At 37.3% G+C, this 128,758-nt stretch overlaps 1 long non-coding RNA gene across 4 annotated transcripts; it reads left to right on the forward strand.

Moving 5' to 3' along the window:
- The first annotated feature begins 58,136 nt into the window (after positions 1-58,136).
- LOC115906580 lies at positions 58,137-119,646 on the forward strand. Of its 4 annotated transcripts, none has more exons than XR_004060919.1 (5): positions 58,137-58,491; positions 88,147-88,259; positions 93,983-118,610; positions 118,693-118,764; positions 118,849-119,646. It is a non-coding gene; the product is annotated as an uncharacterized LOC115906580 (long non-coding RNA). The 4 variants fall into 4 exon arrangements; XR_004060920.1 differs by having other exon boundaries at positions 93,983-117,876; positions 118,537-118,764; XR_004060921.1 differs by having other exon boundaries at positions 93,983-94,101; positions 105,535-118,764.
- The last annotated feature ends 9,112 nt before the right edge of the window (positions 119,647-128,758 follow it).

Consider the following 128,758-nt stretch of genomic DNA (forward strand, 5'->3'; position numbering starts at 1 on the left):
AAGGCTCAAATCTCCTGTACACAGTGAGGCCAAGGAAGGAAATCTTATGGAACACTGGGGAACAGCCAGTCCTTTTCATCTGTCTCCCACCACCGTTGTATTCACTGCACCTAGCTAACTGTAACTCTCAAAAATCAAACTGTGAGGATGCTTCCCCTGGCAAAATAATTTGATCTGTCAACATCCAATATATTTCCCCTTTTGGATCAGTTAAAATGCAACAAAAATATTTGAGTTGTATAACATAGTTCAATATATAATTAATTTTGCACAAAGCCCAAAGTTTTAAACTTCAATGTTGATAAATGCTAAGCTGGTAAATCCCTATTTGGGATCATCCAGCCTGAAATGCTATGCTGAACTTTAACAGTCAAAATTCACCCAAGGTATTGATCTGTATGATGGATCTCCTTTAGGAATTATGGTCCCTTTTATGAATCCCTTTGAGCTCTCCCAAGCAAATGGAAGACTTGACTTTCACACATTTAATGGCCAATATTAACCAGGAAGGAAGGCAGCTCTTACATTTGCTCACAAATCACTTCTGAAAAACTCTTCCTCCAGTCTTTCTGATCTTTGGTCTTCTTGCAGTGTTTCTAACATGAGGAAATCAACCCTCCTTTTTTTTCCCCCCTGTTTTCACTGGCAGAGATTATCAGAACACAGTAGCAAACATTTCAACAGAAAATAAAATACAAAACTCAAGGGACAGCGCTACCCCAAACTGTCAATTGCAATAAAACATGAGTACCTAACAAATCTCAGCAAGACAAAACCATTCTAACATACTGGTAAAAACTGAATGCTGGAAAAAAATGGACTTTGGTCATATGAAATGCATGAAAGGAAAAAAGGAGACATGCCAAAGGAGGAAAGATTTACTCCTACTTCTATGACTTCTTAAATAAATGACCTATTTCTATTTTGAAGCTGAATTCTCCCAAAGAACTACCATCATTACAGATTTTGTACATCCAAGTTCAAACTGCAGATTATTCTGATATTACTGGATATATTAGAGAGAGAAATTTCCTATAAATAAGCAGACATAGGTATTAGAGACATTGATGATTACTAAATGTCAAAAATTAATGTCAAATTGTAAAACAATATATTAAAAAGACTGAAACTGCATGATACTGCCTCAGAATATGTAATTCGTGTACAGAAACAGAAAGAGTTTAGTTCTGAATGAAAGACTGGTGCTCCAAGCTAAATTGGGTACCAATGTATTCATACAATGTGGGGAAAAATCCTAAAAGATAATTACTTGCTCCAAACAGATTTTTTTCTCATTCCCTTTGCTAACCAGTCTCAAATTTGTCTTTTGAAGTATCCTGTCTGTGCTTGATTTGGCATTTTAATTTCTGTTCTTTGGGTGAGGGTGGTTTGGTGAGGAGGTTTTACTCATCTGCTTATAGGCACTAAATTATGTTTTACTTGATTTCTTGTGCTGCCCTTTTAGTGATGTAAATCTGTCTAGTTGTTTCTAACAGGAGCTTTAGGATAGGTTTTGATGGAAACAACAATCTAATTATTGTGGGAGAAACCCACATTTTCAATGCAATAAACTATATAACAATTTTTACCTCATACAGACTAAGAAAAGAATGAGAGTGACCACAGTTTCCCATTCAGTCTAAAAGAGTCTATAGTTAAAAAAAAAAAAGAAAATCACAAACCAAATTTGAATATTTCTTTGATTTAATTATCTCAATTTCAAAGTTATCAATACTCAAAACAATCATCCTGCTCATGTATTTGCTCTAAATTTAATACTAGTGAGTCCAGGAAATGTCCATCAGACTAACAACCATTGTGGAACTGTAACATCTCATGTTACTGAACAAAACAAAAAGCAGCCAGCACGTGTTCTGTACTCTGAGGGGATGGTACAGATATTTGTGACACATTATGGAATGGAGTTTACTCTTGCATGACTTTAGACTTTTAAAATATATTTTTCAAAATATTATAGCATATAATATGTGGTTTCCTAAGCACCATGAATTCTTCCTTTGCCCTGTTTCTGACTTATCTGACTTTAAGTACTGAGAGAGCTCAGTTTGTCTGCCTAGTCACAAGAGACCCATGTCCAAAGAAACAACCAGAGATAACCATCTCAATAAAAAGAAAAGGTAAAGGTTTGGATATTACATTATATTCAATAATGTGTTTCACCCAAGGTGAAACTGTGTTATTACATAGGCAAGCTGAGATTTCCAAATCTGTTTTAAGGACATGTACACCACAACAAGGCATTCAAGGCTCTTGATTATGAACAATGTTATTCACTCAAGGAACAATTGGAACAAACATTGGTTGCCAGAGACAGTTAGCATTGCATTACAGTTCTTAAGGTCAGTGGCATTTTGCTTTCCAGGTGTGAAAAGAAAAATTCCTATAGGAACACTCTGTTTGTTTAAAACATCCATATAATTCCAATTTTAAAATTCCCTTTAAAGTTACTGAATTATGCAAAAGAAATAGCATCTACTTACCATGTCAGTTTGCTGGGATACGAATCACACATTTCAGATTCAAATATTTTTGGTAAAACAGGTTTCCAAATACATAAATACATTCAGAGATTCTGTGGAGAAAAATAGAGAGGCAACATCAGTGTTTGTGCGGGGTCTGTTGTTTAGGAGTGCTACAGAATACAGTTACAGTATTCCAGTGTTATTATATATCAGCCTTATGACAATTTTGTAAACCTCTTTTTATTAAAAAGTTGGGAATTTTGGTATACATATTTTTTATTTCATATAGAGTCAGTCTGTCTGTTTTAGGAACACCATGTCCTGGAAAAAAAGCCTATTTTTTTCTTTTTTTTTAAACAAGAGAACAAGAATTTTCTATTCAGTTACAATAATCACTTTCCAGCTAGCACATTCATCAAAGAATGAACAATTCACTAGGGTAACATATGCAGGAGTTTGCTTGTATATATTCATATTGTCCTCTGCCTGAAAAGAGTTAAATAGAGCATATAAATGATGAATACAGAGCGTCTTGGGATACAAAACAACTAAAATGGGTTAATTAGTGAAAAACATGCATCAGACTATACGGCTCAACTGTAAATGGTACGGTTTTTTAAACCTATTATATCTGCTGATAATATTTGGGATTATGGATAATATATACAAAAAGATGTTAATTTCCAAAAGGAGTTGAGTGGAAGATATTAAAGAGTAGGAAACATTCGTTGTTTGAATAAGAGTTCAGACGCATTCACATTAAACATACATTAGTGAATACATTTCTTTGACATGCTCATATATAAGCATAATACGTAAGTGACCTAGAAAACACAGACATTGTATAATCAATGACAAAAACATTGAGACAGATAAGCCCTGAGATCTTTGATCAAATATATTCTTTGGCAAACAAACAAAACATGTTATCCTGACAAATAACGCTGTCGGAGCGGCGGCGGTGCCTCCCGCCAGCACCGCCCTCCGAGAGCTCTGCGGCGGCCGCAGCCCAGCGGAGCCCAGCGCGGAGCTCCAGGGCCCTGGGCAGGGCAGCACTCGAGCTGCTGCCACTGCCAGCCTGCTCAGGGGAGCCTCTCGCCCCCTTCTTTGTGCTTTGTCATGTCACAGACAGCTGGCCTGGCTGCTGTCATTTTGGCAAACAAGAAATACACTCTCAGGTTGGTAAGAAAGATGAGTTTCATACCGAGAAGAAATGCTGTGATCTCTATTTAAGTGCCAGCAAGGTATTTAGGATTTTAAGGACTTTTTTCTCTACCTGAAAGATTCCTGCACAGTGCTGTTGTCGCAAATTTTGCCTATAATCTTCTTTCTGGAAAATCAGTGAGATATGCAAGCTAGCTGAAGTAAATACTAACATGCCTTTGGTATTTAACTGAAAATGCTCTGAGTTTTCTCCTGTGGTTCCCTGTTGGCTTGCCATGTTTGTGTCTGTGGACTTCTGAAGAAAGAGACACCAGAACAGAAGGGATAAATCTCCTCCAAAGTCTGTAGCTGAAGAGACTCCTGAGAGCCTGAAATAGGCTAATTCAAGATAATAATAGTCCTTTGGTTAAAACAATCTTCTGGAACTAAGAATATCTGCAGTCATAATACTGTTTCATGAAATCTTTGAAAACCATTATGACATAGATGTGTGGCTCCCTGTGAACTGTGATCACCCTGTTAAATTTATATGTACAATGTGCTCCTACAGAGCCCTAAACGGGAGAGTACAATGCTGATAGAAAAAACATGGACTTGTGACAGAGCAATAAAATTTGCTCCAATTAAAGTAAAACAATTAGTGAAGCATTTAAAAAATATTTGTGGTTTTTAATATCAACATTAAAATGAAACTGTAAAGTCTTCTTTTTAAGTTATGCATTTTTGAAGTAAAAATGACATAATTCCAAACATGTAGACAAAGTCTTTTCAGATATGGATGTTCTCAATTTGGGTTAGGCAATTGACATTTTAAATATGGGTTGGAAGAGGATATACATCAGAGTATGCGGATAGAAATGTTAAAATACATATTTTATTTTGACAAGTAAAAGCTCTGTCAGAAGGTCTTTGATTCACAAAGCTGGAATACATTCATAGTTTTGAAATATGATCCTTTATCATATTCACTTCTTAGACAAGTTAATGTCTTAAATACAAACAAATGCGCATCAGACAGAATCCAAGCCTGATTTGCTTGAGGGGCTATGGGAATAATAATAAAAGAACTATTATTAAGTAGATTTAGCGTGAAAGGGAATGACTTTTTTCAATCTTCTCTTATTTGTCTGAAAAATAAGTGCTACCATGTTAGTGTGTAATACACGAGGCATCTATTAATAACCACATTCAAATTAACAAGTTATTCATTCTAAGGTGTTGAATAAATATTTCCTATTGTCCACATAGAACTGAACAGTGGCATTTCAAAGAAATATATTTCATTAAAATACAAACAAATTTGTCTGACAAAGAAAATAATTATGGTTTGTACTAAAATGCTTCCATTGGAGAAACCAGATTGCAGCTGACACTCAGCAAGAGGCTTTATGAAGAAAAGCACTAAATCTTTGCATCTTCTGGAAATGCCACCTTTTCAGCACTAACTGTATTTCAAGCCTGTTATAAATGCTGCAGTTGCAGACTAATTTTTTTTTTCTACTCCTTATTTTCTGCCATCTTTGATATCATCTGATAGATCCAATATAGTATTTACATTGGATATTGGGAAGAAGTTTTTTCATGGAAAGAATGCTTGGGCATTGGAAAAGGCTACCAGGGAGTTGGTGGAGTCACTGTCCCTGGAGGTGTTTATGGAAAGACTTAGGATGTGGCACTCAGTGCCACGGTCTGGTTGCCAAGGTGGTGTGGGGTCACAGGTTGGGCTCCATGACCTCAAAGGTCTTTGCCAACCTAGCTGAGTCATTCTGTGCTCTATAAGTATGTATCAAATCCATAGAAACTAGGAGAGTAGCAGAAGTCTGACCTTTTTTCTCCTTCTCTGTAAGTAAACACCTTTCATTTCAAAGGACTGACTATCTGCCACCCCCAAACACAGCCTGCAGTCCCTTATTAGACCCCAGGACACTTCTTTATGTTGAGTACCAATGCTGTGAGCTTGGTACCATCAGCAACAGCTTGGAGCTCTTCAAGGCCTTTAAATTTAATGGTTGTATTCATTCTTGGTGCCTTTGGATGTAATTTGCCATATTCACTAAAGGGTAACAAAATCATATAAAAGGTACTTAAATATTTCTTGCAAAATTGGGCTGGTATATTTATAACAGGGTCTCAAAGTTACAAATTTGATGAACAACACACTGTAACCAGAGGTGAAGCTGCAAAGTTCCCGTGACTCTGATGTCTGAACAAGATGCAGCAGTACAGCATTTTGTGATGACAGCATGTAATAAAAATTAATACAACAGAACAGCAATCTATCCATGGAATTTGCATTCCCCAAGCACAGACGAAGTCACCAGATACCACAGTACCTGTGGTACTGTCAACATCATCTTGCTAAACACCAGCATTCTCATCCATGACAATCTTTGAACGAAACACAGATAAATAATAGGCAGAGAATCCACTCATGTAAAATTTTCAATACAGTTTTCTGTATGAAACTTCGAAAAATGGAATTTTCTGTCAAAAATCTGTATTGTTTCCAACCTTTAACATGACCTGCCTTGAGGCAAGATGTGTTTTATTACAGTATAAGCAAACATGCACCCAAACTGCCAACAGATTAACTGGTGAAAGCCATGTCTCCTTCTGTGCTGTGTCCTTGTGTAGTCAATTGGGACTGCAATAAAGTGCCAAGACTCCCCAAAAACAGAGCAATGAAAAGGCTTTCTCACCTCTCAGTTTGAAGGAGAAGGTAAGTTTGATCCCTCTAAGTCAAAATTAAAGTCTTGTAAGAGTAAATAAATTTTAAAATCAGAAAGAGAATAGAAAAGTTATGCATAGCCCCTATAGCAATATCTCCTTTATCTCTGATTTCTACTGCAATATTGTATGGACTGGAGCTTCCATGAAGCTTATATAAAAACTCCATTAATCTGACAAAAATATCAGCAGGTGTAGGAATGGAATCAGACAAAACATGAGGTGGTGTGCAGAGAGATTCCTGTGGGTTTATCTCCAGTGGCAGGGAGACAGAAGGCATGTGGGCTCAGGTTGGATCAAGCCCTTGTTGCTGTGCCAGAATGGCTGGGCACAGTTGCCAGAGGAGGTGTTTTAGGGAGAGCTGATATCCTCAGGGTGGTTGCTTGACTGGAAACATCACTTATCACCTTGACACCACTGCCTTACAGGAGTCAAAATAGGCAGGCAGAGCAGGAGGAGGATCTGAAGTGTGAACATACAGAAGCTTCCCTGCTGGTAGATGGGCTGGTGACAGGAGGTTATTTCTGCAGCCGCTGGAGGAAGGAAAATTCCTGTGTGCTTTCAGGAGGATTTTTGGATGTACAGTCCTATTAAGACCTTGAAGCTAAATCCTGTGTCTGCACACACTCAGTGGTTCTTTGGTGTTATTTCTCAGGCAATTCCCATACTAAATGCAGTGTAAATTGAAAATTTTCCAGAGTTATCTCTGGTGAATGAGCAGTTGGGTTTGCAGTGCAGTTGCACAGGAGCCAAGATGTGTCCTGGCTGTACATTAGAGCTCCCCCCTGCCCTGCAGCACATCCAAACACAGGAAGTACTGGCCTTGCATCTCTCACTAGATGGTCAGGTAAACTCTCAGAAGGAGCCCCTGTCTTTTTAAATCAGTGTTTTGGCTGTCTTGCTAACACTTCACATAGCCATCATCTCTGTCTCTTAGAGTATGTTTCCTCGCTTTCTTTCAGTAGAACTAGTTTAAGTTATTAACCTGGTCCTCATTGAACAGTTCTCCTGTTCAAACTGAAACAGCTCCCTGCCTTCCTCCTTTGGTGACTGAGCCTGTGAAATGGCCACTGCAAATGCCAAAGAACAGGACAGCCCACTGCCACAGCTCTTGGTCTTCACAGAGGCATGACAAAAAATGTTTCCTATTTGCTTATATCTCACAGAGAGCCCAGATATCATCAGAAACAGACCCATTCACATAAACAACTGCTTCTTTAAGAGACAAGTCTTTCTGGAATGGATTAAAACTTTATTCCAGAACAAAAGACCTAAATTACAATACTTTATCTTGTCCTTGGCTAGAGACTTCCTTCAAGTATCTGTTCTTACATTTACCATTCTAAATGGAGGAACAAAATATAGCAGCCTACATAAATTGTCAACTAGAAACCCTGCAATTAAAAATATGACCAGGAATAACCCTGCATTAGAAAAATAACTGTGAAGTTTGTCTTATTGAAATCAAATGTCTTAGCCACAACCACAAAGAGTCTGCATTTTCATAGTGAAATTTCTGTTCCATTAAGAAAAAGGTTTCTATATTAGAAACAACTGGCTTGATGCAAACAAATTTCACCAAGTTCCTTTCTAAAAGAAAATGCAAGAATAAATTAAGTGCTAAAAAAATTAAAACAAACAAATAGGAAACCAAGATGAAATGTTAGCACCTACACACTCTAGAGTTTAGACTGCTCTTGTAGATAATTAACAGGGTCACATTATTTAACTGAAACATCATGCATTCTGCCACATGTCATTCCTTAGCCAGTCAACACATATGAACTATGCTTACAGGATAGAAAAAAGATTGAGAAAGATTGATTTTGTAGTGAGATGAAAATGACGGATGCCTTTTAAAGTGAGGAATAGAATATAGGATTGAGGAATTTGCAATGGTCACTTAAGCTAAAAGGATGGCCATATGATGTCCTTACATTGCACAAGAGAATTATTAAACATATTTAGATAAATGCCCATGTTCTCACTTTTTATGCTTTGTCAGAATCCATATAAACTGCAATTCAAATAAAAATATCTAAAATCTTGCAACCATTGCAAACAGCCTTGTAAGTAGCTGAGTTATTCCATCATCTGTCAAATTTAACTTTCCCATTAGTGGTTGTGCAACCCAATAAATTAGGGGGGCAAGGTAGGTAAAACAGTTCAGCTTAGTCTAAATAGAGTATTAATCTGAGCTAGAAAATACAATCAAATTCCAGGATTAATCCCAGTAATTATCTGCCTGAAGACAAAAAGTTCATCTCTTTTCAAAGTCTCTAGAAGCCCTCACACCAATCTCCATGGTTTTTGCTCCAAGGCATCTGCTCAGCCCCTTCAGCACTGGGCTATGGCAGGGGCTTTACAAGAAAGCAATGAAATGCAACTGTGAGACTGATACCTTCGATAAGATGACTGATAACTTTTGTACTCTATCTGGACTCACCAGACGTCACTAATCTTACAAGGACCTTCTTGAGTATGCAACTTCATGGGACAGAAAAATGAAAGTTTTGGCAGAAATTTCTCTTAGGAAGAACTTTAAATTAAGCTAGTTCATAGAAAAGCTTTTGGTAAACCAGACCTGAAACTTCAGCTTGAGACCTGAAGCTTCTAATTCCCTTAGTTGTGAAGGTTACATTCAAAGTTTTAAAGACAGTGTTTTAAGAGACAGATTGTGGAAGTGATAGCTCTGAGTCATTAATTTTGTCCATTCACCAGAGGGAAGAATTAGCTTCAAATCCACTTGATCACCTGAAATAGTGATGCTAAAACTAAAGAAACTTGGAGATTATGCTGCTCACAAGATCTCCATGATTTTTTTCTGATACACTGAAAAGGTTTGGGGACATTCCAACATAATTTTCATTTTACAAGCCAATTCTGGAATAAAATAGAAGAAATATAATGCTCAGCACTTGAGGACTGATATCAAATAGATCACTCTGGGGACAACAAGTACAGTAACAGAGCAAAGATGATGTTCGAGATGATTAAATCTTTGCTGGTGCAAAGGTAACTACAGCACACTCTCTCTTCAGAGACATGCACAGGGTGCAGGCATTGAGAGCCACAAAGGTCTTTTCTAGGACTAAGTGGGAAGGGAAACCAAACACTCCTGGTGCATCTTTCAACATCAGCTCATTGCAGACACTGCTGAATCACTGACACCAGTACAAAGTGGACACATAATTCAAGGGAATGTGAACACAGATGTATCATCGGAATCAAAACCAAATCTCATTAAAACAAAACAAACAAACAAAAAAACCCAATCCCAAACCAAAAAACAACCCAGAATAATGAAACTAAAAGTGCTATCCTTACTGGAAGCTTAGTCATTCTCTGCCTGGAATCCCCTCTATACTTGCAGTCGCAAGTTTAGGAGTCCATCTTTCTATTCAGGTTCCTTGGTGGTTTTCATCCACAAATTATTAATAAAGCTTGGTCTGTGTCAGCCTATGTATGACAGATTATATGTAATTAAAGTTTCACAGCCTATTTCATATCTCTTCAAGTTATACTTCTTTACAGCCCATAATATGATTTTATAGGTAATAGTCTTTCATGAGCTACAGCAAGATCTTTCACAAGGGTTGGAGACTTCCAGGGACAGAGAATATTTCATATATCTGTAAGTAAAACCACCCAAGGCTTCACAATAAAATTAAAGTACAGTCGATTTCTGATGTAGGAACACATATGAATATGAAAATAGGAATCTAAAGAATCAAAAGCTACAATTTATATTTAGATATAAAATAACAATCTGTGTAACTTTAAAAAAGTAAATAGGTATTATGTTAAAGCTGATTAAATAAAATAAACCAAAATAAATCTTGATAACTATTATTATAATCAACTGTGACTTCCCTGAGAGTCTCTCTTTGCATACAAAAATATAAAGATTTTGAGAATTAAGAATTAACTATGGCCAGAAGTGTTTTTTGAATATTTCAAGACATTTCAGAAAATGGTATGACATTTCCCCTAAATGCCAAATAAAACCAATGACTATGTATATCCATAAAGTAAGGCACGTAGTCTTAAAATCCAACAACTATAATTAAAAAATGAGCTCCTCTAAAATAGCAACAATTTAAACTGTGAGCTTATTTGTCACTGAGCACATGAGAAACAATAAATCTCCAGCCATGCCAGCAGTGTTAAATTTTCACAATTTGGAAATGCAGTCATCAGCCTTGCTGAAAAACAGCCACGGAATCAGGCTGTGCAGAATGGCGCCTTTGTTGCATATGGTATGCACTGACAAAAGATTAATTCTTTGCATTGTCAGAAGGACTGACTGCTTCTGAACAAACCACCACTATTCAAACTTGCCAGAACAAGCTTGGAGAAAACTGGGTAAGAGCACTTGAGGGATCTGTACACAGAGACAGTTGAACTGGAAGTGAAGTTACATACACGAATTAACTATTGTGCGGTGCAGCTTTAATTACCTCAGACAATTCCTTGGCCTCGTTTGTAGCAATGATATTCCATTTTCCAAAGTTCTTGTTTCATGTATGTTTCACGGCCCACAGGTTGCATGCTTTTGGTCTTCAACAAAAACTATGCTGCTATCATGTGGTGACAGGTACTTCACATGGAAATATTCGTTTCCAGGCTTGTTCAGATTTAGTTTCATTTTAAATGCATTATTTTTGATTTTAAATAACTGTGCCACACAATAATCCTGTACAACATGTGACATTCAGGAATGGCTACAGATAGAGCTTTCCCATACAAAAAAATTGATGGTTATGAACTGCACCTGCTTCTACCAGCCAGACTATCTTGCACTGTAAGTCTTACATTGTGCTAATAATGATCAGATTAGTATTTAACTGTTCTTACCCAACAGTTGGTATAAACTGGGGCACACACGTGCCCTGAGATGTGAGCCTGCAGCAGCCTAGGCACATGTGTCACCACACACACCCTCAGTCCCACTGGGCTGTCAGACAAGCTCTGAGCATGAGAGGAAGGGCAGTTCATGTGATGAGGAGCCACATTTGTACCTCTGAAGCTCTGGCTGAAGAGGCTTTAAGGAAAAGTTTCTTCTCAAAGAATGGGCTAAGGGTGGAGATGGTTATTCAGGTGGCACAGAAAGAAGAAAAACAGGGGCACTGCATTCATGTTGATGCTCTGAATCTAGATTAGAAAATAAGATTTAGAAATAAAGCATAATGACATTCACACAGCCAAAAGTACTATGTCAGAGAAGCTCAAATTAAATTGAAGATACAAGATGAGATGAATGGAAATGGTCTTTTAGAGGACAATATTTGCAATAAGAGAGCTAAAAACATCAAAAATCATAGGTACTACTACTAAATAAATAGGCTTATTGTGATATTTTTTGAAGTTTCCTTACTTCAGTAAAAATAATGGCTGTCTACTCCTGTACAAAATCTTTTATCTGCCAAATCATTATAAGTTTTTATTCTTCACCAAGTACTAGCTTAATTAGTTATATATCACGCATATATATTTAACTCTGGTTCATATTTATCTGAGTAATACATATATTTTTCTACTATCTGAGTATTAAAACATACAATGGGATCAAATAATAGCTTTCAAAATACTTCAGTGCATCAGCACTTCATAAATTGGCACTTCATGCTTATTTTCACACTTGTAATAAGACTAGAAATGTCACTTGACTGTCTGAAATGTTACATCAGTAAACTTCTGTAAATAAATGAATAACACTCTATTATGGCCAAATGGGAAGAGTCCTGCCCACAGAAGAGTGACATAATTAAATCTGTTGCTAAGTACATTCTGTGTTGGATGCCTCTATCCCAGCCTTAGGAGACAACATCAGACACTTCCAGGAAGGATTGCTGGGTTTCTTAAGTTCTTGAGGAACCCTGATCTTAGCTATGAAAGGGTAACTTCCTTAGATGGTATTTTTTAGTATTTGTCTTACATGCAGGCTGCTGACAAATACAAGGACAACAGCACGATTAGGTTTTGCAGCATGATTGCATTGCTTTTACCATTAGAGCTATTTTAACAGTACTGTAAACTAATTATTATATTTTTAAGGGTAAATAATACCATTCAAGTGTTCAGAATTCTAGATTCATAAGTGAGGCGTGCTTTACAAAGATCCAATTGCAATAACACAAGTTGAGGCAGAGGTAGGTACACTAATTTTTTAAGCCAAATCTGTGTCCAAATTTAATATTAATGGCATTAACTTTTTTGTTCCATTCTTACATTTCATACCAATTTTCTCTTGTGATTGTAATTTGTTTTTATTTTGGGGTTATAGTAACTGACAGCTTATTCATGAATTAGGTCCTACATACTGTTTGCGACAGCTGTAGACTTGAATCATCCCCTGTGTGAGCAAAACAAAAATTTCATAGACGTGCATCAAACTGTGTTCAACCAAAATGTGAGATGACTGTTAAAACCACAGCCCCCAAGCCTTCAGCAAATGTAAAGCCTGTCATGTGAAATTCAATGTGGATCTTAATGTGTGGTGTTCTATTGAGCTACTGTACTTGATTCAGAACTAAATTTAGGTGTTAGAGAATAAAATTATAATCACAAGGCCTTAAGGGGGAAAGAAAGAAAACAAGAATAAACTGATTTATTAACGTAGTGGTAGTGAAGAACCTTTCCATATAATGTCTTCTTTTGTTGTTGTTGTAAAAGTCTATGACCAAATTTATTTCTGGTATTATTTAACGGATCGAATTTTTGCTGCTCCTACAGTCCTAGCTGAAACTGCTAGCATCTACAGCCTTTGGAAAAAATGGCATCTTGGTTCAAACATGAAATGAATTGGCTTAGACAAGAAAGAAAAAAAAACCCTTACATTATTTCAGTCATGGTGGACAAAAAATCTCAGCAATCAAAAAGTTTACTGTAAAGCAGATTGGAAAAGTGCTCATGCACAAGAAACCCAAGTCAATTTTCTGAAAAAGCTTGAGGGCTTCCAGAATATCACTTGAACCTGAGATACAGTATACAAACTCAGGACATGGTATAAACTTCCATTGCTTTATGGCTATATTAAAGCTCACAAAAGCTTTGTAAAAGTTTACTGAGGATGAAAAAGTTCCAGCACTTTTATATCAAAGCTTCCTCAACCCTTCCAATAAAGGAGGAGAAGTTAAGTGCTTTAATACCACCCCCAGCAAGCAGACAGACATTTTTTCTAAATCAGCCATTGCTCTTAGGTGCTGCAGCAAACTATTTGCTGCTTAGTTTTCCAATAGTCTCAGTTTTCACAACTCTGATTCTTTTACTCAGAGCTGCTATGATTTAAGATCTGGATGCACTACAACCGCCTCAAAGATTGTGGGGAAAAGGCAATTGAAAACCTGACAAAAATGGTAGTATATTTCAGTTTGTTTGGTATTTGCATTGAATTTTTAGAGATGAAAACCTATAGTATCATTTCCTTACACTCATAGTTACCAAATATACTAATAATTCTGCAGAATTATTTTCAGTCCAGCAAGGTGAAGAGATGTGGGGGCCCCTGGCAGCATAGCAAAGGGGTCAGGGAGTAAGAAGCAGGGAAAATGAAAGAAAACAAAAAATAAGGGCAGAAGGAGTTTAATGATGTGGAATGTAAATCCATTGGACTGACAGGGTCTGTAAAGTTGCACTCTGGTGTTTGTAGAAAAGCTTGTTTGAGTAAGCCACATACTGGATGGCACTGCTTCCAATAAGGCAGTCCTTTAAAATGCACTGAGTCACACTGGCTTGATGCTAGTTATAGCTGTGCTCCAGAGTTATTTCCATCAAAGCTCAAGAATCACTATCTTTAGAACTGGAAAGCAGTCACAGACTATTATACATCACCCAACTCCAGTTGTACAAGCCCAGTCCCTCTCAAACCTTAGCATTTGACCTGTATTTCTGGAGGAGCTGAAACCCAAGGAGAGAGCTTCTCACACTGGTAAAAGTCTGGATTCAGAGCTGACCTTCTGGGGTCCTGGGCTTACATAATTTGTGAGCTAGTGTGGAGAGGACATACCATTACTGAAGACAAGGATCACAGTGCCACTGTTCTTTTTCAGCACCACTGAAAGGGTAATTCTTTAAGATAGCGATAAAAATATTCCTGTCTGAATGGAAACCCACTGAGTTCTACAGCAATTCATTTGGGAAGTGAGCAGATTACGGCCTGGGAGCTGCCACACTGAAAGCCAGGCCTGAATGGACTGGAGTAACAGAGCAGGTGCTTTATCCAGCAGCTCCATCACCCTCTGGCACACAGTGCACAAGGAATGTTTCCTCTGCACCCCTCCATAGGATGCTGTACCCCTGTCAGGCCCATGGAACAATACTACTAAGTCTGATTCAAAGTTTCCAGGCTGCCAAATGACATTCACCCTCTGAGTGTACACACAGAAACTCCATCTCTGTCTCTGCTTAGAAATACACCAGTGTGGGGTTTATGTAAGGTTGGGATTAAGAGAGTTGGATAAAACAGCAACACATCCATCAGAAATTGAAACTAAGCCTCTTTGAACATCTTAAGCAGAAAGGAAGTGGGTCACTCAATTATCTATGATTAAAATTAGGCATTTAACTTATTTCAGCTTATATCAAATTCTTTAAATCATTCATGGGAATTGACCGATCATTCAAGTTAAATATCTGAAGTAATGAGAACCAGGCATCTAGAGACAGACATCTATCAAACACACACTCGCTTAATAAACAGGGCTTGATTTAACAATCAAAGAGGCATCAAACTTTTTAAGGGTAAATTCAAATTACCAGTGTTTTGGTGAGAAAGGCACAAAACCCAGTAGGCTGTTGTTTTCTCAGGCCTGTGCAGAGAGCCTGGCTGTGAGGCTCTGTCACAGTCTCGTTACCACGTGTTAAGGTAATAACAGAGAAACGGGAATGCAAAGTGTCAGGTATAAAAAGGTGCTCAACTTCAGTGTTAATGCTACAAAGGTGTTGTTAATAAAGGCCCAGCACCTGACCTTATAATGTGTTTTCTTAAAGTTCAGAGTGGCTTAGGCTGAATGTACTGGTTCAAAGCCAGGCTAATACGTACTGGTTTCATGAAGTAAAGTATCAATTAAAACAAGCCAATACTAACATGTGCATGATTTACAATCACCTTAAAAACTGATTTGGTCAAGCATTATTTATTCCAAAACAGGCCTCTCTCAAAATATGCACAAAGCAAAATACTTAATACTTAAATATCTCAAATTTGCAGTTAACTTTTATTTTTAGCTTTTTATTACCTGACTATCTGGGGAAGTGTTTAATGGGGAGACTGTCCTAATGATATAAGTGTTCTTAAATTCTGGTTTTTGTTTCATTCAACCATAACAGAAGCCAGCTGCTGATGTTAGATGTGGATTGGCTTTGATGTTCAGCAAAACATAGAAAACCCCCTTCCTACTTCTCTTTCTAGTCCCATACTTTATGGCCACAGCAACCAAAATCCAGAGAGCCTTGTATGTCTGACCTAACTGCTTGGTGGGGAGGAGAATGGAGCAAGAGGCACCCCTCTGCAGACAGAACACATTTTTCTAAAACCACACAGTTTGTTAGCATATCCTGTGAGGGTGGTGACAAAACGGTTCAATAGGACCTTTGTATTAAGCTTGTATTCCCCCTTGCTCCAGCAGTCTCACTGACTGCTGCAGTACCCAGCAGCTTTTCTTTCCATCACCTATTCTCCCCCAGCACTTTCCCCAAGGTGACACATTAGCTAACTCCTGGGGTATTTTTCTGAAGAAAAGTAGCTGTAGCTAGAAATAGGAGCAGAACCCTTTGGCTGATATAAAAATCCCTGAAGTTTGTGTGATGCTTGGCTCAGGCGCTTACAGATTGCCAGATTGCAGCCAGGAAGGCATTTCCCCACAGGGATCACTGCCTGGCACAAGTGGGGCTGTGGGACTCCCCTGCTCACACAGAGCCAGCCTCGCATCTGAGGCTCACCTGGAAATCTCACTCAGCGAGCCCCTGCCCCTGCCATGGCCTGTGACAGCAATAAAGCTGCTGAGTCTCCTGCCTTCTTCCTGTGGCACACTGTAATTGTGACCACAGATCTTTTATCATGGGTTTAAGCTTGTTACAGGGTATTAGAAGTGCTGTGCAGTCTCCGAGAGGAGGAGCAGATGATGTCCCCCGGGCCAGCCTGGATTAACTGCTTGTTACACAATTGTCAGTCTGACAGCCCAGTTGGTCCTTCTCTTGCTTGAGTTTTGAACCTGGAAATTTTGAACCCACCCTCTTTACAAGAAAAATATATGTTCTCATTTTTTTTAATGATTTCTTTCTTGTTCTTGGTTTTTGTTTTCTCTTGGCAGTACCTTCTATAGATCCACTTTTTTCTTCAGCACAGCAGTTCTCTTCAGAGATAAGGCAGAAGCAAAATCAGGCTTAAAAACCACCAACCCTGAAACAACTCATTCTATTTAAACAGATGGCTTAAAAACAATTGTTAAAATTCCTTATTATCCAATGTGAAACAACTTCTTTAAAAGGAAGAGCTTTATTTCCTAACATCACACATATAATTTTCAGAAGCACAGAATTTGAACATGGAATCCCATCACATAAATTATTCATTTGTTGCCAAGGCAGTTCCTTGCAATTTAAGTTTTGAATAGTTGAAAAGTTAAAAAGGTTTTAAAGTTTGAAAAGTTTAGAAGTTAGAAGGCTTTTAAATACTTGCAAATGGATGTAAGGAATCAAGCTTTCCCTAGCTTCTCAGAAAGATAAACCATATGGATATTAAAGAATGTTTATGTTTTTGTCTGGAACTGTTTCCTTTTGCTAAAACACTGTTTTAACTCAGAATAACTAAGACTAATTTTTTGGCTTTTCTCATAACAACATAAATGAAATATTTGTATGGGATAGATTTATGCTGACTTCTAAAATGTAGGGATGGTTTGGACATAGAACTAGAATACAGGTGATGGAAAAAATACTGACTTGAATGCAGACTTTCCTACTTGCGATAAGAAGACACATCATCAAAGGACCTGACATGCAGTTTCCTGTTTGGTTCATTTCAGAGAACAAAGAGATTGACAAACATGTTTGTATATACAATAACACAAGCTTAGCCATCCGTCATTAAATGTTTTCAAGTCACATGACAATACAATGGTAAAAAATTAAGCTTGCAAATTTTAATAGTCAGCCAGAAGAAATGATACTGATCTTTCCTTGCTACCTACTCCCTTTGTCCACAAATCCATACATTTTGGTCCATCTTTAGAACATGCATTTCTGCACTGGAAAAATCCACTTGCTCAATAAAATTCAAACATTTGTCCAGTGAATAATAAAACTATATGTTTATACTTTATGCAACACAGTGGCCAAAGAAATTCAATTTGGGTAGCACTGCAACAAAAGATTAATTGTGAATTTCTGTATCTGGAGAATGTTTCTATAAGGTCTCTGAATGTAGATTTAGAGACTGCTGCAAAGAATCCATTCCTCTGGTTAAGTAGTAACAGCCTAAGACCAAAATGCCAAAATGCAAATCACTTTTATTTGGCAAATGCCACTTAGGGGTATCATCTCTGACCAAACGTATTAATCACTGTATAGTACTGGTAAAGAATGTACACCTTATGTACTATTCTTTCAGCAGAGGCCACGCTGCACTGCAGTGCAGGCTGCATAAGGGTTGCCATTTTAGGTGCAGAAAAGCTTCAGAAAATAATGTTCTTGAGGCCAATCTAGGCTAGACTTTTCTAGCTTGATTTACACAAGTAAGACTCAGCCCCCTGAAAAGACACTCTGTAAAACCCAGAGAATAAAGAAAGAGAAGAGCTGGCACTGCTGCACATTTCTCCCATTATACAGGTCACATTCTGATGAAGGTGTGGCTGCATGGTTTATTTTGTGGCCTCTCTGCCTCACTGTGTTTGGTCAATGCTCAGCAACAAGACTCAACCCCTCAGGCAGCACAGCAGGTGACCACCTAAGTGTCTGCCTATAACCAGGTATTGAAACTTTTCCTCCACTCAATTCGTGCAGGATGATAGCAGGATGATTCATTTTCTTTTCCAACTCTTTCCATTTAGAGTATCAGCACAGAGACTCCATGTTCAATATTAATTATACAGCAGAATTTAATGGTCTTCCCAGACTTGTTACATGCATGTTATAATAAAAGAGAATTTTATGTTTGCAGGGTTTTGAAGACTAAAGAAAGTTGTAGGTTAGATTAAATAGAGGGTTTCATTTAGGTAACCTCTGTCATTACTTCCTAACACCAGTGAGCATGCTCAAATACATCCAATAAATTCCCTAGAATTCTCATGAGGGTAAAGAGGAGTTTCCATGCAAATGCAATGGTTCAAGCGCATGAAAGATGTTTGATTCCTTTTAGAAAAGATAGCAAGTATCTTTTCTGGATTTTCCTTTACAGACTATTTATAGTTCAAATGTACTTTCCATATTCACTTATTTAAAAGCAGAGGTTCTAGCAAAAGGAAACAACACACTGGGGAGAGGCACCGTGCTACATAATGATGTATAATGAGTTTTCAGCTGAGACTTCATTTACCATACTGAACTAGTTTCACACAGTAAGGCAACCTTATGGCCAAGGAAGACAAAAGAAAATCCCTTGTGGGTGTGTAGCACTGATCAAGGGAGCTTCTTTTGCCAGAAAAGACAGTTTCAGCGTGACAGTTAGGGAGTTTCTGACTAGAAAGAAAATTGTGTTGGACAAACAATTCTGGTAGAATTGCATATACCACATTGTTATGACAGGGAATTAATTTATTTTGTAGTATACTCTAGTGCAGCTCTACATAACAAAAGAATATATTATGGGATAGACTTATATTTTAGTACTGAAAGGAAATGACATTTTTCCATGAAATGCTTTTCAAGTTATATATATATTTTTTTATTCCACTTTGATAAACTAATGCTATAAATCATCCTTTTCTTTAAAAAAAACTATTTCAGTCCTTTGTCTTATAATGCTAGATTTAAATAGATCCAGACACAAAGACCCACAAAAATCTAAGTGATCCCAAGCTTTGTGACAGAATCCTCCTTTACAGCATTCCCATGGTAGAAGACAGACACATGTTGAGGGTTTATCATTTCAGGATGCTTCAACCTTTGCTGCAAATTTTAGTAAATGTTCAATTAAGTTACTAAAGCTTTTTTTGGGGGATGGGACATACATACACACACTTAGCATGATCAACAGGGGAAACTTTCTTTTCTAATCTTAATAGAAACACCGTCTGTACCACAAAAAAAAAACATAAAAGAGAACATACGCATTTTCTTGTAGGTCCCATATTGTTTCTGTAGCCATATCACAACAATTCTCTCTGTATTTCTCTCATCACAGCATATTATCATGCTGGTCCTAGCTCTTGGAAAAAGGGAAATGCAGAACACATATGTGAAATAAAAGAAAACACATATGTTTTAGTTTAAGCCAATCTCAAGATGTTAAATCCCAGACCTGCTCCACAGAAGAGTGAAATGGGTATTAGCACCATATGATAATTATTCAGTTCAGGACTAGACTGTAAATTGTAATGTGTTTTTCCTAATAATGTGTCCTCATTTGGTTCTATCTCACTTCTGAGACACTGTCTCATCTACATTTGTTCAGAGCTGCAGTCACAGCACCAGTAAGAATTGTAGCTATTTTTCTGGCAGCCTGCTGCTCCCTCATTTTATCCAATGCCAAGTGAGATCATGGCTCCCATTTGTTGAGAGCCAAGCAGTGAGCTATTTGGTCTCTTGACCTCAGAAATTTATTGGGCTACAGAAGAAGTTGTTTCTATAGACACCTTTGGTTTGGGCATTCAATTATGATGTGGAAGATTTAAACATTTATCTCTTCCCTAGAATAAGATTTGTTATAAATTTGCTTTGCATTATCTATCTGCTCCTTCTCTACTTTACTACAGCTGAAGAATGAAATAGACGAGATTTTCATACCTATTCTTACCCTATGTCTGTCTACCCACAGAAAATAAAAATATTTCTATTTTCATTGTGCCAATCACAAAAATCAATAGAAACGGTAGAGATATTATTTTTCCAGTAACACTTTATCACAAGTTTCCTCACCAAGTTTATTAGAATTATTAGTGTAAGCCAGCACTTTTCAGTCACTCAACAACTCTCCAACTGCTCCATCGGGGGTACTGTGAGGAACAGCTTGTACTGTGTTCAGAGGGCTCTGTGTAAAGAGGAAACTTTGGTGAAATTGCCTTCAGCCCTGTGTTCTTATCTTCTAGCTCAGAGCTGCCCAATGCTTGGTCTACAACTCTATCACTCCACAATATTTCTATAGCATTAAAATATATCAAATTCTTCCAAATTTCACCATTTGTACTGGAAAATTCAAAATTTTAGCCATGTATTTTCAAATAGATCTAAGTGTCAACAGGGAACAACTACAAAACAAATTTAACTGCACAGAGTTTATGGGCAGTTTGCAAACAATACAAGAAAACACTTTTTCCTACCCAGTCAGAGAAATTAAGGAATAATAAATACTTGTGCAAAACCAAGAGTACTTTCCAAAGAAGGCCCATTGAAGTTTTTATGTTTAGTATTGGGGGTGTTTCTGTTTTGTTTTGGTTTTGTTTAATGAGTAATTAACCAGTCCTTTATAGTATCTGTGAGATTTTAACTAATGTGTGTCAGCAGTTCAATTGAAGAGTCTGTCTGATAGCCCAGCTACCCAGGCTTTGAGATTTAAATATGATTTGCATAGAATTTAAAAAAAAATTAAAAAGCTTCAACTACTAAAGTGTTGTCATTGTTGTTTTAAATGACAATTTAGTGGGATGGAATTCAAGACACTTAATTATCACATTGCTTAGCCAGATGGTTTATTTGAAATCCCAGCAGACAAATATCTGAATTTTACTTTAAGTTGAGCTCAGTGAATTAGCAGAGGCAAAGGACAACAAGAGTATGCAACTCTCTTTTGCTTGCTTTAACAACTAAAATTTTGTCTGCCTACACCCTTGAGCAATGTTTCAAAGGGAATTTATAGAAGAAGTGTCAGCCAAAGGAATATGAGTGTTCCCCAACCCTTCAGATATCTGTGGTCACTTAATCTTGTCACTCCCTTGACTCTAAATTTCCACCAGTTTTTCAAAGAAATGGATTTGAAAGCAAACTTCCATAAAAACTGAGACTTTTCTCTAAACCATAAAAAAAGGGGGCTTGAATAACATGCATAATCTTTTTTTTTTCCCTTAAATGTTTTGGCAACAAATAAGATTCCTCATTGGAGGACTTTATGGGTGGTGGGGAGGAGTCATGCCCCAGCAGCCCCAGAGCAGGAGCTGTGGTGTGGAGCTGTGCTGTTTCAGCAGTCAGCTCTCCAGCGGCTCCTTCAAATGCTCTCAGCACTCTCACAGGAGTTTCCATTAATGTCTGCTCCAGCCGTGAGAAGAATCCATCAATTTCATTTTCAAAATGTCATAGCATGTAATAACTGCCTTTGCCCAAACAGCTTCTCTTAATACAGAATGTTGAGTTCTGTCTGGTAACTGCATCCTGAGTAAGTTTGTCTTGGGGAACAAGTCATTATTTTTGGAAGATTTTCAGAAGTTTTTTGGCTTTCACAGGCTGCCTGAACTATGGACAGATACCATCTGCTCATATAAGAATATACATCTCCAGTATGTCATTGTACTCATGTATGAAGTACACAGACATGGAAGAGCATCACCTCCCATCCCACCCCATTGTGGAAGGGACAAAAGTCTTGGTACTCATTTTTGTTTGGGGGTTGAATTAGAGGAGTTAAAATGATAATGACACAGAATTTCATTGCCTTTAAAATATTTCTCAGATGACTCTTTCAGAACAGAATTTGCAGCTGATGTACCCACCAAGGTGCAGACCTCAGCAGAACTGTCTTCTGCAAAGTTACAATACTGGTTCAGAATGCAGGAACCGATTGTTTGGAAAACAAGGCAACCAAAGATATTTGACATACAAGCATAAATAGAGTGGCCTCTGAAGGGTGGTATTTCCAAGCAGAGAACTACCACAATTTTCCTTTCCTTACTGAAGATATGAGGAACAGAAATATTACAAGGTTTGTTCAAAATGAAATTGGTATCTCTGGCAGAGAAGAGAGTCCAGTGTTGCTTCCCACATTTCAGACCACATACCTTTTGGATATCTGCCCAAAGAAGTTAAATCCCTTGTTTTATGTATTGCTCTGATGTAGCAATTGGTGAAACTTGAAACAAAACATAATAACCAACCTCAAAAATTCAAATCCCAATGATTTTCAACGAGACTAAAATTTTTTAGCCATGAAACACAAGTACTTTGAGGTGTTGCCCAAGAGGATCAGCACATGGAAATATTAACACAAGCAAAACATTAACTAGGATTTCCAGTAAAGACAGCATAGTCAATTTGGGTCTTGGTATCAAATAGCAACATCTGCACTATGGTAGGTATATACTAGCCCCATTACTTTCCTCCTTCACATATAAAACAGATTGTCAGTATGAGAAAGAGTGTTTCTGGGTCACAACATTAAAGTCAAGCTAATGCATACCAAATGCATCATCATCTGTGTATTTTTATAGTTCTGGGGTTGTCTGCACTGTAGAAAAGTTGCTTTTTCTAAGATTATTCTTGCAGAGGCTAAATAGAATAACAAACTGCAGACTATTCAGTGTTCTACCTTATCCTGTGTCCTTTTCTTCAGCTGACATACATGTGCTTAGATCTGTCTAGTCATGACAAACTCTTTGGATCACTCTTGCCATTCAGGAGCCTTTTTCTAAACAGCATGCTCTCCCCCTTCCAAAGAAAGAAGCCAAAACAATATCATCTAAAACCCACATGTGCCTCATTTCCTATGACTATAGGTAGGAATGACCAAAGTAATCTACAGTAGAAGTACAGATTATTTTGCAAACGAAGTTACCTATACTTATAGACAGGAGCTTTCCTGTCTATTACTGCCTTGAAATCCTGAATATCAAAGATGATCAAAATAATCCTATCTGCCATCATTAAGTTTCCCTTTCTGAGTTAGGCCCCCCAGCTTCTCCCTGTAGCGCAGTTTGCGCCTCTCAATGTGTGTGAACTATTACATCTCTACCTTCTTCTTCATCCTTTAGCATATGAAATTATGCAGATTGATCCTAAATAAAATGTATACCTCTTAAATTACAAAAGTTTATCAATGCAGGATATCACAAGCAGCTCAAACCCAACTATTATAAACTATGGAAATACATAGCACATAGAGAAATATGAGGTTTGTACCACAGAGGGAGCATGAAAAAAATGCTTGAATATTTGAGACTGCTACAGGCTTAGAGGGTAGTTAGTTTTTGGAAAATATTTTTGGGACTTTTTCTTTGCTTCAGAATGTGTCTAAAAACATGCCACCCCAAGTGCAGGTCAGGTTTTCTGTCACTGAGGAGAAGTTCCTTTGTGCTTGAGAGACCTGGGTTTGGGTGTCTCTGAGAACAATGGGACATGGCTTCTTCTTGGGGTTTGGGTGGAGACAGGCTGCTTTCCCTAGATAAATGTCACTGTAGGGTGTTGCAAAAAAACCCCCCAAATTCCTAAAATTATGACAAAAGATACAACTGCAAGATGTGACATCACACATGAACACACATTCATACAAGACAGAATTTACTAAATGCTGCTTCAAAATGTACAGATCAAAAAAAAAATAGTGACCACCCTTGCCTTGGAAAGGACAAAAGCAGAGATGAAATATCTTGCCTATGGTGATGTAACAGGTCAGTAACAGAAGTGGGACTATAAAATGTGCCATCAGTTAAGTGAATCATGTACTACTCTTATAAACTATAATATTGCTTCCCTTAAATCTCACTTGAAAGAAAAATACTGGCTTAAAGCTCATGCTGGTCTGCTTTGTCTCCACATACATACTTCAAAGAACAGTTGATAAATATTTATTCCAAGGGTGCTAGTGGGCAATCCTTTAGAAGTGGAATAGCTACCAACAATATGTCATGAGAAATAAGTGATGAAGTTACTTGATGGCAGAACACTGGACATTTATTTGGGAAAAATAGTCTGTCTAGCTTTTGAGACAGTCTAAGGAAAGTGGGGCGAGAAGGAGGAACAAAGCTCCCAGTTCACAGCTCCTGCAGATAACTGAATGACTCCAAGTCACAGGGAAATTTTGCTCAGCCCTTAATGCAAAATAGCTGAAAGAATAAAGAAATTGTGTGTCTGGGAGGGGTAAGGGGGGGAAGAAAGTTAATTACACTCAGAAATTATTTTAAATGCAATTTTTCAGAAGTGTCACTAGCTACTATTTATTGGTAAGCAGGTTTGTAATAAATTATGGAGCCACACTCTGTTTCAAAAAAAAAGGATTCACTATTTTTTTCATAGTTTGTGTTTTTCATTGAAAAGTTTGAAGGCCATCCTATATAAATTTGATTACACATTTGCAATTTATTTTTTCCCTACTGTTAAACCCATCTTTTCTGTGAAACTGCTGAGCCCTTGAGAGGGAGCTTTTAAAAGACTGCAGCTAATCAGTCCTTTTTCTGGAAGGACTATCTCAGCTAGAAGTGAGGTATGAGATCTGTGGCTTTCAAGTTCCACTGTCTAAATTGTTCTTCCGCAACAGCTGGAGAAAATGCTTTCAAGAGTTTCGTGCTTCTTCCTGTGCGGTGATGCAGCTTTCCTCTAACGACTGTTTCCCATCAATACCCACAGACACCTACCTTCTAAACCACTGCTCTAACGGTCCCTCACCACTTCCACCTTGCCAGAAAAAGAAAAAAACCAAAAAGAAAAAACGAAAAAAAAAAAAAAAAAAAGTTGGGGGGGAAGAAAAAAGGGGGAAAAAGAGAGGAAAAAAATACTCCTCTGGGAGAAGGTTTACAAGTACCTGCATGCCAGGCTGCTGAAGGAGATAGCATCTCAAAGAACTTAAAATCAGGTGTACAATTCTTGTCTAGAGGAAGAAAACGGTCCTGAGTGTGTGGAGGCAACAGATGGGACCAAAAATTTCAGTATATACCCTCTCCCATGCTAAAATTACAGTGATCTTTACTGAAAACCTCACAACAAGGAAAAAAATAAGTGTTCTTTTTCCATGCAGTATAAGATGAAGAGTTAATACAGTTATATAGTCCATTTTTTTCTGAATAATCCCATGTTCTTTGAATTACAAGAAAGTTTAAAAAGTATTTCTCAAAACCTACAAAACACATGAAAACTCTATTTCTTCCAAGAGCCACTATCTGCTGACTTTTCTGGGAAATTTAATCTTTGTTTCATTTTCCAGAGGAAATCAACTGAATTGACAACTTCAACTCACACTGCATTAACAACAATATATTTTAAATTTATTAGGATAATTATTCACCTACACAATTATTCAAAATTGCAGTAAAATATTTAACTAACTGGTGTTTCTTTAGATAGTAAGTGAGAGTATGAGAACAGCCCAGAAAATCAGTGTGTATTAAGAGTGACATATACTCTAAATTATTATAAATATTGTACACTCTCTCTTGTTTAGTTATTTGTTAGGAAGAAAAGAACAAGGACAGCTGCAGCAGAAGAACCTGTACATGACACAGTCTGGTAACTGGTCATATAGACCATTATTTCATGGAATATTCCCAAACTTCATTTGGAGTAAAAGATGATTACACGATTCAAAAATTCTAAACTGCCACCTGTTTTTAGACCTGTCTCTAATGAAAATACAAATCAGGTTCCACACAGAATGCTAAAGGTTGCCACCCCCGCCCCGAAAAAGGAGAAGTGCTTTTATTTAAATCAAATCATGAAGATACTGATGACAAAATGTCACAGAAATGCATTTATAAAATCAGTTAATCAATAGCTAAATCTAAAAAAGGATATCATATAAAGTCATTGCTGATATCCTCTGACCCCATAAAGCACAGGCTAACATCACTGAGAGAATGTTAAGTTGATAGCCTGCAAGGACTAAAGTTGAAAAGTGCTACAGAAGTATTTACTGAGTGTAAGGACACTGTCTGCAATCAAAGGGAAAACAAACACTAAAAGACCTATTTTAAAACCTTTTTTTTTCCCCACCCAGCTGAAAATAGAAGGCTGTTCACAACCACAGGATTCCACTCAGTCAAATTAATCATAGAGTAGAGTGGATTAAATTTAGATTAAAAAGAAAATAATTTTTACCAGAAAGGTTAGCTCTGAGGTATTCATGAACAAAATAGCACCATGAATGTTGAGGGTTTACAGAGGATCAACCAGGAAGCTCCATCCAGAGAGCCCAGTGCTCTGGCACTAAACCCATGCCCAGCCAGGGCCTCAGCTATGGTTTGTGTGGCAGCCAGGGGCAGTCTCAAGGTTGGTCTCTGTGGCTCTGACAGACCCAGAGGGGAAAAGGGGCACTCTAATCAGCTTATGTTTATTAGCAATCCTTGGTTATGGGATGGCTGTGCCACTGCACAAACACAACAGCCAGCATCTCCTCTCCCTCCAACAAAAACCATTACAAATGCATTAAGAATAAGAGTGATAACACTGGTTTTATGTTGCTAATATGAAAAAGTGTGCTAATTCACATTTGGTCTTTTATGTAAAATATATCCAAACGTTTGACGCAATATGTCTTAACCTGAGAATGACGTGCTGCAAATTCAGTTTGTGTGGCTAGAGCATGGATTCAAATGCATTAATTCCATTTTTGTTAGAGGTTCCCTATTACAGGAGTACAGGAAAAATAAAAAATTGAATTTGTGAGGAAACAGGACAATATCAAAAGTTAGGTGAACAGTTAAAATCTAAGGGGAAATTCACAGTTAATTCTAATATTAGAAAGCTTTTTGTGGTGTAAGATTAAAAACCATTTGGGCTTACTTGACTGCTACAGCAGTTCACGAAGGTGTTTTGGATGCTGATTTGGGAGAGTTAGAAAGAGACAAAAGACTGAACTTAGCGTAGGAGGGAAAAAGGAACAGTATCGAGAACCACTCACAAAAAGATGCAACAAAGACAATACATAGGTAGGTGAGTATTTTTATTTCCTCTACTTATTTAGGAGAGTACCTCAAATGAAAATTCTGAAATCCCAGGTCTCTATTTTTTCACTGATTTTTTATCAGGTTAAAATCAGAAGAGGATTATCATTAATATTTTTATAGAACTTAGTGAAAATATCTTTACTTCTACTGCTAATGCATAATTACAGTTTTTTTAGTTTGATGTCAAGGCTGTTCAGCTACTTAATGGTTGAGCTTAAATATCAGACAAGTTCATCCTATGGTTTATGTTTTCTTTTCACTTTTCTAATTCATAAAAGTCTCTTTTTTAATGCAAGAAATTAAAATGAGATTTGCATCAAACATTCAAATGTAGAACAAAAAAATTTTCTATTTTAAAAAGCTGATTTTTCTGCATTTCCTATTCTCAAAAAAACAGTTACTTAATTTTTGCCAGTTTTATACTTTTATATCAACTAAAGCTATGGATATGACCTAAATTCAATTCAAAATTTTAATTTAGACACTAAGAACCTATTTAAACATTTTGGTTTAATTTGAAATTTTATTTCATAATCTTTCTCATTTAATGAGTATATTTACCAATTATAAAAGACTTCAAAGACTATTCTTCTTGTAAAAAAATCTTCAAATTACCACATCTTAATTAAACTCTGCATGCAAATAGCTTTATAAAGAAACAGCCATCTTATACATTTTAGTTTTATTTTTTAAAAAAGGACCATGCAAACCACAAAAATTAGAAATAGCTTATTGTTGGTAACAAAACAAGAATCAGATTCCAACACACTTGTTCTAAATCAGAAGTAAATATGTGCCCTTATCAGACTGTAAGCATTTGATTGTTTAGTTTTAGGCATCCCTAAGAGCTAGTTTGGAAATTTCACATCCATAGACGTGCATGTATTTGGCAGTGTGAACACCAAACTCCATCTTGTCAGCTATCACACTTTGCTTCCCTCCCTCCACGATAAAACGTGCACTGGAGCGAACGTCCCTGTCCTGCGCCCAGCTCACCAGGGACTCCTCAACCTGCTGTGGGTCACAGCTTTCACCCTGCACTTCAGAGTCTGTGCAAACCCACTCTGCAACATTAAGACAGAGTTAAGATTTTGTAACCAATATTAGTATAAAAGCATGAGGATTATAAACCAAACTTTCCTCATTTCTGTGTCAGCGAGTGCAGCAAGCTGAGGAGCTTTCACTGACTGAAGCTCCTTTCAGGCCCCGCTCACTGCTCCCATGCTCTGTGGTATTCAAAATTCATCTCTGCTTTCATGGGTAACAATAGCATCAGCTGATAATGTGCCAAACCAATGGAGTCTTATTTCATTCACTTCAGGGTAGCTTAAAGTCTTAACTTGTGGGATTTTTGGTGTTGGGCTGGGAAAGCAGGGTGAAGACTGAGTTTTACTATTCACATTCTTTCTTTTGTATAGGTGACAGAGCATTAGCAGAGACAGAGATACACACGTTTTGCAATGTAAAAAATTAACATACATAATCCAAGGAGACAACACAGTAACTTGAATAGAATCCATTCACAGACAACTGAGTAAAAATAATCTGTCCATATTGCAGCCACTCTATGCCACCATCTGTATCTGATCTTTATATAGATGGATGATACATTGACTCCTGCAGCACTGTTCCAAAATCTCATGGCAGAGACAAAACTTTAGTTTCTCTTTCAGCTATCTCATCAAAACAGCCTTCAGCCAGCTCCACACCTCCAACACCACTAGAAGATGCCTGACAAACACTGCAGTTTTAGGGTGATTTATCCAAATGGTACTGAAAGAATCATCCATAAACAAGGCATGCTACTGCATCTCACAAGCCTAGGATATAAATGTGACAAATTCCAAAATAAATTGCTGTTAGGCTTCCTTGGAATGCATAATTTACAGTGGACGAACTCAACCCTTGGTCATTCACATGGGCAGCTGCCACTTTCAGCCGTCTCTCTGTGAATCAAGTCAGGGCTGAAGCATCTCGTGTTTCTGCCTGCCACCACAAGAACTCAAATCCAGAGCTCACAAAATTCCTAGCAAGGAGGGTCACAAGAGTTTCTGCTATTCTACTGTATATTTAATGTTAAATTTTCTACCTCACAATTTATTCGTCTTTGATGAGCAAAGGGGTCACTGGTAACATTCCACTAATTTGCACTAGTTGCCAGGTTGGCATACACAGCTGAAAAAATACAGAGACGCTTTTTTACCTTCATTTTTTCCTTTCCTTTCCACCCCTTTTAAACATTAAACTAAAAAATATTACCTTTGTAATATGCAAGCAATCCCTTTCCTGCACAGTCTAGAGTTGTAGGCCTTCCATCAGTCTTTTTCACCACACTTTTAAAGGCACTTCAGCATTAAGGAGCTTCATAACTGCACAGCAACTGGCTGGCTGCCAACCAGCTGCAAAACAAACGCCCCTTGTATTGACATTAGGGGTTCCTTGATCATATTCAATAAAGAACCTTTGATGTTAGCACTATTGGCTAATATCATCTTACAGGGTCTTGAGGGAGAGTTTATCAAATCTGTAAGACAGATCATAAAGAATAAAGGACCCTCTAGTTTCAGAATACAACAAAGTTTGTGTTTTGCAAGGTAAAAATAGTATTTATAGGTGGGAAAATGTCAAAATACACATGTCATCTATGACTCATCATTTGTTTTGTGTAACATTTGGTGAACCACAGATCTCACCTTGTCTGGCAAAACCCAAGTTGTGCTCTCTTGCTATCCAGCCTCAACAGTGGCTCCTCCATGGGATACTAAAAAAACAGCAATACTTGGGTACCTTTCTGTCGCTCCATATCCTCCCAACTGCATCCCACATCCCCCTGACCTTCCTTTGCTGTAGCCAGGCAGCTGCCTCCTTCTTCGCCTTCCTGGCAGACTTTCTGCTTTCAGAACAGTCTGTCACCCTGCCCACAATGTGGCACTTCAACACTTGGCAGGTTCAAAGAAAAACTCCCAGTGCTCTAGTACTATGGGCTGTTTAGTTTAGTGAGACCTCTTTAAGTACATGAAACCATAAAAGCAGAGAGTGGCAGGCCATCCAAAAGATTCTGAAACAAAAGGGACAGGGAAAAAAAAAGGTGGTGCAATACACAGTGCCTTGATACAGAGTGCTCAAAGAGGAATGACCTCTGGAAGTGTAGAAATCTTTCCACATTCTTTACTGAAATATGGAAAGTGTACTAGGTTTTGGTGGTGGTGGTAGTGGTTTTGGCCTTTTTCCTCCATTGCTTCATCTTTTTCTTTCATCTTTAGTTTTCTGTTTCACTGTAAGAAATTCCATAGGAGACCCAGCCTCTTGTCCTCTTTTTCAGCTACTGCAAAATTTCACTCTTCCCAGCCCTCTAGACATGGAAACAGCACCTGGCTAAATGTTCTGACCTGGAAGATTCCTTCCAGTATTAAACTGGAGAAAACAATTTCCCTACCATACCAGCCATCTCCTTTTAGTCTGGGTGGACCAGGTCTGTTTATGAGCAGGTAAAACGACCTGCTGGAGGGGTGGTGTCAGTGTGTTGTGGTCTCAGGCTTGCCTCCAGCACTGCTTATCAACAAATGCTAGTGAAGTGCATTAGTACCAAGTAGTCACACTTTTCTATTATACTCTTCTGGCTTGCAACAACCTGAGGTTTATTAGCTCACAGATCTCTAAAAATTTCTTGCCCCTGATTTTTTAATAATAGAGTGGAAAAACAGAAAAAGGCTATCACATATCACTTACATGAGAAAATAAGATATTCTGTTTCATTTTTGTGAAAATACACAGGCACAGATGGAGATGATGATGATCATCATCATCTTTTGAATGCTGGATTATGCTCTCATATTGGCCTGGCCTACTCAGCAAGGCACAGTCATTCTATGTCGTTAGACATAGCTCGTATGAAATAATCGACACTTTTCTATTTCTTGGGCCAGCTCATCCCTCTTTGTCCTGTTTTGTCTGCCAGCTCAAGGAGTGCTGCCTCTTCACTCCCATCACCAGTCCCTCAAAAGATTCAGGGATATTTTCACTTTAGGCTCAGCACTTCCCACTCTGGGAACACAGACTGGGCAACAGTCCCTGCTTGTCACTGGTGGGAAAACCCCTCAGCCCTGCTTCCCCTCTACTTTGTGTCAATGACAAAATGGGCTTTCAATAATAAAAATATTTCTTATTAATCTGCATGCTGTCTGGAACACCTGTATGTTTATTTACCAGTTTGCTGTGTGAGATGGTCAGCCTAATTGATTTCATGCCCTGAGGCAAATATTTTAAACTAATTAACAGATGTATGAACTTCCTTCTGACACAAACTATTCAGGTTATCACATTGCATTGAACCAATATCCAAACACCAGCTCACAATGTAATCTTAGCAGGGAGAAACTTCTCAGTGCAACAGCCTCCAAAAGAAGTAACATTTCTCCTCCCTGCACTTTTGTATCACTGTGCTCCTTTCTCAGCTACTTTCTTCGGGTGAATTTGTTTTTGCAAGCTATTTTACATTCACTTCAACAAGTTTTTCTGAAAATGTTATTGCTTCTTTGAAATAGGAAACTGAATAATAGAACAAACTATGACCATACTTTGAAAAAAATCCCATTTTAATTTGCGAATGAACTGATTAGTTACTCAACTCCCTAGAGTTAAAACTGCAAGATCACCCAAATGTTTTATACCATGGCTATGACTCAGCTGCCTTTCAACACTGTGTGTTCATGAAATCATTAAAAGCTGTCAGTTCTCATATAAATTCATTTGTATGTGTATATAGATATAAAAAAAGGGCCTGAGATATAAAACCAAGTTTCTTTAGGAAAGGAGGAAAGGCAACATTAAGAGTAGCCAGAGAATTATGTAAATGAAAAGAATTCAGACAGACAATATATTGCTCTAAAGTTCCCCAAATAAACCTTATATTTTGGTAAATGATTTTCTGAGCATTAGAAAACCCTTTCAGTATGGAGAATAACCTATAGAAGAAAGGAGGGTGGCAGTTAAGCTGTAGTAGAAAAAAAGATAAGAAACATAAATCCCTGAAAATGTCATTTTCAATGTATTTAAGGGTTGTAGAGGCATAGAAAGGGAAAGATTTGATACAACAGTATCAAATTGCCTGGAACAGCTATAATCATTAATGATTTTAACTGTAAAAAAATTCACATCTACAAAATGATTTCTCAAACAGTTGAAGTTTTAAACAAAATGAATGTTCTAAATGAAACCAAGGGTGATTGTATTGTGTAGCTTAAAGAACATGAGTTACTAATTCTAATTGTCAAAGGTGTTTTGAGATCCAAAGAGCTGAAATGCCTACAGAAGCCAAAGAATAGTCCTTGCAAAGATAGACAGTTTCCAGACCAGTCAGTGAGAGAAGAGAGGTTTTTAAAGGGCTGAAGTCCTGAGACTTCTGAACAACTTAGTAGATTTGGGCTGTGATAAAATAGAGCAAGCAGTGTGTTTCAACACTGGATGAATAAAATTAGATCTTGAAAGGTTTCCTGCATTTTTGCCCATTTCCCAATCTGATTTTTATTGTACACTAATATTTTCATATTTCTGTCTTTACACATCTGAACTCCACTGCTGCTAAAAGAGAAAGAAAAAAAAAACCTCATGATGTTAGGTATTACATGGATAAAGGAACAGAAAATTCAAAAAAAGGTTAACCAAATGACAACCATATTTTAAGCATTACTATTTCAGGCAATCCAGAGATGGCTCCAACTTTTATGAGACTTGCCTACATTACAGGTATTTCATATTAAGAATAAGATGCCTACTTTCATTTTTCTCTTCAAATCTGTACATCTTTTCTCTTTCATTTTCTTTCAATAACCCTATAAAATCAAAAGATCACTAGTGATTTGCACATTTTTCATATCTGAAAAACATTAATATTAAAAAACCCCGGCATTTTTTAGAAAGCTGGATGCATAAGGGGAAGTTTAAAAACTGGAAATGTTTGCAGTATGGACATTTAGTTCTTCACACTCTTGTGAACCTGTGAATTTCCTTTTATAGTTGCAAGCTAATATGACATTCAAATTTATGTCTACAAACTATGCGTAAGTATTAAACACTAGATAATGTTATTGAAGGTATTTTAAAAGATAGCACAGTTCTGTTCATTAACACAACATTAAAGGCGAGTATTTTTGCTTCTTCAGTGTGAGATGACTTTTTGATTTCACATAATAAAAAACTGAAGCCAAACAACCTGAGTTTTCTTTTCAAATCTACCCTATGTTTTTCTAAAATAACAAATTTAACCTTCAGAGATGTGTATGGCATAAAAGAGGCAGTCAACTAGTAGTTTACTTTGCTTTTTATAGCCACATTACTCTCTATTTTCACTGAAAAAGGCCACACATGCTATTTTAAAGTCTGATGACTCCAGCCTTTTTAGTGTAAAGCCTCAGCCCCTCCCCGCCTCCTCCTCAAATCCTCAGACTGTCCAGTGACTTGAACAAGTATTGCTTTTTCTGTGCAAGCATCTCCCTCCTAAATCAATATACCAGGGTGAAGGCAGCTTGTCATTTCCTGTCACAGGATACCCTACTAAATTACCCTTTTCTTTTTAAGAGTTCAGCAAATCGTGTTTCAAGAAATGACCATTTTTATTTCCTTTCTGATTTAACATGTTGAAAATAAACACCAGCCATACTGCTCATGAAGTCCAGAGCCAGATGAGAGAATTGTAGATCTAAAATAAACATCAAACTATTTCTTCCTCCATCTACAACTAGTTATATTTGAAGTCAAAAAAGAGAGCAATCTTTAGGTGGAATATTTTTAAAGATATTTACAAAAGTAGAAAAGGGATCTGAAGAAATTACAGCAAATTCTTTCCCCTACTTTTAAGATTTGATGTTGGAGCATGCATTCTTGATTGATAGAAAACAAATTTCCACAAAAATGCTTAATATACCTCAGATTTAAGCTGTAATAATCTGAAAGGTGTTCAAATTAAAACCAGTTAAAGTTACAGGCTTTCACACCATGTTTTACCTTGGAGTTCATGTTTTAGATGAGGAATTACCCCACATGCTGTACTGTTAGCACAGTTCTCAGAGCAAGAGTTACAGCCACAAATTCCATGCAATGATATTAAGAATGAAACTCTGAAAATGGGAGTCTTACTTGAGTGGCCTAACCAAAACCTTTTAATAAATAATAGGCCTAGATCAAATGATAATAGAATATTTTATTTGATTTGCAAACTAACCTTTATTAAAACTTCATTTTGATTATGAATAGTTTCAAGCTGTAAATGTCTGGGTTTAAGCCTGGGATAGAGACTGGCCCACGCCACGGGGTCAGTGTGGAAACATTCATCTAGGACACACAGGGTCATAGAAGGCTTTGGGTTGGGAGGGACCTTAAACACCATCTGAATTCAACTCCCCTGCCATGGGCAGGGACACCTTCCACTAGCCCAGACTGCAGACAGAAAAGACATTTTATGCAATCCTAAAAACCCTGGCACAGCAAATCAAGGGCTCCAGTGTAACTTCCCTATCTCTGTAACTCATGCCAGCACATGCTTAGCTGCTTATATGTGAGCAATTTTGTTTCACTCATTTCCATACACCGTTAATTTTATGTCTGTTGAGATAATTTTAGAAGTATCTAAGGTTTAAATCAAAGAAAGTCATTAGTAATCATCCACCCAAAATTACAGCTTTTAAATGTTTGTTCTGAGGTTAAAATAAAAACACAGGGTTCAAAGTTCTCCCATTTCTTAAATCTAACCAGTGCTGAAAAAAGAAAACTCAAACATCCTTTTCTGTCTACTAGAATTCCTTAATTTCTTAACTTCATTATTTTACATCTGTTTTATAGCAACCTTTCACTGCACTTGAGACTCAAATGTGGTGGGACTACACCAATGATCATTCTTCTGCTTTAAATCATACAGTGAAGTACTGACTCTGCATATCTTCTTCTGTACTCTTTATTTTCATTTTGGAAAAGATGGACAATAAAGGTTAAAAACCTCTCTACAATCTACTTTAGCCTAATAGCATCGATGTGAAAAACAAAATGACACATGCCAGTAAAATCTAGCTTACAGTGAAACCAGGGAGGTTCTGCACAGTCCCTAACGTACCTCATTGGCTCAACCAACTTTTACTGTTGCTTTAGTGTTTTGGTCACTTTCTGAGGTCTCTAACAAGTTCTCCCACATCAAGAACATATTTTTTTTCCTTGCAAATGTTGAAGATTGTTGAAAATTAATCTGAGTGTAGAAGATTCCCTGTTTACGTAAGCAAAAGCCTGGCTTTGCCACATGCAGATTAAGGTTAAGGAAACCTGCAAATGTCCTGAAGTCAGACCATGAGTAGCACTGTACTTTCCACCTTTACTGGGTTTGTTCAGGTCTCACACATGACAGATCTCCATTACATTGGCTATTCCTTCATTATTAATGAATGCTCTGATTTTATCCCCTTTCTTGTATAAAGAGCCTCACAAAGTTGCAGAGTCTGCTTTTCTTCTCTGAGGTACCCAAGGTCATTATTAGCACACTGGAGGGAGTAAATGCAGTGTCCTGTGTGCTTATTGCTGTTGCTTATGTTTGGTAGTGTTGAGATTTCAGTAAAAGCATTACTGCTGCAACAGTGAACTCAGCATAGGGAAACTTAATAACTGGTGTTTCTTTTCCTTACAAAGTAAAAGAAAAGCTTTAGGGTAAAATACAGCTTTTCCATTAAGCTCCTTTCTCAGCTATACAAAATGCTATAAAAGTAGCAGTGCTTTTACTTATTTGTTAATTTACAAGCAGATCAAAAGGTATGATTAGGTGTTTGAACTTTCTCTTTCCCTACTGCTGTATTTTAACTAATTCCACCAAAAAAGAGTCAATCTTACTTTCTTTAAATAAAACTAATAACTTGCTAATAAAAAAAAACCCAAAGAAAATAGTTATATAATTTTCTATCTGCACCCAAAGTACAATGAGGTCAGTAAAAATACTCTCATTAAGTTTAAACAGGCTCTGGCTCAGACATTTGTACGGGAGTAACCAGACAACCAAGAAATATGGATGTCTTCCACAAGGCTTGGAGCATTTTGCATCAGATTTTGCCATTTATCATGTTAACATATGGATGTCAATGACTTGGAATACAAACAAGAGGCATTACAGTATTTCACTGAAGGGACTAATAGGTATTGAAGTTCTTAATTGATTTGATGAGGGGTCTGCACTTTAAAAAGTCAGGAAACCTAAACAGATGAAAATCCCATTATAATGTGCATGGATGAGTTTGGACTTTAACTCAGAATAAGCACAAGCAGAAACGTTCAGAGACACTTCATATTTCACCTCTGTCTTTACCTCAAATGTATCATTTACCTCAATGAGGAATCTCAAATGTTTTGCTAGTTGTTTCTGCCCTTCCCCTTCCACGTTCTTAGCTTTCCTCTACACCAGTCAAACATTAATTCCAATAGGGGTTAATAAGTGAAAAATCCTAACTTTGGGGATTTTTGAAAATTAATATCAAAGAAAATCCATTTGGATTATAGTAACTTCTAAAATATCAGAAGATTTTAGATTTGATTCTGAACTGTATTAGTTTTAATTTTTAATTTCTTCAAGCGAGAACTTTGTAAGAATGTTTTTTAGCCCAGTAAAAAACTTCACATGGCCCTTAATTTTAGATATGAAAAATGCCTTTGACTTTAATGAGATCCCACATGCAATTAAGACAATTAATGTGCATTGGACATTCTAGACAGTTCGTGAAAAAGTTTCATCCTAGTGCTGTGTTCACAGTAAGCCACTTTCCCACATTGGGATGTCAGGTTACTGTTGCTTATTTTTCTTTGCTCATGCATGCACGTACATAATCAGCATTTTTAAATCAGCACAATCCTTTGCCATAAACATTTGCCATACTTAAAAGCCAAAGAAGCTGACAATGCAATATTAGTGGATTCCTTCTAGTGTGACTATAATAATTTCTGAAATTACAGCTTGTGCATCAGTGGATATCTCTGGCATAAGATAGCTACAGGCAGAGTGAGCAGGGACTTGGTCTGTAACAACCAACAGTGTTTGCCATGGGCTGATTCACCTGCTGCTAGCCACACACCAACAAAAATCACCAACATAGGAGCCAGACTTCCAAATCCATAGCACTCCTGTGTAATCCCCTCTTGCACTGCCAGCAGCATGCAAAATAAATAAATAAAAAAGCTTACCCTGCTTAAATAAAAAGCTTACCCTGCTTAATGCTAGTCAGATGAAAAAATTATGCAAAAGCTTGGTAGGCCAGAATCAAAGGGGTTTAGACTTTGGGATGTTATGTACAATTTCTAAAGTGAACTTTTTATTTAAATTGTGTTTTTAAATTATGGCTAAGGAAAAAACCAATCTGCCTCTTTGAAAAGGTCCCATATACCACATAAACATTTGCTCAAAACCTTTACTCACTGTTGTCCACATTTCCCTTTCCTGTCATGTTAATTTTGTAGCTCTCCTCCATTTTTCAAACCTCCCACTTTTCCTTTTTTATGGCTATAAACACTCAATGCCCTGACATTTTCTTCCTAGTCATCACCGTTTTCTCCTGAGAGGTTTCTCATTCCCTCTGAGGCGCAGTGTGCACAGACAGCTTCCACACTGCCCTCCCCACCCCAGTGCCAGTCAACTGTGCTAAATCCAGACATTCCAGATGCCACAGATACTTGTCCATTACATTACCTCCCTTCAGTCCATCTGCTAAAATCAAATTTGCTGGATCATGGACTAAACAAATGCTTCCCCTTCCCTGGCCTCTGGTAGCACTAAGCCAGCTTAGGGTCAGTAATAACAACAAAAGTTTGAACTCAGGACTTTTGGTTTTGCATGAAGATATCCAACTCAACAAATGAAATTTAAACGAACAATTGAGCTCTCCTGTCATATTAAATACTGTTACAGTATTGAAAAATATTTAGAGAAAGTAATTTTTGCACTATTTTAGGACCTGAAAGACCTAATGTTCAAGCCCTAGAATGGAATCAGAACTTGTTAACAAATAAATAGTAGCAGTATTTCTCAATGCAGTTATCTTTGTAGTCCTCAATAACCACACTGCTATTTTGTATACACATGTACTGCATACCATCTGCTGATGTTTATTTTAATTCAGCAGGAAAGGCCTGTGTTTAAGTTGGAATTTAAGTGACAGAATCAGAACAAAAGAAAAAGGGCAGCAGAATAAACTGAATAAATTCCAAGTCTGACTTGTAAAGGCAGTCAATATAAAAGCTATAATCTTAGTTTAATCCCCACACTTTTTAAACATAGTAATTACTAGACATCTGCTGGTAACACAGCCTTGCTATTGGATAACCTTAATTACCCTGTAATATTTCCTGACACTCCCCAAAATATGCCCTATGGATAATAATTCATTCACGGTTCAGCCCCATTATTAGCTACTAATTCAAACAATCAAGACAAAGACAACGAACAGATGACCTTGAACAATTACCCACTCACTGAACAGAATTTATTTCATGCTTTTCAAAGACTTTACTGCTTTCCTGGCTTCATGAGAAGCACTCAAAAATTAAGAAAACTCAAGCAAGAAAAGAGCTGCAGAATAAAAGGACATTTGCTGGGGTACCCCAGCTCCCTTAAACATCATTTGCTTGCATTAACAACATAATGGCTTCTGCAATACAGTTCATTTTCTAAGATTAAATAGGGATCCAGACAGACTGGGTGCAAAACCTGATACAATTGCTTTAATAGACTGGATTTGTAAGCTGTTCAATTATTTGCAAGAAATGTATTGGGAAATCTGGAATGAGACAAAATAAATACATATAGATGAATGGAATTAATGCAACTGTTGCAGAAGCAGAGGAAATGTCAGTGACTCCAGTGCTGAAGTAGATGGCTGCCAATGTCTGAGGCTTTGCTTTGGGCTGCCCAGGAAATATTTCAAGTCACAAATCACGCTTTGCCCTCGTTTGAGCTGCCATAACCTGGCTCCTTATTGCTGACTGTACAGGTAAAATCAAGTGCAAAAGATGGACCATTATTGCCAAATAAACCCATCTGTACTACTTTAGGTGATTCTTTATGTTGTTCATTTAGAGCAATTATTGTTGCAATGAACATGAAAGGAGCTATGGCTTTTAAAATTATTATTATCATAATCAAATTTTAGACATTTTGTCTTCAGATTAAGGTAAGGAGAAGGTACACCAAGGAGCGTAAAAAGCTATTGCCCTTTTCTCTGTAACTCAAGTCATTCCCTCTGAGAGTCTAGGAGGTCGTTTGCAATCCATCTGAAATTCAAAGCATTCAGATTGAGCTGGAAATTGGACTAGAATTACTGAACTGCTAGGAAAATAAGCTTGAAGGAAAAGACATGAAAAAAAAGAATATTAATGAAAATTCAAAGTCAAAGTTAAATCTGCCTTTTCTGAGATGGTTCTGAGAAAGACATCATTGTAGGAATATAGTTAAATTCCTTAAATACCTGTGGAAGTGAAGGGCAGAAATAAGATATTGTGAATAAAATCAAAACATGGCGATGCTATAATATTTCCCCCTGCCAAAATCAGAACTATTATAAAAAAATAACTTCTAAACACAATATATTTATATGCCCTAATCAAATTGACTTTAAAGATGAGATTTTTTAAAATTTAAAGTGCATAAGAATGAACAACCTTGTAAAGTTTAGAGTAGGATGTTTAGCTCTAAGTCCAGACAAATAATTGGAAAGACAGAGATAAAAGGACAACTTTAGTTTTCCTTGACCTTAAAAGGTATGCGGTCTGCAAATATAAAGCACTTCATGAAAGGTGGAGGGAGAAAAGGAGTTTTTTTCCTCCAATGGAAAGCATGAGATTGTAATATCTTAAAAAAATATTTCTGTCAACACAGCTTTACAGACTACTTGAGGTTTCTTGTTGAAGCTATGCCCTCTGAACGTGCTTTGCTTATCAATAATACCTAATAAAACTTCTGAGATTTTAAAGTTCACATTCCAGAAATGAGGTACACATGATGAAATTTCTTGTTCTGAACAGATTTTTTCTACTTTTGCACTACCCATCAGAATTCCCTCTTTGAGGATGGCATTGAAGAGCACATGTCCCTATAATAGTGCACTTTTTCAGTGTAGTCACTGTAAGAGGGGGTTCACTGGGGAATCATCACTTTGAGACATTTATCCAAGTAGTTTTGGAAGCAGTTTCAAAAGGAATGTCCTGGACTAACTTTGGTATAGTCTCTTCTCATTTCAAATACCTATTAACTACATCAACATTCCTCCTTTTCTTGTTTGCCTTTGACCATTACATAACCCACAGCCCAACACTTGGGATTTTTATTAGGGACTATGCTATTTCTGCCTAGAACTTTTGTAGAAATGAACATTGGACATTTAATTTCCAAGATCAAGAGTAGCCTCTCAGGTCATAATCAAACCTCTATGAAACAAATTTGTGATCAAGGCTTTGTAAGAATTGTGTGCTCTATTTTGTTCAAAAAATCACTCATGTAATGGCTTGTCAACATAAAATATTTTCTTGGGGATAAACCAACAAAGTAATCTCTTGGCCAAGGGTCAGGAATGGCCTTTTCCTATGCATAAATATTCGAATTATTATTTTTGAAGGGAAAGTTTGAAGTACACTTGCTATTAATTTCTATACAGATGAAATTAATGCAACTTGCCTGAAGCTCATGTCCCTGCTCATTCAGGAACTGAAATGTCATCTACAGCAAGATAGTCTTTTCTTCTAATTAATGTGGTCATGAAACAAATGAAACACAATATGCAAATGAGAGCTATGATGACTAAATAAAATGCTGTCCCTCCAGGAACAAAACACTCAAAATAAACTACTTTCATATGGTTGGTTTTGAAAGGCCCATCTGTTAAAACTGAAAGTATTTTGCTTCAATTACATCTGGTTACTAATAGGTGCTGTGTTTCACTTATTTCAGGGAAACTTAAAAGACAGAAGTTTTTGCTAGAGTTCAGGTCCAGAATTAACTATGTAACTGGGTTATCATGGGTTAATCTTAGATGTTGGGCCAAGATCAAAATTAAGTTCACTTTTCTGTTCACATCTGAAAACCTCCAATGTGAATCTATGAATGTTACACAGCCAAAAGACATACTAAAGATTGCAGATTTAACCTCTTAATCTTATGATCACTACAAAATGCCATAAAACCAGCACAAAGAAACCAAACTTATTTACAGAGTGAAGGTGTCTTACAAAAATATGATTCTATGAAAAACTACTGGTTTACTCCAGTGATTCCATTTTCACATAGCATGTTTAACCTAATCTCCTGGAACACACAACTGTATCTGCCATGACTACTTTAGAAAACACACATTTATTAAATAAATGTTAGAAATGGAAGAAAAGTGAGATGATTCACTAAGAGGAGTTCTCTTTCAAGCATTTCCTTGGCCAGCTCATTTCAACAGAGGAGGGTGTCCCTTTCAGACTGAAAAGGTAACCTGGTTAGTAACCCCTTCATAGCAGAAACTAAACCTTCCTCTCAAAACTCCAGTGGGAGATTTGGCAATGGATCTACAACCAGTTTCACCTGCTGGACCCTTGTGGGGCCCAGAGTCTGTGACAGCCTAGATTCATTTCCTCTTCACAGAGTGCGCCCTCTTTAACCTGAGACATTGGAAGTTATGGGGTTTTTTTTAAATGTTGTGTTCCTTGTGTTCCACAAGGTGAAAACAAGATTAGGAAAAGGTGACCATTTCCTCCAGAAAATTCAGACCAGTGCACTTGTCTGGCATGAAGGAAATCAATATTTCCTGTAATTAATCAGGTTCAAGACCTGGCATGCAACTTTCTCCATCATAAGCAATTATTATGACCACCAAATTGTGATCTTAATTCGTTTTGTCCATTTGGACACAAATTTTTCCCAATAAAATATCTATTAAAACTCTTAGACTCCTGTGACAAGTCTTAATGTCAAGCTCTTGCTATTTTTCAGTAACACAAAATCTGCTTAATTTGATTTTTCAAATGAGAATTTAAAGCCCCTAGAAAAGTTACAGGTACAGAAGGCAGTGTTACTGAAGAGATCACCATCTGTATAGGCAAAGATCACAGTCTGACAGAGTAGAGCTTCTAGAGACAAGAGAGCTGCCCAGAACCAGAAAGAACTTAAGAGAAGCAGATTTTTTTTTTTTCCCTCAGTAACACTGTTCAGGAACCAAGGCTTCAGAGCTTCTAAGGTCTAATCCACTCAGTCAATGGAAGAGCTGAACTTCAATTGCTAACACCTGCTTTTCATTTCTTGGGGTTTTTTTTTCCCAGCTCCCCTACACATGAAAGCTTATTTTTCTTTCTTAGACTGAATGCTTTTTCCTGCTTATGTTTTCCCTCTCCTTCCTGAAGTCATGACTGCTTTTATCTTCAATGTAGTCAATTCCAAGTCTAAACCAAAGACTTTGTGTACAATGTACTTTTAAAAATTGATATAAACAAACCCACCTGCTTTTTTTCACTTCTCCCTACTTCTGATACCTTCTTGATGCTGCCTAATTCCTACTCTCTCTTTTCTTAGCTTAACCTCTACTTTTATACTCTGCAAAATGCATTTGCTATACCATTCATACTGTTATTCCTTACTCTTTCTCTTCCTACCTTTACTTTCATGAACTGTCTTCAAAATCTAAATTTGTTTTCAATTTCAAAGATTTAAGGATTCATCTCTCCCCAAAATAATACTTTCATTCCTTAGCTTTAGTATGAAGCAAAATATGTTTAGTTGTTTGAAATAGCAAGGATCATCCCACCTCCTACATGGTGAATACCAACTTGAGTCATAGGATCTTCTCTCTCTGATGTTGAGTGCTAAATCCCTGAAGTATTTTTAGAAATTCCATCTTTAGTTTTGCCACAGATGTGTTACATCAGTCTGTTTTGTAGTTTCCTACTTGATGGAAATCTCCTGCACGCAGTACATATGTAATTGTAGTTTACTGCACTCTGACTTGAAACAGGTCTCCTGGATGATTTGTATATTTGCTCATTGCAGCTTAACCTGTATCTCTGCAAGGGACAGAAATCATCATTTCCACATTTTTACTTCATAGATTTTATATGTGAAGTAGAAGCTGTAACTGTGTCAGATGCCATTGTTGGTATAAGGAGGTAGTTTTAGCAGAGCTGGTGGTTTTTCCATTGCTGTGTTGTCCACAGAAGCTCAAACATTGTCTGGCAAGTATCCTCAAGGGCAATTGTCTGGCCAACTTAACAGTGGGCCCCCTGCCATCCTAACAGATGGGCACCAAGTGTAAGTAGCCATAAGACCATATAAGTGCATTTAGTGTGAAACTTGGGGCATAATTCCCAGCCTTGATCACCATATGGCTTTTCCATACAGAGTTTGTAATAAATGGGATGCGCAGTGCTAATCTAACTTTGAACATGAACAATATTAAGGAAAATAATAGTGAGAATACTTCCCACCATGTGATAAGCAGCAGGTAAGTCTGGAATTAGCAGGAGCAGTAGAAGAGTAGGGTTATTATACATCAACATCTTCCCCACACTTTTATTTCTGTTGATCCATTGAGCTTTCCATGACTCAACTTCTGAAAAACAAGGAAATGGGCTCCTTCACTCCCCTCCCACTCCTCTACAGGGAAAGAGAGTGCAAAACTGTGAAAGCCTGCGCCTCCAAGAAAGAAACCTTGGACTGATTCACAGTCTCATAACTGAACTGAGCCCACATTTCACAGTCACTTCAATACTGAATTCTGCAAGACTGTTTTAGAAGAGAGGCTCAGGATTTCATAGATTCATTAACCATGCACATATAAACACTTTTATTCTGTATTCTTATTGGACATGGAAAGTGTTTCACCTCCCCTCAGCACACATTGTATCTGACATATCTGATCCAGTGCTCAAGGAAAAAGGGAAGCCAGTAGAACCTATGAGTAAATTTGTGGCCACCATCTTTATTGTAAGTAATTCTAACTGTTCCTTGCCTCACTGCCCATGGATTTTAGTTATTGCAGCAAACTGTGTTTGTGTATGCTAACAGAAGGGATTGAACACAAACAGTAAATGCTGAAATACAGGCTTAGTTCCAAGAATGTGGATCTTAAAAATTCATACATCAGTTTAGAGTATTTTTAGAGAGTACTGATGAGTTTTAGTTATTGTCAGCAAAAGTTTAGGTTTTGTCTTGCTGCTTGTGACCTTTGAAGGGTGAGAAGTCTTGAAAGTATGAGAACTCTGAAGAAATTATTTCATCTAATTTTAAGTGGTAGGAAATAATATTAAATAGAATATACCTGGTTATGTTTTTTCCTTTTCTCTCTTACTCTAAGGTGAAGTTCATGGTTGATTTACACCACTCTAAAATGATACCAGCAAAAGGAAAGGAAAAGTCCCACCTCTCCCATTTGCAGTTACATATTTCTACTGGAAAGGGCAGTGCTGCCTTTCAGTGAGGCAGGGATTGAATTATTCCAGGTATTTACAGAACCATTGTCTTAGATTAAAAAAAAGAGGGAATTTTAATGCTGTATAAACCAATACAGATTTTGCTGGAAAAAGTTCCAGCTGTGCAGCTTAAAGTCCAAGACAATATAGCTCTGTACTCTTGGCTCCTAAATCTGAGAGTGGAACACCTTTCATGAATAGATATTTGAATTTGCTTACCCTCCAACTGTATTCAAATAATCAACGCTGCTGGCATGAACACTTGCAGAAAGCAAATGTCAAAGTTGCTTCTGTGAACTTTCCTGGAAGCACAATTTAAGTCTGGCCCTCCAAGAATTACAGTTGAAACATTTATCTAATTAGTTAGAGACATAACTGACAGGCAGTATTTAATCAGAATCCTGAAGCAAGCATAATAAAGAATCAAACACAATCATGCTTTTCATTGAGATATATGATCCCTTTCTGAATTAACTTCCTACTTATCTGAAATAAGAAGAGTTAAATTAGTGCCTATTTATACAATCATTGTCTAGGCTACCAATAGGTTGCATCATATACAGTTAGATATGATTAGAGACCATTATGCTAATTTCCTCTTAAGAAGTTTGGATCTTTTAATTTTATTTTTAACTATTAACATAGAAAGTTTGAAACTGAATCCATTTCAAAAATCAGGGAAGTAACTGGTCAATATAGTATATTTTGGTAGACCTATGCACTCACAGGAGGCTCCAGTTTATTCACTAGTTGAACAGGTGAGTGTCACAAACCAAACATACAAAAAGAAATGTCCTAGTCAGCATCAGAGTATAATTAAACAGAAAAATCCCCCTGGAGATACAGAATCTACTACAAGTATTAGGAGATCAAATTCACAATAGAGAGAAGGCCTTTGTGCTTCAATTGTGCCTCGGTTAAGAAATGAGTTTAAAAGTTGCAAAGCTTCCTGTTTATGATCTTTCAGAAACTTCCAGGTCCAATTCACTCAATTTATCTGAAAAGTGTTTTTCTCAGTTGTCTGCCCTGTGAGACTGACCTTAAGTATGAGCCAAAACATGGACTCCTTGCAATGCCTTAAGTTTTAGCTTTTATATTTTTCAAAACAGTACTGCTTTAGGGTATAACTCTAAAACTCCATGGCCTGTCAGCTACTGTTCTCCCATTTTGTTCAGACAAAACAGTTTTTCTCTAGGCCTGAAACTCAAGGACATCTTATTGTCTCAGGCCCTCAAAAATGTGAACTCAAAAAAAAAAGAAAGTGAATTGGGGGCAGTAAATTGGGGGAATGTGATTGCATTACCTGAAGCTGTAATTGGGCAATTAACCCAAATAGATCAAACTTATATCTGTCTGAAAAACTTGTGACTGTCATCCATCTTGGGTACAGTCTCTGTGAGACTCCTGCACTGCCCAAGGTGTACCCTATGAAGGCCTTTCAATAAAAACCTGCCTTTATCCTTTAACTCTGTCTTGCCTCCCTTCTAGGAAGTCTCTCCAGGCATCACTTGTGATGAGTGCAACTATGTGCACACCACTAAAAATGGCAGGTGGAATCATCGTTACTGCTTCTCATGGTACAATTCAGTCCACAACCAGTCCATCGTGAAGCCTTAAATATACCAAATCCATTATGTGGAAAGAACAAAAGGAAAGGGACTTGAATAAGATGAAGCTAGACATGGGTGAAGTAAACACAACCAGCAAAAGTTGTCGAACAGGCATTTATCACCCTATAAAAGCCAAAATTCTTGTTTTGCTAAAAGCAGTTACAAAAATACTCTCTTTAGGTTACAAAGGAAGATATACGCTTTCACTACAAAACCAATCTGCAGAACTCACTACCAGCAAGTGATTAGATAAACCAAGAGTTTCATTTGTTTAGTGACCCAGATATTTGTCTGGATATTGAAATTAGAGAGGGTCTTTATGACATGAGGAAGGTGCTTATCCAGCCCACTGCTTCCTGCTGTAAATCACAAGCTTGCATGGGGGCAGGGCTGTGCATAAATTTCCCCAATGGACAGCTGACTTGCAGAAGTTTCCGATGCTGGCAATTCTAAAAGGAGTGAGAGCCAAATAATTCTTGGCTAAATTTACAGGGTTTCAGCTTCCTCACACTCTCCATTGATTAGGTGTGCACTTCACTGCTGCACAGGCTGTGGTGCAGAGCACCCAGCAGGGACACAGCCCCCGCTCTGTGCCCTGTTGGTGACTGGCACAGGGGACACCCCAACACCCACGAGGCCTCAGGGGCCCCACTCAGAACAAAAGTTAAGCATCTGTGACAGAAGTAAATTATGAAGTACTGGTGCATCTTGAAAGGAAGTCAGTTCTATTTTGCTGCAGGCGCATTCACTCACAATATTAGCCATATTTCCAGGATTAAGAAGTAACCAACTTTTAGAGAGAAGCTTTCTCTTTTAGAAAAAGTTCTGGCTTTTGTTCACTCGTTCTACAGTACTCATCCTAGGTTGTGGCTTTATGTAGACTACTGAATAACCTGATGTCCATAGTAATTTATAATAGGAATTAAACTTTCTAAAGCCCTTTTGAAAAATTAGTTTAAAAAATAAAATTCCTTTTTGTCTACTCAACTGGCAATATTTTTAAAAGTGCCAGGATTTTTCTCTAATAACTCTTGCTTTAAATCTTTAAGGACACAAAATTCAGAAATGAATGCAATAGAAATAATTTTTCTGTATAAAAATTCTGTATAAAAATCTATTTTAAGTCTTCTTCTTCCCAAAATATTTTACTTTCTCAGGTATCAATAATATGTTCAAAATTGCAGACTGGACAGTGTAGCGACCCTTTCAGATTCCACTTTCATAATCCACAGAATTTTTGCATTTAATCTTTTGTTAGAAGGCCCCAAAGTTCTTTGATGCCTGCACATTATTTTCTAGTGATTGCCACCACATGAAAAGGGTGTTAATCCTCTGCTAATTAACAACTTGTTGGGGTCAAAGGGGGTCAGTACTTCACATTTTTGGATTTGGTGAATTTTTTGTTCATTGGAACTTCTTGTTCTCATCAGTTCAGGTATTCTGTAATTTTGTTCCATGCCAGTGATAGCATGCTCTGGCCCTCTTAGGCCAATAAAGAACACATTAAAAGGAGGTTTGGCATGAGATTCAGTTTGCATGCATTTTTCTACTCTACAAGTCCTCTTATTACACACACTGTTGCTTCATGCAGTTTAGGCTGTTTATCTGGACAGGACATGGGGTTCCACTGCTTTTGATAGTCATACTTCATGTTAATAAACAAAAAGATTATAATAATCCTTATTGATGGGGAAAACAATTGAAGATGATCTTGCCACTTTTGTTTATTCGGTGTTTATATATATACATATATTATATAAGTAGTTCTTCATTCCCTTATTAATTTGAAAAGTAGCTGCATTAACTCCAGAAAATTTTAACTTCCCTCACTGAAATACAACTGTGCTGCCTGATCTATGTTCCTAAAAAGGTTCTGCAATTTGAAGAAGAGCAGTGGCAAGACAGTAGATGTTTTGTTTTACATTTAGTTCCCACAAACTGGAAAAGGTGCATGAGAAAAGATAGGTGCTTGTAGAAGCAGATAAACAAAACTTGATGGGATTGGCAGAGACCATGAAGAAAAAAATGCAAGGGAATCAAACCATTTGATATTCATACAGCAATTAAGACAGGCTTAACCTTAGTAATCCTGACAGTGAGCTCCACAATTTTACGATGCATTGTATGAAAAGGCACTTCCTCTCATAACTAATGAATCTGCTCTATCTTTTTCTAATCTCTCCAGATCAAGTTGAACCATCCCCTGTGAGAGGTAAGGAATGCAGACGTTCCCAAACTCCCTTCTACAAGCTTCAGTACTTACAATTTCTTTAAAAATCTATCACAATCTTTGCACTTTCCCGCACAAAAATAAATGCCCTGCATTTACTCGACAGTTTTCATCACCATTTGAACAACCAGTATTTTTAAAATACCCGAAAAAAGGATGAGTAAATTCTCTTTGCTAACACTGTTTCTTAGCCTAGTTTAAAATTAAATGAAACTGCTTAGAAAGAAAAAGGAAAACCAAAACCACAGTGTAATTTTAATTTCATCAAAAATTCTTTTAAAAAGGAGAAAACCATCTAAACGGAAGTGCAGACGTAGCCATGCCTGTGTAGACCCTGTCACTTATTTCCCTTTACATAAACAGTATCTCACAGACAGTGCTGTACAGATGAGAGACCATTAGCACAGTTTACAAAGGGAAGTGAGTGATCTTATCCTTTTGAATCTTGATTAAGGAGAAAAATTGACTGGATGGGTTGCATGGTCTGAAATTATTTTGTTATCTGGTGCTCAGTAGAACCTCAGCACAGCAGAGGTGATTCACAATCCACGATGTGCCTAATTTTTTTTTTTGACAAACGAAATCCCTGCAGGGTGCTGAAGCCGTGCAGCTCTCCCTCGGCCGTGTGAGGGCTGAGGGTTTCCCCGAGGTGCCCTCACCGAGTGCATACCTTCAGCTCCTGTTACAACAAGGCATTGCTTATCTCCAGGATCATTTCTGAATGCTTTTGACTGTTGAAATGAAGCAACTTCTGACATTTCATTTGTGCATATATTATGTTAAAGTGAGAATAGCTGAAGAAAGAACACTTGCCTTTCTTTGCACGAGTCTCTTTTCAGAACTTGATTAAAGAATTTTCCCTTTTTATTAAATTATTAAGACCACTTTTTATTCATTCTGATATTAATTTGTAGTAATAGATTTCTATGCAGATAAACTAGTAATTCACTTGAAATTCTATTCTTTCCTTAACATATTAACCAAGTAAGGAACATGAGTGTAAATATTGGCATTAAAACAGTTCTAGTTTCAGCATTTGAAGCAGTTTCATTACTTGAGGAATTGGAGTATTTAGATGAAGTTATATTAGGCCACAAGAAAATATATTTTTTAAAAAGATGATGACCTAAATGGTGAATTGTGACAGCAGCCAAGTAAATAACAAGAAAAAGCTTTGCAGAATATTGATTTAATGCATCACTTAAGCAACAGAATATCTCAAACCCGCATTATCCATGCTCTATTTCCCTGTACCTTGGACAGTTTATCTATTCACCTCTCTCAAAGGAACAAGCACATATTTCTACATGGATTGTTTGCCTATGATGTACAGTTTTTAACACTATGATAAAATTAATACTTAGAATAGTTCTACTTTTGTGAAAGATAACTAGTTGGTAGAAATTTTAGATATTTACTGGAATTAAAGTTACAGATATTTAACCAAGATACATTAATTATCCTCTTTACTCCAGGAAAATCCATCAGAGCAAAAAAAGATTTTCACTGTTTTAAAGGACTACAAACTGCATTTGAGATTCACTGGAGAGTTTACTTAAAGAGCGTTAAAAATACCTAAAATCTGATACAAAATTACACTGCTTTTAAATTACGGCGTGAGATGTTACATTTAGGACAAAGATTGTAAAAGTAGTGCTTTCTCTGAGAAGGAGGGAGAAAAGACAAGCAAAAGTAATGGGATTTTGGTTTTAGTTTTGGGGTTTTTTTCCTGTCCTTTTGAAGAAATGAGTGAAAAAATATTTTCTTTTTTAAATAACATTCTGTTTTATTACCCAAAGTAAAATCTGGTGTTGCAAAGACTATTTCAGCTAAAATTAGACTTTATCAGTGTTATGCCATTTAATATGCATGAATGACATCTTGATGGATAGAGAGGCATTGGATGTGAATTCTCTGATTTCCTCTCTGAGGCTGCAGAGCTGGAGCTGCTGCCTGACTCCATGTGCCCCAGCTGCCACGGCAGGTTCGGCACGTAGACTGCCCTGTTCCTGCAGCACACGCTCACACCGCTCTGCCAGGGTCCTACAAGAATTATGAATATTATGAATGAGGCCCTTCCCTACATGCCTGTCCTCAGGAAACACTCAAACCACTTTTTCTCCAATACTTTTGATTTTTTCTTCATTAAGAACTCAATTTTATGGGAAACAGGCTGAGTACCTATGCCACTCACCAGCGTAAAAGAAGCCCAAACAAAATTATGATTTTTATGGCATTTTTCAAGAATACGGACAGTCAGAATACTGTCCCCAGCATAGGGTTTCAATCACTTTTTATTAATATCTTCAGTATTTCCATCACTGTTACTTAGTCTCAGAGATATCTCACCACAGCCCAGCAAAAGATATGGAGGTAAATTCAATACTGGAGAAATGAACCAGAGCTAAACTCCTTTTTAGCAACACCTAGTTCACCAGACAAAAAGAACTGGTTTTAATTTTCAGGTCTCTTTTCCGTCTTGGAGGGGCTGACCACAAGCTCTCACTGATTTCCCTGCCTCCCTCCATGCTGTGGAAAAAGGTCCCAAGCTATTTGCAGTCTACACTTTGTAGTATCTGCAAAGCAGATTTAAGGAATTACAGAAGTTACCTCCTGGCCAGTTTTATTTATCTTTTACAGCTAAAGGAGGTTATAAGAGCATTGTTGGAGCTCATTTGACCACCCCCTTTGTAATCTCTCCAGCTGAGCAAGGCAGGGAATAAGACTCATGTGTTCACCTCATGTTGATTTGTCATTTGACATCTGTGTCAGAGTAACACCCTCTAAGAGCAGACACTTTGATGCCACTGCAGCTTTATCTCTGTCAGGACTAGAGCTGGGTGCACTATTTACTGTGAATAATTTATTCAAAAGATTTCCCCCTTTCTTCAGTTTAAGAGTTCCCTATACATGTTCCAATTAGAAGAGATAATTGGCTTAATACTCAAGCACTTCATTCTTACTTGTTCCCTTTGTCCAGAGGTGTCCTGAATAAAGTCAGGGTGAAATCCTGGTGCCACTTAAGACACTGAAACCCACTCTTCTCCTTGATTTCACTAAGGTCAGGATCTCAGTCAAGGTCCCTCAAGCAAGAAACCTCCAGTTTACACTGTGGTAATACCATAAATGAGGTCCATAATTAAACAATGGGAAGGAACAAATGATACAGAGCAAGGGACAGAGTAGTAGAATATTTAGATATCATCATGATGGCTCTATTAAAAAAAAAGGGTAAAAATCATAATAGAGATTATTTTAAGTAGGATGACATGCAGAAGGGCTCAGGGTAGGATTTTATTCCCCTACAAGGATCAGACAAATATGCAAACCTACTTTTCCAACTGGGAATATTTGAACAAGTGCAGTTTGCATTGACTTGCTCCCTCTGCCCTGCCACTTTTGTCCCCTCTGTCTGCACCTTGTTCATTAATCAAGATCAAAACACTCCTGGTAAAATGAATTCTTCACTCTGTAGAGTATAAGAAATTAATTAATCAATACCAAATATATAATTAAAGATAAAATGTCATTCCTGGAGTAGTAGTTCTGTTCAACTATACAATAATCTATTTCTGAAAGCATCTGTACCCTGCATGCACCTAGTGCCTGATCAGTGCCTGAAGGCAGTGCTGAACTATATTCTCTGAAATGCCTTGTGTTGTGCTAGCAATCTCAAACTCCTCTGCTCTTCAACACTCAGTCACTAAACTATGCTGCTTAAATTATTAAATCCTTTTAATTTAAATTTTCATAAGCTACCAGAGGAAAAATGCACTTCCTTAAAGTAACAGGTCTGGCTTCTAGTAAGGAAAACTGCGGCATCATTATTGCTTTTATGCAGTATTAACATCCTTTAAACAAACAACAAAATAAATTATTTTATCAAGGAGTAAAATGTGGAAGGCAGATGGTTTAAAGAAACAAATCCTTTTGAAACTGTCCTGGTTTAAGACCACCCAAAACTGGAACAGAAATGGGGAGAATTATCTACTATCTTAATCTGTAGACTGAGATACCAGACAAGATCTACAAATTAAAAATGGGAAATCTCATTACATCAAAATTATTGTCAAAGAAGAAAAATAATCTACAAAATTTATTATATTGGTCCACAAACACTATATTACTTTGAAAAATTGGGAATATATATTTTACTTTAATATATTTTTACTGAAAAAGATGTTGCAACTGCTATAGGCTTATGTCCTAGTGATGCTTTAATCTCACCTAGAACACTGCAGTACTGTGCAGCCAGTGCTGTAGGGGTGGGACAGTGCAGGGAATACATTATTTAATTTAGTGAATTCATATAGTTTGAAATACTTAAAGATTCATCTATTTTCTCTGTGAAGAGAAAGATGATTTATCCCAGGGAATAATAGATTCAATAAAAAATATTCAGAATTAGACCATGTAGGATTTTTTCAATGAAAAGACTTCTACATTTGAAACATGAACTGCTAAATACTATCATTCTTCACCATATACTGGATTGCACATAATTTGGTACAGTCTAGATTTTCAAACCAATCTTACTTTACAAGAAAATTAAAATACAAAGTGCCAGTTGCAGACATCTGTAAGGAAAGGACAGTTTGATAAATAATTTATAAAATATATATGTAGATCTATTACTATGGGTTAATTAGGGATGAAACAATTTCCATCTGAAGACAGAAAAAGCTGCATAACCTTGTAAGAGTGGTTTGAGGGGAAAATTCCTGTTATGGTCCCCAAGTCTGACTGTCCCTATAAAGCCTCCATTTTTTAGGATGAAAACTGAGCCAGTTGAGTATCAGCCAAGTATCTTTTAGGGAAAATAAATTATTTATTCTGAAAGGACTTAAGAGAACAAATGATTAAGGAAAAGGTCAGAAATGGAAAATTTTTTAAAAAATTAAGGAAATTACCCAGGAAAGAAAAAAAGGATTATTTAAAAGAAACGACCAGACTTTCTGGAATCACAGATGTGATATAGAAACTGTTTGCCTAACTTTCATTTTAAGGTTTATGTGATCAAAAGCATGGTTGGTTCTAGCTCTATTGATCAAGTCTTTCTGGATAGCTTAATTCTATGGTGAGCCCATTTGTAGCCAAGCTTTAAAAGACTCATGTCACACTATTTGATCTGAGGTATACTGCAGTCACTAACCTACTGTTTAAATAACATTTCGTTTTATCTAGAATTTTACTTTTAAAATTATGATTTTAAACACATTATTCTAATTTTCACTTGAAAAAATCAGCAAAAATTCTAAGATCAATTAGTTAATAATCCTGGATTTTTTCCTATTGTATTAAGTTCACCTGAATGAGATCTGAATTCCTCTCTAACAGTCCTGTAACCAAAACCAGGTTTATAAATACACAACAACTACAAGCTCAACATATGCATGAATTCCAGGGCATAGATCAAGATATCAAGATCACTTTTTTATAGTGGTTAAATTACAGTCATATTATCTAAGCTACCCACCAAAAGCTGTCCCTAAGCAGACAGAAGACCTGCAGAAGAAGGAAAAGTAAGTTATTCTGACTTTCACTAGTGGGGAAATACCAACTTCCTCTCTGACTGTTGAAAAATCTTCCCAGAATCTCATGTGGTTTCATTCACTTCTTCAACAGAAATAGAGGAGACCAAGGAATAAGACTCAGTTGGAAAAAACCAAAAGCAAAACATACACCCCCACCCCCCACTCAAAGCCTCACAAAATCCATTATGATACTAACAAGCTAAACTCATTTTTCTTTGTGGCAATAGTAGATATTGCAGCCTGCCCAACTAGGTCAAATACAGCAAAGATTATTTTCTCAGACAACATTTCAGCTGTTTTCACCCCTCCTGGTGCAGAAGATGAGAACAAACCTTTACTCACAACCCTCTTGTACCAGACACATCTGAAAAACTTCTCGTGTTAGCCTTGGGCTGTTCTTAACTAGGGTACAGAACCATTTCCAGAATATATGCACACACTGCATGTGCATATTTCTGGGCTCTGGTAATTTCTGTCCATGAAATGGCTTTTGCTTGTCCTTCATCCACTTGCTCTCTCAAAGATTTTCAATGACTTTTTCTTCTTCTCTGCCTTTTTCTTGCTTCTCCAGTATCTCCTGAGATATTTTTTTTTGTCTGATTTCTTCTTTGCTTATGCACTACCAATCTCAAGGGATTTTACTAGCAGTGACTAATATAAGCTTGAAACTTTAGCAAATACCACCTACTGCTGAATTATAAAAAGCAAAGGTGTATAGAACAGCAAAAATTCTCTGGCAAAGTTGTAAGCAAATACACAGTCTATGAAGTTCAATTACTTTCCACTGAAAAAAATTGGAAAGGCTTAAAAATGCTGGGCAACATGAAATCTGCATCATTCACATAATAGGACTGCATTTGCTTGTCTAAAGGAAAACTTAAAATATATATTTTCAGAAGTGTCCATGCAACACATCAACAGGCAAACTGCATTAGTGCCTTTATAGTTCTGAAAGAAATTTATCTCAATTTTTGATTTTTGTCTTTCTAAATGTTGTATAACTTACTAAGAAGAAGCCAAGGGGCAAATCTGCTCCTCTTCACAAGTAGACATTGAGCTTATATTTCCACATGAGAAAAAATCAATAGCTGTTTTTAAAAGTTATTTGTGACTGCACCCTGTACAAGATGTTCAAGGCCATCCTACTTTTCCTCACCCTCACACCAACCATCTGCTCTCTAATGCTTCCAAATATTGAAAATGCTCCTTTGGTAACTATAATTTCTAACTTCAGTCATGCCTTTTCTTTCCTAGTGTTCCTGGCTAGGGAAGTGTAAAAATTCTTAGGAACAGGATGTCTATTACACAGGAATTAAGTGTCCCTCAATCTTTGCTAGACAGGGGGAAAAGCTGCAAAACCACAAAACCCCAACCCAAACCCAGAAACAGAGACCTATGGTGTCCAAGGATGGAGTAAGAGAGGACCACAGAGCAGTAGGATCTCCAACTCTGACAGCCCAGTTCATGCAGCATCTTATCTCATGTGTTAAACTTCATCACAATGACAGAATCAGCAAAGCAATGTTATTTTCCACACAGTGATAGTTTGATGATGCTCTTATTCTTTGACTATTACAATTATGAATTCATCTTTACCAACAGTAGTGGCAAAAGAAGCAGTTTGTTATTCAAGGAGAGTGAATGTGATGTAGCCTAAATCTTTGTTTTCTTTTCAATGGACATGACAGGGAGAATAAAATGTCCATTTAGACGCACAAGTACATATAAAGATACACTTCTCTCTCTAGAGGCAACAATGATGCAAAGTATTAATCTGGTCTCCAAAATACTGTGAGTCACAAAAATACCTGCTTGTATCATCTAGGTCTCTCATTCATGGCTGAAGAAATGCAGGTAAATAATCACTGCTCCAGAGTCCCTAGATTTTCCTGAAATCTACTCTTGAGTTATTTGAGGAAAAAGCTAAACAATAATAAATTAACCCAGATGTTTATTCCCTCTCTGTAAGGAGCTTTTCAGCATTTTAAAATCAGAAACTGACATTCATGAAAAAGATGTATTTCAGACAAGACCATGTATTGGTCTTAAAACCAAAGAGTTTACTGCTCTCTAGAGTAATTTTTCTTTTATTAGTATTTCTTCCCTCTTTGATTGAATTAAACAACAACAACAAAAAAAGCAACCAAAATTATGAAGACCACCAGCACAGTAAAAAAAAGAAAATGTCTCCCAGGGTTTTCAGTTCTCTTCCCTCAGTGTTCTGGAGTCCAGATGTGGAAAGCCTAGTAGACCTGAATACATTTTTGAAGGGTGAAAGGAAAGTTTTGATGGGACTGCTGTAGCCTTATGTTATCCAAACCAGACAACTATCTTTCTTCATGAAGATTAAAAAGCCAAACAACACCCACCAAACCACGCCTTTTATATATTATTACTAAACAGTATTTGTAAGTGAGCCTGCTGGAAAAAACCCCACTCTGGATCTTCTTAGCACTTGGAAGCAAAGAAGGTCTTTACAAGGCCTTCTTAAATCAGAGTGGAATATTTACTGTCTTTATCTTCTTTAAAATCCTGTTTGTCAGGTGTGTCAGTTTATTTTTAAGAGATGCATTTTTCCTGCTCACATATCAAGCAAACACATATTGATTTGCTGCAGCCATACCAGGTCACAGGGTATGGTGGAATGTTCCCATATCTTACACAGCTACACCTGGAATATGGTGTTCAGCTAAGTGATGACAAGGGTGGTCAGTGAGGTGATGATAAAAGTCTATAAATAGCTTAAGAGGGTGAACTCTGAGGAGGGAGAAGCATTGGTTTAAGGTGGACTGAACAAGCCTGACTCGGAGAAACAAAAAGATGCCCTGACAGCCAGGGCCAGGCATAAGCTGCTAAATAGGATCTCACACACACTGCGATTGCCAGCAGAGCGGTCTGGGCTTGGCCTTGCGTACACCACAGACATACAATGAATTTACTATTCCAGATTAATTATTGTGGGAAATTTCCAAGCATATTTAAGCACTTCAATTGCTAAATTGGGCCCCAAGTTCAACAGTCCACCAACAGGAGTCACATGCTGGGTGTGTTTAGAATTACACTCGGCATAGCACTGGAAACACGAGGGAGGAAATAAATCTGCCCAGAGAGGAAGATGGACACAAACCCCGTAAATCTGTCATACCTCTGTTTTCTGTAGTTCTAGGAAAACATGCATATGGGATTTGGGAAAGGTCTTTTTAATAAGGGTTAATTGGAGAACTATGTCACACATGACTGAGTACCGTTTCAAATTACTGCTCATGCTGGCATAACTAAATTAGACAAATGACAGAATACCAAAATAGGGAATAGTCAATCTTCTTCCCTCCTACTTAATCTTTATGTCTTCATTAGTCTCAAATATCAGCAATAACAGTTTTTCTGGAATTTGTTACTTCTTTCAAAATATTACTATTACCATATCATAATATTCCCCAGAGATCCAATAGTTCTGTAAAATCTTTCTTCTGTTGTCAAATTATCAGTCTAGACTTTCAAACTGCTGGATTCATTTATCTGGCTTATGCAATGCAAAAGTTCAGGATAAATAATATTGATTTAGCCCTTTCTGAGCTTTAAAAAAAAAATTGAAGAGGGAAAAATAACCAGTTAGTAAACCAGATTAGTTATTCCCACAAAAATCATTGTACTGTCTGTAACACTGTGTTGCTCTAAAAGCCAGGTCCCTAACCCCGAACCCAAAAAAGTCACTTCAGTTTCTCTCTGCTGCCCAAGTTAACTGCAAGCATTTCCTGACGCTGAGAATGCAGGCAGAAAAAGGAAAAACGTCGACTCGAGAAAAGCACAGCTTCCAATCCCCACCCACCAGCTTCAGTCAAAGGGATGACTTCAGTCCCTTTCTTAACTAATCCTGTCACTGTAAAATCCTACAGTCATTCTTCCAACATAAAGGGAAAACGGACTCACTAGGAGGACCTAGACTCTTTCAGCTTGAACTGTTAACCAATGGTGGAAATGCAAGAATGCTGAAGTTGTGCCTTCAGAGCCAATAGAGTGGATTTGTGTGTCCCACATGACTGTGTTTCCCCTGTCTTTCACATGGGCAGTATTTAGTTCAATTCAGAACTGCAGATAGTATAGCGTGCATCGCAGCAATGGGATGTCTGAGCACAAGTAGCTGACTTCCAGGCGACTTCAGGAAGCTCATTTGTACATTTCTCCTGAATTATCTGGGATTCTGCACCCTTGACATTCTCCGACCCTCCTTGTCGCTGCAGAAGGAGACAGCGACCTGCACAGCACAACAAAACTGTGAGTACAGGCTCTATTTATTTTTATTTTCACCCAGAAAAGCAAATCCCTTAAAAATGTCAAAATGCTATGTGCCCTAAATCAGTGATTACTTTTCTTATAAGATGAACAAGTATGTAAAGTGTTATTCAAATTCAGAAATATTTCTTGCATGCTTCAATAAAAGAAAGAGGAAAAAAAAAAGCAAAAGCGAGTTATCCTCCAGGGCAGTGCCTGCATGCACGCTGCATGACACACTGCTTCCTGACATAGCCAGCGTGCTGCTTTGTTCATAAAGAAAAACAAAGACAAAAAGCCCTACACACGTATGTTGTTCACTTTTATTTGTACTCTGTGTCTAATCAGGCCTGATCTGTCCCCAAGGGGAAAACATAAAGGCAAACTTTAACTCCCCCAGCAAGGGCAGCCCAGACTTTGCAGACATCTGACAGTTATTATAATTAGCTATGAAAGACAGCGAAGACACTTTGGGGCAAATAGCTCTTACATTTGGAACAATGAAGTCGAGCAAGGTTCCCATCCCACCCCTTCCACGGGGGGAGGGGGAGAGGCAAGGCAACGGGGGGAGTGTTAGGAAAGGGTTATGGCTGGACTGAAAACACACAACTAGTGTGTAATATCTGGACTCGCTCAGCATGAGGAGAGGCTTTTTGATAAGCAACTTTACCTCTAGATTGCAGTTTGCATTCACTCAGATTCCTGATGGGGTGGGAAAGGGTGTGGGTCTCTTTATGGTATAACGTCAGAAGGTCGGGGTAGAGGGGGAGCGGGGATGAAGGGGGCAGAAAGAAGAAAATATCCATAGCAGGAGACATTGAAATTGTTTCCCAGAGCTTTACTGGCCAGATCTCCTTAAGCCCAAGTTGCTTTCTGGGCAAGATTTATGAGAGTTCTCAAACAGAAGCAACAGACAAAGCAGCGCTTTTTTTCTTCTTCTTCCTCGGAAAGAAATTCAGCTCAAACGAATAACCGTATAATAAACAGCACTGATTCGTATTTTTGCTCTTTTTCTTTCCCCCACATGTTTGTAAGACCTTTAAAAAGGTCTTTTCCCCCCTGCCTGCACGATCCTTCCCACCCCCCTTCCCTACCAAAAGTTAGATTCTGAAAACTACGATCAGAAGGGAAAAAGCAAAGACAATAGAAATCTGACTCGGTCCTGGCTAGGCTGGATCTCTAATAATGCATGAAGTGAAAACAGTTTCTAAGTGAAAGATGAGCAGACTTCTTTTTAAAAAAAAAAAAATTAAGTGCAATAAGGAGAAATTGTTGAAAGACTCCAGACGCTACTAATTATGGCTTAAATAAATCTTCCTGGACAGATGTTTGCTTGCTCCCACTGCAGGGAAAGGAACGTTAAAAGAAGCATTTTTTAAAAAAGGATTTGACGTGAATGTCCCACATATGAATTTTTTTTTTTTTTGGTAAATACACTGTTATATTCTTTGTCTGCCCTCCTGTTATCTCCCCCTCCCCCAACCGCCGCCCACTGTGAGCTGAGACACCTGAAGGCTAGACACAATGATCAACAGAGCACTGCGCTCGCCTGTCTGGATTCCAGCCAGATTTTTTTTTTTCCCTTCCACAATCAAGGAGCCTGCACGCAATGCACGGCAAGCCCCTTGCTCTGCTATGTGCAGATCAGACAGAAGTCTGAACCGTGCTGCAGAAAAGATTAAAGACAAACACAAGCCTTCCCTCCTTATGTCGGCCAGGCTCAGTTTCAACTTTGTTGTGATTTGCAGAAAAAAAAAAACAAAATAAGAAACTTTGTAAATATATATACACATTATTGTACAAAACATATGCACAGGCACACACACTTTCCAACACAGTGTAACTAGGGACATCCAGTGTTTCCCGTTTTACTGTGATTTCTACTCTGGGTTTACAGTCAATGCAGTGTTTTATGTTAAGTTTATGCATCACTTACATAAATGCTGTGTAGCCCTCAAATAAATGTAATGATTTTGTATGTGCATATGATATATTACATAAAGGCAAGTAGCTACTGTACAGATACTCGCTCCTGAATGCCCATCAAGCTGAAATCTTACAAAATGCTTGTGTTTAGAGAGATTAGCAGGAGCTCTGAGACAGTTTTATGATAGTTTTAAATGAGGCAGTAGCAAAATGCTTTGTGAAGAGGTTGCCTTCAAAGCGAAGAAGGGGAGCGTGGCAGGGGACTGAGCTGGCCCTGCAAGCCCTGGCCTTCCCTGCCACAGCCCAGGGAAACGCCGAGTGGCCCAGTGCCATCGTGCCACAAAGTTGGGCTTGAGAATGCAGCACTCCCCAAAATAGTTACTCTCCATTTGGTGTGGCTATGGGTGGGGTTAGCAGAGACATACAGGGGAAAGGCAGATTCAAAGCCTGTATTCTATTTAATTTTTAAACGTATGCTGTGCAGATCGACCTATTTTCTAAATTCTTTGGAATTTCATTGTCTTGTGATATGAATTATGGTGTGATAAACATGATGAATAATATTTGCTTTTCAATGTGAACTTTGTATGAAAACGACCTAAAAGAAAATACATTTTAAAACACACAACCACATGCACACATGTACAGTGTTGTTAATTTACTCCCTGAAAATGCTTAAACTATATTTTAGTCACTCTAACAGGTATCCTAATGGAAATAAGAAAATTTTTAGCTTTTCTTCCTCTAATATTGCTTAGAAATACTATGAGAAAAGGAACCCAGCATAAGTATCCCATAAATTTAATCTTAAAAAAACTTCCTTTCCAAATAGCAGCGGAGACATGCAAACAAAAGATTGCATGTAGTAGTAGCAATATCCACTGCAAAGTAGAAATTCCTGAATAGAGATGCCAGGAAAATTAAGTGAATTAATCAAGAGCTGTGGTCAAATTTGTATTCCTGCATTTTATTTTTTTGTAAATAAGGGATTTAATGCTTTTCTAAAGGAACAATTTACACTGCTTATATGAAACATACAAGCAAACTCTACACAATGGTCATACATGAGGAGTATACATTTGTGAATTATATGTAGACATGTTCAGTAATATTAAGGTGATAATTTCCTTTCTACTTTTCCTGGCATATTATGTTTTAAACAAAATTTGTCACTTGTTTCAAAAAATGTGTTTTGAAATAATGCCTGCAGCTAAATTATGAAATGCTCACTTTCATTTTCTTAAGGTTATGACAAGGCAATCATGTTTTTATCCTTTCCTAAAGGCTGAAATCCTATGCAAATCAATTTCTCTAAACTTCAGAAGTGATTTACACACTATCTTGTCTTAGAAGGGTGTTTCAACTGGCAATTTATGCAATGTTTGTCAGTGTAGAAGTAATGTCTAATCACATAAGAGATAAGCATGAAGCTGGAGAATATGAATACAGGATCCTTGCCTCCATGTTTAGTTCAACACTCTCCCCTTCTCCCAGTACGGTCTCTTGGGTTTTGTGAGTGCTGGGTACAAAAGCTCTGCATAGAGTAGGGAGGAGATACCTGACCAGTGTTGCTTTAAAAATGGCATTATCCTCTCCTGCTGTTATCCACATACCTGAAATTTGGACCTGTGTGTTTGTTATTCACATTCCTGAAATTTAGAGCTGTGTGTTTTAGTTTTTTACAGAAAGAATTTATTTACCTTGTGTGAAAATTGCTGAACTCTGTTTCTTTATTGACTTCTTTAAACTTTTTAATAGTTGATGCTGAAATAATGCAATCATGGAAGTTCATGCATATTTATGACTCCATTCCTTAAAAATTTGATGTGTATTACAGCTTGTCTCTTAGCTTGTGGCCTACATTTCATTGTGCAAATTCCACAGTGCTACTCACATAAACTTCAAGTTCTTTCCTTTTTTTCAAGTTATTTCCTTTTTTAGACTCTCCTCTCCCCTCTTCCCCCCAAGCTTCCTGTTGCATTGGCTTGTTTGAGCCTTTCCCAGTTCAAGCAGAGGTGTGACTTTTAGTCCTAGGAATAAAGTGCTGAGAATTACGTCCAAAACTTTCAAAAGATTGGTGTTTCACTTACACCTCTACAGAGCTGAAGTAACTTGAGAACCTACCAGAAACATAGACAGTTTCAATAAGGTAACAGGGTCAAAGGAGCTCATGCATTACAGATAGGAAGAGAGCTGCACATTACATTTCTGTAGATAAAAAGCACAGACTGTTTTAATGTATATGTATTTCTGTTCGATATTTTAGCAAACTGTTGCAAAGTTTAAACTAGAGCAAAGTCAAAACTACTTTCAGCATGGTACAGTTAGACCAGATGGCCACGTGTTCTTTTCTTATTTAGATGAGACTTTTCCTTTCAATAACATCTTTCTTCCTGACCTGCTTAAAAATTCCAGCGAATGAAATCAGCACAGGATTTTCAATTCTAATTGACCATGTGCAGAGGAAAGGCCAGTAGAGAAATCAGTAGGACCATTGTAAGGCACACTGCATCAATCTCTCCTTTGTCCTGAATCTTTTCTAGTATGAGCTAAAATAATTAAGTATATTGCATTTATATTATTTGTACAGGAGCAAATCTATTAACATTCAGGCAAAAAATCACAGGGAGTTCCTCTTTTAGAAATGCATGTAACAAGGAAGATGTATGTCTGACACCAGACAAGCAAGTACTTGACATCATTTAATGGCCAAATATCAAAACAAAACAAAACCCCATAAAACTGGAAACAAACCTCCCAAAACAAACTCAAGGAAAGAATGACCAGCAAGACTGAAAGGTATAGCTGAATTAAAGCATTATCTGCTTTACCTTTGCTAACAAAGGAAGAAGATTTGAAGGATATGGTACTTTTAAGAAATTTTTGAAAAGCACATTTTAGAAGAGTCTGAAAAATGTATTTTTCCACTGTCCAAAATATTGAGCCTTAAAACATCTGTAATCTTGAAACGCTTCAAATTTACCTACATAGATTTTACCCACACACATCCCACCCACACTGCGTTGGTTGTGATCAGCCTCAATTGTGTCTGTGTGATCTACACGTGAGGTACAGACTGTAAAAACTGTGTGTATCACCCACAATATTACCTACAGAAATACACACCCAGAGGACATCATTGCAGCCTTACCTACCATTTTATTTGCATTTAGTGAGATATGCGTGAAGCAATATAACAATATTTGAGATTTAACAAGTAGAGTATGCAAAGGATGCACAAAGTCCTACCTATGTGTTTACGCGGCCCATGGATAAGGTAAGTGGGTAAAGGGAATCCTTCAGAAGAAAAGGGGGTGGGGAAAAAGACTAAGTGAGAGCAATATAAAGCAACTTTGGTTGGTTAAACAAAGTCGCAACAGACCTATGGCTGTACTATTTTGTAAAAATTCGCTCTACTCACAGTTTAGTTTAACATTATGCTTGAATGGTTGGTAGTTTCATACTGTCACTATAAGCTTAAATCAATAAACAACACCTGTAGAAGATTAAGTTCTGAAAAGGAGTTATGAAAATGGCTTCACTAAGATAATCTGAAGAACAGTTTCATTAAAACCCATATAATTTTTAAACTTAAGGTGAAAAACAATCCAGGAGAAAATTCAGTGGGCAGCATGGCCTTTGCTATTTGTCAAGCATGCAGTCCAAATAACATTTGCATGAAGAAACATGCCTGAGAACATAAAACAAAGCACAGACCTTGGGTCTGGCCAGGCGGACATGGTAAAAGGTCTGATTTCAGCTCTCCAGCAAGATGTTTCATAGCCTTGGGCAAGTCATTTAACTGCCTGGCCTCTCATCTATGTCACATTATCAGAATTTAAGTTTTGAATGTGTGATTAAAATTACGAGGTCAGCAATGAGATACCACAGAAAAGGATTCAGGAGAGACCTCAGATGCTTGAAAACAACAAAAAATACTAGACTGAACAATGGTCTTTTGTTTTTGTAATTAAGCAAGATCGTTTTTGGTGTGGTATTTCTACAGCAAGAAAGATACAAAAAGACAAGATACAAAGCCTCTTTCTCGGGAGATCAATGTCATTCAGTTCTAGCTTAATTTTCTAAAAGTTCTTCTTGTGCTTTTCTCATTTTTTACTAACTTGCCACAAAATATCAGAATATAGGATAAATGGAAGATACTGCAGATTCAACGCTCACGCAAGGCCTACCACTAAAAAGCTCCAGTAATGGCTTATTTAACAGACTGCCCCAAGGTACCAGTGCGACAGAGCAGGTGAAATGCTGCACTGCATGACCAGAGTTCAATCCTGGGCCCTAGACAAGTCCTGCCTTGCGTGTTCTGCGCCAAGGAGCTGACCCTGCAATGGCGTCGAGCGTTTTCTTACTTACAAAGCCTGAAGGCCACCTACAGAACCACCTGAAACTCAGCATGTGCTCAAAGCATCGTGCTGAAACAGGCCTGTTAAACTGGGCTGCCACGTTCACCTTTCTGTTTCTATTGATGGTGCTGTGAGTCCCACCACTGAACAGACCAAGTTAGAAACCCTTCAGCAGCAGCGTTAAAAATCACTGCACCGGAACAGGAATCAGTGAGCCTGCACTGGCCAAGAGACTTGACAGGACACCTTTTGAGGCCACCATTTTGTGACTGAGTAATGACCATGTCACACACATGGAACTGGAAACTTTGCTTTCTCTCCCCGGGGAAATATGAGGGATCTCTGTGCAAAACAAAAAAAACCTGAAACATTTTCTTATTTATGTTGTTCCTAATCAATATTCATATACAGTACAAAAGGAACACTCAGACTTTCAGCTATCTTCTGTCAGTGCTGCTCACAAGATGCAAAAATTAATGACAAAGGCAATGTGACAGAGCTGCTGAACATCTCAGCAGGTTTACAGAAAGGGTAGGGAAGTGAAAAGCGGGTGAGAGGAAAATATCCTGCATGGAAGTACAGCCTTGTGCAGTGCTCAGAACAAGGAGAGGAAGTGAGCAAAATGTGCACGGTTACATGCAACTGATGGGCTGTATTTTACCAGCCTATTTTTACTGTTGAGGCTCCAGACTATATTAGGAGCCTATCCAGTCTGCTAAGCCATGGGATGTGGATAATGGGATCAGATAAAATGATTAAAATCAGTTTGGTCTCATGCTTTCATCTGCTAAGTGTAATAGATGCAAAACTGAAAGACTTAATTGTACAATAAAAGTACAAACACCTCTTTGTTTTACCTTTTCCAGTTTAGAGAAATTGATGAGGTTTTTCTCTGTTTGTTTGATTGAAAAAATCAACAATGGCAAACAAGATGATTCTTCTCTTGCAGCATCCCAGCTGAAACTAGTTTCATCTATCTAAACAAATAAGCTCAGAAGCAGTTGCAGAAAAAAATTTACACCACATCCCATGAGATATTTTACATAGAGTGTCTGGTTAACAAGCTTCAGAAACAACGACTGCTTTTAAGTAGTTTACAGAGTTCAATAACTGCCTTTCTTTAGAAGTAAAAATCTGATAATTTCCCAGAATGTCTTATCCATACACTGAATTTGTACTACTATTTTCAAGCATTATATTTTTTAGCTTATTTGAAACCATTTTTCTAAGAGAAAAATTTGCAAAGAAAAGGATTTAGAAAGATAATTCCAGCAAATGACAGCAGTGAAGAAAAGCAGTTCCCAAGGTTGATTTAAAGACTTGGAAAGGGTTAAAAATTCAGATCTTTATGTAAGAATTATAAATGAAAGGAGAGTTAAAAAGGGGGAGAAGCGGGGGAAGAGCTAAGCTGCTGGTGACTTGAGTGTATTTATGGATTACTATGTCCTGAAAAGAAGAAAACCAGAGTTGTAAGATGACACTGCAGGGGTTGTCTGGACTTTTCACCGAGTGTAAAGTCTGTTTAGTCAGTGTCTTAATGCCTAATGCTGACCTTTGCCCTCTTCACTCCTCCCTGCTCCAGGTGCAACATTTTTGCAAGTGCTTTAACATTATTGGAAGTTTTTGCAGGTTTCACACACTGCAAAGTGCACAGAGCACTTTACACATCCATTACGCCCACCCAATATCAAGAGTTAGCACATTTTTTTTTCCTAAGTACACACAATGATTTGTTTTACACATTTCCCCTTATTAGTATTACTGCATTAAATTAATAAAAACAAAAGCTTCTTTGTAAGGGTATTTGATTTACATAATTCCACACATCAAGATAAAAAAATAAATATAAACTCATCTCATGCTCACCAGCACTGCGAATTATACCAGGAGTGTGCAACATATGCCGGCAATGCTATTGATCTCTCTTAAATTAATTCTCTTTGCTATGGAAATGGAAGACAAAAACAAAACCCATTGCTACAAAACAGTCAAGGAAATACAGCTCATTTTCCTCAGGAAAAAAATTGATTTCTTCTAGAGTTATTAATTAGATTTGGAGTGATATAAATTTTAAAGTAAAACAACAGTTTTAGAAACTAATTATAAAAAGAGCTAAACTACATAAGGTCTGCACAATTTCAGTTTTAATTAAAAAAATAAAGAGTGCTATAAATCTATAAACTCTACAGTTTTCAGTAACAAAGATAATATAAAAATGCACACATAATTATTTCTCTACGCTTTATGTTTAGTAGATAACTGCTAAGATTTTTGAGGTGTACAATTTAGCTTTTCTGAGGAGAAAGTATAATCTGGGTACCATCACCTTCAAGACTACTAGAGATGCTGTGCTGTTTACCAGGTACTAAATGTGTAATATCAGGTACTAAAATTCACCCTTCTCCAGTGGCAAAAATTTACTGCAAATCCAAGACTGTCCAGTCATGGTTCCTGCACTTTGTGATCCACACTAGCTAACTATGCCCTCCAAAAATTAAAAATTATGATTTAGAACTCTAAAACTTTTAAATAGCTGACTGACTTCCACACATTCCTTCCTCACTGAGCCATGCTGACAAATGTTCATTACACTGAGGGAAAAGAAAGGAGGAAAAGGACTGGTTTAAAAGAGGTGAATGAGCAGCAAGTAGGCTTTATGGAAAACCCTACTGGTCTGGCCAGAATAACCCAGGATAACACATCTTCTATGCACAGCATTACTTCAAGGTGAGACCACATAAAAAAGAGTTCAGGTGAGGGTTTATATTTAGGGAATTGCTATGACAGAGATGTGTTTGCACCTGGACTAAAACATTTATTTTACTGGATTACCTTTCAGATACACTGAGCAGCTATACTGCTTACAGGACACTGTACCTCTCTAAAAGAATATTTTGGTGTTTTCTTATGACATCACTAAATAAAAATTAGCTTAGGTCATCTTTATTACCTAGACAGTTTTACAGGGTCTGATTTTGGGGGAGATTTTTCTTTAAACAAAATATAGGTCTTAATATAGTAGTTTATTCCAGGAGTAGGCACAGGTCGAGGTGTCAAAATATTCTGGAAGTGTGTCCTGAAACAGTATTCTTATGTTTTTCAATTTAATTTGTAACACTGCAACTACAAGAGAATAATGGGGGGAAGGTTGTTTATTGAATGACAGACTATTTCTAGAGCTGGCAGCTTTATCTCAGCACAAAGAGTGCTCCTGTTCACAGTGCAGCTGCTAACAACTCATCAGCACTCCTTGTTTAGGGGTAGGGTACAATTAGAAGTTTTAAAAGCCTGAAAAGTTATTACATTATTGTGCAGCAAGGCACGCAACTGGATTTGATTTCTAGCCAGACTGTATCCCTTTGCTCCCAACACTGTTTACAAGACATATTTAGTGCAGGTGGTACTCTCCTTAATTTCACTGAAGGTCAAGTGTACTTGTCATAATTGTATTTTTTGCACAGCTGAGAATTCAACTACTTCTGCAGACTGAAAACAGACATTGTTTCTATAAAGAAAACACAGAGCACTGAAGAGTTGGACTTGAAATAAACAGAATGAAGTAAATTCTCACAGTTTTCACCTACTATCTTGTCAAGATCATCACTTTTGAGTCTGCTGTGTATCAGTGCAAGCAGATATTTGGGTCCTTCACTCCCAGAACATCAGAATCCTCTGTCTGGAAAAGTGGTTTCATTTCTTTTGCTTTAGGGGTCTATTTTTAATTTTTTTTCAAGACTACAACCTAAGATGAAGGTTTTGCAATATTTGCAAATAACTGACATTACAAGGGTTTACAAGTATAAAAATGAATAAAACTGAAATTAATCAAGATTCTAATTTAAGTAAATAAAAACTACATTACCAAAAATATAAATTCATTTTCTGCTATTTTGGAACATCAAAATAATGGCTTTCAGAAGAGACTCAGTCTTACTGTCTGTAAATTCTAAACTCATTTGTTACAATTGTCAGATAGAAAACTAAATCTGCTGAAAAAAAATAGCATGGCAGAAATAGGACACTATTCTTGTGCTTCAGTTCATTTACTCTTATGAATTATGAGCCTCTCCTACGTGCAATACGTGCACCTAAAATACAAAACATTGTCCACTGAATCTTCTTTTTCCTGTGAATATGCTTCCCTCATACTCTAACTTACAATCATTCCTAGTGCCTTCACTACACATTTTACCTGAAGAAAGGAAATTAAAGCAAAACATCTCTGAATTGTGCTTCATTATAATTTTTTTCATGTCAGTTGAAAAAAGCCATAACAAAAAACCGCCAAATAACCAGGTGTCTCCTTCTGTAATTCTTATGTAATAGTTCAGTCTTGCATAATACTTAAAAAATCCTCCCGCTTTCTTCAAGTAGATGATTTCCTAATATATCAGAGACAAGGAAGAGAATCATCTTTCCAGATTCTCTTCATGTCAGGACCAGAGCTCAGGTTTGCTTCAAAGCACCGGTTCACAAAATTCTAAAACTAGAGACAGATTCCTCTTGTGAAATCCATTTGCTGATTAGCAGCTTCTTACCCATCTCTTCTACCCCCATCCAATCTGCTTCTCTAAACAACTCTGCCCTGAATTGCTGTACTCCTCTGCAAACAGCAAAATGTAAAGATGTAAAAATTGGAACTAGTTACATAAATACACAATGTTACTCTACATATGATGAGAGTTTTAAAAATTTTACTTGAAAGCATAAATGCAAGTAAAATAGTGCCTTTTAATGGAGCAGTTTGAAGATACAGAAATACTTTCATTAAATTCACACAGGAAAGATCAGGATTTCAAATCTACATTTTCATTATTGTGGAAACCTCAAAAAACTGGGTTGCAATCTGATTAGTTTTTGTTATTTCCTCAAAACACAAAATAGTACAGTAAAGCAAGCAGCAGAGTCTTATGAAATTTCACTAAGTCAACTTATAGGACATTGGTATTTCAATCTGTGGGATTCATCTGACATTTTGTTTGTAAGTCCAAGCTTCCTCTTTTCTCACCTCACTGGCAAACTTATTTTTTAGTTATATTGTAATTATCAAGTTTTACTGCTTTATTTTAGTCAAATCCACAAAGCACATAGATTCTTTTGGTTGTTTGTTTTTGGGTTTTTTTCTGAAGAGGGGAAAATATCCCTCTAACCACCATCCTATGCCAGTTTTGTACTTATTTTCAGGGAATAAATTTTACACAACTTCATTTAGTGAATCATTAATCAGGACTATTCTTTCCATATCCATATTCTAGCTGAGTTTTTCAGGCTCAGCATTAAATTTGGGGTAACTTAAGGTCTTATCCATGAAAAAAAATTAAAATCTATTGTCCTGCTAATGAAGGAAGTGAAACCTAAGTTACTTAAAAAGCTGATGAAGTTCCTGTCCTTTTCGAGGAGGAATCAAGATGGTTTTTGCTGAGATACTGGTTTAAATTTATACCACAGAAAAAATCCTGAACTTTAAGAAATAGTTCGAAGGGAATAGGTATCAGCACTGAACATGTATCAAGTTCATGAATCTACTTTTTAGATGCACAATGCATTTTTTTCTCTGAGGAGATGACAACACACTTGTATCTTTGTAGCAGCCAGCAGAGGAATCACCTCTAGCCTCATCCCAGCAGGCTGCAGTGGGGTAGGTCTCCATCACGTTCCCAACACACTCCTGGAGAAAGGAGAATGATGCCTAGCCTGCTCAGGTTGTGAGAACATCAAGGCCATTGAAAGGACCAGTGGGACTTGGCTGAATTCCCAACTTTCTATCATATTAAGAAATGGTCTCTCTTCTGTCCTCCTGCAATGCTTCTCTGATGAGTAACTCACCATGTAGTGCCTATATCTTGTCCTTTTCTTTCCTTCTTTGGGATTTACACAGAACAGACAGCAATGATTTCCTACTGGATGCCCTCAGGATTCACTGCGTGTTTTGGATGTTGCAAGGATGTTGCAAAGGAAGAGGAGACAGTCAAGAAAATTTGAGACTTTTATGGGAGAGGGGTTTGTGGCCTTTGGCTACAAGATCTTAATGAGCTTCCTGCTCCTTTTTTTCCTTAGCTCTCTACAACAGGAGGCGGCAAGCATAACGAAGACTAGGGCTGTGCACCCCTCCTTGCCAAAGATTTGTCATCCAGTAGCTTTAAATTTAGAAACTTAAATTGGCTGTCATTTCTTTTACTGCACAAATGTAAAATAAGTGATGTTAAGATAGCATTAAAGAGAAACGTGGGGGAGACTGCTTTTCAATTGTTCTGTTTGAAAACTTGTACTTTATTTCATGACAAGCAGTGAGAATTCACTGGAAAAGGCATTCTGCGCTGAAAGACACTGGGCATACTTCATTATACAAGAATATTTCCAAATGAAGACCTTCTGTATTGTTTTCCATTTCCTTAAAGAAGGCCTCAGACTGTACCACCTGTCTAAACATATTTACAGTCTCTCCACACGCCTGCAAGCTCACTGTAGTGGAATTTTTGTAACGGTCAAAGGTAGCACAACTGAAGAGGTTTTGTTTTGGTTTGTTTTTTAAGACACAAGGAGACATCCATGAATTTTCTGTAAATCTAACTGCAGATATAGCTGGCCCATAATAGAAACATTTGTTAATGTAATCTAGAGACACAAATTCTCTTGAGTGGCTGGTAACCATTTGACGAACTTTTTAAAAATTTAGTACTACATTCTGCAGTTTGCTTTTGACTTACCAAATTTTTTCCCTGCTGCTCTCTTTTTTCAAATTTTTTTGTTTGTAAGATGTTCGTTGAGCCACAAAAGCAAACCCTGTACCTCCCAGCTTACTTGCCAAGTTATTTTACTTTTATTCCCTCATTTAAGGGGGAAATCGGGGCTAGAGGTGAATAAACATTATGGATCAGGTGATGCATCCACATCTGAAGACAGGAGCAAAGATGAGAGATCAAACTTGCCTAAGAAAAGATAAGCAATTACTGAATCACAAATATAACACATTTATCACTTGAATAAATTGCTCAAAATTTGACAGTTGCTATCTTTTCTGAAATTTCTATTTGGAGGATCCCTCCCCCATTCTCCTGGAAAGACATCTGGCTACCACTGAATGGAGTTTAATGTTTGAACATCCCATCTGGTTTCATCATGTTAACACATGATTCCAAGTCATTCAAGAAGTATGAACAATGGATATTGTATTCCATATAATGCCATGTGGATTTAATCTTTAAAAGATGGTGGCACTGTAGAACTCAATCTTTTAGTTAAAAGTGAAAACATTTCATGTACACAAAACTCATTTCCCACAGCCTCAGAAGTCTCACATTCTATCCTGCTCTAAGAAAGACAAGGAGACAATGTCTCCCTCATATAGTGCCATTCCTATTGCTACCTACCAGAATATCTAGCTTTTCCTAAACATGACAGTTTAAAGCAGCATTAAAACAGATTTTTCATGAGAATACTCATTATTTTCATACTCAAATTACTTCCAGATTGATTAAAAAACAAAAGCAGAAGTTTGCTGAGGCAAATGGGAGTTGGAGACTGCTGCCTTCCAGAGCTGGTAACTCTACCTTTCACTGACATTAGCAAAATCCAAAAAAGTTTCTCCAAAACAAAGTGCTTTAAGTCTAAGTACTTTCCTCAACAGACCAGCACTACTTTATTCTCAGTGATACTGAAAGAACATCTCATTTCTCTATATACTCTTGAATTAAATCCAATTTTCAGTTAATAACATTTCTTATTCAAACAGTTCTTTCACGTTATTTCTTCATGAGGATAATTGACTCAGTGTCCTGTAACACTGATCCTAATATATTTTTTGTATTTCTTAAAGGATGCCTAGAAGGAACAAATGTTCAATAAGTGGCTTATGAAAACTTAATAAGTTTTCTTTATTTCAGACTAAAAGAGACTTATATAAACAAGTGTAAGCAGGTATTTAAATATTTTCTAGCTGTCCTTTAAGCCACCTAATAAAAAGATATTACTTCATTAGAGCACTTGGGAAAATGACTGGTTTTACCTGCAAGGGTGAGAAGATGAGGAAAATATAGATATTTTGGAGGAAAACACCTCTTTAGTGGAATGAAGCAGGGCAAACATGCTTTATATCTCTGGAACTGGATCAAGAAAAGTGACTAGTTTATCCTCAAAACCGTGAGCTCAGAGTCAGAGTTGTGTAACAAGACATTATAGATGTGCTGATGAGAGAAGACAATTTTGTGAAGATTGATAAAGGCAATTACACCACCCAACTTTTTCCAAACTCTGTTCACACGCGTCTTATTCAGCATCACCAGTTTATCAGCCAGCTCAAAAGTTAGTTAGATGTGTGGATCTAATCTACAAGTTGAAGTTAGTTAGATGTGTGGATCATGAGACATCAGGATTTTCACAGAAACACCTAAATCAGAAGTATTTAAGAGGGTAGTGTTGGTGTTTAAACAATCACTTCGTGTTGTCTGGAAAATTTCTTTACCTGTTTTACCTGCTGTGTTTCAGCTGACAAAACCTGTCTAGAGGATAGGGGCTACTATATTTAATAAACAGAAAGGGCAAAGAAAGAATAGATGTGCTCAAATTTATAGAAGTGAATGAATTCCTGTGTGACAAATTGGATAAGCTCCCAGCAAAGCTGGGTTGAAGGCTAGCTCCACCAGTTGGAAATTCTTTTAAAATCTGTGGAGATCACACAGACTGTTAAGACAGTGGATTATATGCATTGAACAGAGTCAATTCTAGCTGATTACATCAGGGAAGCTACTGAATTCCCTAAATTCAGGATGAGAACTATAAAATGCAAGATTGGAAATAGAGATGGCAACCTTTAGTGATTTTAACTGTGTTCCACTGTTCTATCACCTCTAATAACTTAATCCTTAATACAGCAGTGACTGTGTTCACTGATGACCACCTCAGTTTTACAGAGCTAAGAGAATTGTTTGCTTCATTTGGCAGTACTTCTATCGACTCTTTTCAAGTAATTCTGGTTGAGTATTCATTCAGCACAGATTTATGCAAGCTATAGCAGACAGCCTATGTCAGAAAGTCTTCAGAGTCTGTTTGTCTAATTCAAGTACTCTGTCTAGAAAGGCATTGCTTTTGAGTACTCAAAACCTATTCATTCACTTCCTTAGGTTGGCAGGCACAAAACACACAATACTTTTCAGTTTGTAATCCATCTGCAACACCTGAATTACTACAAGCACTTGTCATACACTGAAGAGAAAAAGGGATGCTGACAAAAGGAATTTAAGGAAACCGAAGTCCTAAACCAATCTTTACGAAAGCATTTTAAAAATTTATTTTATTTCTTTGCCCTTAAGCCATGCAAGAAAAAAACATGCAAGATCCATGCTTATAAAGAACTAAAATTCTGTCTTCTAGAATTTAGGGAGTTAGTTAAAACTTGTTGGTTCTATGTAAGTATTTTGTATTAGGGGAAAGTTTGACTTCCCAGACAGGATCCAGAATTACGGTTGGTTCTACTCAAGATCAATTTCACTTTAGACGTAGCAAGAGAAATTTGAAGACATAGCAAGACTTTCCCAGGGAGATAAAATTGATTTTAATGCTTTACTGCAAGATAGACTGTGCTGGCCTAGCTAGACCATACGAAATTGGTGCCAAGTGATCTTCAATTAGATTAGCAGTACATCCATTTAAAAGGGCAGTGATACTGTAGCTGATAGAGCTCTTGTTACATCAATTCTCTAATTTACAAAAATGTGTGGCATATTAATGCTAATTTTTAGTTCTTGTATGGCATAAGGAGCATCTATTTCCTAGATCATTGTATTCCATCATCTTGTTCCTACCTATGATGTTTAACTTCAAAAACTAAAGCAGAATGCCTTCACAATCCCATCCTTCATTAGGGGAGAACAGTATCTTAGCAGTTTGACATAAGTTTCTGTATTAAGAGAAAACTTGAGTGGGTTTATTGAATCTATCCATTCTTTTTGGATATCACAGATTCCACATTAAATGAAAGTAATGGGTTCTCCTAAAGTGAAATCTCACAGTGACAGTCTGAGTTCTAACTCTGACTTTGATTATTTGCAACTCATGTTCAGCCTTACAGAAGGCCTAAGTGCACTGTGATCCAAATAACTAAATTCCAACTTAAATCTCCTATCCTTTCAGTAATCTAACTCAGAAATTTGTGCACTGCAGATATTTGATATCTCACTCTCTCTCCCTCTTGCTAACTCAATCTTGTTTTCCACATATAAATGGCAAGCTGCCAATTAGGGAAGTACACATGCTGCAATGCAAAGGAAAATAAGTAGATATGTCTGTATGTATTAACTACAAGTCAGAGTATTGTCTAGTGCAGCTGGAGTGAAAAACACTCCAAAAAAGCTAATTACAACTCCAGTCTTTATTATTATAAGCAAAAGCTTTTGTGAGATAGGGTTACAGTCCTCACTGCAGTTTATTTCTTGTTTTTAAGTCTTTGTTATTCTTTTTCCACCGATTCAAACTCTTGAAAATAAAATTGCCTCAGAGCTATTACAACAATAACAAAAATCTTAAAACAAGGCAATTTATCAAGCTATGGTGCAAAGAATAAAATTCTCTTCATTCATTCCATCACCTTTATGGTCTTATAGTTGGTTTTACCCATACATAGAACACAATTCCAACATAAACGCCAGAATGATGATTAAACAACACCTGTTAGTGTAGATTGAAACATTTTTATAAGCTTCCTTAAGGGAAAACCAAGCTACTGGTGAAGCCAGCAGGACACCCAGGTTCATATGGGCTCCTGTTCCAGATTCAGAATGATGTAATATGAGACACTCCTCTTTGTTTATTCCCTGATTCCCAAGCTATGAGAAGCTGTGTTAGGATTATTCCCTTTATTCATCCTACTATAAACTAAAACAGACCACCTTTTTTGGACACTGCTATAGGGTAACAGAGAAATCCAGGTAGTTCTGTATGGTATATGATACACACAGTTACATATCACCCTCAAACAGGAGTAATTTAGATCAGGATACTGAAGTTAACAAACCTAAAAACCCCCATATTTTCTCTTTCCTCACCGTACTTACTGAGCAGGTTCTGCAAGTATATTGAACATCTTTAAGCCTGCTAAAAAATATAACTAATTATATTTTATTCATTCTCCTCTCTATTTAAGAAAAAGAGACTTAGCATAACTAAATTTTGTGGGCTCTGTAATCTCCACGTGACTCTGCTGCATTTTCTCCTAATGAAATGCCTGGCATCTTCTTGTGCCACACTACTCAGCATAAGCTGCTTTTCTGCAATTCATAGGCCACTCCAGTACAGGGCTGTTGCCATTTTTCATTTCCAAAAGCAACTATATGAAGTGATAGAACTCTCAGAAATGGAAAAAACGTGTCCTACTTTTAACTTAACAGAAAATGGCATTTCATCTTATAGCCCTGCCAGTGCACTTGCTCGCAATGTGATGTGTCATGTAGGTTGAAGTGAATTTCTTTGCCTCAAGGATCAAGTGCCACTTCTCACCAAAAACCTAAGAAGATTTCACTTCATGTTTGACTCCTTATTCACAAGTACTGCAGTCTTTGAATATCGGCTTTTCTGTCAAGCTGGAGGATGGTGATTCATAAAGTAAAACTTCATGTGGAGTGGTACCATTTTAAAAGAAAACTCCTTCAGAAAACATTTCCAGGGATTAGAAGGGAATTTATAGTCAAAAAACAGACACACTGACTCCAAAATAGCTGTTTCGCATTTAGCAGTAAATTCACTATTTGAGACAGATCTCTTCATTCTTCCTAAATTTCACTGAAATTCAAAGTAGAACAGGACTAGTTTTGAACTCAAAGTTTTGTGGGCTGGAAAAAGTGAGTTTTCTGCTTACCTGTGGTCATGAAATATTTATCAGTTTCCCAGTTAAAAAAAAATAGCAATGAATGGTATACAGTGATTCATTTCGTTATGTGAAGGACTTGGTATAAATTAGCAACCTAGCACTCAGTGGTCACATGTATTCAACATACTGAGTAATGCTACTTTAGCTCACCCTCATACAAGCACAACAACGTGGCCTCCCACTAAGTTATTTAGTGCTTAATGTAGTGAGCCAGAAGTACCTCAAAGTTGTTTGGCATAATTAACAGCTCAAGATAGAACTAAATACAAAATTTGTGAGGAAATTTGCAAGCAATCTTATGTACAACAGTACCAACCTAAATAATTTTCAATAAAAACTTTTTAGTCCATTTTGGACAAGTGCATCTACTTATCCCAACTTTTCCAATTAAATATCAAGTAAAACCATCTAATAAAACATAACAATGCCATAAGATCAGTCCCCCAGATAAAATATATTCATCACAATCCCAGATCTAAAGCTACTTTTCAGGTGTTTTAATAGAGAATCGCAATTGCTATGAGTTATGCAGATTTATTCAGGGGAGGGGAAGGATGGCTTTTGGACTTTGATTAGGGCAGTTTGAGGGGGAAGAGGAAAAATAAATGAGATTCACTTCTGTTTTAAAAATAATTCTGCTGCCAGAAGATTCCACCATCACAAAATAGGTGATATCTGTAACAAGCCAGAGAACATAAAGACCTTTCCTTTCCTTTATGACCACAGATAAGCAAATGTGCAGCTGACAAAGGTCCCTGAGACCCTTCTGCTGGGCCTTCAAAACCTTCATCATGGTACTGTAGATGAGAATGTTAAAGAGATGCTTCTCTTTCTGAGAAACATCTTCAGCCTTTATCAAAGTTTCTGCAGGCTTCCATTTTCCAAGCCACACCAGTGTGGTATTTGGTACTGATTGCAGAGGACTCCTCATGGAGAAAACTCCATGTTCCACAGGAATTCAGCAGAAAAGCCTTTTACCACAGCCTTCATCTTCCATTTTAAAGCTATGAAGAGGGCAAGGGATACACTTTAAAAGAAATTTTTAAGAGGAGGGGGGAACATTTCAGAGGGTCTTCAAAGATTTGTCTGTTTGAGTTGTGGAATTAATAAAAAGTAGCAGTTCAAAACCTTTACATATTTTGAGCTACCATCAAATTTTGGGCAAATCCCTCAAGAGAAATTTCTCATTGTGAATCATGTGCTGGACTTGCTTTTGTTGGTTTCTAACACCAGGAAGTTGCCTCCCAAGTTAAAATGCTGGTTTGTTTATTGCAGTATCATTAAAAAAATACTATCCAACAAAAGATGTAGTTATTTCTTTACAAAAACACAATACCATTCAATTACAAAGGTTTATATGATTAAAAGAGAGACGCACAAATATTTAACTAATATGTATCTTCCTTTGTCAAGCGGAAGCCAAGTACATGGCAGCATGCTTGGGATTAGAAGGTGGAGGATGACTAAAATTTCTTCTTTCAGTGGAGTCTAATCAAGGTTAGAGATCTCCATATTAAAAACAACAACAACCCCCACAAAAGCCTCTCCAAAAAACAAAGCCAAACACCACTGAAACCTTAATGCACACTGCTTTATATACTTCAAATCATCTTGGTACTTTAGGATGTTGATTTTTTCCTTACATGAATTCTTACAAAAGGTTCTCCACACATTTTAAGGCAGAAGGATCTGTGTAACACTTCATTTTTAAAGAAATGAATATGCAATTCTGCATTTAGTGATTAAAAGGAAAAATGGTTATAACAGTCAATGAAAAAGAGTAACAAAAGGAACACAAAGGACATCTCAGTTCACCAAGTGAACCGCTCGTCTTTGCAGAGAGAAATTTTGTCTAGAAGCATTCAAAATGCAGAGTCAAAGCACTCCTCTGCAATGTCAGAACTCAGCGTCATGAGGCAAAAGGTTTTTGCTGGATAGAGAGCAATTTAAAAGTTTTCCCCGTAGTTGAAAAGAATTAAAATGTACTATTGAAATGTCTTCAATGAGCCAACAGCACTGGCCAGGCTGTAGTGTCTGCACAGCAGCAGCACTGCCCAGGCCTTGTGCTGCTCTGCTGCCTTTGCCAGTGCAGCTTGTGGCGCAGGAACAAACAAAAGGCCAAATTGTTTCAGCCAGCCAGAATCACCCCCAGAGTGTCCCAGCCATGGCCTCACTGCGGATGAGATGCAGATCAAAACTCTGAAAGTGAAACAAGATGGAGAAGAAGCTTTGACAAGTACAACCTGCCCTAACTTGAAGGCAAGAAGCATTTAAATGTTAATGTCTATATATGCTCATTTAATTAGTAAAATGAAGGATTGTATGACATACTACTTCAAAAAAAAACCAAACCAAGACTCGCTGCATACACCAAAATATTATTTTGCATATTATATACTTATGCAACAAGTTTGCCATCTCTGTCCCTCTTCCTATAATCACTTCAGGGAGGAACTACTTTACAGAGCCTAGCAATAAAAGGGTTACATTTGCTTAATAGAACTCCCTTCCTGTACCATAAATGAAGGCTTCTACTACACCTATGTCAATAATAGTCTAGTAAAAAATGAGAACTTTAAAAAAGTAAAAAAGAAAAAACACTGGATACCTAAAAAAGAGAATAGTACTTGTTCTTTATAAGAATAAAAAGTTACCACCTTTCAGGGGAAAAGCAGTGGAAGAGGAAAGTATCATTCTCTTTTGTTCTACATCCCTATGTGCTTTACTATAAAAAAACCAAAAATACATTTATTTAACTGGTCACATTATATTTAGGTCACCTGGGAGAAATAATGCTTCTGGAAAGGTGCAGTTCAAGGTAGCTACAAAATCCTTTATGAGAACATTTAAGTAAACAAATAAAAATCCTGTTTAGTCCTCTCATATTCCTATCTCCTGCTTTTTCAAAAAATACAGGTAGCTGTGTTTCAAGGAGTGAGAACATGAGGCACATTGATTTAGTGAGTCTGAACTTAAACTAGGACATCAAGAAATAATAGCTGCAGGTATTCCCTTACTTCTCTGCTGCCAAAAAAAGATGCAACTCTACTATTTCTTCCTCTGATTACAGTGGTGCATTTGAGTTTCTAATGGTTAAAGAGGGCATTACAGGAATTTTGTTTTCAATTACTGTTCTATGTGTAAAGCAAAAGTTTTAACTTCCAGAATCTGCAGGTGAAGTATTGGAATTTCTCTCCATTTTTGACTCCCAATACTGACTGTCACAATAGTGACAGCACAGTGAAGACTCTCAGGGCATGTCCCCTCCTTCTGAACACTTTGTAGGATGCATGAAAGACAGACTTGGGAGAGCCAGGAGGCTTCTCACTATACAGCATCACTGAAATAATGCAGCAGTAAGTGTTTGCCCCTTTCAAAGATGTTTTCTAATGTTAGCAGGTATCTTCTGCAGATATTTTACAAAGAAGAAACTGAGAGCCTAAACCTCTTTTTAAATTGAATCTCTAAAGTGAACCTCTGAAAATTGAATGCCTGAACTCACATATCCTAATGGCTATCCATGGATTTTATTACCTGATGGCAGTTCAGAACAGCTTTTCTATTTCACTTCTGTTCTGCTCCCTGACAGCCTGGAGAGCTTTTGCACACAGTAGGCCAAAGTTTCCGAGAGGCAGCCAATAGCAACCATGCTAAAAGGAACTTTGGGGCAAATTCTTTAAGTCTTAATCCATCTGCTCGCTTCTACTTTAACACCTTCACAGTAATTTACAGTATTTTTACTCATTCAATCTTTATTTAATTTAAAAGGAGGATGAGTAGCATATCCTCTTTAAATTGTATGCCAAAGTAAGTCTATTGCTCAAAAGAAATAAGCAGAGTTTCCCCACTTCTATGAATTAAAGGGAGTTTCAAGCACTTCCTACAGTAAATGTGAAACACCATAAAAATATATTCATAACATATTTAAATAATGGTATAGAATGTAATTAAAAACTTTTACATTTGAAGTTGAATGAAAATTCATTTTCCTGTACTATCTTCTAGTTAGGTTTCTTATAAGGAGCCTTCTGTAGAATCAGAAATAAATCTTTACCTTTAAAGTAGAAAATATGGAGAAGGGATGAATCAGGTCCAATCACAAGCACACACACAAAAGGAAAGTATGCTAAAAGTAATTCAAAATCCTAGAGGATTAAAAAAAAATATTGTATTCAAAGGTGAGGTATAACCAGGGTCCCTGCAGTTACTTTGAACCTTGTGATTTTAACAGAGTAGGGTTTAGATAATGCCCTAGTAAAGAGAGTCTTCATTCTTTTGGAAAAGGGCACAAGATGATCCTTACAATACCACATAAAGTAAACAGGAAATCTAGATAATAACCTGGAAACTGCTAGTTATCAAGAGTTCCACTTGGAAATGAAGTACTATAAGACTAAAGATAGCAAAATGTTGCCACCAATACCTAGTCCTGTTAGAACTGTAGCTTTTCATATCAGCAGCTTTTAGATTAAACTGAGGTAATATCAGGAACCTTACTCTACACTGGTTTAGTATTTACTATAGTCATTAATCTCACTGAAATATGCATTTAAACAACCTACATGTACCAGTGCACACAGCACTGGTAATATATAATCTGACAATTCAAAGAATTCAAGCTGTTCACTGATGGATCACCTTTCTTTCTAAAAGAAACACCCTAAACATGGAAATTTCCACCTTTTTTATGCAAAACCACATCAAAAACTGAATACAAAGATCAGGCTCAATATAAGAATATTTTCTGGGATATGACATTGAAGCTACTCAAGTTTGGTATTAAAGAGACTTGCATATTGTTTCCTTTTTAATTAGAAAAATTTCTAACCCTATATGCTGCACATGATAGATCTAGACACATGATTTTCAAAGGTCCAAAAGAAATGAAAAAGTAATGCCATTTTATTCACAGCTTTGGTGTGTAGGGTAACTTTTTTGTGGGAAAGAAAATGCCATTTCCATAATAAACTTCATTGGGAGCTCATGAGTGATTACAGCTCTGAGCTAGGGAAAAAACTTGATAAAATACCTTATAGGTACTCTGAAAGTGCACCTTCAACAGTTGTCTTGACTTTTCCCTGTTACAATAGGCATTTGAAGTGACATCTGAGCTATTTATTTTCAGTAAGAAGCCAAGCACTTGTGTCAAGTAGCACCACATTCCACAGGTTGTCTCATTTAAAAGCTGTAAGTCTGGCTAGATATTGGCATGCATGATTCAAAGGGACAGAACTCAGCACTTAGCAGGGGAGGGAAAGGCATTTAGAAGATAACAGAAGTCCAGTTATGAACTGTGAAAACATAGAAACTCATTGAGGAAAATGGGAGAAGCCTATGCTTAAGGTTAGATGCATGTGCTCAAATATCTAACTGAATCAGTCGACAAAAAAAGAATAACTGCCAGGAAACATTTTAACCTGACAAGGTATTGCAAACAGCATCGTCCTCTTTTGGGATATAGTCTGTTGCTTTCATAGTACAAGCTACAGGCAGTGGAAAAAGTTATGGAATACAATGTTGGGGTGTCTTTGAATTTACTGAATTCCTTCCAGAATGCCTTATGGTGGACTATTTAGTATTCATCACCATGCTTCTGTGGAGCAACAGCTGTTAATCTTCTAAAATATACAGAAAAGAAAAAAACATCACCTCTACAAACAAGCTTATTTTGTCCTATCTTGTCATTTTTAGCTGAAAGCCCAACAGGTCACCTACAGGGGGAAATAAAATAGCTAAAACAGGAATTTACTGTCCAGTGTATCTAAGAATCAGTGAAACAAATTCACTTTTCTTCTCTTTTCAAGGTCAGACAAGATGACAAACAGTCTGTATTACACAGTTGTATCATACAGTCGGCATGCCAGACGATGAACCCATAATTCAACAAGCCCAGACTTAAGGTCGAGCACAAACACAGAGTTAAATGTGCTTCCCAGTACTTCTGAATGTTGCATTCAGTCACTGCTGCTCCCTAGGAAAACAACCAATCCCCCAGCCACACAGACAGAAACCTCCTCCTTTTCCTGCACCTCCAACCTCCCCCTCCAGGGTAACCCAAAAAACCAAAGAAATCAGAAGTATGGCAGGCAGGGGCAAGGCTGAATTTTTGTCTGTGCAATGTGGAGTTACTGAAATGTACTTAACAGCTCAGTGAGATAAATAGCACTGCTCTGGTTTTACCCTGGTACAGAAGACATGAGGGTCTAACTTCCCTTTTGTTGTTTAACTGATTTTAACAAGAGGAATTGGGAGGGGTAGAGAAGGGTTTCCAACTACTTTCTGAAAAGGTATCTTTGAAGGGAAAATGCAGTCTTCAAAAAGGAAGAAAATGGAAAGCTTTTCCTCAGTTTCCTTTCATTTCTTATCTTCCTAAAATACATATATACAGTTTGTTCCAGGAAATGTCTGAAATGCCTTCTGGTAGCTTGTACATAAACATGAAAATCTCCTTTTGAGTTCAAAGAATTTCAAATAATGACAGGGGAAGAGTTCTTGGACTGTAACATGGATGTAAACAAAGGTCACAAATCACTCTCAATAATTACAATGCATTATCATTACTTTTTGACTTTAGTCTGCTATCACATAACTGAATTAGATATGAGCAAAGCTCTACTGTGCCTCCACAGTGATCTTTTCCTGTACACTAAAACCAACAGACCCCAGCTACATTTCTCAGCCAGGAGCTAATGTTTCTGGGTACATGTTACTGCTGCTGTTTCATTTGTCAGTAAAGCCTTATTTACTCGCTTCCTGTTATTAATTATGGGAAACAGGATCTCTTCAAACTGTAGGAGAGGCTCTTTTAACTCCTGTCTAGACTTTTCAAGACAAAATATTGATGAGCCCTTTAATGTTTGTGCAGTGACACAATCTGAGCAAAAAAACCCCCATCGTTACCTCAAACAGCTTAAGGCTCCTTATCACACGTTCACAAAAAAAAATCCTTTAAATCACTCGGGCTCACATCCTTATTGTTAGTCACTGAAGTAAGGTTTCCTTTCATAGTTGGATACTTTCTTCATCTGTCACACTGATTAATTAACAGCTCACAGTATGAGCCCTGAGCTTAAATAGCCTACTGAAACGAGGAGGAGAGATCAACTTTAATATTCCATAAAAAGCTGAAGAGGAAAAATGCTTTCCTTACTATGAAGGGATCTGTCTTCTAATAATAAAAAAATTAACTAATTTCTGTTCAGTTACATTACATGAGGAGATGAAAGCACCCAGCTTGTGAAGGGAGATTGCAGGAAAGGATTAGGACAGAAGTTGGAGAAGACTTAAGCATTTTAAATTAAACTGTTGGTTGGAAACAACCAAGTCTTGAACACCAGTGAAATTATTTTCATCATCATTAAGAAAAGCCAGTTTATCAACTCATAATGAGCAAATCTATAAAAACACAGTACCACTGCCTGTAAGGATCTATGGGGAAAAGGCATGCAATTACATGAAATGGAGAGTTGCTAAACCCTTAAAGCTAAAGCTGGTTTTAGTCAAAGCATTTGTTGCTCTCTCACATACACCTCTTCCCCAAACTGTTACAGTCTGGCAATTATTTCAGGAGTTTGATTTTCAACAACTCCAAGTTCTCCCCCTTTTTAAGCCCCTCTAGTACTGCTGAGTGGGCAAAAATTACAGATGCAAGAAAAGCTGACAAATGAGTGCAAGGCCCCTCCTCTCCAGTGCCTCGACAGCCAGAGCCCCTGCCAAAACATGCCTGAAAGCTAGTGAGGAGACAAAGACACAAAGATCCCATTTTTTCAGGGAAAATAGATTTCATGTAAAAACTGCTAGGGAGAAGACTAGCACATGGGCACACATGTAATCTCAAGCACAGCATGTAATCTCAAAAAATGTTTCTTGAAACATTCATTGAAAAATGAATGTTTCAAGAAAAAGTGAAATTATATGTACTTATTGAGTAAACTCAACAAATGCAATTTGATGCACAGCTCTCTTTAAACTGCTGACTGCTACAGGGGGTAGGAGAGGGTAAGCTCCCACAACGTCAGAAAAACATTTTTAGTCATGGAGAACCCTCAGTTTAACACGATTCAAACTAAGAGTTCATGGCTGTTCCTCTAAATCATCTCCTGATTATGCCGTAGTACACAACCAAAACAAAGTAAATCCAGCTTTTTAGCTCAAATCTGTTCAACTATGTTTACTACTAAAAGATGCTTCACCCAGGGTGTTGTTAATGAAGTTGCAATGAGTTTAAAAGCCTGGCACATAGGCACATCCATGTTTTCAAGCTTTTCATAACAAGTTTACTACTTTTGTGACTGGCACTCCTCACTGAGCTGGAACAGGTCTGCCTCTGAGCAAGGAGAGCAGCAGTGAGGTGAATGCAGGCAAGCAGAGCAGGAGAAGAGCAACAACAGGATTTCTTCTTGAAACTAGTCAAAGCTGGGGGAACGTCCAATTTATGGCGGGGAAGATTCGGGACAACGCAAGAGTCTCACTAATTTAAAAATAAAAAGGATATTCACAACAGATTAGAATTATTAGAATTAGAAGATTAGAAACTATTGCTTTAAGTGTGATTCCAGTCCTTCAGGAGTCAGTGGTGAAAAAAGCTACTGTTAAAAATAATATAACCTCCCACCAGATGGGCAGTTTAGGAAGTAGAGGTGTAAAATGGAATTTTTAGTCATCAGAAAGGTTTTCAAAATGCTCCCAGTTCTGATAATTAGCGCTCATCAACATGAAGCATTCTTAAAAACTCTGCGCTTGTAATATAGTTTGTCCTATGGAAGGCTGCTTCTACAGAGGCATTCAAATTCAGCCAAAGTGTTCCAGTCTTGCAGCAGAACACTAATGCAGTATAAACAGAACATAGGAAATGTTATATAATAAACATTCTAAAAATGTGAATAATGCCCCAAATCGACAGGTTTGTGATTGAGGATAAACAACTGCTGAAAGGACTCTAAAAAGACCCTCAAGGGCCCTCTGCCTTGCAGGAAGAGCCATGGGCAGAGAGCTCAGCTCTCTGCTGGGTTCACCCTCATGTTCCCCTTGCTTCAGCCCGTGAGGATGTGGCATATTTTTGACTCTGAACCCAGGCGCTGCCTCTCTTCCCTTCTGTCTGCTCGTGAACACTGCTCTGCCAAAAGACTTAAGAAAGAAAGGGCTGGTAATCCTTTGACTAACTAATAAATCCCCTTCAGGATATCAACACTGATTGTTACACAAGGATTGGGGATAGTCCAGAACTATTTATTAAAAAAAAAAACCCAAACTAAAACCCAACCCTATTCTCCACATTACACCTGAGGAGAAGTACCAGGAACATCAGAAAACTTGAACACTGTCCATTTAGTTACAAATCCACATTTATTTTCATGAAATTTCTTTACATTCCTTTGGTTGATCCCACAATCCTCTCGCTAAGTCTAGGCATATTCTAATACTTCATAGCCAGTCAGTATCTAAATTATTTTGAGGATCTTTATGCATTTTACCATCAAACCATCACTCAGCCCCTCCTAAATGCATAGCTGTGTCCATTTGGGCTCCATTCTCAACCAGACCAAACCACCATTTTCTTTTTGTTAGTACAGAGAGATCCTAGATGTTATCTTACTGGAGAGATGAAAAAAAAGTCTTCATCTCCAAGTCTGATTCACCTACTGCCACTTTCCCCTCACTTCAAATTCTCATAAACTGACTCCCAAACTCTTCCTCTACCCCATCCACCCTGAAAGTAGAACTGCTGTACTTGTACACATAAATCAAGAATAATATGATCGCCTGATTTCCAGCAATATTCCAAGATAAAAAGAGATTTAGTTCTGAGGTCAGATTCTAGAAATGCTAAGAGAAGGGCAATATGGAAAAAAAAGAGGACCGCAGTTAATGACTTAGGTAAGAGAAACAGCAGGGAATGAAATAAGATTTATGAACAGTTATAAACATGCTTTATCTTATACAGCTGGTAAACTCATTCTTCAGAGTATCATTACAAAGTAATCTTCACAGAGAAAACTCAGGTTATAATCAGATTATAGAAAGAGTGCAGCAGTGAAAAATATTATCACTTGATTTCACACATGTTCTGTCACTCACCTAACACTATTTCTATCTAAATACTTTTAAAGATTACTTGAAAAACAAATGTTAACATTATTTCAACCAATAGAAGCTGTTGAAAGTCAACATGAAATTTTGCATCTGCGTCTAATGTCTGTCGTTGCCACAGAGCTCATTTTCATGGCCTCACCTCCAGGCAGTGTGTGGCACTGGGCTTGAAAAGGAAGGAGACTTATGTTTTCCTTGGCACTGGTACAGCATAGGTCCTTAGCATGAAATTTATTAGCATTAATGGGCATTGTGTAATTAAAGCACTGTGCTTTAATGCCCTGAGGGGTGATGGGCCTTTTTTCATGTCCTATAAAATAGACAAATAAAAAATGTGAGACTTTTTAAAGCTATTCAAAGAATTCTAACGTGCATGTTCCCCCATTAACCATAATAGAGGAGGCGTAGCTGAACAAGATGGATCCAAAATTCTCAAAATGTCTTCCATGAAACCACAAGATGGTTAATACTAGACACCAGGTTTTTTGAGAATATGCTATGTAATTACAGTATTTTGCAATGACACAAGTTCTTCAAAAAGTAATGATTAGACCATGAAAAAGTATAGATTAAAAAAAATAGATCTAATATACTGTACTTACTTGGTACTAAACCTGTTTAAAGGAGTCCAATTTAATAAAGTGGCTTTGAGAAGCAACTCAAATATTTGTTACTTGAGCCCTGGCATTTTCTTTCCTGAATGCCAAGAATTTAGAAGGCTTTGAGGATCCCATCACCTAACCCATTGCACTTCAGTGACAGGGGGAAGCATTTATGTAGTTCCTCATGTGCTTTTGAATATCACAGGCTGAGATTGGAATAAATTCAGAGCTACTAAAAAACTGCAGGAGTGGTGCAGGTTTCATTAGGATTGATGCATGTCAGTAGTAAAGATCAGGCTGTTACCTAGACCTGCATTTCAGTAGTTAAGCAGGATTAATTTTCTGTAAGACATAAAAACCAACATACACAGGTCTAGTATTTGATTTTTCAGAAACTGATCTTGCCAACACTTATCTGTAGTACTGCAAAATAATCTTGGAGCTCATTTTCTGGCAATTTTTTGTTGTTTCATATGTCTGAATGATCCTACATGAACAGCAAGTCTGAACAGCATTGGAAAAACAACACTGATGTAACTTTTTATGATGCTTAAACTATTGAAAATATAAGGCCTATTGACAGTATTGTGTCACGTCTCAATATTCTGAATAATCTAATTGCACTTAGAGCTGGCTTGAAGCAAAACTTATTTTATCTGAAAATCTGAATAAAAAGTTAGTATAGATTGTACAAAACCACTAAGACCTTTACAGTGACACTAGCGATTTTTCCTAGGGGAATGTCAAGATCAATTATTGGCTGATCGACTGGACATATCCTGAGGTATCAAACAAAATTCTTTATTTCTTTATCTTCTAGACAAATCACTACAGAGCTACAGACCAGCAATGAAGAGAGCTGAGGGCAATTTGACAAACATCATCTGTGTCGGTTCCCCAGAAGTCGACAAAACACGTGATTGGATCTCCAAGGTACATCCCAGACATGAGTTGCTGTGCCATTCAATTAGTAAATTATTAAAACAAGATGTTTTCTTCGATTACATTAAGATACTGGCAGCAGGGAGGGCTATTACCTTCCATCGAAGAGCCTGCCTTCCCAAATTATGCTGTTTATTAACACATCATTAACAATGTGCCACCTCAGCCAAATGATCAGTGGTCTCAGGTACAAAGTAAAGATCATTACAGAACTTCACCACCTGCCTCATTTGAGCAAATCAAGTAAGTACATCTGAATCACCGACTGCACAAAAATATTCAAATGCTAATTTTCATCCTCAGCTTTGTGCCTTTTTTGCCGTGCCCATAAACCTTCTTCTGAGGAATCAACAGAACCTTGTAGAGATAGAGCTAAACAGAGAAGTTCTTGAAACTAAACCATTTTTCTTTTCAAAAGAACAGGAGCCCAGGTAAATGATGCCTTTTAATACAGCACATGAAAATTTCAATTATGGAAATCATTATTCTAGGCATTATGTGCCATTTTATATTCCCAGCAGGATGTTTTTCATCTCATCAAGAGTTTCCAAGGCTGTTTAGTGCTCCTGTATATGCAAAACACATTTAAGGGCCGCCAAGAAGATCTGTTAATTAAAAAGCCAAGTGGTCAGACAGATTGGAACTTGAGGATTATAGGTAAAAGGGATGAAATGAAGGCTTGGAAATTATAATTTCTCTTTCTGTGGTAGCAGCCAAAGCAGCTGTTATAAACTGGGCAAATTAAAGATGTGGCTGACTAAGCCAGCAGTCTGGAAACAAGACATTACAAAAACATAACAGCAAGTCATCTGCACCCCACTTTTAAAAAGCCAAAAGTGCTGACCGTTTCTTTTTTACTCTCTTCCTGTTATTCTGATCTGTCACAAATATCCTCCAGCTGGTACCCTTCCAGCCCTTGTTCACCAGTTCTAGTTTCCCACCCCCATCTGAGGGAGTTAGTAGTAATTCCCAGGACTGTGGACAAATGCTCCATAGTGGGAGTAGTCAGCAAACAGAAAAGGACATGTTTAAAAGAAGAGCAGGTGAAATAACAGAGTTGAAGTTCTAAGTCTTTTTTTTTTTCATATGAGAGTTGTTCATGTAAAAACAGTCTTCTTATACTGAACAATATTGATCATTCCTTGAGAGCTGTTTCATCTGCCCAGTACAGTCAGCATCTAGCTACAGAAAGGTCTCCATTCAGAAAAGCCAGATTGCCACCACACTTTCCAGATACATTTATTAAGTGTCTTGTACTTGACTATTTTCAGAGGAAAAAAACCTAACAATACAACCCTTTTTCTTTCTATATTTTCTGGTCTGTTTTCACAAATAGTCTTAAAAGGGCTAAAAATAGTTTTTGCCATGAGCTAATGAGGCTATGCATATTTTTTCCATATCAGAAAGTGATGAAGGATCTATAAATAAGTTACTTAAAGACCCCAAAAACCATCCCAGAACAATCCTTTTTCTTTTCTCAACAGCAGATAAAGACTTCCTTTTAGAAGCAGAATAAACATTAGTTGCTTTGTTTAGACAGCTTTTAGGTCAGTGTTGCCAAGCTAGAATTTGTCTCAATTTATATTAACATAAACCTGTGGCCTATTTTTGATCTCGTTTTTACATCATGAATGAATACCTCCCAATCTATTTCCTCTATGTTTATTTGTATTCAAGACAAACTCATCATTTCAGATGTGTGGTAGATGAATTTTTAAGTGTTGCCATCTCAATACTACACTAACGATGCTGTTAATAATATTGCTGCATTGAAACGTTGCATCTGATTTGAGGCACACTCAAGCCCTCTGCAAACAATTATTCATTAAATACATTTGAAAACTGTTTATGAGATTCATACCATAAATCTTTAACAGACACAAAATTGATGCAGGCAAGCTGAGTACTCATTTTTTTATCAGAAATTAGTTTTAGGTGGCATGGGGCCTTTGTCTGATGCTTTTACCTGAAACAAATCAATTGCCATTTTGCATTTTCACACAAGTCTGAGAGCATGAGAAAACAGAAGAAGAATTCTAAAGGTTAAACCCCATATTCAGTACAGTCTCTCCCCCGCCCCTCTGTTATAGTGGGTATTTGAGGAGGTTCTTTACATCTCCTCCCACACAGTTTCTCTGCCTCATAAGCAGAAAGCAGCTGCTGGTTCTTTCATGTCTAGCGGTTAGTTGACATTTACCAATAGTTTATGGTTTTCATTCTACCTTAGCAAGGAAAAGAACTAGAATATCAGCTTTAAAGACTGAATACTAAATCCTTATATTTCTAATCCCCTCCCCACCCAAAACAGGAGGTGCCTGCAGCCAAGACTTTTGGTGGGCCTAAAGGAAGGGGCAAAACCAATCTGTGAACCAGCACAGAGAATAGGACCAATGGGTCCTGGCTTTACTGTTAAAATTCTTTCCCCTGGAAAACCCCTCAATGCAACTCTTGACCAGTAGTGCTGATTTAATTTCCCTTTCAATTCCACTTCCTAAAAAACTGCTGTGTACAATGTTGGTTACTTGACAAACAATATATGACTTGACAAACTTGGCAGCATTGTTTAGAAATGCATAAAAAGAAAGAAAAATCTTGCATTTATATCTAGGATACGATGGTAGAGATGGGAGTAAAGAGAAGGGTCTAGGATACATCACAGAAAACACTATTTTCCAGAGGAAACATACAAAGAAAGATGATATGTCCTGAAAACACTGCCTAGCACACTCATGTGAAACGTTACCCCCCCCAGTTTAACTCCCCCATCCAGGCACAAGCACACAGGCTGTGACACAGTCCTCACATCTGACTTGACTCCCAGAAAAATGCACTGATATGGCTTCGTTTAAGGTTTGTCTTTCTGAAATTTGTCTTGAAAATAATGAAAATTATCATTTGTTAAATACATGAAATTAATATATCAAAATACAGATGAAGAATAGTACTGTCCTGGCCACTGTTTCAAAAGTGGAAGGCTCTTGCTAAAATAATTTTCAGATTTCCAGGTTTTTGAACTCATAATAAACAAAATGTAGCCAGAGATACCTCTCTTTTAGGGCAAGTTTATACACAGGGGAATCAGGAAAACAGAGGTGATCTGATAAGCAAAATTTCCCCCAAATCAGAAGGTTAAAAATGCCATATTGTAGTTGTTAACAACCTGCTAAAACTCCCAGTAAACCTAAACTCAGAAGTCAATTAGCTGGTAAAACTGTGTTCATTTCATGGACTTTTTCAGGGCAGAAATACAGAGTAGAAAAACCTTTTATCTGATAATATTTACTAACAAAGAATTTTAAAGAGGTAACATTAACAGGATTGCTGTAGATGCAAAAAGGAACTTGGAACAGGCAATTACTGGATGGTTCCAAACTTTACCTAATGTGTTTAAAGCCACAAAAGTAAACTATCCCAGACAGCTCAGCACACAGACCGTGCAAAAAAATGCCAGACTGTTTTTTCCAGGTGTAGGTCAGGACATTTGAAGATATCTATGATTGAACTGGGTTTCTTCTCCCTAAATCAAGGCTTCCATGACTGAACATTATAAAGGCAGTTATAAAAGCCATACTGGCTCCCAACATCCACAGGAACTCAGTAGTGCAGCAGTTTGTTGCACACGTGTTAAACAGGCAGCACTAAAAGCTATAAAAACAGGTCAAAGCAAAATGAAAAAGTACTTGAAATGAAGAATTTCACATCGATAACAGGAAGAAAACATGGAGACAACCTTTTCTGCAGGTCAGCAAGCTAAAAGTAGTAAGGGAAAAAGCAGTTTGCAGCAATCCACACACAATAGGTCTTGAGCATTACTTCTTTTTATCAGGTATTGCACCTACAGGGCACTAGATTTTTCTAAACAGCAACCAAAGCATACTTTCAAGTCCATCCAACAAACATCTGAATGAATGACATAGCAGACTGAAATATTTCAAAGAGATCAAACATACACCAATGGCTACCTCTTGTTCCCTTGAATTAAAAGTGAAGAGCAGCTTATCTGGAAAGTAGAATCTAATTTTAAAATATCTTTTCTAAAGATAAAGGAGAAAAGCACCAATCTTTAGGCAAGGTGGGAAATCAGCTGGAGATGGACTGCAGTGTCTGTTTCTTTTTGCAAAATAGTGATTCAGAAGCACATTCAAAACCACATTTAAGTGGTAAACATTAAAACATGAAGTAATAAAAGTGAGGATCAAGGGAGCATGATCTAAGGATCACCTTTCTTCCCTCACTGATAGAAGCTTTTGGGAAAATCAGATATACCTGTAATTCAAGTACATTAAAAAAATGATCTGGAGTATCTTAACACACTTGCTTTTAGACAGATATTTGACTGATTTCAATTAGCATTTGTACTTCAAAAGAGATGATGTAAGTCAGAGCAGCTAAGATTTTTTTCATGTTTCTGTATGAATGGAAAAGAGATCTAGACACATCAGACTGTGACACAGACACATCACACACATCTTCCATAGAGAGTCACTGTGGCTTTATGAAGAGGGTTTTTTTTCCCCCTCAAACTTGTTTACTTCTGTTTGGTTTTGAATTTTTTAAAAGTCTCACATTTTCAACATTAGCTCTAGTTTTCCACTATGCATAAATAAAGTAAAATAAGTACACCTACAAGTGCACAGACAGCAAGGTGTTTCTTTGCAATACTCAGTAGAATAAACAAAAGAATTTTCCATGGCTCCAGAGCTCTTCAGCCACAGCATCCTCCTTACATACAGTTGCTTCAATTTCATTACTTAGAGCAAGCTGTATCTCTATTATACTTTTCTCATTACTGGACAACATGAGCAATGGATCTATGCATTACTCTTAAGACTGATCAGAAAATAATATTCCTTTCTCAGAGCAATAAAAAGATTTTTGAAATTTTATTATTAGACTAAAGGGAAGTATGTCTAAGTTATTTTAATTTTCTTTTGGGAAAAGGAGCTTATCATAAAAGAAAGAGGAGAAGAAAATGTAGGCAGCACGAGCACTTTCCAGATAGATAATCTGATCATCAAGACTTTCACAGAAAATATCAGAAACCCAGGTTTCCAAGCCCTTCTCCAAGACAACAGAGCTCTGACATTCTGGATGCACACCAAAACACCAGGCCATCAACCCTTCTAGGGCGGCAAGGGAGCTTTTTTTCCTTTCCTCAGACAAAAGACCTTCCCAGAAAAACTTCAATTAAAATATTTATTTTTTCAAAACCTCCTGCATTTTCCCCACAGAGGAAAAAAAAATATTAAGTTTTCAAGATTTAGTTACAGTTTTGCATAGAACTGCAATTGCAGGGGAAAACCAACAGAATGAGAAAAACAAAAAAAACTTCTATAAAGTTCTGGTAATACCTTTAATCATATTACAAGCTTAATGCATTACATTAATTTTTTAAATTAACACAGTTGGACTTTTAGATCAAACAAAGAAGGAAAAAAAAATCTACCCAACAAAAGCATGTTATAAAAACACTGCTGCTCAAAACAGGTCAAGTATTTTCTTGTGCCTGAAGACTAACAAATGGGATTTTCCATAAGGTAGTCATTAGGTGTTTTGACTTTATTTTTGTTACTTTTTTAAATGGTAATATATAATTTCTACCCCTCTATTTAATATACTCTAATCTGTATTCCTGGGAATAGCAATTTTCTTAAGGCACTTCTTTTGCCATTAGTTGTGATAGGATTGCTTTCTCTCATGTTTGCATTTTGCAGACCACAAGACTCAGAAGATCACTGTGGGAGAAGGACACCGGGCCTACCCATTCTGTTGATATGACACAAAGTCCAGCCCAGTTTGGTATTCCTTCCGCCCTGAAGGACTCTCACATCAGGTAGTAGAAGCTAACTTATTTCTTTGCTGTTGAATGACTACCCATTTTTTCCCCAGCCTTCCTCCTTAAGCAAAATTACCATTTTAATATTCTGGAGAACTTCTAAATTGCTGCTGTCCAAGGGCCACAATAAGATGTGGGAATTCCACCCAGTCTGAGGGAAGAAGGGGGCTGGTTCTGCAGACACCCACACCTTCCCTTTCTCACAGAGCCAAGGAAAGTCCATTAGAACTGACAGGGCATGCAGAGCACAGGAGAGAGGGCTAATTGAGTTTAAAAGCTGTGTAGCTGCAGCCTCATTTAGGAAATGCCGCCAGGCTTGCTCAAGAGTTTAGTAATAAACCTAGTCCACAAAGCAAACTGAATGTTCAACTCTACATGCCCAGAAGGGAGAGAAGATCCTTTTTTCCACACTCCTAAGCTCATGTTGTTAGCCCCTCCAATCTTTCTCCCACAAAGTAGGATTCCGGGAATCATCACCATTTTTCTTATCCTGAAGGCAGAACTGCATACTGTTAACAGTTTCTATAATCTTGATTACAAATTTCTATTACAATAAAACATCAGTATCATCACATGAAATCAAGAATCTGTCTTGCTAAATTTTGCTAAAAAAAAGTCACTTTCAGCCTAAGCCAATTTGGAAAACAGAAATGGCAACAGAGAGTTTCAGAACAGAAAAAAATTCACATTTGATCTTTTCTGTCACAAGTGGCAACTATAGTTGGTACATGACAAGATTTCTGCCCTAACCAACTGATCACTAAGGCATTTAAATAATCTGTAGAGATGATTTAAAATGGGATAACCCACAACCAGAATATTCAGTATTTAATGGAGCTATTAAGTGTGGAAGGAACCTGGGATCAGCCCCCAACTCAGTCATGAAAACATTCAAGAAATTTGAACAGATGCACATTTGACCATAGTAGGACATATTCTGAAATAATACCAAAAATATGGGAACAACTTCAATTGAAGGTGTTCTCACGTGCTTTGTTCTTACTGACTCCAAGCTTTATTCAGCTTTTAGTGTCCTATGAAAACAGCTCCATGAAACAGCAGAAGAAACACTGAAGCTGAACATCCAGAAACTCTTACATGGATACAAAATGTAGTCGCGACTAGAGCAAGAACTTGCACGATTAAATTGGAGGGTCTAGAGCCCAAGTCCATCCAGGAGAAACTGAGGGAACTGGGGTTATGAAGTCTGGAGGCTCAGGGGAGAATTTATCACTCTCTATAAGTACCTTACAGGAGGCTGCAGCAGAGCATATCTGAGTATCGAGTGTCCTTTTTTCCCAAGTAACGAGTGATAGGATAAGAGAAAATGGCCTCAAGTTGTACCAGGGGCCATTTAGATTTGATATTAGGAAAAAATTCTCCACCAAAAAGCCTGTAAAGAATTGGAAAAGGGTTCCCAGAGAAGTGATGAAGTCACCATCCCTGGAGGTACTTAAAATACATGCACACATGGTGCTCTGGGACAAGATTTAAGTAGTAGACCTGGCAGTGTTAGGTTTGCTGTTGGACACAATGATCTCACATGCCTTTTCCAATGTGAATTATTAAATGAATGACAGGTTCAAATCACTGGCTGTATTACCATGTACGCTGGTTTAGATAATGGCTAATTCCTTCCTTACATGACACTTAAAATGTCATAATTATATTCTTAAATCCAAGTGGTTCTTGCAATCACCTGGGCCATATGAATGCATTTAAAGACTGAAATCCATAATAGAGTTTCCTTCCTAATGTATACACACATTCCTACAGCCACAGTGAAATTATTTCTACAGATACAGCATTATCAGAGAGCCAAATTGTATCCTTGCTGTCCAACAATTACAGCACTGGTCCACAGAGCAAAACAGGAACATCTGGAATTCTGTTCTTGTGAGGGCAGCTGGGACTGCACTGCTACATCAGGAAATGAACTGTGCTCAGGTTATAAAATATACTTGGGGCTGATCACAGAAAACTAACAACCATCCTGGTATTGAAGAAATTACTTGTGTACAAGGTATAGGGGAAAATTTGTCAAAGTGCATAGTGTATTTTTCTGACATGGAGAAATTGTGCAGATTCACTTTGTATTTAAATCCCACTGAGTGTGAATAGCTCCCTTTCAGTTCAGAAATTATTTCCTAAGTAGGAAAACAGTGTGATAACTAAGACTGATTTTGCTATCACTAAGGAGAGTTATTTCACTAACTCATACTCTGATCTAACTACAACCAAGCTTGGGTAAATGCTATCTATTACTTCTCTCAAGGTCTGCTTTGGTTTCATCTTACTCCTCAGAGTTTGTGGCAACAAGTGCAAGACAAATTATTAGCTTCACTTCAGACAAAACTGAAAAGTACTGATTGCAGTAGCCAGGAATAGTGGCCTACATAAAATCTTTCTTTATTAATATTATTGAGTGCAGTGGTTTGAAGTGGCTTGGGTTTTTGTTAAGGGAAAAGCCAAGCAGGCTGGGCCAGCACTGAACCCACTACACTGAGAAAAAAATAAACAAAGACAATTGCTTTCAGTTGGCCAATCGTACCATTTTGTATTTTATTGACTGTTCTGATCAAGATTCCTTTCAAGATCAAAACATTCGTAAGATTCCATCTTTGTACATATTGGCATCAGTATTTTGGAAGAACCTGAGTTGTTCTATGAACAACTGCACAGGTTTAATAGAAAGCCATTTTGATGATCACAGACTTGAAAGACCCTGTTTCTATACACTTGAGACACACTAGATAAAGAACATGCCCAATAAATTACTTCTGCTAAGATGCAAAGTTGCTAAGTTAATACAAAATTAATAAGAATAAATTAATTATTCTTCTTCAAATCTATTTACCTTCAGTATTAAGTAGATCCATGTCTACTCCAGATGCTTTGAATATTATGTATTATTTGTTTTTAAGTGAGAAAAGAAAGGCATATCTAACTACCCAAATTCAAATTTGAGACTTGTACTATAAAGAGAAACCACTTTGCTGAAACTCCATACCTATGCCTTTAGCAACTTTTAATATTTTGTCATAGCTCATGGAGTATACGTTGGCTTTAAGTTTTGTTAACACTGCATGAGTATTTTGACAAGAGTTCATCCACTTAGCCAAAATTAGAAACAGCTATGTATTTACATGGTATAGTACCCGACTACACAGTGAAGCAGTTTAAATGGGGAAAAAAAAGCCTCAGTGAGATTTACAAAGGCATTTGATCAGGATAAAGAAATAATGCAACTATTGTAGCAGTCTCCTGTTAGAAGTGGTGGAGCACTTTAAACAAGTTTTACTTACACAGCATTTCTTCTTCTCTGAAATATGCTCTGAAAAAAGCTTCACAATTAACATATTGTATACATTTTGCAAGGTTTTCCAAGCTCGGGAACTGTTTCTGGAAAGACTCACTCCAATTTGGCAAATAATTAGAGCAAACATTACACCAAGGTGCATTAAATGCTTGACATCTGTGAGGATACAGAAACATGTGCTTACACACAGTTAAATTCAATAACAAAAACTAAGTCAAATACAATTTTAAATGGGGGCATGAAAGAAAAAGGGAAGAAGAGAGCAAGGGAAAGGACAAGAAGTTTAAGCGGTAGAAAACATTACAACAGCCAAGTGGAAACAAATGAGATATTATAGCTGGGGTTCAGTCACAGGACTGTGTGTAACTCTGTTACAGCTGAACACCAAGAGCTTCTGGTGAAACTAGTGCTGTGTGTGACTTCAGGAAAAGGATAAAGAAGCATATTCAAAAGACAACGAGCACAAAGAAAACACAGTCATCACTACTGACAATAGTGAATTCTGTACCGAATGTGTGAACAGGACATGAGTGAGGCAAAATAGAACCAGCCCCCTTTGCCTGGGATTTTTGCAGTGACACAAGCCAAGCAATCTAAACAGAAAATGTCTGTGCTAGGAGAAGAAGACATAAAACACTACAAAAACAAACTGCTTTCCTCATGGAAGAATGGTAACTTTGGACAACATCTGGCATTACAAGTTCAAAGGGTTATTTCATCTGCATTTTAAGTACAGACCCAGAGATTTTACAGTACTCCTGTCTCCACACTATTGTTTTGTGTGCCATTAATGGCATTTAAATTATAGACCTGCTGCAGCCATGTAGTCAAAACACCACATCACCCGATGAGACGCTGTATTATAATGTCAGTGTGTCTGTGTTTTAGCTGCGCTTTCATATACTCTACTTCTCTTCAATCACCCTTTTTCTCTGCCAAAGGATAGATACAAGAGACAAGTCTATCTTTAGCTCCACAAAAATTTCTTACTCAGGCAGCTGCAACACTTCATTCATCACATACCCAAGTCTCCTGTTTACAGCAATGAAATTTTTAGATGTACAAATAGTACAGAGGCAGATAAAAAAATCATGGAGAACTTCAAATGAAAATACAGGATATGGCTAGGGAGTCAGAAATAATGTGCTTCAAAGCAAACTAATTTCTAAAATACATCAAGTGGCATTTCTCATTTCTTTTGGGTTATTTTGAGTATTGGGTATTTTTTGTATTTACTTCCAGTGAAGTACTTAATATTTACTGAAATACTGTTTCCCAGAAGCATAATACTGTATGTACTGACCTTTACATACAAATATCGATTAAATAACAACTTATTCTTTGACAGAACCTTAAAAGAAAATATATTGACATTTCTAAACAGTTGCATGACTAAATCTGAAACACTTATTTTTCTAAATCATACAAATAAAAAGCTAAACTGGTCATAGCAAGTTACTAAAGAGCTGGGTACCAAATTCAGCATTTTAGCCAGCATTTATAACTTTTTTCAATCTCAAAAGTCTCAAGCAAGCTATTTCAAGGTCACAAAATTCCTGGGGGGTGTGTGGGGGGACATCTGCTCCCATAAGCTGCTTGTAGCCCTCAAATGGACAACCTCCACTTGAGATGAAGTATTTACATATGGAACAATCTTCAAGATTCCATTATTTCCTACTTTCTGCATGTGTAATTCATCATTTCAAGCACTCAGATTCTCAAAGTATTCACATTAAGAAAAAAATGCACAATATTAAGTTAGTCAGCTAATTTTATTCTGTATTGGCTTATTTTTAATGCCATATGCAAACCAGCATTGATTTTTTGCTTATTAAAGGCATAGTCTCAATTCAGAAAAGCTAAATATCAGGAATTCATGAAAACTTTCATGCATGTTCTAAACTTGCCAAGAACATCTAGGGCAACTGAATATATTTAACAGTTCAACTAAACTTTTACAATTGTTTCTGCTGAGCAGGGGAAGACAAAGCAGCCTACAGTTTTCTTCAAAATCTTGAAATTACTTTAATTTTTTCGAAATGAAAAAACTTTTACTATCTTAGTGATGTAGCTTCTTTATTTCTTTGTTTTCCCCCTCAATATGATGTGATTTCTCTCCTCCTACACTCCATTTTCAATATCATCCCAAGTTACAGTGATTTGGCATTGGACAGAGGACTGTGAAAGCATAACAAAACTCCATCCAGCTTTTCACTCATCCTTTCTCACCTTCAAACCACAGCAAATGCCACCCCACTGCAGGCATTGGAGAAAGTCAAGCATACATAGGAAGATCCCAGATGTTTGGGGCTTTTTTCAAGTGTCAATAATCAAAAGGATATATTTGCTATTCCTGACCTTTAGAACAGAAAGCTCAGTATCATTCAGACACAGACACTATGGACATAAGTGAGGTTGGAAGGGACCTCAGTCCCTCACCTAGTCCAGTGTGCTACTCAAACCCAAGCAAAACCTGGCCTTACCCTGTGCTGGGTGACTTGTCCAAATCTGAAGTATTATCAAGATGGAAGATCGCAGCCTCTCCTCCCATGTCAGTAATAATAGAAGGCAAAATTTTATATATTTACGTGATAAAAAATGTACATAGGACCTTATATTAGCCAATGACTGAATTGGAAGAAATGCACATTTTAGCTGTAATATTTAACTATTCTTTGTGACATGTATTCTCCTTTGTGGCAAGAAACAGCTGCGGTATGTCAGATACTACCCATGGTAACTACTGCAAAATGCACTCAATTTACACTAGACCATTAGATAATGGTGTATTAGGTGACTTGGCACAATCACCAAATCTTGATATGGATGATCCTTTGCAGATACTCTCAGTTTTTGAATCTGACCATATTTATCAATGCCCCACTAATATTTAATTTCTCTTTTCAATTAATTTCATTCACTACAACTATCTCAAAGGCTCTTAAGGAGTTGGTGGAGTCAGCCTAGACTAGATTCATTCCAAGTACTGACGGTTTGTTCTGACAATTCACACAGAAAATCCTCCTTGCACAGAAGTAATCATCCTTTCCTAAACTCAGCACAGGCATTTCCATTTAACTTCACCAAGAGGAAAGTAAAGTAACATCAGGCCCTTTTCAAAACCTACTTTGAAGACAGAATGTTTAGCCCAGAGCTAGCCCTGGAATAACTAACTGTTTATAGGCTTTTGAATGTGACAATTCCCCCAAAAGAATCTGTTAAAAGATACGCAGTTTGAGTTCTCAAGAACTGGAGATCTTCTGCATAGAGTTTGCCTCCTTTAGTTGATTCAGTAAACTTGATCTCTGACCTTTATATAAGGGTTAAAATACCAGATACTCTCTTCAGACATCTTTTCAAAAGATGTGGTATTGCCAGCCAAACATTTCATTCCTACTCAAAATCAGCTGGCTGTAACCTGTGTTTCAGGTATAGAATGAAAGAACTTGGGAAAAAGTAGAATCCCTTTTACTCTACCCTGTGCTCCAAATTGGGATATGAGGTCCATTTTTAAACTTACTGATATGTCCTATTGATGAGGCAACAGGAAATTCACTTACAATAGGAAGGGGACTGCATTTGAACACAAACCAAGTGAAAATGATCAGTACCCTCTGCATTGCCTCTTACAAATCACAAGTCCAATGTTAGACTATATATTTCCAAGCTTTTCAGGGATATTAATAATTGAATGCATTCCATTTTACTCCTTGTTATATTTTTTAATATCTTTTTCCTTTTAAATTGAAGGAAAACACCATTTTATTATACAATTTAGGATGTATCACAAAGAAATGGGTGTACTACTTTTCTAGTACATGAGTTCTTCAATACTTGTATAGAAAAATCTAAATTAAGTGTTTAAGTCAGTATATTTTCTAGCAGGTATTATTGGTGGAGTGCTGATACAAATAAGCCTTTACAAAAAGCAATACAAAAATATTTTTGTTTTCCTCTCAGCATCATAGAAAGTTTTTGCTCTGTGAAGTCCAGCAAACAAACAAAAATATTTGACACTGTAAAAATCCTTCTCCACTCTTGACCATCAGAGAAATCTATTATATTGTGCCTCAAAGACCCTCTTCTATTCAGACCAGTTTACACCTAGTCACGTTCTTAGTGACCCAATTTTGAATTTTCTGATAAAATATTTCCGTGTATTCACGAGTTACAAAATTTTCAGTCATTTCCCTGGTTTCTCCAGATAAACTCTTTCAACCACATCCTCTTATTCCAACTCGCATACAATGATAGCCCGACTGTCTGGAATAGTTAATTTCTACTGACCAAAATCCAGCTGCACATGTTTAATCATTTCCTTGCACAGTCAAGTAGCAACCACCTATGTTCAGGGACATGTGATGGGACTGAAGGGGACACAAGGAGGTAGAAACTATTCCTCCTGTCCACACTTTTCACTGCTCACCACCACTCAAATCCATAGGGTTGTAGAGAAACTTGCAGCAGGCCTACCATATCTATGATTTTTAAATACTGTAATAGATTTAATGATATGAAAATCAAATAAATTTGAGTAAAATTTAAGCTACTACAGTAGAAAGAGTTTGCATAACAATTCAACAATTAATTACTTTTTTAATCAGATGACTAGATATCCTCTGGAGGGAACATGAATTCTCATAATTCTATTTTGCTGTTCATCCAGACACCTCTTTTTAAGCTGCAGGTTTGGACAAACATTTTCAATCACATACCTGGCAGATGAAACATTATCAGTCTTCATTATTAAGAGTCTATATTTGAGTTGAAGAAATATGGAGAGAATACCTGAAGAGCAAAGAAACCAAAACCAACTCCAAAAGAAAAAAGACTTTCCAAACTCACAGAAACATCTATACTTGCATTCTGATCCTGAAAAAATACCTACTATAGGAAAAGCTTTCTGATCATAATTTTCCCAAACATAAGAAAAGCAGGAAACTATGTAAATACAATATGATGAGAATGCCAATCCTAAACATAATCACAAGAGAACATCCATGAAAATTTTAACAAAAAATTATATAAATAGTGCACTGAATTATCTTCAGTTTATAATTACCAACTAGTCATAAGCCACAGACACATAACCCCTTGCAATGCAATTGCCCAGCTGCCACAGTTCACAACAGAGAGAGCTCCCAAGGCTATTATTTCCCTTTTTCCAGTGCATTTCTGCAACATATTTTTGAGTTTTATCTTCAGAGTCCAGCTGGAAGCATGCTTCTGTTGGCAGCTAGTTTTCCCCTACAAACTCCCTCCCCCATGAAGGGAAAATGCAGAATGCTGGTGTAGTGGTAGGAGAAGCAGGAAAGTAAAGGGGGAAAATACAATCAAGAAGCAGGAGAAGCATTAGTTCTACAAGACCTGTGTATTAAGCAGCATCTTTTTAGTCATAATAACTCTTCAAATGTGCCTCATCATAAGCTATTACACACCACACCTCTCACAAGAATAGGCATGTTTGCCACGTTTCTGTGCTCTCATTTTACATAAGCAACCTTTGTTCTCCTTGTCTCAAAGTAACGAATGCAAAATCAAATGAAAGTCAGCAAGATTCATACTATAGCACATTTGTACAAGTAGTTTTTCCAAGCATGCCCAAAAGGCATCTAGAGAAGAGTAACTAAATTAATTTCAATTACCTGATCTTCTGAACTATAAACAAAAATCAGCATAAAGTTTCAGTACTAAAGCAGTCAAACATGAGTAAGGAAGCTCAAAACTCAGTTCACTTCTTTCAAAGTCAATTTAAAAGGAAAATACCTTAGGAAATCCCCACCTGAAAAGCAAAGTACCTCTTTAATTAGGCAAACTCAAGTTGACATACACAGAGTAGAAGAAAAGTGCACTTTTTGGGGTTCAGCTTTGTAGATAGGAAAGGCTAAAACTCTCTTACACTGAAGGTAAATTATAGCATACAAAATAAAGGCTCTAAAAGGAGATAAACTGTCTTAAGGGTTACAAGTTGCTCCCACTAGTAATTCTCCATATTAATAATCTTTAAACAAGAAATTTCTCTCAGAGCTGTTTTCCAACATTTTATCTCCAGAAAAGAACTTGTAAGATGCAACAAGCCTTCTGGTTTTGTCTGTCTTGTTGACAGATTAATAAACCCTACAGTTTGCTACATATAAATATTATTTTCTTTTATATTCTCAGGTTTAACTTTCAGTGTAAGATTTAGCGAAAAGTTAATTTACATTCTAAAAATCTTTTTCAGACCCTCAAATTCATATGCTAACATTTTCAGCTACCAAAGTCATACGCATAAATACTGGGCTCATGCCTTTATATTTCCAGAATTAACAGTTGAAGCTAAGCTTTTTGATAATGGAAACGACTTTGGGGCTCTGGTTTACCTGCTAAACCTCTTCCTGGAAAACTGTGGAGCTGGAGAAAACACATCCTGCATGTAGATTTCTTGGTTGTGCAGTGTCACACCTCACCCAGGAGCCATCGCTTCAGCAGAAGGAGCAATGTCAACTCAGACCTACGAGGAAAGCACAACACCCAGCAAAGAACACATTAGCTTCCTAGTTAATGACAAGAGGAGTCAACCCACAGTCATGGCAGACATTTCCTAATTAGAAGGCAAAGGGGAAGAGTCTTGGAAATAGGTTAGAGCAACCAAAGGTCTGAACTCACAGATCAGCTAAACACTGCAGTTATCTTCCAAGAATCCATACCCAAAATATCCACAGAGATTTATATCTAGACAATACATAGAGCTACCTAAAGAATTACACACAGAAAAATACTCTCAGAAGCCAGCAGGCTGAAGATAATCCTCCTAAACTATTTGAGTGACTAGTGAGAGCACAGGCCTAGAACTGCAGCCTTTAAACTTTTGCTGGCCTTATAACAACATGGCCAGAAATTCTCTCCTGGAATTTGGCCCTGAAAACACTTCTCAGCCAACTGACAAAGGAGCAGGCACTTGTACTGCCTCTCTCTGAAGAAACCACATATCCACCCAGGGCACAGACCTTGGATTTCAAACCTAAACCCACCCCCAGCTACAACAAGATATTGTGACTGAGGGGTGCTCCCAAATGTTTCTTCAAGAAGCAAAGAGCAATTTAAAGATTGATTTGGCAATAGAGAATACACCTGGTAATCGAAACACCATTTTCCCTCATGTTTAGGATTTGCTCTGATGCCTGCTCAGAGGAGCAGAAAGCAGAGGGGAAGGGAGCTGCACACACTGCCAGCCTGCTGTGCAAGACATGCCGAAGTGAGGCTAGCGGGGCACCTCTGCAGAGTGGGGCTCAGCTCCAGCCTGGCCCAGCCAACAGAGAAGTTGTGTGGCAGATATCTTGTGGGCAGTGGCTTTGGGCTCCTCCATGGTGAGACAAGCACTGAATGGGCTGTTTTAAGCATTCAGATTTTTTATTTTGGTACTGCATGCTAATTAAGCACCTAAGCCGGCTGTGGAGCACATTTAACAGAAATACAGCAGCTTGATCTGTCTTACAGTAGGTTAATTTTGTTATGATTGTTTTAAATGCCTACTAAAAACTATCTGCATATCTTAAGTGTGATTGAAAAATTAATTCTATTTCTTCTTATACAAACAAATGGCTCTTAGCATTTTTAGAAAGGTCCCTGGATTCTATAAAAACTGGAAATGCCACAAAGATACATTCGCAATTATGAATAAATTTGTTTGCACATTTGCCATCAGCATTACTTTTTCCGAGATAATTTCAATATTACACCACTTTAATTTTCAGCATGGCAACTGTGCACAAGCATCATCTGGGCGGTGAATGCTGGGGTAGCTGAACTGCTTTATAGGAACTCTGCTGGGTGGTGTTCTGTGCATGTGCAAGGCAGTGTGATATTTGCCTTGCTTAGACTTGACTGCAAGCAAACCAGTTCTTTAAAACAGAGGAATTTCTAAATTCACAGAGCTAAAGATCTGGCAAGTGAAGAACTAAATGACAAATACCACATCAGCTGAACATAAAAGCATTCCATGTAACAGAAGATACCCACACTTTAAGACTGGAGACCAGTTTAACTCCTTAACCATGCAGGATGGCAAAACATTTGTTACATAACAGCAACTTCACATGGCATTTTTACATCCTGCCATCTTTTCACAGGAGAACAGTAGATTAGACTTCTACCGACTCCGAGAGACAGGGAGTGGAGCCAGCAGCAATATTTAGCAGAGTGACTGATTCCTGGCACCATCTAGCTTCTCTGCAACAGGAATCTGGCAGCCTGGTAGGTGCTTTTCAAAGACACTGATTGAATAATTGATACTAGTGCTATACAAATGCTCAAGACAGCACAAGAAAGAATAAGAAATAAAGTAGTTTTGGGGCTTAAGACCTACTCATTCTTTTTTTCTTCAAATAAGGATTGTGAGGCAAAAATCCTGGGCAGAATACCAAAGCCAAGAGAATGCAGACTCTGTTCATCATTCAGCTTCTGACTATGCGACTCTGCCAAATATCTATAATTTATATAAAAGTATTAGACAAAAAGAAGCCATAATGCAAGCAAGACTATTAATTGTTCATTTTCATGAGATATGGTATAATCTGAAAAGAACAGATTTGTTTTGACCAGTGGAACTATTCCTAATTCTACTCAGGAACTGCAAAATTCCAACAATTATTTGTAACTATAAGACACTGGGTTTATATTCATTCACTGCGCTTAAGGGGTTTTGAATGCCGAAAACTTCAATCCCCCACCACCAGCTCTGTATGGAGAACTGCTGACCATTTGAGAAAAGTAGACATGTTTTGTGCTGAATGTCAAAATTCATTAACTGATGCGATTTACAGCCTTTGGATGCTTGTGCTCTGTAAAATTTTGCAGAAAAACCTTTCCTTGTCAGCATGAGGACATGTTTACAGACTCACACTTTGGCAAACTAGGAAGGAAGACAAATAAGGTTGGTTTATATCCTCAGTAGAGGAGGAAATGGCAGAGAAAAAGAAGAAAAAAGAAAAAAAATCTTTCTGGACTATACCAGACCAGCAAGCACAGTCTCGCCAATTTAGAACTTTTCTCCAACTCCCACAGTGTAACTTTCTTTCCATTTGCCTGGAATCACCTGCAGTGTGCTTTAGGAGCTAATCCCCACACATTTGGTTTACTTGGCATAGGCCCAATAAAAGCAAGGATTCTCAAATGCATTGCAAGCCCAACCCACTTTCTCACGTCGTCTTTTCAACTGCATGTGACCACAGCTACTGAAAATAGAAAATTAGCTACATTTACACACAAGTCATACAGAGGAGTCTCCTAGATGGAAAAAATGGAACATAGTTACATGCTTTTTCCTATAATCCACTTAAAGTAATATTTCTCTCCCTCAGGGTTGTAATGTATTCAAGGCAGTTTCTCAGTAAAGAGGTCTAGGGCTATTCTGCTGTCGATTCATTTGTGATCAGCTCTGGTTTTGTGATATCACTGAATAACTGAAATGCAAGAGAGGTTTCGCTGTCTACGTGTTTTAATGTATTTCAAAGATTCTTTATTTAAAGAAGAGCCTTATGTTCTCTTCTCCCTAGATATGTTGGTTTTTTAGACTCCACGTTTTCCAATACTTTTGGTTATACAAGACTAAGAAGGACCATATATTTTTCATGAGATGGGGACATGAGATGACTGAAGATTAAAAAGCCAGTATTTGGTATGGTATGAATAAGAGTATCCAAGCAGAAAGGAATTTCAAGATTTAGATCTAAGAACTCAAATGCACCCAATCAGAACCATAGGCAGAAGTCTGAACCAAAATTTGAAACTACCCTCAAAGTCAGCACCCGTTATTTGAAGACACTTTATACTCGCTGAACAGTTACAGATCAAAATGAAAAAGCAGGCAAAGCAAAATGAGATAACGAGAGCAAAGCAGAGAACATGCTCATAGAGGGCAAAGAGAAATTGAGACATCTGTCATTAACATCTGACTTGGATATCTCTTAATAGGCTTATATTGAGTTCTATGTTATTCAGCTGTGATTACTACAAAAAATGAGATTTTATATCTCAGAATATTCTGGATGGGAAGGGACTCACAAGGATCAGCAAGTCCCACTTGAGTGAAAAACCCATAGGGGATTGAACCCACAGCTTTGGTGTTAGCACCACACTCTCACCATGTCTAGAACTTAAGTATCTTGGGTGATTGCACACTGTTCACCTGAGAGACAAACTGCCAGGAATTGAACAGATTTCTGTGATATTCCTACACTCAGATTTCAATCTTCAGTGATGCTCAAAAGAAAAGCACTGGGATTATCAGAAGCAATTCCCAAGTGTCAAGGAAGGAGAATTTTTTAATCCCTTGGTCCTTTTGAAATTCTCTGCATGCAATTTCAGAGTAATGTATTGTTTTAAAAAGCCTGGTAGGGAATTCTCTAGAATGCAAAAAGTTAGATTTGCTGATATGCACATATGCAAACCTCTAACTTCTGCATTCTCATGTACCAAAAGGTTGCAAATTTAGCCAAAAAAAAAAAAAACCAAAAAAACCAAAACAACAAAAAAACCCACACAAAAAAAAACCCAAAATAAAACAAAACAAACTGAAACCCATAGCCACCAGAATGTGCTACATTTATGTAAATATTTTCAGAAGACACATTATGCAGGTAATCCAATATAATCATAAAGAGCTGAATGAGATTCTAATCCTGACATTAAAATACCCAAAATAGCTGCTTCGAGATGGAAAAGAAGGCAAAGAACAGAGGAGACAGTTAAACTGCTAAAAGCATTATAGGAACCTTTATATTTTATATTCAGGTGGAGTTTATCATGAGCAGCCCACTCTCTTTTGGCACTGAATAATTCCCAGCATTTTCATATCACATCTCAGATACACATATCAAAGACAACTTTCTAATCTTGCAAGTGTGCTTAGAGCAAAAAATACCAATAAACTCCCCCTTTCTCCCTTGTCCTTGCCTTACTGGCCAATACTTTTTGTTTTTATCAAATATCTGAAGAATTCTCCTCCTAGACAGAGGAGAAGACTGAAAGAAGGTAACTGATTTGCATGTGCCACCCATCATGATTTTTATAAATTAAGATCAATTTTATATATATATATATATTTCTCAATAACAGGCAAAATTGCAGTTCTAGACAAAAAAGTGTCTAGAATCTGCTACTTTTATTGGCTTTTCATATGATTTTTACATTAGAGAAGAATCTAGATCTCAGAAATCATTTGTCTTCAAAATCCTCCCAGTTTTTACCACAAAAGTATGGTGAATCACTAAGTATTAGAGCTGTTTGTTCTCCTTCTTCACCTCATTGTGTTTGACATTAGATTAGTAGTGCTGTGAACACCATGTGGCAATAATACTGACCTCAAGACAGGGACCTTCACGTGCCAAGAAAAAAAAATCTACATTTCACAACAGGAAAATTCAGTTTCAGAAACATGAGACTGGTTGTACCTTTCTTTGCCCATATTCTATTCTTCCTTCCATCCTAGTCACTAATTTATTTCTTCTTCAGTCTTGTACTCCATCTCCCAAACATTCAGTGACAGCTTGTAGAACCTTAAACCAGTCTCAGTCAATAGGTTGAGGTCAGCTGCCAGATCCATGGGATCAGAAAGATCAGAACACATTTGTCCAAAGTCCAAGTGCAGTGCCTCATTCAGACAGCTATGCTGCCTGCTAGTTATTGGGTGGAATTGAAAACAAAAGTTATATTAAAAGACAGCAGGATCATTATTTCTCCTTTCTGCCCCACCTCCTCAAGTGCCTGAGGTCATTTTCCACAACAAAAATGAAAGCCCTTCTTGAAAGTGTTTTTGTGCTAAACAGCAGTGGTTAATTTCTTGCAACTAATTAGTTATTCAAGTGAAAGTATAATGATCCTCCAACATGATTGAAAGTGCTTCAACTGAGTTTCCTGCTAACAGCATACTTCTAGAAAAGATGCAATAAATCAGCAGGGTTATGGAAATCTTTAAACAAAAGCAAGTCTATGACAGGAACCCATTAAAGATACAGCCATGTAATATTTATGCACCTAGCTGACTTGTGCTTTTAACCCAGCACTTTCAGCTATAGCTTTTTAGCACCTGGGTCTTATTCAGTAAGAATGAAATTCACCCTATCTGCTAAGAGCCAGCACAATGTCTCTGCTTTAGATGTTCAGAGTATAGGGCTTAAGGGATGGAACTTCCCTCCAAATGGAATTTCATCCAGATTTTTCTAAATAAAAATACAAATAGAACACCTTTGAACAGCACAGAAAATGTAATCTGTGAGCCTCAAGCTCCCTGATTACCTTTAGCAAGAAAAGAGGCAGGTACTGGCACAAGAATGGTTTATAAATCCAAAGAGGTATTGATGCAGAAACAAAACTCAGAATAGCCAGTATCACCTATGATTGTTCAGATTATGATTTATGATTAGGAGTGGTTACCACAATGATGATAGGGGATCTCTTGAGACTTTTACAGAAAGTCCTGACTGTGTAAAATGCCATTCACTTACTCCTGAGCCTACTAATTCATTTCAGAATTTGTATTTAAATGTGTTGGGTACTGCAGAAAAGCAAGACCCTGTGGTTGAATAATGCATTTTGATAATGTTTGAGGCTTCTGGGTGCTACAGATGTACTGATCTGTTTAAATCTCCAAAACAAAGAGATATTTCCCTCTCTTTTTTTGCATTAAACTATCTGCAGGTATGCTTGCACATATTTTTAAGCTACGCAAGTGCACATAAAGTGAATTGTTTAATTTATTAACTTATTTGGCTATACATGCTTTTCCTCATCTCATTCACTCACTTACTTCATTGCCAGTCTCCCAGTCAGTCTTCCCACAGTTTTAAAAGACAGAATTTGGATTCACAAACCAATTTGAGCCGAGGACTCAAATACAATTTCCTGGCCTACCTTTCCTAGCTGCAGCAAAAGGCTGCGAAAAAGGGAAACCTTGCTGCTGTGAGGTTGGGACTCTGGGAGGTGGGAATTGAAAGAGAAAAGGAAACCAGACATCACTCCCCCTTCTCACTAAAATCAACTTTGTCCTCACGATAGGTTTTTGGGCCAATGACCACTTTCAACTCACACCTTCTGTTGGAAAAATAAATTAGGAGTCCAGCTTTATTTTGTCAATAGAAAGTTTAAAGTGGTCACTGGAGCAAAAAGCTTTTCAAAGGGTAGCTGAGCTCAACGAGGACAAGGAGGAGGATGTTGAGAAAGCCACAAAAACACAGGCAGATTACAAACCATTAAAGACTATGCCATTTTTCAATAATAAAGATAAGGCCTTTAGAACTGTTCTGGTAATTTGTATCTATTTATTTCTTTAGAAGAAAATGTATTACTTTAAAAAGCCTCGTCAGAGCAGTAAAAGGTACTTTGTGTTTGTGTGTGTTGGTCTTGATAAAAAAGAGCCACCAGAAAACAGTAAACTAACCAGGCATTTGCTCCCTGAATACATGGGATTATGCTTCGTATTTGTGCTGTAAATCATTGGATCCTGTACAAGTAATTGTACTGCAATGGGTTTTGCTATGCTAAATATTTAAACTGTGTGCCCAGTCCTTCAAAGTCTAAGCTTATTCTGTGTTCAGAGCTTTTTAGAGTTGAGTCAATAGCATATTTGTTTTGAATGGCTGCTCCTAGATAACAGTAACAAAAATCCAAAACTTGTTTACATCATTTAACATGCCTAAGAGCTTAGCCTGAGACATTAAAAAAGCCACACAACAAGCAAGCAGAAAAATGCAATCCTTTAGAATAGTCTCTACTGGTGAAAAGAAGTTACACCATCAAAAAGCAAAAAGAATGTTTTGCCAACTCTGGACCAAGAATTGCTTTGTTTTTAAACTGGAGCAATGACTGGCATAAAAAGACTTCAAGGAATTTCCTCTTCTCCCTGAAGATAGTCATGAGCCTTTCTACTGCCCCAGACTTTGTGTTGTAGTGACTGCAAGGAGAGGTGCCTCTTGTGGGTCCTAAGCAGAAGCCCTTGTTTATCAGAGTGTGCAAAATGTGGAAAAGAGTCAAAACAAAGCAAATCAGGCAATTCCATCAATCCTGGGAAAACTGTTCCCATCTGAGCACTACCTTCGGCTCTAACAGGCTCTAATATCATCTGTGTAGCAAATACCCCTGGCCTATTTTCTTACCTTGAATTGCTACCTTAAGAGCAAGGCTTCACCAACATGTACACACCGACACTCATGGAGTGTTCTACACCTTCTCAAATTGCATTTATGGTCTAAATTCTGTAAAGTAAGGTGATGTTTTTGGGAACAAAGATGAAGCATAATTCCTCATCTGTTTCAAATTACAGATGAAAAATACTGAGGATGTTAGTAAGAAATAGATTAGCAAGCAGAAATTTCACAAAGGAAAAAACCCGCAGAAATGCCAAAATACAATTACAGCAAAGGAAATAATGCAACCAGGCAATGATTTACCATCCACACATCTTTAGAATCACAGTTCTAATTGTTAGAATCCAGTGCAGAGTAGTAGACACAGTATTTGAGAAAAACAAGCCTTTCATATCTCTACACTACCTTGAGAGCTCCTGATACCTAATCTGGAAGCAGACAAAGCTCAAAAAGGTGCCTCTTTTCCAGTGAAGACGTGACTTCCCCTCCAAGGGCCTGGGGCACTGTGCCTCAATGCTAATAGCTTGAGTTGTGTGCAATAGCCCTATATTGTTTATATAGCACTTCACATGTTCAAAGCACTATGAGATATCAGCCATCACTACACTTTTATGAGGCTGTAAGTATTATCCACTAAACATCAGGGTTCAAATGACCTGCTCTTGATCAAAAGAAACTTTGTGCAGCAGGACCATAATTATTTGAATTTGGCAATTCTTGCAGACCATTCCTATGGCAACACAGAATGAAGAGGGGGATGGGATATCAAAGCCAATTGCTATCACACTCTGCGCTGGCAGCAAGGTGGACACATGGAGGATCTCTTTAGCAAATCTACACTCACAGCACCTTTTATAGAAAATTCTAGAAAATTATTTTACAAATCAGGAGCAAAAGTTAAACAAAATGTTTTGAAAGCCCACAAACATGTTTTTCTATACTTATCTATTTAACATATTCACTGTGAAGAACATAAAAGACAACATGCAAATGATACTGAAGTACTCCAGAAATCCTAAAAGGGGATTCTAATTTCATTCTGAAGCAGTGTGGAAGGCTTTATATCAAGATTAATAGGTAACTTAAAAACAAGTCCATTTTCTACAGAAAAAGAACTACAGTCTCATGCGCTATGGCTGACTACAGTAGGACTCAACCTTTAAAAATATAGAATGTTTTTGCTCTCCATTTTTATACATATGTTCTTCCTATGAAAATTCAACTATGCTGACATTTATATCGCTAGTCTCAAAGTATCATGTCTCTGCTCCTGAAAAAGAATACAAACACAAAGGAGATGCTGAAAAACAACCAATCTATCCACAGTATATATGACAACCAAATAAAGGCTTGACATAAATGCTAAACAGGATAGATGCTGAAGATTCTTCTCTTTACAACTGAAACCACTTTATCCAAAAATCGTAACACTGAGATTGAAGACAGAATAAGAAAACTCTTATCCTCTGCCTTTCCATCCTGTGCTCATCCTACCCTACAATACTGTCTTTCCCACCTCTTACATTTTGCCTCTTACACAGCCCTGGTTTCCACACACACCATATGTTTTCAGAGCACAGCTTCACAGTTATTGGCCTTAGAACCTTGCCTGCAGAGTCACGTGGGAAATAGATCATACTACTAAGACAACAATGTAGACCACTACACACAGTCCAGATTCATCAAATAAAAGGGTGCCTGTTTAAAACTATCACAGGAAGGGGGCGGGAAAGAAATTCTCTTCAAAGGCAGCAATGAGTGCAGAGAGAATTACTAACAGAACCTTTTGTGTTTTAGCCAGGTTGATCATGTTGCTGTGAATATTTACCCTCTATCTTACAACTTTCACTTGGCATTTTTCAGGTACAGCCTGCACACAACTCTATGCCAGACTATGCTTGCAATTTCTACTGTTTTGATTAATATTGCCTGAAAAGTTAAATTACTGAAACATTTGCTAAAATATTAAAGTTTAAGTATAACATCAATAGGTGAGCATTACTTCATGGCTATTAATGTAAGAACCAGTTACTATACTCCATCTATTGATCTAAAAAACAGATGTTTGCATATGATTTATGGGCACTGAAATATGTGCATATCTTCCATAAATAGTAATGTGTTCCAGTAACAAAGAGTAGAGAATTGTGATCCATAAGATTGGGAAGTTGCAGGCAGTATTAGAATTTATTTACCAATTTCTTGGCTTTAAATAAAAAGCAAATCTCATAGAGCCAGGGCCTGAATCCTGTGTGCTGGAAAAAAGCTTACAACGTCAAACAGGACTAACAACATGCTGTAATAAATTGCAGTTGGGCTCAAACGGGCAGACACAAAAGTCTGTTTAGAACATGAGTGTAACTATGATTTGTTAAGTAAGAGTAACAATTTATATTGATTGAGATGCAATAAATCCAAATAGTAAGCAAAAAGACAATATTACTGTGTGCACTTTCACATTAAATATGGGCTTGGAAGTTTCTTTAGTCTCAAGATTTAACAAAATACCAATCAGGTAAAACTCTAATGGGCAAAGTATAGTTTTGAGCTCTGCAATTAAATTATTTCTGGAAGCGCAATCAAATATCTGATTGAACTAATATCACTGCTGCTTCTCACATTTGTTCTGTTCCTAAATTAGCTTGGCTAATCAGTATCCCACCTCATAGCCTGTGTTGTAAACATGTAATATTAGCTGATGGGTTTCATTTCAAGAGCACAGTCAATTTTTGGACAGCAAACTTACTCAAAAACTTAGTCAAAGCCTACAAACACACAAAGCAGCATGTTTGGAGATGTCACAGTTTCTGGGCTATCAGAATTCTGATAAGACAGTGAACTTCAGATCACTCTGTGATGGCTCTTCATGTCAAACAAATTTTGATTTTGTTTAAAAACCAATTTTGTGGACATATTTGACCTCAAAATATTTTCTGTTTTTCCACCCTCTTATTCTATGAGCAAGAACCAGGAATGTACGAAAAAGCAGCCTTGTAGAATGCAGAATTTAAACATGGCAATCACAATTTTTTGCTCCTGTCTCAGGCTGGCATGCACTAGTGCTTCAGGATGTTATGCAGCTGCTACTCTTCCCCAGAGATGGCTCTACTCCAGTAAATGGTGAAATACTCCCTCAAACATTTTTTTTCCAACAGAGGTTAACAGAGATGTTTCCATAGGTCTAAGGCAACATGAAAACATGATGATTGTGTGCTTGGATTTCTTGAAAAACATTAGCCTTAGATTTACTGCATTAGGAGCTGATGGTACACTCCAACACCCTGCAGAAACAACTGCAGTTAGTGTCTGTAGAACACAGTCAGAGTCTTAGATTACAGTGATTGTTACTTGATTCTGTTCTTGTAGTTTTTTTAGATCACAGAAGAAACAAATACTTTTAGTTTTGTCCTCTTGATGGCTGCACAGATTCTTTACTGTCAGCATATAACTCAAAGTCATCTAAGAACGAATTGAATTTCTAATAACTACAATCAACTGGATTTAATTCCTTTCAGTGGAAGCACAGCAGTGTCAATACGTACTGAGATTTAGTATTACTGCTGATTTATTGAAAGTAAAATGTCAATACAACATGAAAATTTGTCACTTTAGAAAGGTTTGAAAAAAAAATATGAACACAACACAAAAAATTGAAAATATAGGAACCAATAACTGATCATTCTAATTCACTTTTTTCCAGATGAGCATCCAGGTGTCAGCTGGTGTAAACCCAGATGCCACTGATGTCAATGGAGCTGTGTCAGTTTACTCTAGCTGAGAATCTGATCCCAAGTGTGCCTCTGCCATTTTTAGATGCTGCCACTGGAATTCACTTTTGCAAGACAATTAAAAAACACATCTACACATTGCATTTCTTCCTGTCCTCAAGTGTTTAACTGGAAGTCTCTTGACAGACTGTGGGAGAGGGCAAGTGGGAGGTGGAAGTAGCCAACAACTGCATCCATGAGATAACTTTGCAGTATCAATATGAACACTGTTCCGTTGTCTTCCTTTTATACAAATGACTATTTGGCTTCAGAAAGTTTTAACTCCACCTTCCACTAACAAACAATTCCATGTCCGTGAAAGAAAAATGATACTGTAAACCAAGTGAAGTATCTACCTCATAAATTTGCTAACATAGTATTTTAAGCAATACACATAGATTGTTTCAATGCACCATTAGAAAAAGTACCTAAAGCTGCAAGAGCCCCAAGGCTGAGTTTTGTGTATCCACGTAAGCAATCTCCCTGCTGCACCAGCAGTAAGAGTGGTAACAGTTCTAAGGCAACTGTTTGAAGTGGCATGCAAGCCAGACTGCAATCTGGCTGACATCTTTCATATCTCATCTAATTTGTGTGGGTGAGAGAGGAGGAAGAAAGGAAAAGGTGGGGCAATAAGCGGGGCAGAGTAGTACTTGACAGCTTTTCTAATCACGGAGAGGGAGCTTTTTTTGCCTCTGTTTTACATAAGACAGTTGTTAACATGCGTGCATTGTATAACAGCTTCCCAGCATTAACCACTACAATGAAGTTGGAATGTTGGTCTTTTGATTCAACAGAGCAAGGTCAAAACGGAAAAGGTAATTAATTAGAATGCAGCTCACATAGTATTGAAATAATTGTCTATTTGTGCAAGAACAACAACCATATCTTCAATTTAGGTCAGGCCATCAAGAGGAGGAAAAGGACTGAAGACTGAAGATGAGATGCTCTACTTCACACAGTTGCCCTCTGGAAGGACTTGGAAAGGCAGTCACTTAAATTAAGTACAGGTCATCAGACAAGATATCTAATCTATTCCTAAGACAGGCAGCTCTTGCAGTCCAAATCCCCATGGCCTTTGCAGCGACACGATGAACTACTTCCTCATGTACCTCTGTCAATTCACGTTAGGTTGCAGTTTTTTAAAGCGATATTTCATGTACATCATGACCCTATTGCTCAAAGCAAGGAAAGTGCTTTGGTTTATTTATGACCTACTAACCTTAAATAATAATAAAAAAAAATACATCCAATCTGAATGTTCACATAAGCCTGCAGATCTGAAATAAAATTTAAAATAAAGCTGGCCTCTGTAACAGCTAGCTAAGCCCAATAAGGGATTTTAAAAAAATGAAAACCACATGAAAGAAGATGAAAGCATATTTACCCTGCATAACCTGCACACATCAGGAATCAGGGCTGGAACCCAGAAATACCTTTTGTACTTAGAAGTTTCAGCCCATTTCACAGGCTAGGTAACCAAGGAAATACTGAGGTTTTCCATGATGGGGGGGGGGGGAGGCATTAATAACAACCTGTGAAACTAATTCCTTCCAAGATGTAATCCACCCAGCCACAAGCTCTACACAGCTCCTCTCCTTCCCCTGCACCCCATCCCAATTGCCAGATATTGGCCAGGCAAGCCCCCATACTGAAATATGAAGTGACAGATGGAAGCAGGGAATAAGGGCATAGGAATGAGCACTGAAAGAAATGGAGAACAGAAAACAAGCTTATAATAGGGCAGATCTTAAACACGAGCAACCCTTAACCATAAAGTTAATTCATTTGGCTAGAACAAAGCTGAACAGATGCACATAAGACTGAGTTGGAGAGCCTTATTCTCTCATCACTCATGCCAGTGTGCAGAGGTCTTCTCCTAACATCCACAGAATTAAACCTTGGAAATTTCAGTACAAATTAATGGAGAAATAAAAATAATCACAGCTAAAGCACTGGCAGCAAATATCCTGTGCTGCTGTATTGGGAAAGAAAGGTGGGCTGCCACGTTTAATTAAAATGTATTTGATTTAGCTATATTAATAATCAAAGTGGCCTTCATAAACAAAACACATCTAATCCACCATAATAGTTGATTCTGTTCTGGTCTAGTTCTCCAGTAGGCTATATTAATGACTTTTTCTTTTAGTTGTATTAGATGGAAAATACAGCTGAGTTAAATAATGCAATTAATACCTCCACACGCAGAGCAACTAGTTGAAAGAAATAGTCAGGACCAAGTCCTTGTCATAGTGTTTGTTTAGAAAATAGGCTTGGGCAGCACACTGATCAACTCCAGTCCTTTAGTGCAGGTTCCCTTAACACAAGTACAGACAAAACCCAAACATTTATAAAGCCTTATAAATAACAACTGATGGAAGAGAGAGAGAGTAGAGGGCATCTTTAACCAAAGGATATGGTAAACAAATAAACAACAGTTCATGTAAGTCAATGAATCAGTCCTGGAATTTCAGCACACTTAAGAGTGGACATAGCAGAAAAGAATTCTGACAAGCTGAGCTTCAAGAACACCTGCATAAGAACTCTGCTTACAAATGAAAATAAGGTAAAATTTCTGGACTACCATGTTTTGCTTTCTTATCCAGCCTCTAAAACTCTTCTACAACACAAAACCTACAACCTTAATTTTTACGTATTATTTATTTTTATTAATAATTAGGACAACTGAGTTGGAAAGCTCAGAAGATTAGGAAAAAGTGCTGTGTTACTGTGGAAATTTTTAAGAATAAGGACTTTACTGTGTGATGATCAGCTGGATGTGCACAACATGCTGACACAAAAAAAATTACAATAAATATGGATCAAGTCATGATATACAGTCACCTTTTTTCCTCCTGAAAACTATCACAACAGGTTCTGCATGTGTGAAAATTTGTAAGAAAAAAAAGGCCTTCTGTCTCTGAGATATTTTTTGAAAAGTTAAGAGTTCTTTAAAGAAAATTTATTTTTCATCAATCCCAAACAAGTCTTAATCAAATTGAACTGTGTCAATAGAAGAAATTTTTCTCAATTGAGCAATCTCTAATTGGCAACACTAATTTTTAAAACTCTTAGCCAGCTCTGTTCATTTATGGGATCTCATGTTTTTTGTTTTACTGTGAAGTTCAGTCCTGTGAAATAACAGACAACATTAATCCACTCGTGCCTGGATCTCTAACCTTTATTTTTAAAGTCTGAGTAAGAGAAACATATTTTCTTTTCATAGAAAGAAGTCTGGGAAACTGCCAGCTCCTTGCAGAAAGACGGAAACATGATCAGCAGAGAAGGGTGTTGGTGTCGGTAAGAGAAAAATGATTCAAGTTGCATCATCTATATAATTAAAATCACTGTGTGAATTTTGATTTTCCCCCCCTACTTTCAGACATTTGAGGATGCACTCAAGTCAATGGAGTTCTGTTGTAGTGGTTGCTTCAGTGAACATTCAACGCTGTCGGTGAGTTTGGAATTAAAGTGAAAACCATCGACCGTTGATTGTACCCTCCAGCTAACCATCCTCCTCCTTACTTCATGCTTTCAGGCCTTAACACCGAAGATAGCAACCTAACCATCATATGATGTTTCTCCCTCACCCTGCCAAGCTTTACAAAAAGGTCACAATCAACATTCATTGCTGTCGGTGGGTTTAACTATGTGGACAAGCTCACTGAACAATGAATGCAACTGTGGCCCCACATTGTACAGTTGCTGTTGAGAGGAGCAGCAGCTCTGAAGGCAATAGTGAGAAGCAAACACTTCTTATAAGCTACAGTTCTCTGGTCAGAAAAATAGTTGGGGGTATCCACTTTTTGCTTGCTTGGTTTTGAGTGTGTTTAACTTAGCCAACTAGGAAAAAAACTTGCCGCCTTTTTCTGGAGTGTCGTCCTCACAGGGTTCAGTACCATTGAAAATGTGAAAATTCTTATTTAGTATGTATGCAGAAAAAATAACAGGATAGGAAGCTCTGTATATCCACTCCTAAGGATTCTGACATACGAGGAAAGAATATTTAATTGCCATTTAACTAGGAATTGTTGAAGAGCTCAAAAGTTTATTCTATACTTGTCATGACAAATACAACTGGGACCAAATGGGATTTAAGAGTTATGAATAAAAATGTTGCATCAAAAAATACAAATTAATTTTACATTCAACTGATTTTAAGAACACAAATACTATTGCATTTGCTATTTTTAGGGATCTGAAAGATGACAAAGAAATGTATATTGAGAAATAATAATGGAAAAGCAGTTAAAATTTAAAGTTACTGTAAACTGAGTACCTATGTTTCACTCTCTGAGTTTTGCAATAAGAAAATAAAGTGTAAATAAACTCACAATTGTGTCCTTATTTCTTTGTAACCCTTTATTAACCTGGTCAGACACACAAAAGGACCAGTCTACATTTCTCACTTCACACAATCATCCAAGGTAAGTTCTGCCTTTAGACTCAGTGCAACTCAAATACTCTGCAGCAGGAATTGCTTACAAAATCAAGAAAACTCACAGCATATCATCATATCACTCATATCATTCTTCTCATTATGGGAATGTTTATAAACAGTACTTTAGTCTGATTATTTACAAAGTTTCCTCAGCACATTAGTCATACACAAGTAATTTTGTGTACTAAGCCTGCTTGGTTTATCCATGTTTCTCTGTGTAGGAACTGAACAGCAGAAAAGTGTCAAGGCTATCATGGGACAATACAACTATAGCCACTTCTTGAGCTGTTATCAGTCTAATTAAATGGTAGGAATGCATTTCAATCATGAAAGAGATCAGTCCTCTGTCACATGTGAAACTAACATTTATAGACTCAGAAAACATAACCACACTAGCAAAATAAATCCTGACATTATTTGGACATTATTTAAAATTGGTGTTTGGGAAGATTATCTTTTTCATTCCAATATTTACTGGAGAAGAACCCACATGCTCTGTTGCTCACTGAATACTATCCTGGTCAGAGACAGAGGAGTAAAGTATTAAAATGAAGAGTTGCTATGGATAACTGATTTCTCAGCAATGCTGTTCAGAGATAAGCCTGTATCTTTATGTTTACCCATTTCTACAAAAATGGGAATTTGAATTACTACAGACATATATTGCAAGGAGATAAAGATCATATTAAAAGCAAGACTCAAAGGTATGCATTCTGTCTAGAAAGAGAAAATTTCAAATTAAGTTGTAGCTAGTATGTTTTTGCTACAAAACAAAGTTCTTTACTGAAACTTAAAAACCAGCTCTTCATTTTGCATAACACTTATTAATCCTTGTTACAGATGTGTTATGTGCCTTTAACAGAGACAATACTTATCGAAACAGAAGAATCTGGAGTTTCTCAACACTGGGAAGAACTAATGTTCTGGAACATGAGTGGTTTCTGTATATATGTTTTCTCTGCTAACTGATAATGCCTGAATGATTAGCATTGAGGAGGGACAGACTCCACTGCAAGAAAAAAATAACATTACATCCTTTTTTAAGGCAGTACTTTCCCTCAAAACACACATCTCTCCTGATTTCGGTCATCATTTCATTCCATACACTCACTAATGGAAGAAAAGCTATTCATACCCCACTAAGTCAGGGTGCAGAAACCTTAGCCAGCATTGACCTAGGCACAGATAGTCCAGTCTCATTGCAAATATTTTATATTTCCACCTTGACTGCAAGTTTTTACTGGTTTCTGAAGAGAAGGATTACTTTTTAATGGTGCCTAGCATGGGAATTTATCAGTGATTTTAGTTATACCACGTTTTCATATCGAAGTGGAAAAATGTCTCTTTAGTGCACAGATATGTAGCATTTCATACAACCTGAAATCAACCTCTACAGACTAGTTACTTAATATTCACTGGAAAACAGTACCATTATTCCACTCCCCACAAGAAATGCTGGCTTGCACATGTTTCCTTCTGCTGTAAAGCCACAGAACAATCCCAATTTGGCGACAATAACTGTGATATACTGTGGAAAGGTTTCATGGTAATTTTCATGGGTTTTGTTAATAACATACATATGTACTCAGTACAATGCCCACAGGCCACAGAAACATTCTAGAAAATTGCTCCTCATTGTCATTGTAAATAATTCACTCACAGCAATATTTTTAGGTCAAGCATATCAAAGTTGCAGTAAATGCAATGGACCTTGACATAATAGGAGCACTGCTTTTACCACAGTGGAGGAAGAGCAGAGGGAATGCACTTCCCATCCATGAGAGATCAGTTGCTGCTCCCCAGTGTGCCCATCACCGTGCTTGAGTAGAGCAGATGTGGTACTTAGGGCTTGTTATGAGGTTTGGAGTTGTTGGGATTTTTAATTACCTCCAAGTTATTTTTTTCTCCCTGGCTTATGGCATAAGATGATTTAAAACATCCAACCCAACAGCTTCTGTGTCAATTCTATAACTTCTGCTTAGCAAGTACAGAAACACACTTGGTTGTACCTCTAAAACCACAAGTCAAAGAATTTCTATGATAGAAATAGTCTGTGATATTCAGGACCATGGCAGGATGAATATGATAGACTTGCTTTTTGGCACAGCTCACACCACAGCATTAACATCTCTTGCTTTACAGATGGTGAAGTGACACAGTAAGTTAAAGAGTTAAATATAGAAATCATTTATAGTTGAAATAGAAGAAGTATCTAGACAATTTTAGACTCCAACTATGTCTTTCTGGGAAAATTTAAAAAAAGAATGCTCCTGCAATCCTGACTTTTTACCTCATGTAAATACCTGGCTTTCCTGCCAACTATGTTTTTTGTCCTAGTAACATATATCTTTGTTCCTTGCCAGAGTTACAGTGGTAACCAATTATTTTTCCATGCATTTGAATGGTCACACCCATTACAGAATAATTTTTACATCTTGCCTTCTCTTTTATTTAGGTTTGTGTAATTTGGTTTGAACTTTACTTTTTTTTTTCTTCCCATACATCCTCCTTAAGTGCAAATGCCAGAAACTTAGACCACATTCCAAAGAGCTGAGCCAGGGCTAGCTGAAATAATTTGATGTCTCTTTATTTTACAAGAAATCACTGATCCTTTTCAGCCAAAAAAAGCATTTGTAATGGCACCACACAGTTAACACATTTAAATTTATCTGACATTATTCCACAGATACAGAGTCCACAAGTTCTTTCCTAGTTTAAAATAGATTATTTCATCCCCTTGAAATGCACCACTTGCAATTTTTTTAATTTAAGAGGGTTTTTTCACAATATAGCTCCTCCTTGCCCCCCTCACCCTCCCCAAATCACTAATATTTTGGAAATTAATGTCATAAATTACATGGTAACACATAGAAGCAGGGATGAACTTCGAATATGAGCCGAAGCCTATAATGATTTAATTTAAAAAAATTAAACTTTCTATTGTACTGCATTTCTCCCACATTAGTTTAGGAGTACAAACTGGAAAAGAGGCAGCAGAAGCATAACTTCTCCTGCTGTCTGCACCTAAAGGGTATTTAGAAGCTCAGTATTTCCATGGCTGTGGTAGAGCCTTCACTTCATAACAACCAGTAATCACACTCTGAATACAAATATGTCTGACAAATACACTTAACAGAAGGTTTATGTTTGAGTTTAGCAATTATTGATCTGAGGAGGAAACAGTGTAAGTCTTCAAATTGCACAGCTTTCAAATAGAATTCTTATGAAAACTGACAGAAATGCCCAGCTTCTACATCTTCTTATGAGACTGCCTTTGCATTGCCCCTAGAAATGAAAATACCCTCCTCCTCCTAGGTTTGGATATAAACTAACACGAGAAATTTAGGGAAAGTTTCAGGTACAGAAACTAATCCACAGAAGCCATGAGTTAGCACAGAAACTGTCTGTATTTCAACATAAATCAGAAATAAGCCCCCCAGTTCTGCAGACAGTCCACATTACATATTTTTATCTTTCCTGATTCTATTTCATGAAATATAGCTGCTTCCAACATAGCCCTAAAATTTTTTATGTTTTAACAAATCTGCTTTAATCTAACAAGTTCACAAAGATATTATAAGACCTGATGATATAAATTTCTGGGTTGTGTTTTGTTTGGTGGAGCTTTTTGTGAGTGTTTTTTTAATCATGATTTTTTTTTCCCCACTAGGAATCTCACACTACTCTTTATGATGAAAAAAATGTCAAAAATGGACCAGATAGCTCAAATCTATGATATCAGTGTTCAGGAGGTTCAAATACCAGGTCAGGCAAAGAGGAGGGAGAGCTGGAAAGCAACACGTGCCTGGCTTTCAAGATAGTAGAAGTTTCACCTTGCATTCAAGGGAAATGACAATACACATAAACTACATATCTCAGCTATGGTGTCACCTCTGGGTACCAGCAACTTGTCCAACTCATCATACTGTTCAGCTAATTGATTGCATGGATCTATTATTTAGTGATTAAACAGTTAAAGTATTTTACCACAGGCCTTTTGAAACACTGAAACGAAAAGAAATACAAAAATATTTGTTTTAGCTAGTGAGAGTTGAGTCCAGGTGGTTGCCCTCAAAAGTCAACATCACCATCTGATGTGTAAAACATTCCTAATTATCATAGAGTACACCCCGTGCTAATTACTCTGCTGCTATCAAAATAATGAGCCATGGTAAGCCTCGAGTTCATGACAATAGATTTACATTTAAATGCCATCCAGTTCACTCAGTATCAATCTGCTGCTGGTTACCAGACTGACAGACATGATGAAATTAGGCTCTCCCACAGACAGGGACAGTGAACACGCTTCAGGGAGGCCACAAACTGCTAGAGGGATAACAAAACTAAAGGAACTTTGAGAAACATTCAGGATATAACTGTAGGAGACAGCAGGAGGGAAAAAAGACATTACTTTATAGACAGCAGCCAAATGTGGCCTACAGCAAACCTTAAAAGAAATCTTTGTAGACTCTCCAGGAATATCTCTGTACATCCCCAAAACAATTGCAGGAGATTGTTCCAGAAGTTCATGTAGATCATGGTCTGCTACCTAATGAATTCAGATTCTATGCTGGCTTTGGAGTCAACATACTTCTATCAGTTTCAGTGAAATTATGCCAGTTTGTACAAGCTGAGGATTTGGTAAGCCAACACACAAGAGAACTGTAAAAGAAGTATGGTCCCACACATCCTACACCAAAGGAAAAAACGCAGAGGTAGATGTCACTCTTGGAGGAGGAGGAAGAGGAGAAACAAAATAACATGTACTTGAAAAAACACACGTTTCCACCTACAGAGAGCATTTCTGCCCACAGACAAACTGTGGGTGCCCCACACAAACAGCACTTGGACACTTCACTACTCCATTGGTGTAGATTACTGCTTTGCAGGTACAAACAAGGAGCTCCAGAACACAACAGGCAGGAGAGTATTTTTGGGCAGAAACATCTCACCCACATTATGATAATCTGGCCCTTGCCACCGCATGACAGTCTCCTCAGCTTCACAAAGCTCGAGCTATGTGGGTGGGAAAGAGCTCACAGCTTATTTTTGGCTGGCAGTGGCTCCCACAGCACAAGTGTATATATTTGAAGCAATGGCAGCCCGTTTCCTCTTGCTCCCTTCACATTGTGCACTTCCATAATTTCCCATTATTTTGACACAGAGCTAGCAAAGTAAGCCACTTGGTTATATTTGAGAAAAAAAAAAAATCCAAGCAAAACATTATCACATCTTTTAAAATACCTCCTGTCACAATACCCAGGGGCTTCTTTATTTTGGGTGCTTATTGGCATCCCTCTCTGGCCTAGAGCTACATATGGACTTCAGATGTGTATCAGCCTTCACCAGACTATTTATGTTCTGCACAACTTAGGAAATGCAGGTACATGTACAAATGCCGCTAAGTGCTGACTGGAAGTGCCTTCTGGAACTAGCTGACACATATCAGGAGTGAGATAACCAAACCACAGGTCTGCTCACAAACTGACAGTTAAGAGTGAATGCTAAAAAAAACCAACCAAACAAAAAAACCTCTCCTTCTTTCATCTCTCCATTGCTACACCACCCATCCCATCAATGCCTTTTGCAGATGCAGACAAGCACTTAAGACACTTCATCCTTGCAGGAGAAAAAGAAATCAAACCAAAACCAAGCAAAACATTACATTTCCTTCCTCCTTACAGAGATGCCTATCTATATGGGAACAGGATTTCTGCTTTAAACCTTGTATTGAGATTCTAAGGCATTGCTGTGTCTACAGCTAATTAGTCAGGAGCATTGCTGAGGAGTAATCCCAGTCTGAGACATGTATGCCTGTGCAGAAAGGTTTGTTGCTTGAACTTAGGAGTGTGCCTTTCCCATCTTCGTATCTAGCACTACAGGCTCCTCTCTACTTAGGTGAGTACCAGAGTTGTGTTTTCCCAAAAGAAGAAATCTTTCTACCTCATTCATTTTCTGTGAGGACACCATCAGATTAGCTAAGGATACTCATGACAGAATTATTTGCCAGGAGGATATACTATCCTTTGATGAACTGAAACTCAAAATTAATTTAATCAAAGTGCCTACAAATAATAGACCATGTTTTTAGGACTACTTGTAGTTCTCAAAAGAGATTATTTTGCCTTCTTTCTACCAAAAGAAGGCAAAATGCCACAAATAAAGTGTTATATATAACAACTGTTTATATATATATATATAGGTAAAGTCTACAAATAAATTTTGACTTGGATCCCAAATCAGTAAGATCACATTAGCAGCTTCCTGCAGTTGAGGTCACAGGTGCTGGCATCACTATCCTCCTCCAAGAGGAGGACTCGCAGCTGAAAGGCAGGCCCTCCACACTCGCTGAGAGAAGAACTCGGTATCTCTGCATGGCACCCAGACATCGGTGGGCTCCCGAGCTGACTACAGCTGAGGTACCCTCATCATCATCAGAAGCTGTAAGAGCCACTGTTAAAGTGAGCACAGAGCCTGCACACAACACTGCAATGTGAGCTCTGCGTTCACTTTAAGACTGTTGGCTGCTACATTTTATCAGCTCTTTTGGAAATAAGGCTGCTCAGTAACTGCTTTCCAAGCTTTCACATATGTACAATTCCCATCAGCTACAAGTGTAAATTTGCAAGCAATGGGAACAACACACACGCAGTCTGATGGAATCTGAGGGAAGGTAAAGCTGTCACCAGATGGCATTTTTAAGTTTTGTAGAGCCAGATATTCAGAAGGAACATCTGAATTTTGAATGCTTGATTGTTTTTTGGGTTTTATTTTCTTAAAAACTCTCCAAACACAGCATTTGCTCCTTGAAGTAATCTTGTGATATTCTGTGACTAAACCTCTAACAGCTCATTTTTCATTACTACATACCTAGACTATAAGAGCCCTAAATTAGTACTTGGGTACAGACGGCTCAAAAATTCAGTCTAAAATGTCAGTAAATAAACTTCTTATGAATATAATTTTGAGTCAGCCCTAACAGTAGAAAAAATAAGTAGGTTGCCTGTTCCTTTCCTACAGGGAAACATTGCCAAAAATATATAACTGTCACTTTTCATCTTTGGAATAATGTTAGCTACTGAAAAAAAAGATTCACAATGAGCAATTATGTCTTCAGCTTTCATGTCATTTTACATCATTCCACTATCAGCCATGCTCAAAAGCTTAGAGGCAACATTCTAGGTCAGTGACTTTTGCAGGCAGTGTATTCACTGTTTGGTAATTAAATTAGATACACTTTAAATAACCAGATTCTGAAACAGACAGCCACTTACAAACACGTGACCAGATGTATCACTGCCACTGATGACACTGGATGTGGAAAATTATGCATGTTAGCAATCACTAACTATCACTGCGGATTATAAATTTAAGGATTATGATATTAAGAATAACTGGATCAGCAAATCACTGCAGAGAAAAATCTTTAAGATGTAGCTAAAAGCCATACTGAAGGACTGACCTACTTTTCATCACCAAGTTTTATTTATACGTGTATAGAATTTTTTCTTAAGGTTAACAAAACATCTCCCACCAAGAAAGCTCTCAACTACTAATAAAGCTAAATAGAGAATGAAATACTGCGGTAGATGCTCAGCTTTTAATAAGGTTTTAGCCTGCATCTCAGGCAATAGCCACAAGTGCTGTTTCAGATAAAACTTTAAACAGCAAAATATGGGCACTAATTTTCATTTTATGTGGAATTTTTCTGGATAAATTATTAACTCTTGACCTAAAATTGGAATGTTAAAAAATTACTTCATATCAAACATAGCTCAGAGGCATATATTTGTAAAAAATACATCGCTTTGCCATTTTTTCAAACCTTGCATTTGGAAATTAACATTTAATAAGTCAGAAGAAGATCTGGCAGGGGCTATAAGACATGTTCTTTGTAAGAGCAGATTCTATAATTCTTTAAGGGACAAACAGACCTTTAAAAAAAAACAAAACCTGAAAAAGCCAACAACACACCCAACTAAAACAACCAAACCCACAAAGAGAGTAATTTAGAGAGGTACTGTAAGAAGATAAGCAGTAGTGTTAATGGACCAAGGCATGCAAATGATAAGAACACAAGTTGAAGCCAGTCTGGTAATTTATGTGTTTTCACTTATTTCTCCACAAGAGCAGAGGATATTGCTATTCCATTATTTTTGAAGACATTCTGCATCCACAAGGTGCAATTCACTTTTTTTTACCTCAGTTCCCTTGCCCCTAATAAGCATTCATATGAAAGTATTCATTTGTGAAAACCACACAAAAGTTCTAATTTTAAAATCCCTTTTTTTTTAATCTGGAGACTGAACTATTGGCTTTTTATTTCAAAATAGACACAAGTTGCAAGACACAATCCACAGCCACAGACTATTAAAATACCCTGTACACTTATGCCTGCAGACCTCTATGAACATTGAAAGCAGCCCCACAAGCTAAAGATGTCACAATTCCATTGTAGCATTGCTATAGTTACTTCCAAAGTCCTGAACTGGAAAATTCTTCTCTCTGTTTGCAGGTCTTGTGTTGGCTGAAACACGTGGAAAAACTGGCTTCAAGGAGGAAAATGCAATGCAGCACATGTATATTTCTGACTATTATAGAACATGAGGCTGAACAAGGGGTTTCTGTGTCCCTTCCTGTGCCACAGGTAGAGGTTTGCAGGGGTGTCACACTCAGCTGCCAGCAGGTGTTGCACTGGGCAGCCATGTAAAGCCCCTATTCACTGAAGTCTGTCACTGCAGTTATATGCTCTTTATGGCAAGGAAAACAGAGAAAACAAAGAGCCTGTTATGCTTTAACTTCAAAGCCTCATACCCCAAGCTTCAGCTCTATACCTCAGGCAGTGCAGCCCAGAAGAGAGGCAGCATAGTCTCAGGTAAAGATATTTTTCTGCTCTAATAACCTAATCTCTGTAGTACTTCTAAGAGATTTGGAGAGGGTTTTTTTTTAATCTTAAATATAAGCATAGTAATGGCAGAAGGTCATCTGACATTTGTCATTTGACTGA

This window comes from Camarhynchus parvulus, chromosome 8 (assembly GCF_901933205.1).
Source record: "Camarhynchus parvulus chromosome 8, STF_HiC, whole genome shotgun sequence".
Classification (NCBI taxonomy): domain Eukaryota; kingdom Metazoa; phylum Chordata; class Aves; order Passeriformes; family Thraupidae; genus Camarhynchus; species Camarhynchus parvulus.